Raw genomic sequence first — 123,901 nt, 5'->3', positions numbered from 1 at the left:
TAGGTCATGTCATCATGTTCAGTGTGTTTCCATTAATATAACGACGTACATATGGATGTGTTTCCATTTCCATCCCCTAAAATTGCAGAGCAACACCAGTACACCATTTTGTTCTTATGTATAACTCCCTCTTCGGTGCTGTTGTAGCTGACCGGCACACCGGGAACCAGCAGGTGGGTCCTCCAGCTGTGGTGTATTAATTTGCACTTGTTATAGTGACTTACTTGCATGTCATACTTTCTGCTATGCTAACCTCAACATTTCTTTATTGTGTTTCATATCATAGGCCAACAAATATCCGTATCTCCTAATTATCAGACTTTGATCCTCTGCCTGCCCATCACTGTGTCCAAGGCTATTCATTTATTCAAAAAAGTCTATAGGCTATTTAATCATTCTTTATGGAGGAACTAAAGGAACTAAAATGGGTTAAGACAAGCCATCAAAGAAATAGTTTGACATCTTTGGGAATACACGTATTCACTTTCTTGCTGCAAGTTTGATGAGAAGACTGACACCACTCTCTTATCTGTCCACTAAATATGCTTCAGCTAGCAGCTGGTTAGCTTAGCTTAGCACAAAACACTGGAATAGAGGGTAACAGCTCCTTTTCAAACGCTGTTTGTCATTCTACAGCGTCTCTGACAGTAAGAAATGCCACAGCATAATAGAATCGTACATGCTGGATTGTCCATGTTTGTGTCACTGTGTGCTGAGTTTGCTGATCACCATAAGGAGCTGCACCAGGCAGAGAAGACAAAGGCCTGAGATCCTCTGATGCTATTTGCATGCAGCCGTGTGACTTGTGTGACTGGTGAAACTGCTTGAGTAAAATGCGGATGGAAAAGGAAAGTCATTGTGTGATCTGACTCCACAAAGCACTGTTCTAAAGCCGCCACAGCTCAGCGATCATTAAACATGGGCAAATTCTGGATGCAAAGGGTGTCTTTTAATGTTAGCACAATTCCTGGCAACATCCGTACACTCTTGCGTCACTGTGTCATTTGATGATTACATAAAAACCACAAGACTGGACTGATGACTGAGTCTTGGAGCAATATTAAAGTGCTGTAAAGACTGGCCTAAACATTCAAAGATCTATAAATGGAACTCGACAGCCTAATTACCAAATTAACTTCAGGTGTTGTTGACTGAGAGAAAAATACTGTATTTGATTTAAATCTCATGTTTGTACTGTACACTGATATATTATTTACATTAAAGGAATACTTCACCTACAAAATGACCATTTGTATATCAGTTACTCATCCTGTGTTATGTTGAATTAGTGACAACACTTTGTTTTTCTCAAATGCCTCCATGGTGAACGAAGAATCCAAAAACAGAGAATATTCTTGAATAAATATTAAAATTAAAATCAAAGGGGACCACATTCAACAACACTTAAAAACACGTAAGAGTCACATAAACAGTCTCACGCACAGACGAGTAGCGTGCCTCTGCAACTCTATAGAATGCACAAGCAGAATTCAAACTCACATGCAGAAGTGTCATAGTATTAAAGTTTTAGTGAAAATGCATGTGTTTGGGAAGTAGTGAGCATACAACTGGATAAATGAGACTTGGATTATACTGTATGAGATAGGTTAGAGTTTGTAAATGGATGTTTTGATATAATTTAGCTGTTGTTAAATGCAGTTACCTTTTACTTTAATTCAGGAATGTTCACTGTTTTTGGATTCATCGTTCACCATGGATGCATGCGAGGACAAACAGCATTTTCCTCCTGAATTCAATATAACAAGTGTTGAATAACTGATATAAAATTGTCATTTTGTGGGTGAAGTATTCCTTTAACTTAGCCCATATTGTAGCTCTGGGTTCAGTGTAAGATTCAGGTTTGAGTTAGATTACATGATACAGGTGGGGGATTCACTCTGCCCACACAGTGTGCTTCTTGCAAATGTTAAACCACTTAAGAGAAATTTAAGGTCTAAATTGGGCCTTCTGTAAATTGCCAGAGCTTTAAGTGAGCTAAACCCACCGCTGTCCCATCTAAAGGGAATTTGGGATGCAAAGGCTTTAGCTGTGTTTACTGTAACAGTCCATTTACTGTCATTAAACTGTCCATTTACTACTTATAGCTTATTTCTAAATGACGTGGATTGTAGGACCTGCCAGGACTTTTGCAAGTGTTGACATACTGAACACTTATCACTTAAGTCTGAAATCAACATGACAACATCATAGAAGCCTAAAGTTGTTGAGAGTTTCCTTTTAATGCAAACAGACAACATATGTCATCTTACTGGCAAAACACTTCTATCTCCTGACCACCGACCATGGCTGAGTGTGCCCAAGAGGCTGACCTCCAGTTAAGCACCCCACTAAAGTGAATGACATTCCAAATGTTGTTTGAATGAATAGATTAAATCTTGATTTGCAGGGGTTGTGACGTTAAAAGGATTTTATCAACTGATTTATGGATGGCTCTTCCCCAGTGTAAGTCTATGGGAAAAAGTCTATATGTGCCAAATGGCATCAGGTGACTGACCCTGGAAATTGCAGTGCCACTGTTTGGCCACTTCGAAATTTGTCTTCAAAGCCCGCGCACTTCCTGGAGGCCTGGACAGCTCCCCAAAAGTGAAACGGTGGCTCAGTGGGTAGCACAGGCACCCATGTACAAAGGCTGTTTCCTTGCTGCAGGGGCCGCAGGCTCGATTCCAGCCCACAGCCCCCTGCTGCACGCAGCAATTTGTCAGATGGCAGGAACTCAATGCCACAGAGATCACTACTGCATAGACTCTGGCTCCAAATTACGTCACCAGCGCAAGATGGCAGCCAAAGTATCCTTGAGCAAGATACTGAACCCCAAACTGCTCCCAATGATACTTCCATCAGGAGCTGTAGAAAACTTCAGGGTTATCTGTTTAATAGTTGTTGAGACCAAAGTGGGGGAATGACAGCCTGACCGCCATTAGCATTCACTAAACGAAATTCACATCCACACACAAAACTGTGTATTATTGATAACTGCCTGTCTTTTATTTCAGAGCCCAGAATCAAGAACGGTGTGTGGTGAGACCACATTTCTACCAGGGTTTCCTCACAGATGTCCTCTGTCACACCGAATTCTAATATGGCATTGAATCATCTTAGTGGCTGACACCCAATGGGTGGCAGCTGCTGATATGTGAAGGTCCATCAGAGCATCAGGATATCATGAGGTATAGATATCATTATTCAGGCAGAGACCTTTACAAAGAGCTCGCCATGGTTTTCTTCAGCAGACAGGCTTCTAGGCAGTGACTGTAATTCAGAACTATTACTCACACTTGTGAGGGCCTCCCAGTCTCTGAGCTCTGCCTCTGGGATCTGCCTACAGGTTGAGGTTTCAAATAGCTGCGGCTGCCTTCAGCTGTGACACTTGTAAGATTTGCACAGCTCTGTATTAAAGCACTGAAACTAACGGTTTCAGCATGGTGTAATGGTCGTCGAGACACATGACCTTTGCCTCATGTCATTTTCCATACTGAGCTAAATCTGAACAATGACGTATCTACAAAAGAATCAGCCATGTAAGACTTGAAAAAAATCCCCCTTTTACTGGACTGTTGAAACACATGGAGTAAATCTATAGACTGAAAGACTCCTAACTTAATTAGCAGAAGAGGGCCACAAACATATTAAAGATCAGAAATGGAAACAAAAAAAAAAACAGTAAAAACCTCTAAAATCAAAATGAATTTTAAATACTGTATGTAGCAAACAAAACTAAAACATTAATTTTGAAATCATTATCTTATTCCACCCTGTTGAGAATGAACACACTGCATTGTCCTTGTTAATATTTTCATCCTGGACTAGTTCAGCCTACCATCTTGGAAAGGCCATGTCCAACACAAATTTAGCTCAGATCTGATACTGATTAATAAGAGTTGGCTCAGGTAAGTCTAACAGTTTCACAACAGGCAGAAACAAGATAACTACAGCTGCAACAAATGTGAATCTTCGCTGGTTTTCTTTGTTTTATGTGATAGTAAACAGAACATATTTGCATTGTGAACAAGTGGGAACCTCTGAGACTGAAAAACAAAGCCAACACAGAATTGCCAAAAACTGTATTTCCTTGAATGGCCACTTGAGGCTGGCTCAAGGAGCAAATCAATCCCCATAGACCCTCATGTTAAAAAGCAGAAATAAACATGTTTACAGCCTGGTATTAAAAACGGTTCTATTCTCTGTAGCTAATTTCAACATTTATGACAACTGTACGGAGGATGAATTTCAGGCACTATCAAAATAATGAAAATAGCTACCGTGACATCACCCATTGGTTTGTGGACTCCCATTTTAAAGCCTCAAGTCCAACTTTTTAAATTCTATTAAGGTTCAAAGTTACATATAATTAAGGGTTTGAGTGACAGGCTGTCTTTGAGGTGTCTCTAGAGTCTGAGTCAGACCCATCCCATGTTCCTCCATAGCTTCAACCTCTCACCCATATATGGTAACTTCCGACTCCAAAAATCCAAGATGGCTACGGCCAAAATGCCATACTTGAGGCTTTGAAATGGAAGTCAACAAACCAATGGGTGACATCACAGTGGCTTTATATTATATAGTCTATGGTTGTTGACTGTTGATTGATTAAAAAAAAAAAAACAAGAAATTTTAATATGTGCTCAATGTGGACTCTGGAATTTTGAACATTTTTCATATATTTTGCAGACTGAATAATATCTGACAAAACAATGTGCCGGTCAATGGATAATGAAAATAATTATTAATTGGAGCCCTAGAAAGAAAAACTGAAATGTTATTGGTTGGATTTACAACCACTGACTGATAAAATGTCGACAACTGAGTTTTTAATGTCATATGAGCTTTTAAATAATGCCTCTAGCCTTCTAGTGTTCTCCTACAGTACTTTAATCATTTTTCTGATTTCTTTTTAAATGACAAGTTCAATATTTTACATTTTTATGAAATCAAAAAGTTCATTCAAAACATATTAATAAAATTCATCATGTGAATAAATGTTAAAAACAGAAAAAAGCAGCAGTCAGGCTGCATAAATGGCACAAACAACTAAAGTTAAATGTTGTGGTTGTAAAAACATGACATTAGGATCTTGTTCTTAGTCACATATTAAACAGGATTTGCGGCACCTCAACATCTTCTTTATTTATTTACAATTACTGCTATCTGCACTATTACTGGCCATGAATCTGGTGTATTCAGGAAAAGTGTTAGAAGATATCAGGGGTTGATGTGCTGTGAATACAAACCTCAGTAAGACGTAAAACAGTGTGTGGCTGATAGCCATGTTACTGCATGTAAACACAGCCATTAAAGGAAACTGAGCCTCTACATGACAAGCCTGTCTGAAATCTTTCCTGCACCGCTAGGAGCCGAGAGCCGAGTTGTTGCTGCTGTCCAGCAGATCGATACAGCAGCTGTGTGTGGGAGGAAGCTCCCTGTGCTTCTTCACTCCTCTTTCGCTCACCACACACCATACTTGTCGAAAATAACATTTTCTTGCGAGTGCTCTTGAATATGGTACACAGTGTTGGTTGCTCATATCACACCACAAGCAATCTATCCCATCTCATATGTATTTTGGGTATAGAAGATCCTTTACCAGGCACCCCATATATCTTCTATGTGGCTTTCACACTACTACAGAATTTCATACTTTCATTTCTTTTCAAGTGTTTTCACTGCCTATTGTCTCACCTTAATTACCTAGATACATACAGTTTATCAAAGCATACTTGCTGATGCTAATTAGACTGTCAAACTAGCAAATGAATGCATTAATGGGAACATTTTTGCATTTATATACTTGTCATAAACACATGGGGAAAATAATTATGCACAGACAGACAAATTATTACTCATTAATACATAATGTAGGCAGAAAGTTGCTGCACGATCCAATTAACTGCTCTTTGCATGGACTCCCTCCAAACATTAGAATCAGTGAACGTTTTCATTGTGCAGTGTCGTTCTTAAAGGGGAACTCCACCAGTTTTACACAGAAGTAGTAACTGGTGCTGGGCAGAAATACTTCACATGGAAAAAAGGAACTTGTATAAGGTGTTTTGTGGCTCCACAGGGAACTCTGTGGAGCTGAATTGTTGTTGGTCAAGTTGCAAATACAAATAAATACATAAAAGAATATATACGCCATATCAATGTAGTACTGAAATATGCAGAAGAAACAGCTCTAAAGCCCATGTTTCTGCACAATAAACAATATCTATCTTTACATTTTTCATAGAGCTGCAAAATAACTGGTCCAATAATTAATTATAAAGAATATCGAAGAGCAACTGATTTGATAAACAATTCATCGTTCATCTTGATATCAGACAAATAGCCTCACTGACATATGTGCTGCTTTGAGGCCAGGGATCAACACTATCTTTTTAAAAGTGGCTGCCAGGCTGGCAACAAGGCATCAGCTTTAGGTTGCCGAAACTGAAAATATCAGGTTGCCATTTTTAGTCTTCTTTGTGTAATTAAGATAATATGCAGTTATATGTCAACTTAATAATGAAAATGTGACATAAAAGAATGTCTAAAAGCTCAACAGTAACAAAAATACAAAATTCCTGGTAGTTTGTATTTTATCTGATACTTTACAGAATTTGAATCTGAAGTGCAACTTCATTTACTTCTTCACTGTCTTGAAAACAGATGCCTGTGCACTCGCGGGTAAACGCACCAACACATGCAATCGCTGTCACATGCAGCTGTGTTATGTACAGTGTTGTTACAGTGCTGTTACATACTGCTTTGTCCCTTGTAGCACTATTCTGTGCAACATTTTCCCAAGTAGTGTTGGGATGTTCAGTGCTGTTTTTGGGTTTTTTTTAAAGATATTTTTGGGGTATTTTTACCTTTAATTGATAGGACAGCCAAGCGTGAAGGGGGGAGAGAGAGAGAGGGAATGACATGCAGCAAAGGGCCACAGGATGGAGTCGAACCCGGGCCGCTGCGGCAACAGCCTTGTATACGGGGCGCCTGCTCTATCCACTAAGCTGCCGACGCCCCTCGTCAGCGCAGTTTAGTGCATCATTGTCCTGGCAGTGCTGTTACATGCTTTATTGTTATGTGCTTCATTGTTATGTGCAGCATTGTCCCATAGAGCATTGTTACGTACAGCGTTGCCCCATGCAGTGCTAATACGTGCAGCCTCGTTCCATGCAGCGTTGCACCAGGCAGCGCTATTACCTGCAGTGTTGTGACATGTAGCATTGTCCTGTGCAGCATTGCCACATGCAGCACTGTTTCGTGCAGCACTGTTGTTAGGTGCTGTCCAGTGCAGCATTGTTCCATGCTGTGTTGTTACAACAGCAACATTTAAATATCACACATCAAATATTAACCATTTTTTTATTTTGGGCTGTACACTTTGGTGTTTGCTGACCCTATTTTTCTATGTTAAAAAGAGGTTGCCACTGATGGCAACCAAAGGCTTTTTGTTGCCAGTTTCTCAAAATGGTTGCCAATGGTTGTCAATGGCAACCTGGCAACCGTTACTGTCAAGCACTGCAACCTTAAAATAAAATCTGTCTCATATCAAGGCCAAACAACAACACAAATAAACCCCTTTGTGGAAATAAGAGTTTGAAATTGAGCACTGTCACTTAAATAACATCTTCAGAATTCACCCACAGTTTCGATAACACAAACACAACATGGCAGAACAAAAATTTGGCCAACCTAATATTCCGTGTTGCAGGATAGTGGAGACGTAGCTGAGAAGATGAATATTTTCAGACAGAGTAATGATGATACACACTTGTGGTGACAGTATCAGGTGCTATAACTGTGATGAAATCATTGTGCACACTGTGTGTAATACAATATTTGAGCTGTCACTCAGACTGCCATGTGCTTGACTATCTGCTTTCCTGCGATTCCAACTCTTAATCTTTTCCAGTTATGACAAAACTCAAAACAGCACAGGACTGCATAACTAGCACACAACAATAAGTCAGCGATACCAGTGAGAATTAGGAGGGGATATTGAAGAAGGTCTCTCTGGGTTTTTCAGTGCACTTTGTGTCTACCTGTAACGCTTTTGAGTGTACACCGAAAAAAATGTACTGGCTCTTAAAACCTTGTGAGAACATAGAAAGGTTCACAATGATCTCTTCTTGAGTCTGACACAAATCAATTTGAAGCAGCAGTTGTGATCAATATGTGCAGTTTCTGAGCTCTTGTTTCTCACCCTTGGCTTCAGCAGGGAGCATGTCTCACTTCTATGAGCTAAATCGAGGTGAAGTCTGTGGCCTCACAGTCTTCCCTCATGCAGACATCTGGGGCCAGGCTGGCGGCATTTTTAGGATTTGTCCCAGTTTCTTTAAGGAATCTCCTCTACCTGCCCCCTCTAATCAGGCTGCTGAGGCCAACACGTCTGGGTTAAGGAGAGAGGGATGGACTGAGGCTGTGACACAGAAAGTTGGGCTGAAGAAATTGACCTGACAGATATTTGGTGGTTTGAGGTCAGTGGAGAGAACACAATGTGAGAGAATGAAGCGAGGGAAACAAACTTGTGGTGTTGCTCCCATTAAGTTTCAAACTCTAATACAAGTCTAATATTCACTAACTCCTGAGGGAAATATGTGACTCTTTGTGGCTCAATATTCACCAACTAGTTACTAACTTTGCCAGTTAGGTGCTGGGCAGGTCTTGTACAGTGAGTTCAGCTATTTTACTAAAAACAGCTGCCTGCTAATGCTAATGACAGCTGTGAGAGTGAATCAAAACAGTAAAGTTGCTGGCTGTAAACCAAAACAATGAGCTGAAAGAGGTTAAAATGTTAAAACTGAAGTGAACTGAAAAGTTAAGTGAAAATTCTCTGTGGCTCTGTCACTATGAGTGACCACTTTGACATTACACATTGTCATTTGATCCATGTAAGAATGTAAGAATATTAATCACAGTAGCTTTAAGATTAATAACTAAAAGTAGGCAGGCAGGAAGTAGAGCTGTGGACACAGAAAATTGTTGGTTCCTCAATGGTTCTTTGACGTGGGTAAAGTGCTACAGTATATGTCAATGCTGCCACGCAAATTACTTTTTAAGCCTCTGTATGGTTCTTTAGAGGTTCTCCATTGGTTCTTTCCCCAGTAAACCAAACCAAACTAAGCTAAAGAGGGTGCGAGTGTGACGGGGATGAGGAGGGCTGTGTGAGTGCGCGTGCTGGTGTGTGTATGAGCGAGCTGGAGGAGAGAGCAGGAGTGCACAGATGGAGTTACAGCTAAGTTGTTGTTTGTTGGTTGTTTTGGCGTGGTTACGGCCAACAGTAACCTGTACTGTTCAGTAATAAACGGTGGTTTAATTGCCGAATAACTGCGTCATCCTTTCCACACATCCTGGCGGACGCTACAGTATTATAAAAAATAAAATTAAACCACACTTTGTATGACACATAAAGTTACAACAAAGTTAGTTATAATGTTGCAACATTGTGCGCTCACAGCCCTTCACCACCTGGATCCTAAAATAGCCTAAACACCTGTTTTATTACATAATCATGCTTCCGTGTTGCGCCATTCATTAAGATCCTATATTTCTGTCATTCAAATAACAAGAATTGTGGTTTAATACTCTTAATTATAACAGCCAACTTATTGAAAAATGTCGGGTTTAAATCAGGCTCGGGCCCATGATTACAGTTAATTGGACGGGTCGGGCCGGTCCCGGACATAAGTTTTTAGGCACTTTGCTTAACTAAAGACTGATGACTTTCTCCCTGATTTTGTGTTTATATGGGCGGATACAATTTCAGAGTTTAAAAAAACTCCCTACGTTGCAGAACCAATAGTAAATCCGCAGGGCGGTCCTTCGGTGGCTCGCTGAACTCTTGTGCTCGTAAACATAGTCCGACTAGAAACACGTGTAGCGGTACAAAATGGCTCAAGTTGCTGTAAGTCCTTCATTTCCACAATCTTGTGTACTGAGCACACGTTTGATAAAACGGAGTTAAATCAACAATACCCACTTTTGGGTATTGTTTAGCACAATTTTTGTTTGTATAATGCTTTCTGTTTTTCATACCAAACTGTTATGGTTTGGGGGGTTGCAGTCCAGTGCAGGCAGCTGCATGCTAAAATGGACAGTACGCATACTGATGACTGTAATGCGGAACCAAAGTTCACCAATGCAAGTTCTCCATTGAAACTTTTAGCTGTACATTTTACTGTACGTTTTTATAAATCTTATTTTTTATTTACTTGTTTATTTGGCAAGGACAAATGCATAAGACATTGCTTCATATGTAAAATACAAAGTAGATGCAATGCATACAGGTTTCTAGCCTTAGCCAATTTGCAACCCCTGTCCCTGGTTAGGCTTTTAGAGTTAAAACAGTAATCTGAGCATGGGAGGGGGGAGGGAGGACGGAGTTATTCAATACAATAATGCAACCCAACATATACAGTGAAATACAGGCAAAGACTATGTCAAAGAGGAGACCACAACAGAGACAAAAGACATTTAACGATGATTATGTTATTTATGTATGAGGTCTGTGTGTGTTTGTGTGTATGTGTACATGCCCACACATGTATGCACATGCATGTGCATGTGTTTAAATGTGCCTGCACAATCAATGTTAACAGGCTTGCTTCAGTCCCAGCCATTGCTTTACATGTGTGTTAAAAACACACAGCATGTTGTTTGCAACACATGCAGAGATTACAAGCTGATTGGTGTGCGAGTCAGTCAAACTATGGCAAGTGCAAATAAAACAGCGGAGCTGGAAGGCCCGCCTGATGCTTCTCGGTCAGCCACATCAACAACAGAGAGAGGAGTTGTGTATAAGACGAGGACGGTGTACTGGTGTTGCCCCACTGTTTTGGATATGTGAATGAAAACATATCGAACACGCTGACACACATTCAACGACATCACCCAGATGTGCAGATGACTGGTATAATAAATGTTTGGGTGCTTTAAATGCTTAAGTATAGCCAAGGAGGAACTAATTGAAGCACTTCTTCCAATGCAGAAGTTTCATTTGTTATCATTCTATGTACTTAGTATTTTCAGTTTCATAGCACAGAGATGCTTTTCAGTTTTATAGCCTGTTGTGATCTGTTGCCTTTTGGGAAGGTGTTAGTGCAGTGTAATACACAACAGTTTGAAATGATTCTTACTTTTATAATGCAAATAAGTTAGTTTACCAAAGTCACAAATGAGCAAGATGCTACCTCAGTCTCCAGCAGGAGGATTTTGTCTGTGTTTGACACTTGCACTTCTGTCTGTTTGAAATAATTGAAAACAAATGATCCTTCTGTATTTGGGTTTTTTTCTGCAGCAACAAACTGTGACTTTTTGTTACACACCTAGCAGGAAGTACTCTATAATGAAGTGGACTTAGGGTACTTAGCTAGCTAAACATGCAGCTGTCTTTATCCTCATCAATAAAACAAAGACAGAAGATCAGCCTGTGTTACTTCATACCCTCTCAGTAACAGGAATAATTGATTTATGTGACAAATCTCTTGTCAGGGGCCATTTACATGAAAATAACTGTCTCTTTATTGAAAGTGGCAGAGGGAAGGTTTGTGTTCCATCAGGTTGTTCGTGAAACTTGTTGGTGTTGACATAATGAAAGGCAAAAGGGAGCGACTTCAGAATAAGCTCCAGCTAAGCCAATTAGCAAACGGAGGATACAGTACATCAAAGATTAGCCAGCTTACCCAGCAGTTCAGCAGTACGTTCATAAAGCTTCCTCACACTACAGCTGCACTACATACACTGTTGCATAGGGTTTTTCTTGTGGAAAAAGGAAACTGTGTGAAGTCACAGCTAATACTGCTCTATATCACCAGCACTCTCCATAGCCCTGGGCAATGGAAACACTTTCAAAGTGGTGCAGTTGATACCTTATTTTTAGAATGGACAAAGCCACATATCCCCAATTTAGAACCAGGATATTCATTTCACAGTGAAGAAGCAATAAAAGCTTAAGCCTGCAAACAAGCAAGCAGAAAACAATACAGAAATAAGAAACCCATGACGAATATGCATTTTAAAGGAATAGTTCATCCCCCAAATTGACCATTTGTTTATTAGTTACTCACTCCATGATATGTTGAATTTGTGAAGGAAACTCACACGCCTCCACAATGAACAAAGAATCAGAATACAGAGAAAACTCTTAATGAATTGAAGTCATAGGGGGCCACATTTAACAACAGCAAAACTATATCAAACCATCTGTTTACAAAGTCTCGTCCAAATCGTGCAGTATAAACCACGTCTCATTTATTCACGTGTGCTCAGTATTTCCCAAACATACAGCATTTTCTGATGGGGAAATGAACTGAAAGTGATACTTGTCCATGTTTAAAGCCAGACTCCATTGATATAAACAGTAATTCTACCTCGCTGAACACAGGACATGCTGGTCCAACAATGCCTCGAGTTTTGTGAGATTTTGTAAAGGATGTCTTTTTATAGTTTTGCTGTTCTTACATGCGTATCTCTATGACTTCAGTTCATCAAGAATTTTCTCCCTTTTTGATTCTTAGCTCCTTAGAATAATGCAAGTTTTCTTCAAGAATTCGACATAACCTGAGAAGAGTAATTGATGTACAAATCTTGAAGGGTGAAGTATTCCTTTAACTTATTCCTCTAACAAATCTGTTATTCCCAAATTATGCACTTTCACCTTTTCACACTCACTCATTCTCTAAGAAGGATTAAATGATCTGAACTCAGAATGTCCCTCTGTTTCTTGTAATTCAACTCCCAACCTTCCTTTGCCATGTGTCAACTGCAACACTTAACACGTAAACACATAAAAAAAAAATTGAGTAACAAATCCTTCACTTTGTCTCAAAGAGACAACAAGCTCTGACATGACAGAAACATCTTGTATACCGCAAAATATTGTTGATTATGAGTCAGTGCAGTGGATGTACAATCTAAACTAAGCACACAAAGTAAGGAAATATGTGCTTGGTAGATTATTTCTTTGTTGTATCAATGCCTCTTGGCAATAAACCTTACACTGTTGGAAAGCCTGTTTATTTCCCTTTTAAATGGTGCAACATTTGTAAGGAACATGCATTTGTGGGATGAGCAGCAGAGCTGAGTATGTGGGTTGCGCCCATGAAAAATTTGCCAAATCTCCAGACTGAAGTCTGAAGAAGTCTGCTGGAGAGTTGTTTCCTCTCATGCAGGTGCAGAACATATGTGCTGGTTAGCTGTTGGTTATGTGTTCATGTACAACTTTTTGGCCAAGACGCGATGCAGAAGGGGGCTTTTACACGCCACGAGTCAGTTTGGTGTGTCTGAGCCTCTACATGTTTACACATAACTGTACAGTTAATCTTTCACTAAATGGAGGAACAGAGTTGTCAGAATGTACTACAGAAGTAACTCTAGGTAGCCTTCAAATAATAGTTTTAGTTTACTCTTCTGATTGGCCAAAATCTTCTTCTTTACGAGTTATTTCACCTTATGTTGGTTTGGCATGGTCTTCACAGTGCTTCAGTTGTGTTTTCTTTTTTATAGGAGATTTTTTTATGACAGTGCTAATGTGTACAGGATTTTTTTTTTTTTTTTGAGAACGGGGGAGTAAAAAGCCTTGTTTTCAGAAATACCAGTTAACGTGGACAGTGCCTAAGGGCTCATATATACTCCATTTACATACAAAATTAAGATTCTTTCAAATATTATAAATGTCACTGCCCTCCTACTTCCATGTCCTTTATGTTGGAATAAATACAGCCTATAGATGGCACTAGAGAGCAGAATCAAAAGTTTCAAACAACAACAAACGGTGCCAACGGTGATAGAAGTCGTGATAATGTACCTTCTAACAGAGGCAGCATTGTAGAGGGCAATCGCCTGTGAGGCCGTTAAATACATTGTGACATGAAGTCGGACATTTCTTTTCACTATACTACTGATTCATTCAGTCTCCTCAATTTTTAAATGTCTTTGTTGTCTCCCACAGTCGTATCTCACTTGAACTGGACTACACTGCCTTTATGATCTCTGGAGGTACTGCTCGGTTTCGTTTGTATCTGTAAGCCCTTTGTTTTCACCAACTCCTGTTAGAAAAATCTGTTTAGCCGCTAATCGCTCCACTGTGTTCACAAACAAGTCGCAAACTTTGTCTGTCAGTGCCTTTTCACTGAAAACAGCTGCTGTAAAGCTGGGAAGACTGAATCCAAACAGTAAAGTTAATAGCAGCAAAACCAAAACAATAAGCTGAAAGATGCTACAACGCTGTGTCGAGCTGAGGGGAATACATGAGGAACACTTTTTACATTAAACATTCCATCCAGTTTTAATATACAAATATGAATGTGAGCACCTATAATTGTAACTATTATAAATAATCAAGATCCTCACTGTAAAGACTGGCAGCCTCTTCACTGCCTCACGCTTTTAGTTTGTGTGACAGTGAAATCTCCTGCAGCCCACAACAGGAGCAGTTTCACTTTGAAAGCAATGTATCGCTCTATTCCAGTTACAATGTCTCATAGCAGACATTAGCTCAAATGGTCCGAAGACACATAGGCTATTATCGCCTCATATCCTGTTTCTCGTCTCTAAAACAAACAGCCATGCCAGAGAGGAGGAGGGGAGACAGATGAAAAAGATGCAACAGGGTTCATGGAAAACACGGTCTTAATGTTTCGAGAAAACAGTGTAGTCTAAACAACATATGTGATCTAGTGTATATCTCTTACTGGATTTAGCTCAACTGCTTGACAAAGGCACCGGAGGACAAATGGCATGACAGGCGTTTCAGTAAGATTTGAAAGATCCTGTCAGAATGTCAGCATGAAGAGCTTCTCTGTTGCTCTAATTTCAACACATAATATTTCCACAGCTAAACACCTCCTGCGCTGCCTACTCTGTACTTGGCTCCAGCTCAGGACCAAACAAGGCTTCATACACACCGCACACACTGAGAATAGCAAGCGCGCGAGTCGGGCTGCCTTCGATTCGCCGGCCAGAAAACCAGGCTTAACCAGGATATGTGAAATCCATTTGGGCCTGCAGTCGATCTGTCTACAGCTTGTCACAGGAGCTGATGCATGGAGCTGAGTCCCGGGGCTGAGCAGTGGAACCACACACAATACATCAGTCCTGTCCAGATGAAACGAAAACCCTCCATCTTTTCAACAAATTAGGATACAGCTTTAATAAAAGTCAGTGAATTTTGATTAACATTATTTTAATTTCTATTGCAGTGAAAGCTTTCATATACACATGCTTGGTTAAGTCACTCAGTGATCTTTTCACAGACAGCCTGCTGTGTATATCCAATTAACAAGCTTAAGGAGCTCCGATATATTTGGTATTTAAGGCTTTGATAAAGGCAGTTTTAAGATGATGATTCAGACGTAAGCTCAACCTGAATTAGCAAAATAAACAGGCTTGATCACACAACTGAATGTCAGTTAATACATTAACTAATTCTTTAAATAGCTGCCAAAATATGAGCCTGGAGGCATCATAAAGAGCTTAAATTTGTGAGTCATATGTTGCCTTACAACTACTGTCAAAGGAAAGAGGTTATAATATGAAACAGAAACCATTTAAATCGAATGCAATGCTTGCAATACCATCTAACACGTGTTCAAACAACTTGAAGACATGACTTGTTTGGGCCCTGAGAAACTGCGATGGCCACATTTTCTCTATCACTGTTTCATTTCATACACTCATGGAGTAATTGTGTAATTGAAAGAATAATTGTCAAGAGGAGACACCCCAGGTGAATAGGTCAAACTTTAAACTAACTTCCCCAGTTGATTATGTACTTTAAGACGATTTTTTTTTATAAACGTTTTCTGAAATTGTGTGCTTAAATATGCAAACTAGGCATAGCCTAATTCAATGGGCGCTAATTTGCACATTTCCACAACACTGATCAAAGCCAAATTCAAAATTCACAGATTTTATAGAGGGAAATTTAGACATCTCTTTCAATCTCTTAGAAAAATGAGAAAATACTGTCAACAGCCATAAAGTTCTCTAAATCAGGCTATGAAAGATTAACAAAGCTCCCTATAAAAATCTTCAGGATATAGACAGCAATAAAACTGGAAACTTTGTAGTATCACTCTAAAAAATATCTCTGTTTCAGTGTAAAAAATTCAGGTTTAATCTGTGTGGATCGTTTGAAGTAGTTCAAACTCTGCTTTATTGAGTAAATCCTATGAGTTTTTTATAGTGTAACAAATCCAATTAGTTTAATACAACCAACATGATTTGCTTTGACCTTCAAAGGCCTAATTAAGTTTAACCAACTTAAAATTAATCCAAAAGTTGTGGTGACATTTAGAGGTCAATTTATTTTATTATTATTATTATTATTATTATTATTATTTATTTTATTTTATTTATTTTTAATTCCATCCAACTCAAAAATGTCCAAGCAAATTGTTACCTCTTTTTTTTTTGAGTATTAGTAACCTATTTCATTAATGTCAGAATGAATAACACATTTTAGTTACAGTTTTTCTGATCAGTCTATCATATAACACTTTGTCCAACTAGTTTCTTTTAACCACAGGAGTGCTGAAGTGGAGATTTCTGGCTGAGAGTGTGACAAAAAAATAAAATAAATAAATACATTGTTATATTTTGTGAGATTCTGAACATTTTTAGACAAAAAATAAGACATTACAAGTGAGCTAAAAGATACTACCATGAAATGAATGTAAAGTTTTCTGAAATTTTATGATAAATATGCAAATGAGGGATTATCTAATTAAATATGAGCTAATTTGCACCTAAATGTGTACGTGGGACATTTTCTATCCACTAGTCTCAAAGTAGACTTAATATGGAAGAAAAAATATCCCAAAACCTAAAAAGTGACCAATGCATGAAAAACTATGATTTCACATGGGGTGTCTCACTGTAATCAGCGCTGAAAAATAATTGTTGATGAAAATGGTGTCAGCATAGAAACCCTCTGCAGATGTACTCAGACGCATGTGAACTTTAAATGACACAACAAGTAGCACTCTAAATAAAAGCACCTTTCGAACAACATAATAACTGGCACACACTGACTCATGCAGCCACAATAAAACATCATAATGTCTGAATTCATTCTTTGCACTAAAATGTCAGGCAGAAACCATTTGTTCCTGTTTTTTGTGACACCTCATGCTGCTCATCCACCCTAACATCACAAGTACAGACAGAATGGCAGCCTCCCACTGGTGTGGAGCGCCCGGCCTCTGGATGCTGCAGGTGTCAGTCAGTCCCACAGCTGCGGCATAAATCTCAGCGGAGCCGACTAGCTCCAGTGAAATATCGCTGACAGGGGCCGCTATAATCATGGCCCTTCAGGAAACAGCACTTTGCTGACTAATCTAGTGGAAAGTTCAGGTCAGCGGGCGGGGTAGAATAAGCATCTAACACATTTAAGGTGTGGCTGTCTGATGAACTGAAGGAGATTTGATGGTAGTGAGGCGGCTAGAGACGAGACAGGGTGTGATTTAGTAATGCAGGGGTAAAGAGCTTCCTCTTATGATGCGTCCTGTGGTGAATTTATAAGATGCTCCTGTTCAGCTATTGTGCTCTTCCTAACATGTAGAAAAAAACACACTCAGTCATAGGGGGAAATAGCAAAAGGTCCTGTATGCTAAAATAAAATAAAAAAGACTAGGATCAGATTTGTTTTCAATAACCTCCTTCAATATTAAAATATCAAATATAAGCAAAACTGTCATATTAACAAGTTCCAGATTTTTCCATGTGACTGTAAGGTTCTGGATCATTTGATAAAAAGTGTAAAATCAAACAATGCAAAAATGCAACACTCTAAGCAGTCCAGTCGCTAGAAAAAATGTTGGCAATAGTATGTTTCTACAAACCCGATAAACATTAGATTTGTACATTTCACATGTATCAAATCAATATTTCTTCACTTACATAGCTTGGATAACATGTATAATAGCTGAAATTCTCATCTGGATGAGGAGGGGATGTTGGCTGCCAAAGAGCTGACAGCAGCAGACCACTATTCGAACACAACAAACAACCAAAGTGGGTATTTTTTTATTTACAGATTGGGACATTTCCAGCCATGCTTGCAGCAACAAAACTTGGTATTTTTAATGAGACATCAGGTAATTTCCAGCCATGTTTGTACCAAATAAAACCTGATTTTTTTTATTTTTTTTTTGTTAAAGTTTCAGACATTTCCAGCCATGTTTGTCGCAACCAAACCAGATATATTAAGCCAAAATATGAGACAGCTCAGCAGATCATTGCTCAAGACCAACAATCAAAATAAGTAGGTGTTCTTTAACTGGAGTTCGGGACATTTTCTGCCGTGTTTGTACCAACTGTACCTGCCATACCAGATACATTAAGCCAAAACATGAGATGGCTGCCAAGAAGCTGATAGCAGCAGACCACTGTTCGAGACCAACAAAAAACAAAAGTGGGTTTTCTTTAACTAGAGTTCAGGACATTTGCTGCCATGTTTGTAGCAACTAAACCTGCTATTTTTTTTTATTCGAGAGTGAGAAATTTTCCAGCTGTGTTAGTAGTGACCAAAGCATATTTATTATGCCAAAATATGAGACAGCTGCCAAGCAGCAGACAACAGCAGATCACTGTTGAAGACCAACAAACAACAAAAGTGGTTATATTTTACCAAGATGTCAGGTCATTTCTAGCCATGTTTGTATATATACCTAATATTTTTTCATTAGAGCTCGAGAGATTTTCCAGCCATGTTTGTAGTGACAGAAAGAGTGAATTTTAAACAAGACATTAGAAAGTTTTCCGCAGCATATGTAGCGAAAAAAGCAGGTATTTTTGGCGAGGCGTTGCCACATTTTCAGCCATGTTTGTAGCGAACAAACCAGATATATTAAGCCAAAATATGAGATGGCTGTCAAGCAACAGACCACTGTTCGAGACCAACAAACACTGAAAGAGGGTATTTTCTAACCAGAATTTGGGGCATTTGCTGCCGTGTTTGTAGCAACTAAAACTGGTATTTTTAATTAAGGCTTCAGATATTTCCAGCCATGTTTCTAGCGACAAATGTGGGAATATTTATCAAGACGTTGGGACATTTTTGACTGTGTTTGCAGCAACAAAAGTGGGTATTTTTAATGGGACATCAAGATATTTACCGTCATGCTTGTGGCAACAAAACTAGGTATTTTGGATGGGATGTCGGGACTAGTGTTGCACGGTATACCGGTACTAAAATAGTACTGTGGTACTAGAGTATTCCAAACGGTACTATACTGCATTTGGAAAATACCGGTACTTTTTAAATTGATTCAATTCATTAATTCATTTAATTCATTTATGCACACAAACACCTTCCTTGTTCCTACTGGAGCACAGATTGCGCAAGTGGTGTGTATGACAACACCTGTATCAACATTCGCAGCTGGCACACGTGAAAAAAGGCAAGAGAAAGTCTGCCTTGCAAAGGGAGACATCACGAGACAACACCAACTTGGTGAAACATTTGAGCAACCAAACCATGACGTCCGTACCGAGGTACTTACCGAACCATGATTTTTTTTGGTACCGTTACACCCTTACTGTTTATTGTTCTAAAGGTTTGTATCCAAAAGGACTTTTCCTTAGGAAAAGTACCGAAGAGTATCGAAAAGTATCGAAATTCATATTGGTATCGGTACCGAAACAAAGATTTTGGTATCGTGACAACACTAGTTGGGACATTTCCAGCCATGTTTGTACAGAAGACCACTGTTCGGGACCAACAAACACTGGAAGTGGGTATCGTCTTACCAGAATTCGGGGCATTTGCTGCCGTGTTTGTAGCTACTAAACAACTACTTTTTAGTTAATGTTAGAGATATTTCTGGCTGTGTTTATAGAGACAAAAGTGGGTATTTTTTACAAGACATCTTGACATTTCCGGCTGTATTTACAGGGACAAAAGTGGGTGTTTTAATGAGACATTGGGACATATCCAATCATGTTAGTTTGTAGCGACCAAACCTGATATTTTATGCTAAAACATGATATACTTTTAATAACGCTAACCAAATGTTTTTTTAGCCACAAGTTAACCACAACATTGTCACAACACGAAATGTAAAGAAACAAATGATATATCCTCTACATATGAAACAAGCAAATGTTACATATCAGTGGTTTGCAGAAACATACAATGCCAACATTTATTCTGCCAACTAGCTATGGTTAATGCCAAAGAAAACAAACTGCAGGTGTGACTGGCATTCAGTCAATCATTTTTTCAGATTCTCCAGTACACTTGATGAGTCTCATTCAGAACAGTCTGTTTGTGAATTTCACAAGTGTTGTTAGCAAAGCCCTGAGGCCCCAGGCTGGTGGTTGGTCTAGTTGCCTAGTTTACAGTGTTTATCACTGTGCTGGTTTCTGCCCTGTTTTCCTCACGGCCTACTATTTTCCACTTTCTTCAAAGACTGGTACAAACCTAAAACCTTTATAGGTTTGCTGTGTCCTGCTAGCCATGTGGTTTAATATACTGTATATTTTACACTGTGATCAGAGCTGTCACCATTCAACTCTGGCTGGGAAACTTTGTTGCGTTTTCCATTTCTCTTTCCCCCTAATGTCTTGTCACCTCTCTACTGTCCACTTATAAATAAAGGCATAAAATACACCCATAAACTACTTTTACAGGTCTGACTGTGAAATGCATCACATCATTATATGAATTTTAAACATTGTGTAAAACAGACTGGTTAAAGCACTGGCACCGATTTATTTTTAGAAAACATCCATAAAGTTTGTACAGCATGAAATCAGCAATCTGTATAAAGTGCTCAGACATGCGTGTTGTTTCATACTTAATTAACTAGGATTTACTATATAATATTCCCCATCAGTGGATGATATTTTCCAGAACACAGCTTTATATTCTGATCAAACGGGGAAATAAGCCTCCACTCTCTGTGATTACAAAACAGGTCATTTATCACTGAGCTATCTGATGTCCTCTGTCCAGTGACATTTAAAGCACTGTATTGCACAGCTGCAAGCATTATGATATTACTATAAAATATAACTGATTAAATAAACACCAAAGCTGCTTAGAACCTGCAAAGTTATGTAAGCAGAGCAAGGTGTAAAGCATATATGTGTTTACTGTGCAGCCCAGAGACAGGAGCTAAAACACAAGATGACACACATAGGAAATGAGTTATTCTACAGTAAGCATAACTTGTGTGTGTTTTGGATTTTTAAAAGCAGAACCAGAGCTTTGCAGAGCATACTGTCCCGGGGTAAAACTTGGCACGGTTTCACACCCTCACCCTTATAACAGCACCCACTGAACGAGACCTCAGATTCCATCTGTGTGAGGTTCTTTAACCCAAGTTTTAAAGTACCAGCACGAAGCGAGGCTACAGAACGAGCAGCCGACTTCCACGGGAACCAAATGACAGCCAGAGTTTCGTTAAATTAACATTACAAACACAACCAGGGAATGAATACACACAGACACCGTGTGTTCTCTGTTTAGAGAAATATCCGGTTGAAATAGCGGAGCTGTCCCTTCAGCACCGCCGGTACACACACCGCCGCTTCAACATTCGTCTGTCTCTTCTACTCTCTCACACAGCACAGGAAAATCACCGCTTCAAAGAAATAAAAACAACTTTAATTTATTCCGCACAAAGCAAGCACCGTTCCCTTGAAACCACAAGCACTTTTAAGTTGAAATAATTCAGCTGTGACATGTATTGTATCCAGCTGAAGTTAATTACGAGGGAAGGAGAGACGTTACTGGCCTACTTACCATCAATCGCCATGATGTTCTGTTTGGGCTTCCACCAAAGCGGGCGGTGAAGAAGGGGGAGCGGCCCACTGCAAGGCTGAAGGAGGGGTGGATTCGTGGGGTGGTACAGTCCATGAGACACCGACTGTCTCAACCAAGCGCTGCTGTACTAATATCTAATCCATAATTTACAGCTAAGAGATAACGTGCTACACAGAACAGACTGGATATATGACCGGTTAAATAGAGCTCACATGGCTCAGCAAAAAGACTTAATCTCATACAGCCTCATAATGTAGTTTAGTCCAGCTAAAACACACCAACAACTGAGTTAGGTGCTAATACCAGGAAGTTATAGCATCTAACTGATTTTATTGTATTATCAAGATGCTAACAAAAGTTAATATGCACAGTAGCTTAGTAAATAAATATATTCATTTATCAATCAGTTAATTAAAATAACAATGCAGCTTGGACAATCAGAAAGTAAAGGCTAAGAAAGATGCTAACATGATTATTATCCTCATGCACAATAATATTACACAGAGGTTTCATATTTTTATGTACAGAAACTTTGTGTGACTTTGGTCACAATCAGGTATTCACCACTGGCATACAATTTTATATGCTTGTAAAATGCTAATACATCTCAATAATGTAGCTTAGCAAACCCAAAATTAACTAATTTGATATCTCATAAAAAAAGAGACATCTTCCTTCACTGGACCTTATCCATATTTTTTATTTAAATAAACACAAGAAGTTTGTGCTCTAGAGAAAGGATCAGCACTCAGTGAAAAACCTCCTAAGCCCTATGATAATCTATTATGGCAAGGCTTAAAGCCGCAGTAGGTAGAAAGCCTGAAAATGGTTGATTTTTGAATCTCATCTGAGTTAGGTTTCGTTCGTCTCCACCCTGAGCCCCTCCTCCCAGACCCGCACATACCCCCAAGGCTCGGCTCACGCACTCCGCGGAGAGCCCTCACCTCCGCTCCCACAGCCAACCCTCGTGCTCTCCGGCCAGGCCCGGCCCTACCTCACCCTTCCCCTCCCTCCGGGGCTTCGGGGAACCGAGTTCTGTCTTCCCTTTTTTTGGCTTTAGCCGTGTAGGCAGTTGTAACCAATGCTGGAATAGCTATTTTACCTGGTGCACTGTTCGCCATTGCCGCTTGAACTCAGTGTTCTGAGCTGACCTTTGATTGGTTGATGCACATCGGCACGATACTGATTCTTTAGAGGCTGAACACAGAGCCATGGTGAGGTGCAGAAACCTACTGTTTGTCTCAGACCACTTGATTTACATTATGCTTAGAGGATATTATAACATTTTTACTCAATTATACCAAAACAATGTTGCCTACTGGAGCTTTACCTATACAGACCAGTGAGCAGTGATAACTAACATGTTTTTGGGATCATCGGGTGGGAACCTCCTTTCACCAGTGTTTCGTCTAGTTGGTTCCACGACACCTCCAGGAGGCTAGACAGTGATCTCTGGCGTCCCAGAGACACTCCCCTAATGCCAGGTCTTACTGCTTCCCACACCAACCCAATAACCTCTTTTACCTTACTTACGCATGGCTTTCTCAGCCCAAACAGCACTGCCACCTTTAACCAATCCTCTGTACATGCGAGCTCCAGGTAGAAACAGTGCTGATACTACCTTTCCTAGCACATTCACCATACTCTATTTCACACGCTACATAGCATAACTAACAATATAAGCTAAAGTTAAAGGAGATAGAGAAGATAAACTCACATGATCAGCAAACACACTCACCTTGCAGCATGGTCTCAAACAAAAGGGATTCAAATAGGCCACTCCCACACTTAAATAACCTTCCTCTTCCTGGATTTCCTCCTGAGAGGAAGTGGATTTCTCCAGCTGATCTCAAGGAGTTATGTACTCTGCTTAGCAGTTCCCCCTGCTGGCCCCCAACTGACATTATTTCTTCTCACCCAGATCCATTGGCTTGCTCTACCTGCTTCATTTGACATTTCCTTCATTGTCTTCCTCAAACTCTGTCCCCGCACTCTGAGTTCCCCCAGGAGCGAGACAGCTGACTATGAATCCCCTACACCCCACTTCCACTGGACAAATCCTAGTTTTCCATGCTCGCTGCTCAGCTTCTGCTCCTAAATCTGCGTATCTAAGCTTTTTTCTTTCATAGGCGTCTTCCATTGAGTCTTCCCAAGGAACTGTCAGCTCAATGAAATAAACTATCCATTGACTCACTGACCACAACACTATGTCAGGCCTCTGCTTAGTACAAACTATTTCCTGGGGAACAACAAGCTTTCCCCCTAAATCTACTTGCATTTCCCAATCACAAGCACCTTCTAGGCGGCCACACCCTTGCCTCCTTACTAACTTATTCCTTCTGTGTTTCTCCCCCTCATGGACAAACTGAGTTACTAAGCCCCTATCCTTAACACCTTCTGAATTCACCTGTCTTCGTTTCCCTTCGATGACTGCAGCTAAACATTTCAACACCTGGTTATGTCGCCATATATATCGGCCTTGTGACAAGCTAACTTTACAGACTGACAAAATATGCCTTAAGGTTGCAGTACCTGAACACAATGGGCATGATGGGTCCTCATTTACCCACAGTTTAAGGTTCTGGGGGGTTGGTAACACATCGTATGTAGCCCCTACCAGGAATCTAATACGATTCTCCTCCATACTCCACAGGTCCCTCCAACTAAGCTTCCTCTTCTCTACAATTTCCCAATTCAACCACTGTCCCTGTTTAGCCTGGGCCACTACCTTTGCACCCCTTACTATCTCCTCCTGTCTACGTATCTGTTCCACGACCAGCTTTCTTTTATCTTTGAGACCTGCTTTATTCCATACCAGTTTGCCTGAGCCAAGCCCCAGGCTTCCCCAGCCAAACTGAACATTACTTACAATCTCTGCATGCCTAAGAGCTGTCTCTGCCTCCTGAACCGACCTTGGGTTCCACTTCCTCCCCCTTGGTTTGATTTGGAACCACACTCCTAACTACCACGTCCTTACTCCCAGATAACAAGAGCTCTGTCCTGACCTTGGTACATTTAAATTCCTCCTAATATCATATGTTCATAACTCAATAAAATAAGTTACTTGTAACTTGCATGCACATTTTTTCACATTTACAGCAGTCATATGAACATTTTTAAGCCATTTTAAAATGTAATGCCTTAAAATATGTACATATATCAGACCAGACATACATCATCCAGAGTAGGCTGTCATCACCACCCCCTTGTGGGGGAAAACAGTCCAACATTCAGGGTAGACAGTAACAGTGTACACAAAGGAGGCTGAACCATGTCTCCAAATTTCTACTATTTCTACATTCATTCATTCATTCTCTATAAACGCTTATGCTGTTAGGGGTTGTGGAGGGACTGGAGCCTATCCCAGCTGTCACTGGGCAAGAGGTGGGGTACACCCTGGACAGGTCGCCAGACTATCACAGGGCTGACACATAGAGACAGACAAACATTCATGCTTACATTCACACCTACAGGCAATTTAGAGTCACCAGTTACCCAAAACTGCATGTCTCTGGACTGTGGGAGGAAGCCGATGTACCCGGAGAAAACCCACGCTAACACGTTGCAAATCCCGCACACAAGGGCCCCCCCACCATGGGGTTAAACCCAGAACCCTCGTGCAATGAGGTAGCAATGCTAACCACTGCACCACTGTGCCACCACTACTTAAAACATCCATCCATTTTCTAACCGCTTATCCTCTTGAGGATGGCGCTGGAGCCTATCCCAGCTGACAATGGGCAAGAGGTGGGGTACACCTACAGGGTACACCCTATCGCAGGGCTGACACGCTCACATTCACACCTATGGACAATTTAGAGTCACCAATTAACCTGTCCCCACCCTGCATCGCTTTGGACTGTGGGAGGAAGTCGGAATACCTGGAGAAAGCCCATGCTGACATGGAGAGAACATGCAGGCTCCGCACTCCACACCCGGGATCGAACCAGGAACCCTCCTGCTGTGAGACAACAGTGCTAACCACCACACCACCGTGCCGCCCCTCTTCTTAAAACAACACTTTTAAATTACTGATGCAAGCCGAAGTTGCTGTGTACTTTGTTGCACCAACAATGAATCCAAAAAAACACTGGTTTCCATTTTGTTTACCTGTCATTTTGTAAAAAAAAAAAGATATGCAGCAAAGGTACTGGCTCCGAGCTGGAGCCCAAATTGGTGTTGCTTCATGCCCAGCTGTGTACCCTTTTGGGAGAAAACATGCTTGCATAGAGAAACTGGAAAATGCTGAAAAGGTGTTCTGTAGGGGTAAACCAAGACTTTCACATTGCTATTTGAGGCACATACCTGTCAGTGTGGTAAATTGCTCTGTTATGTCAGTGACAGCTGCTACTGATTGATCGCTAGCGTTAGCTTGAGTGGGAGACTGCTGCAGTGACATTACAGTCATACAGTATAGCCACATTAGATTGCCACCCCCAACTAAATCTTCATCCTATAGATCAAACAGTTGGCTATTAACAAGTTGCAGCTTTACAAACAACACTTAGCTCAATGATACCTGATGATTCAATCAAATATAGATGTCTGGATGATCAATATTGGGCCACTGTGTTGGGTTGTTCATCCACTTGGACGGGAGAAGACTGAAGGAGCATGATGATGATCAACCTTAATTTTTCAAGGTATCACGAACACTTAGGTTCAGGAAAAGTCCCAAAACAATAGTTAGAAGTGTCTTTACCACAAACCTTTGTTTAGCAAGATATTAATGTATACAGACATGTCAAAATTAGAATCCAAACATTCGTCAGATTGCATTGACATCTGTAGGATCTTGAGCTTTCTATCCCACAAAAAAGGGTGCAAACTCGACATTTTGTGACATACCCATGTGTGCCAGTCTGATGTATCATTTGGGAAATACATGAAGAGAAATGTAGCCTGTAGATTCGATATCCTATTTTGTATCTAATTGTTCTCCAACTGTCTTCATCATTCTGAAACCAGACCTCAACAAATGTTAAGGATGATACATAACATAGGTAGGCTGGGACTTTGGCATAAATAGCATTACTAATCTTAAAAACTTCTTTTGTTACATCATGCTGGAGTAGACTTTACAGAATGAATGTTTAGTTGACAAATTTGCTACATTTGAATCCATACCATAATAATGTGGGCTGCTCTTATTGCATATCAACAATCCCCAACAATGCCAAGTAAATGTGGTCTTCAATACTCCTCAATATTAGGCCAACAGAAGAACATCTACTCAGTTATATTAGAAGTATTTTGGGGATAGCACAGATTCAGGGGCTTTTGAGATAACATTCAGGGCTGGAGCCCCAGAAGCTCCCCTCCTGCTCCACCCCTGCCAGCTACATATTTAAGATGTATTAGATGCTAATACAGCATTAAATGCAAATGCACTTTACCAATGATACTATCTAGATGCAAAGAGAATGTAGCTTAGCCAACAGAAAAGATCTCTTAGGAAGGCTAGGCTACATTATTTACCAATATTAGATGCTAATTTGCTTAATAATGTGCTTAGGCTTACCTAAATCAACTTTTGTGATATCTACTAAGGTAAATTAAAGACAACTTCCTTTACTGAACTTCATCTTGTTTTAAGCTGTAAGAAAAATATCCAACTTAAAGCAAGTTAATGCTCAAAACTTGAGCAATGGAAATCAGCTTTGCTTGTTTGAAGCCTAATTGGGTATTTTTCTGTACTTGACGGAAATTGTCAGCTCTTCAGCAGTGGTTCTCAATCCTGCTTTACATGACTCAGTGCTGCTGGTTCACCCACTACCTCAGTTGTTAATCACCTCCCGATTGCTGATGGCCGGAAAAGAAAGCAGCATGGCTCTGATTTCTGAGAACAGACCGCTGCTTGGAAAATCAACAGTTAAGTGTTTGTGTCAGCCCCTCAGAACCAAAGAACAAGAGCCGCTTCCTACACTCGCCATGCTGATAGTCATACATTAAGAAATCCATCATCACAGACCTTTTCTGGGAGTTACTGAAAAGCACTATGGGAGCCACAGGAAGTGACTAAGAGAAGTATAAGAAAAACATAAAGCCATCATCCAACTGTAACTCCTGAAATGCTCTGATTAATACAAAAAGGTGATAGTTATGAATGTAAAAGCATGTGATGATGATTTGTTTCCCTGCAGTGTGAATCTTAAAGGTCAGGTACTGGAATTAAATATTCATAAATCAGGCAGGCACCGTTGCTAATGAGAATATCTGTTTAATATTCATTGTGTTTTTCTATAGCTGCTGTGCTTCCACTGGAGATGTAGATCTAGTAAAACACCAAAGAAGTTAGAAAATATATTCTAATATTTGCAACTTTCTATTGTACATCTACAAGTTGCACAGCCTAAGTGCGACCTCTGTGGAATGTTTTTTACCTTCGCCCAGTGGTGCCCCTAGAAATTTATTCAAAGGGGTGGCTAGATGGGGCCACTGAAAATCTTGGGGTGGCACACCAAAACCAAAAGCCATGACTGAATTAGGAATTTTATTATGCTATTGTAGTATAGGCTGGTTAAAATCTATGTCATTATGGCATTTTATTTGTTTCATATTTAACAGTTAATATTACTTATTATCTGATGTGCAAAGAGTAAGCAGCACAGTTAACATTTGGAGATTCACAGTAATCCTGTTTTAATGTGTTGTACTGTATATCATAAACACATTAGGTAATTCATTGTTCTCTAAAAGGCTGGTTGTCCTTTTCCTTAAAAAGACAAATATAGCTTTAATTTGAGGAAGCACATTGATTGTAAGGAACAAAACATACTGGGAACAGGCCTTCTTACATTTAGTAGAGACTCATGGGTACCTAAAGAACCCATTTTCATATAGATATCTTAATGTGAGAGTTCAAAGGACCTCTGTAAAAATGACCATGCTAGTTGTAATTTAGCCCCCTTCCCAACAAGCTATGCCCACATGGTTGGTACCAATTAATGCCTGAGGCTGTCTAGTTTCACAAGATGCTACTTGTCTAGCTTAAAAGATAACCGTGCCACAGCCTCTATCTCTTATCCATCCAATGGTTTATCAAATATTTTATTATTATAATCAATTATGAATTGTAAACAACTGCTGTGTCTAAGTAGTTTACTATACATATCATTATACAGCTAAGATCCTTGTGATTCAATTGATGTGAACCATTTCAAGATACAACCACCACAGCAGGTAAAATCAATGTTTCTGTCAGACAAAAACACAAACAAATTTACAGTTATTACTCACCTATTGTGGCTTCCCATAATCTACAGATCAATAATATTACAATAAAAGAGTCCACATGCACTCCTAAAGGTCCAGACAATCTAAATCCAATCAAAAAATATTAAACATAGTATTCTATCCACAGATATCCACAAACTGCTGTTGCATTGCTTCAAATGTTCATATTTTTCCACATATTGTCCATAATCACTCCTGTTTGTAAGTAAATATTGCTGACAGCTTGAAATGGCAACTGAACCCTGACCTTTTAATTGACACCTCACTTGAGCCAATAGGAGCTTTCATGTCTTCTCCAGAGAATACAATGGCTAACAAGAACCAGTGTTGAAAGGAGGGGACTGCCTGTCTTCAGGGGAAAAAAACGCAGTCTCTCTGATCAATTTAGGTTTTGCTAGAAGTGCTTTTATTAAGCTCCCAAATAGACATTTCTGTCTTTGTTGCCTTGTTTTTCACTCATATTCACACATTCAGTACGTTGTTTCAACCTCTTTTTTGGAAAGCACCTGGAAAAACCTTAGGAAAACATGTGTAAAATGTTTTTTCTCTGGTATATGGTTATCTACTTTTAATTTGGACTGGGTGAGGTTTCATATTTGGTCCCATTGTGTTTTCCAGCTAATACCTGCCAGTTCTAGTCATCTGCAGCATCTTTTCTCAAGAACTTTTATTTGAGTGTCTTCCCATAATCGACAGGGTGTTCTATTACTCAATGTGACAGAAGCACTTAGAGTGAAATGGGGAAAGAGTTTCATTGTTATTACCTTTGAAAAGAGACCATGGATGTGAATGTACCAAAAATGGAACAAGAACAGTTTCCAATTTACTTTGAGCATGCCTTGGACAAGTGAAATTTACAGGAATGGTAAGGACAGTAATGCCAGGGAGTTGGGGCAGCAATTGTATCTGGGTGGCCATGGCACCCCTGGCCTTACCTTTGGGGCACTGCCGCCTCTGCCCTGCCTGCACCTGCCCTTCTGCATTAATGATATAGCCTACAACACCAACACGACTTATAACATGCACTTGTTATCTTATAATTACCTTCCCCTTAGTACCCTGTAGGCTATTTATTTTAATCCGAACTGCATCGCTCTCAGTCGCCCCATTTCCTGTTGAGGTTCATTAAACCTTCATTCATTTCTATCAAATCAAATTGTAGTTAAGCTTATCCTGCTATCACTGCTTTGTAAGCCAGTCAGGAAAATACCACTGCCTGCTTGTGTCCATCTCTCAACTGAATGCCTAAAATGTAATATACAGTTTTTTTATAAAGTATTTTGGTGCCCTCTGAAAACATGCAGCTGTTGTATTAATGCTGATAAGAACCTGTTGTTACAATAGAATTTTACAACCCATTAAGTTTCATTTTGAGGTTCAATTTACACTCCTATTTCGTCATCAGGTTGCTATGGATACATATAGCAACTGCTGAGCTCTACCTTGTGATCCCCTGTCAAAAACACGGGCAGATGTTACCCAATCAAGGCATTTTGTAACACACTCTGTCTGTACCCTCACACTATTGTGCCTCTAATTTTAGAATCCTTATTTTCTGTCAAACAGAGCTGTGGACTTCATTATGTGGCTGGCATGCTTTAAAAGGCTGTGTACTTTGCCGATAACAATACTTAATATATTCTGACATGCAGTTTACATAGCATGAGCTGTCTCGCAGAAGAGAGCAATGGCCGATCAAGGTCTCATAATGCTCGGGGAGGGCAGATGAAATCATTATGCTTTGGCGGTGTCCTCCAGTTTCCTGACCTTATGAATGCATCAAAGTGATGACTTATTTGTGCACATGCTGCAAACTAAACATTCAATGCATAGAATGGCAATTTCCTGATGATAGACAAATACAAAGTATTGGATAGATACAACTATAAAGACAACATTAAGCTGCTCTACATCCTTGTTTCATTCTCAACATGATAAACTGCAAACAGGTGGCAAACTCTCAGAGGAATGTGCCAAAAACTGCAGTTCCTCTAATGGCCACTTGAGGCTGGCTCCAAAAGTGAGTCAATCCCAAGCCCCCAGGAAGAGCACTGGGCTTTGAAACCAATTTTATATAGTGGTCAAAAGTAGTCAACTCCACCCTCCGGGCCTGTCATGTGATGCCATAGGCCCCATAAACACTTTTTCCCACAGACTTATATTAGGAAAGTGACATTTTTTTAGAAGTCAAAACCCCTGCAAAATGACTCATTTCACTCCTATTTCATCCATTCAGTCTAATAACATTTAAAAAGTCTAAGAGAGCTACATGATTACATTTTTTTTTTATCCCTATTCAAGTTAATGAAAAGCTAAACTGGAAGTTAGCTGTTCGGCCTCCAGTAGTTAGCTGCTCGGCTGCACTGTTATATATCTCCTACCTCTTTTCATAGGTTGCATGTTTATGAGTTGTAAACACTTCAGAGAGTGACTTTCCTCTCTCAGATTTTTTCATCTAAATCATCTTTAGTGGCCTGAAAAGGTAAAAGAGTAGGAGAACCTTGTCTCACAGAAAAACATAAAATGACCACAACCTGTTAACACCACATTACACGTATATGGTGATGGCACGTATTGTGTTAAAATTCAACACAAAGTCAAAAGGATCCTTTGCTGTGATGGACACACCAATTCCCAGGTTCAATGACGTACGTCATGCAAAGGGCAGCTAAGTATATGTCACCATGGGTAGTACAGAGACCAAGCAAGTCAATACAGGGAGGAGATCTGGGTGTTGGATGGGTCTCACAAACACAGGACTTTCACCCAGAAGACCGCTTTTGTCTTTTATGTGGTAACTTCACCTTATGTGATGTACTTACTTCACTTAACAATGTACAGAGACAAGCAAAAGTTTGGGCACCCATGGTCAAAGATGACAGATTTCTTCAATATCTTAAGCAAGATTACTTTTTAATTTCAATCTTTTACAGTTTCAAAATAGTAAAAAAGGAAAATGGCCTGTGGCAAAAGTTTGAGCACCCTGCATGGTTAGCACTTAGTAGCGTCCCCTTTGACAAGTATCACAGCTTCTAAACACTTTTTGTAGCCAGCTAAGAGTCTTCAGTTCTTGTTTGGTGGATTTTCACCCATTCTTCCTGCAAAAGGCTTCTAGTTCTGTGAGATTCTTGGGGCATCTTGCATGCACTGCTCTTTTGAGGTTTATCCACAGATTTTTAACAATGTTTAGGTTGGGGGACTGTGAGGGCCAAGGCAAAACCCTTAGTTTGCACCTCTTGAAGTAATTCACTGCAAATTTTGAGGTGTGTTTAGGATCATTGTCCTGTCATAGAATCCATCCTCTCTTCATCTTCAGATTTTTTTTTACAGATGGTGTGATGTTTGCTTCCAGAATTAGCTGGAATTTAACTGAATCCATTCTTCCCTCTACCTGTGAAATATTCCTAGAGCCACTGGCTGCAACACAAGCCCAAAGCATGATCGATTCACCCCTGTGTTTAACAGTTGGACAGGTGTTCTCTTCATGAAATTCTGCACCCCCTTTTCTCCAAACATACCTTTGCTTGTTGCATCCAAAAAGTTCTATTTTAACTTCAGTCAGTTCACAGGACTTGTTTCCAGAAAGCATCAGGCTTGTTTAGATGTTCCTTTGCAAACTTTTGATGCTGAATTTAGTTGTGAGGATGCAGACACAAAACTTGTACAAAACAGAAATAACACACTTATCTTGCTTAAAATGTTGCCCAAACTTTTGCATGCCACTGTACTTATGTCCCAAAAGTGACAAACGTAGCTATTTTAACTGAAAACACAATCTTTTCAACACAATACGTGCTAGAGGTCATGGTCATTTCATGTGTTTCTGTGAGATCACATTGTTCATGAGTAAAGACTAAGGAAAAGGCTGAAAATAAAACAAAATTTACATATGAGAAGTTTAGGATTCCCCCCCTCAATGTCTATCTGGGTGATTATCTCACATGACCCCTTGTAAGGGTCCTGACCCCCAGGTTGGGCACCACCACTCTAAAGTATCATGTGTTACAGATTGAAAGCGTAGTCTCAATCTAAATGTTCATAGCTTATGTTTAATTTGACACTCTTAGCTAAATATTAGTTTAACACCATGAAGAATTTGTTAATATTATTGGCTTCAAATGCAAACAGCAGGCGCGACTTCTTATCATGACCTTTACATTTTGTTGAATCACTGTCTCTATCTAATTCAAAAGGTGTAAAAAAAAAAGTCATGAAGTGAGCACTTTATTGATAATTTTATTCATACATGAATGATCAGTTGGAGACAAATACAATGTTAGAAGTGTGTAAAAAAATCAACAAAATAACTGTGATTTTTGCAAGAGCATTAACAGGGTTTCATGTGTGTTTTTTCCAGATGCATTTAGAGACAGGTTTTTTAAAATAATAACAGTGACTGATCCAGATACAGTGAGCTGTGCCCAGGATGAGATAGGTTGGCTCTCTCTGAAGATGTGAAATTAGAGTTTTCCAAGAGTGACTGGATTTCTCAACAGGTGCTTTTTAAGGCAACTTAACAAAAACACAGAGGGCGCTACATCTGGAATACAGTGTGTCTGGAAGAGATAACAACAGCCTGCTGGCTGAAGATTGTAAAACATGCACACAAACATATGCATGCACAAACATGTCCATGTGCATAGACATGCATGTACTGTTTCCATGTCTATCTCCTTTCCTCTCATTCTTGTTTACTTTGTCCTATTTTTAGCTGCGGCTCGGCTCAAATGCCCTCTGCTGGGCTCATCAAAGCAGCTCCTTCCTGTTGTCATAGAAATGGGCTGGCATGTCCATTAGCTTCTCCGTCAGCAGGCAGCCCAGATCACACGCACCAGAGGAAGAAGCACAGCTGTGGGTCAGGTAGATTTATCTGAACAGGTACATCATTTAGGCCAGGAGGACACCTAGATCATTTATTAGTTTATTTAATTTGTCATCATTTAATCACATATAGGCAGAAATATCATTTCTCTTGATGTCAATATTTCCAGTTAAGCCTTTTACAGTCTTTTATATCCGTGTCTTCCTCTGGATGGACTGTGAGGCTCTTGTATCACCGTCTGACATGAGAACAGAGCATTTACATTACAATCATGTCCTCTCCATGTATGACCTTGTGGTGTGAACACCAACAGCGCTCCTGGGAATTACACACCTCAGTCAGCCTACTGCTGCTATGGTGCTGCTGGGAAAATTGGTTATTCAGAGGAGCTGCACACTGTGAGTGAATGAGAGGTGTTTCATAACTGCAATATACTGACTTATATCACCTTTTCTGCATTAAATGTATTCATGACAAGCAAGCAATGCTGTTTATCGCTTAGCAACAAGCACCTCAGAATATACATAATGCTTTTAAAAAGTGTTGTAAATGTCAAATGAAGGCCGTAATGCACTCAGGGCTGTGTATATAGAATGGACAAAAGGTACACCTTACCTTTTGCACAACCCACAACACATCTGTCTTGATACCTCTTTTATGTTATCAGGCAGCATGGGACACACCGTCTTAACAAGCATAACATAGTGGTGGGCACAAAATGTGTTAAAATGATGTGCTGGCAACATGAGCACAATACCAGTGACAGTCAGTGAAAGTCTTTTGTAGCGGTGGATGTACAAATTAAATATAAAAAGCAAGAGAGTGTGCAAAGGATGGGTCAAACAAACTGACTTTTAATGCTGTTTGTGTCTTGTGTAAAACCAAAAGTTAATATAGGCATTGCCGTGCACAGACATTTTACAGGGACAGGTGCTCAAGTAGGAAAAAAGGGCATCCCTGTGTGCATGCAAAGTTTCTATCTGCCAGCATCAAAGGGTTTCTTGAGCTTGAGGCCTCAGTACACAAAGTATATTTATACAGTATTGATCAGGGAAAATATCTGTCCAGCTACTATATACACCTAGCAGCTGCTACACATACACATTCATTTTCTACATTTATCATCATTTATCACCTCTAAACTACAAAGTAGTACATAATAGTAGCCTGCATCCAGTTGCAACAATCAGGCTAGGTGCGTTCTCTCCTCATTTTATTTTCCAATCCTTTCCTTTGCTCTCCTCTGCTCAGTTTGTTCTGCTCCTCTTCCCATTCCTTTCTCCTCTTCCTTTTTTAAATAGTTGTGCACTAATTCTTATAATTATCTACTAAATAAGCTTTAAATATTGTTTAAGAAACCCAGAGAACAGAAACGTGCAGCCCCGCACTCCTACTCTCCTCCTCTGCGCTTTACTCACCACAGCCCCAAACAGCATGTCATTTCTGTTAAAAATGGATTCTCAGTAAATGTGATGTGGGAGACATTATATCAAATTGAGTTTTGGCTTAAAAAGATGTGCAGAGGCTGTACAGCAATTTGGCGTCTGTCTCTGCTCGCACTGGGCAGTTGGTGACCTTGAATCAGGCAGAGAGTTGGAGAATGACTTAGCTTACTTGTTGTCAGTGGTGGGTTATTTCCTAAGTTAGACTGGCTGCACTGAGATGTTTTAGCAGTGGTTTAATTTCACAACAGTGACAAACAATGCCAAAGTTTAGGGCAAACACTATCGTTACCTGGCTGTCCATGAAGGCAGATGAGGGAGACGAGGATGCTGCTCTGCAGGGCGCTTGATTTGCATGCAGCTGCAACAAGGGAAGTTGAAGGCGGAGGGACAGGGACTCAACTCAAATAAAATAAAATTCAACTCAACCAAGAATTTTTCTTTCCTAACCTAAACTATCTGCAACCATTTCACTCCAACAGTTTGCAATGGACTTTGTGTTGGCACTGTTTTCGTGTTGCCAGCATTGTAATTTTAACATATTCCGTGCCCACCACCACGTAATGCATTGTTTAGAGGTCATGTCTGTTTTATGTATTTCTGTGAGACAGTGTTGTATCAGGACAGATTTTATATGGGGAACTAGTGAGTGAAAATTGATTTTTAGGCTCTTTAATGTTTCATTCAGTGTATAGAAGGCTGGAGGCTTGAGGAATACCACCAACTGCACTACTCCTCAAGGCAAACTCCTCCAGTGCAGAATGATTGATCCAACAGAAACACTGAGGTCACAAAGCTGTGTGTTTTCCTCCATACACAAGCGAGGTGGTGGTGGTGTATCCTGCAGAATTTTATGTAAGATGTGCATCTTGTAAAAATCTCTGACAAACTATAACAAAATAATATCACACTTTAAATCCAGGTTGGCAGTCATTCAGCTGTGGCTGTCATCCCTGAGCGTCATACTTGGGATATAAAGTAGAAGTGATGCAAAGGCAGAACTTTTATCTTTAGTTATATTTCACAGTATGAGGAAGAAGAAATCACTTAAAACTACAACGTCAACTAGAAAATGAAACATCTGAACAAATTGTGGTGTCGCAAAAGCTGATGCTACACTGCATTGCTGGCTTAAATGTGTTAAATGGATTGAAGTTCTTGCAAATTTGAGAAGACACTGAAGTAGTAGGAATAGTTGGAAAATTGGGAATAGATTTAATTAGTATAAATGTTGTTAAGTTGAATAATGCCTATAATGTATGAAAAATTTGGAAAAGTTTAAGGTTCTTTGAAAAGCTGAACACTGAACTGAATTGCTGACTTTCAAAGTTGCATAATGCCCATAATATATGAAAGATTTGAAACACTGTAGAGTTTGAAGTATAAATAGAGAGGACTTGAATGAAGTTTCTACACTGATAAATTTGGAAGGAGTTGAGTGCCAAAAAAAGTGTATGGAGGAATAAGAACAGTAAAGATTTTGTTGAAGAACATAGAAGGGTGTAAATGCTGCAATGCTTTTTACATTGATAAAAAAAAAAAACAACTTAATATGATATAACACGCAGATGTGCAAAATGTGAATCATTGTTTGATATATATCTCATAGTGATGAGTGAACTTGTAAATCAAGTCGTTTACTGGGTGGTGTGAACGCTGCCCACCTATTTTCACAGCATTGACACCAACCTACCAGGTACTCCGGCTTCCTCCCACAGTCCAAAGACATGCAGGTTGGAGATAGGTTAACTGGTGACTCTAAATTGTCCGTAGGTGTGAATGTGAGTGTGAATGGTTGTCTGTCTCTATGTGTCAGCCCTGCGATAGTCTGGGGACCTGTCCAGGGCTAGCCTCTTGCCCAATGTCAGCCGGGATAGGCTCCAGCCCCCCCGCGACCCTCAAGAGGATAAGCGGTTACGAAAATGGATGGATAGATGGATGAATGGGTCTGAATAAAGTCCTCATACGATGGACGCAGCCCTTTTCTTTCTGCAGTTCACCAGCTGCCAACCTTTGATCAGAAGACCAAAGTTCTATACTTAGGTCGTAACTGAGCCATCTCCATGACATCTGACCATGTGATGTACAGTAGCTGAAAGCTCTAGACCTTGACTGAAGAATTCAAACTGATGATGCGCATACCTGTGACAATATTTACATTAATTATCTCTCATCAAATATGTTAATTACAGCTCAGTCTTTATTGTCATCACAGAACTCGTCAAATGTTTTTCCGTTTCTTATTTGCTGTTGTTTTGATCAATTCATCATTTGAGATGCTTTTTAATAGGCGTGTCATAGAGCAAGTGATTACAATGTAAGCTATAAAGTTTGTACTCTTTGTGAACAGAACACCTTATGTAACTGTCTGACAGTTAAGAGGACAAAGAATATCAACAGGCTGTCAAACCCAACACTTTCCCCCTGACTTCACTGACGCAGGCAGAACAGTGAGGAGCTGTTTCCATAGTAATAACTTCCTACACATCACATAAATTGACAGGACTACTATATTTAATGTGTAGGTGAAGGTCCGATGTTGTCATCTGAACTATATTACTGCACTGGAGAACAATCCAAGGCTACAAATGCAACCATAAAAAGGCCAAGAGAGGACTGAAATGCACAAGTGTTTGGGTGTAGTGTCCCTGTACGAATATGAAATGTAAGAGCAACACTATATCTGTTATGCCTCAGACTGCTGAAATACAATTAATTCATAAATAAATAAATAAATCACATTAATTATACAGCCCATTATTTATCAGTTTGAAGCAGACAAAAGCTTTTTTTTTTTTTTGCTATGAAGTTTTCTGAGTCAGACTCTGTGGAGGGCCGGTGTATTTGTGAATAGTGAACTGTGACACCACCATGTGGGGAAACCCAGTAATACAATTTGCACACTTAACTGAGCTGAGCATGCAAACATGTTCACATGCATGACACTCAGTTATGTATAAGTGAAAAAAATTGTGTTTATTGTTTTTTGTATTATATGTTCTGCAACTTAAAAATGACACTGCTGTACCAGGGGAATCACTTTATCCTTAATCACCAACATTGCAAACAACTTTGCCTCTAGAAATGAGATGTTTCTGTAGTGCTTGTATGTTTTATGCATTCATTCATTCATCCATTCAGTTCTTCTAGGTGTTGTAGCCCTCTGTTGGCCTGTCACAAAGACACACATTTATTGCTATGCACTCATAAAGACACATTTATACACATACAGTACTTTAAGTGTGCAGTTTGTGTTTGAGGTAGGTCAGTTGCTCCATGTCAACACTGCTGCCACCACACACAATCACCAGCAGGGAGCCCAGCTGAGTTGGCAGCCGACCTAGAAAAGTGTGGTGAAACAAAACTGATCATCTTCTCCAGACATTTGCCCTCATTAGAAGGGATTTACTATACATGCTAAGTTTCAGCATAAATACCATAGAGATGTCTGTCTTACCTCCAATATAATGGAACTAGGTGGCACTCGGCTTGTGGTGCTCAAAGCACCAAAAAAAAAAAAAAATACATTTGAAAAACTCAACAGCAATGTCTTTTTCCAGAAATCATGACCCAGTTACTCAAGATAATCCACTGACCTTGTTGTGAGCAGTTTCATGTAGGAACTATTTTCTTTCTACTGAATGACACCTACCAACCCTATCACCGTGCACAAGGGAGTGTGTAGTACCTGAGACTCTGGATTTTGTCCATGGATACGTTTTTCTTCTTTGATCTGATTGGTCAGAGGTCAGGGTGTTGACAGGTTGTGATCCGATACCCTGAAGTTAACCTGCCCGGTAGCGGGTTAGCTGTTCAGCATATGTTGCCATGGTGATTTATCCTAGTAAAAAGAGAACCAGCTTCGTAGTACTGAAAACCCTGAGAACCCCCAAGTTACCTCGCTAACTCCAAATCCTGCTTCCTAATACAGGCCTCTGGTCATGATTTCTGTAAAGAGACAATGATGCTGAGTTTTTCAAATGTATTTTTTGGCACCACAAGCCGAGTGCCATCTAGTTCCATTATATTAGAGAGAAGGCAGATATCTTCAACACACAACAACTCACACCAAAACAATCTAGGTTGATAAATAGCACTACAGGTAAGGGGAAGAATGTGTATTTTTTGACTTGGAGGTGAACTGTCCCATTAATTCCTCTCTTAAACACAGTCTCGCTGTTGTCAACAAACAGAGGAGTTGTAAATTGAGAGGGTTTAGTACACACACAACAGAAGCATTGTGGTTCATATCTTTGACTCCAGAGCTGTTACCTTCATCCTGTAATCTGTGTATGAGCCCGCTGTAGACAGCTGCGAGAGCTGCTCCGCATGCCATCTCCACCAGCACACGCTCCTCATCTGCAAGATCACGATCACACATACACACACTGAGTTAAAGTAAAACAAAGGCAAAGCCATTATGAAGCCAAGTTTATTATAGCAGCTTATGCTAGCAATTAAAACCAAACAGTGAGGGTGATTGTTGATATTCTCAGATGATAGTTGGACTGTTCACAGGTCATAACCAGTCAAAGGAAAGTTCCTAGGAATATTCCAATAAAATGCACATTTAAGGAAAAACACACACACACTCACCCAGGAATGTTTCCACAGCGTGCAGAGCCTGCTGGTCAGTCACAAGTTCAGAAATGATTGTAAGCTCGCTGCACTGGCTGTATTCAAAAGCTTTCTTACAGACTGTCTTTGCTCCGAGACATTTAGCCTCACTGTGGACAGACAGAGGGGGACGCAGTCAATTTGGTTTCATAAAAATAAAAAAAAAACTTAACCCCAGAAAACTTAAAAACTCCTTTAACTTCTAACCTGGTGATGTCATCCAGGGTGACCACCCTCCCTGCCTTAACCGCAGCGTTGAAACAATCTGCCCCCACTGTCTCCATTGCGACGATGGGTACATCTGTCCAGCCTATGTCCTTCAGGCCCTGGATGACGCCACAAAGGAGCCCCCCTCCACCCACGGCCACCAGCACAGCTCCAGGCTTCACACCGGGACCCAGAGAGGCTGCGACCTCTGAGATCATGGTGGCATGGCCCTGCCTGGGTGTGTGTGTGTGTGAGAGGAGGGAGTTTGAATGGAAGTTAATATCGCACAGTTTTGTAGTTCATCCACTGACATTACATTTCAGCAGGAAACTTTAAATGTGATGAGTGTTTCTACCAGAGCAGGGGGTGATCAAATGGAGGAACATAGGTGAGTCCTTCAGTTTCTGCCAGTCTTAGAGCCTCTGCATTGGCATCATCCCAAACCTATGGATAAAAGTTTACTACATTTTTTTTCTGTTTATGATCAGCCCATAGCTGATGTCAGTGCTACAAAGGGATCACCATATAATAAATATTACACTTTACCTTGCCTATCATCTTGACCGTAGCACCCTGATCCTGGAGTCTCTGAACGACCAGCTGAGGAGACGAGGAAGGAACTATGATGGTGGCTGGTACACCCATTTTTCTGGCTACATAGGCGGCAGCCATACCTGCATTACCACCTAAAAAAAGGCAATATTATATTACAGTCACAGTCACTCGTAGATATTGTATTTTGTAGATTACCATGCAGTGTCACAGCAGAATTGTCACCTGAAGAGCAGACAACTCCTTTGGACTGTCTGGCGAGCTGCAGGAGGGAGCGATGGCATGAAAAAGGGCAAGTTAGTTTCTTTTTTCTGACAGCTTTTCATATGCCTTTTTACTGAGATCGACACCAGTGTCTGTTATGATGGAGGTGAAGCAAAAGCAGAGGGTGGAGAGCTCCTACCTGCTGGCAGAGGTGTCCGATGCCACGGATCTTGAAGGAGCCAGAGGGCTGAGAGTTCTCCATCTTCAGGTACACAGTGGTTCCAACGCGTTTGGACATACTGACGCTCTCCAGCAGCGGTGTGTTCAGGTGGAAATGCTTCTCCATGGTGCACCTAATTTCACAAAAATGCCCAACACCGCGTTAAGTAGAAAGTTGGGTGTGATGACAACTAAGCAAACAGTGTGCACTGATGAGGACTGTGAAATGGGACTGAAAGCTCTAAAAAGCTACTAAGTGGACTTTAAGGTGGACACTTTATCTTTATGACAGATTTTTATTACAATAGGTGTCAATGTTCACACTGATGTTTGACATGGCCAGTGCTGCCTTTATCTTCAGCTGGAAATATTATAAGGGGTAGTAGTAGTAGCAGAAGGCTAAAAGTAGTGAGGATGTTCACATGAGCATAGTTAGGCAGTTCAGTCATAAAGGTATTTCTTCGAAAAGTCCACAACACTTGTAGCTCACAAATGTTCAAAAAGACATCTGAGAATAATCATTGGCTAACTGGGGCACTGTTTCTGGAAAGACACATTTTCACTCATTCCACCGGGGTACTGGCGGCAGACATGTCTCAGACAACCAAAACAATGTACATGGTAAGATTTATAAGCTATTTATCATATCAAAATGTAAGTTATTTTGCACCGAACATTTGTTTTTAATTTAACGTGTTCTTAAGGCGAAAGCGAACCTAGCAGGTTGAACTACAATGATTGAGTGACGCAGCGAATTCTTATGAATACAATGATATACAGTACATGACGTATAGTGAGTTACAACGTGAACCAATGTAATGACGTAACATTAGCTTGTACTGTACGTCATTAGGTGACAGCGTATTTTAAAGTATTAAATGCTGACTTACGTTTGGTTAAAACGTCGTGTTGAACGAGCCTCTGACCATTAAATGCTACGGTAGTTTATTCTATACAAACTGTATCATGTTTTCAGTGTATGCTACATTATGCTGTATATGGAGCTAGCACGTAGCAGACTAGCGTCACGGGACAAAAACCGACAGAAACACATGAAACAGCGTCAAACCAGAAAAATACTATCACTTCCGGTTGTTACTTCAAAATAAATGTGCGACTTGATACACTTCTGTAGTAGCAGTAGCAGTAGTAGTAGTACCATAGACTGTATAAAAATAAGTAGTAGTAGTAGTACTTGCTGCTACTACTACTACTGCTACTAGTAATAATAAGGTTTTTATTGAAATAAAATAATAATTCTTATTTATTTATGTAAAATTTCATTTGGAGTATTTGTGTCCTTTTTTGGGCCCATCCAATATGATACCATGTTTTTTAATAGTCATCTTAAGTTCATTGCACATACAACACAAAACACGTGGAAAAGTAAAAGAAACAAACTAATAACAATAACAATAATAATAGTAATATTAACAATAATAATAATTCAGTCTGCCTATTGTATGAAGTAAACTCAACAATATGCTTTTGCTATAATTGTGGACATGGTACTGTATGGGTTTTGTCTTACAGGTCACCAAATAGGCTACTATTATGTTTTCTTGCCTTATATTTAAATCAAAATTTTGTAAACATGCAGTATAATACAACAATGACTGTTTCAGAATGTAAAAACACATACGTATACCCTTGTTTCTGTTTCACCTTTGTAATGACCAAGGCTATTTACAGACCCACATTTTTTTATTGTCTGTTCTGTGCTATTATTGGAAAGAAAAATACATTTTCCCCGTATTCTTGTCATGTGTGGTAACTTGACACGTTTGTATTTAAAGTTGTACCAGAATGCTTGAAAATAGGGAAATAAACTGAACAAACTCAGTCACAAACACCAAGTGCACAGTGTAACAATATTGTGAATTTATAAATAAAAATAAACTCACGCGTGTAGAGCCTTCTGTCTCTGCAGACACCTGAGTGACCTGTGAACTTCAGTCCCCCTCTAAAGTCCACAGTTTATTACCAAGGCTTGAATGTGTGTGTGTGTGTGTGTGTGTGTGTGTGTGTGTGAGAAAGAGAGTGAGACTTGAATGAGTCAGTCACAGTCACAGCACTGATTCTCTGTAGGGATTATACTTTCTTTATTATTTTTGTACATTAGCTGTTTAGTTACAGTTTGCATATACACAAGGTAATGGTCTGCACTCCTCACACACCAATGTGCCATTCTCACACCAAACATCACAAAACTTATTGCCTCATATTTTACACAGCGGGGTCAAGGAAATGACGCTTTGTGTGAGGACATGTCTGTACACTGGGTGGCAGCAGTGAGTGGCGCCAACACTGACAGATAAGGAAACTGAAGCAGTGTGTCCAATAATAACAATAATAATAATATTAATAATATAGAAAAACAACTGTTTAAATAAAACAACAAATCAGGGGAATAATAGATTTCATACAACTACTGAAATATGTAAATATGAAAAAAAAAATATGAGAAAGTCAAGTTGTTTTTTCATTCACTGTCGGCTAATTCAGCCTCATTTTAAAGCAGTTAGCCCATGAAAAATGTATACAATTATAATTTTTACCTTTTAAACTTATAGTTTTTCCTTTAAATATGCCACTGAGCTTTTGGTAGATGGGAAACACTGCTTTATCATATAGTTAATGTTAGAGCCTGGTACCAGTGCTGCCCCAGTAAGAGGACCATTATGTGCCAGGTCCTAGTCTGGACCAGGTATTATGTGTCAATGGGTGAAGACTGGAAGAAGTTTTGTTCAAAATGAAAAAAATATTGTCACTTTAATTCCTCCTCCTTCCCATACTGTAGCTGCTTTGGTTTCACAAATTCATTTGTACTTCACAAAAACATTTTTCACATTCTTATTTTCCTTCTGTCCTCTTCTTTCCCTCCTCTCTCACCAGCAGCAACCAGTTTGCAGTTGAACAGATGTTGATATGACAGCATGCACCAGTGCTGAGACAACAGAAATACAGAATAGTAAAAGGTTGAGACATCCGTAATCACTCACAGATGCTTCTTTTTTCATTATGTGAAATCAGAGTGGAACTATTCTTCTGATATCACTTCAAATAGAAAAGCTTTTTTTTTCCTGCCATGCCATAATATTATATTGTCAACATCTGTTGCTCGTGTGGGTTGATGTGGACCTCGGCCACCATGCATCATAAGCTTGCTGGATTCTGTTTCTTGTGGTTGCGCTTCCAACTTTATTCCTGCTAACACAACTAATTGCTGCTTTATCAGTGACCTGATAAAGCTTCCTTTAACACACATTCAAAGTATCCGTTCCGTCCTCTCACCTTCCTCTCTCCAACTTCACATTTCACATCTCACACACACTCTCCCCTGATCTAGCCTGTAAATTTACTGCATTTAAATCTTCACACCACACAGTGTGAAAGTGTTTTCAGACAACATACTATGTTCATTGCTATGCGGTTAATGAGCTCGGCTTTATGAAGATCCATCTGGGTGTTTTGTTTTTTTATTAAAGGTCTCATATTATGCTAATTTTCAGGTTGGTACTTATATTTGGGGTTCTTTCTAGAACATGTTTACTTGCTTTAATGTTCAAAAAACACATTATTTTTCTCAAACTGTCCGCCTGAATATACCTGTACTCACCTTCTGTCTGAAATGTTCTGTTTTAGTGCCTGTCTCTCTAAGCTGCCCCCCCCCCCCCCAAAAAAAAAGCCAAGTCTGCTCTGATTGGTCAGCATTTCTGGGTCTTCCATATCTGTGCTCACTGTGTCTCTGCACTATTACTGTAGCCAGGAAATGACTGTAACAACACTACAGCACCAGTTTCTACCTTTAAATAGTACAGTTGTGACATCACAACTTCATGGAAGTCTTGATGACTCGTTTAAAGGCACAGTTTCTGAATACAAACTGTGTGCATTTCTCTGTGGATTGAACGTTTTGATACTTTTCAAGGTATTTATTTATTACCTATGCTTGTTGTATAATAAAAAAGTCATGGAAATGTGACTTTTTATAACATGGACCTTTAACACCATACAAAAATAAAGTGTCATTCAAAGATCATTTGGATGAATGTCACATAGAGCCTCATAAATCCAAGCTCATGTTTTCATGTTCCGAGCTGAACGAACTCAAAGCTGCATCCAAATGACAGATATTTTCCTTTTTTTTCTATTCAGCTTCTCTCATGCGGCTGAACTGGTGAGAAATTGCCAAGCTACTGTTGCTCAAAATAAGATTCAGGCGATTTCCTCTAACTGCAGCAACTCAGTGAAAATATATTATGATTCTACCATAAAGTGGCTCTGTGGTTCCAGCATCACATCCAAACAAACAGGAAAAAAAAGTTGCTTCATCAGAGTTGTGAGCTCCAGCTATGTTTCCTTCTCTCTGCCTCCTGACTACCTCCATCCTTTGTTCTTTCTCTCTTGGCTAACACTTCCGCCCACATCCTCCTGCTGCTGCTGCTGCTCCACTTCTTCTCTGCATGCATGCGCCCTCTTCGAGCGTGCACGTGGCTCCTGATCTGGGCTTTACGCCAGCGAGCGTTGTCTGGGTTTGATCCTTGGATACAGCTGGAGAGAGTAGGAGAGAAGGAGAGAGAGACAGAGAGGGCAGGGTCATTACATCATGTTAACATTGTTCTCAAGGTGCCTGAACATCATGAAGGCAGACTGTAAGACACTGTGTGGGGATAAATCTGCCAACTTAAGAAGCTCCATCCTCTGCTCAATCACAGAGAAAGAAAGTTTGGTCTTAGTGTTAATTGAAACTTCTCATGTAGTCCCTACTGTTAATGTACAGATCCAACACTCAGTTATTATTTACACTGAATGTTTATGGCACAGCTGCAGCTGGAAGACTGGAGAGGGGACACTGTGATGGATGGTTTTATTAAAGCTACATAGTTCAGCTTTACTGCTACAATAATTGAGTTCTGAGCATTATGGAGTGTGTTCATGCTGTGCTCCCGAGGCGTACATGGCACTGAGCACAAACACAGAAGCCCTATCCAATAACGCATAACTCCATATCCCTGTGTTTTATGGCCAATAATATTATTCTTGTTGCTTCACTTGAATTAAATAGAATTATTTACCCTGCAAACATTCCTTTAAGAATTTAGGATTTGGGATATGTGGTGTTAGCTACTAGTTTCATAGCTATACCTCAAAAATAATAATCATCCAAAGACTGTCCAATCATTGATTAGTAACCGTAACTAGGCATGGTAAGTCTAGTAAGCTTTGGATATCTCCACAACTTTTATCTTGCTGAACTCCTGTCTCTTGTCCAACTTCTGTTGCCATCATTTGAGGAATACTTCACCCCCGCAATGATAATTTGTATATCAATTACTCACCCGTGTTTCGTTTAATTTGGGAAGCAAACTTAGTTTTTCTTGCATGCCTCCACAGTGAACCAAGAATCCAAAAACTGGGAAAATTCCTGATGAATTGAAGTCATAGGCGACCACGTTTAACGATAGCAAAACTGTATCAAAACATCTGTTCACAGTCCTTGCACAATAACTTTTACTATTTAAAACTTCTGCATTAACAGTGTAGCCTTGCTACCCATCTGTGCATGAGACTGTTTACGTGGAAGTGTTCGAAATAAGGTGTCGCCTGTTTCACGTCGCCTGTTTCTTGGCTATAAAGTTGCACTTGAACACATCACAAAGACTACAGCCAACAGCCAACCAGCACGGACATTCTGCACCTGCATGAGAGGAAAAGAATCTCCACACCAGCAAGTGGCAGTAGTCTGTATACGTCATTAAAACAGAGAAAACCAGAAGACCAACAGGACAGATTCAAGATGCTTGTTAGCCATTTAGCACATGAACAATATAATGCTGAAAAAACAAATTATTTTTACCATGCGCCGGCGAACAACAACAACAACACACAGTTACAAACTGTTTCAGCTTAAGAGCTTAATGGCTTAAAGAATAATCTCATCTAATGTAACACATTTGCTTTGATCTCAAGCCCTCTTGACTTTAGCCCTTTGTTTACTTTCCTCATTTCCTTTTCTACTCTTGGCACTGAGCTAAACTGCCAATCAGAGTGGTTTCATTCACTTATGGATTCTGCTGTCTCCAATGCCAATTCAATATGTTGAATGGGCCAAAAAACAGCTGACTGGGGCCGACAAGGGCCAACAAGGGCCAACAAGGGCCAACTAGGGCCAACTGTGCAGGACACATCACAAAAAATTGGTGATAGACGCTCAAGGGAAGGATGACGTTATATAACAGCTGACTGTCAGCTTGGTGTGTCAGTGCTTGGTGAAAATGTATGTGTTTGGGAAGTACTGACTGTATGACTGGATTATTGGGATTTGGATTGTACTGCATGAGTTGTGTGAGAGTTTGTAAACTGATGTTTTGATCTAGTTTTGCTGTTGTTTTACGCAGCCCCACCTTACTCCAGTTCATCAAAACATTTTTCAGTTTTTGGATTTGCTCACCATAGAGGCATGCGAGAAAGATTTCTTTGCAAACTCAATGTAACACGAGGTGAGTAACTGACACACAAAAGGTCATTTGGAGGGTGAAGTATTCATTTAAAGTAGACAATGCTCCATGGGTACACACATTTATGTATAGGTGTCTGTAGTAATGTCTTTTATTCTCTCACCCCCAGCAGGTTTCTGGGTACGTATCCCTCGCGGTCATTTAGCCGTGCCCACCACCACTCTGTCTCTGTGTCATCACGACGACGCAGCACGGTGAGGGCATCACCCTCGCTGAAGGACAGCTCATCAGCCTGCTGGGCTGTGTAGTCCCAAAGAGCGTAGACCAAGCCTTTGTTCATCACACCCAACTTTTCTTGTACACCTGGGAGAGATACAAAGTATTATGTGTTAAAAAAATACTTCAGTAATGCTGCTGTCAGTGGAGAGTTAAATTGATGCAAAACAATTAAAATTTAAATGAAATGTTTCCCCTGTGTAAACCTGCTGAGTTAAGCTTTGATGACCATCTGTCGGTGTGTATCTACCTACCATAGAGGAACTGAGAACACTGTGTATAGCCCTCCTCCATTTCTTCACATTTGTCTGCCGCTGTTTCCACGTCACTAATCGTTGTGGCGAAAATTGCAGCCCCTGACTCCACCAGCATCTTACAGAGGTGGACGCTGTTACATGAAGCTGCGCAGTGCAGAGGGGTCCTGGAAAGGGACAACATAAAATCTGATTTTAAGCCATTGTACCGAAAGTACAAAAGATCTTCCAGTGATGCACTCGTATCAAAAATCTAAACACAATGACTATCATCATGAAGCATGCTGACATTAACTAAACATGAATTCAGTCAAATGCATCGGTAATTAAATCAAGTAACTTCTGAATGCGGATCCTCATTAGACTTGATAATCTGTGCTTTCAATACTGCTCAGGCAGCCGAGTCCAAAATGAATTTAGAAATGCAATTATCTCTGTCACTGTTGACTCTGAGCTGAGCTCCAGTATCACTGCCACAGAGTGTGTTCATTACCCAAACACCCTCTGGCCCTTCAGCAGCCACTGTTCTATTATTAGTCTGGACTATTACATGATTGGATGACTGGTCGAAGGTACTGACCATCCGTCACTGTCGGCTGCGTTTACATTCACTCCAAAGTCCAGCAGGAACTTCACAATGTGGTGATGGCCGGCGCAGACAGCATTATGAAGAGGAGTTATGCCTTCATCATTAGGCATGCTGGGGTTTTCCACCTTAAAGACAGAGATGATGAGATAATGTACAAAGAGATATTAGACTGATAGAATGATTGGCTGTCCACAGAGATAATGGAAGAATCACACCTGTATTGGTATCATCCTTCAATCCTGGAACCCATCGGTTATCGTTTGACGATAAGCCTCGGGGGGCAACGGCCAATATTTTAGGAGATCCGGTGTTGCCAAGGGCCAAGACTTCCTCTTCAATGCAACGGCCATTGTTTACAGTTCAATTTAGAACTTTAGACAGGTTCAGACAAGATTTTGGCTAATCTCTATTGTCTGCAGATAAATTGATAAAGAGTTAAATTGTTGTCAAACAGTAGCCAGTGGGTTCCAAGATGGCATTTTGGCCAATGTGTTCCACCTCTTTAAGGCCCAGACACAACAACCTGACACTCAATGGCTAAAAACATAATCTCACCAAATAAAACCAGGTTGTTACCATCTCGCGCCCTCTTGACTTTAGCCATTTTTACCTTTCCTTCTTTTCTTCTTGCAGACTCATACATGCTGAATTGGCCAGAAAACAGCCAGCAAGGGCCTACTAGTGCCTACAGTGCAAGATACACCAAGAAAACTAGCGTGACAGATGCTCACCAATGGGCCAACATTGACAAACAGCCGACGGTCGGCTTGGTGTGTTGGGACCTTGACTCTCTACTGACAAGCAACCAAAGCCCACTCAAACATTATTGGGCTATACCAGTTGGGCTAAATTGTTCAGACAGATACCAGAACCCTTCTGATAACAAAATTTTGTGCTGCTGCCTACAGATTCAGCATCCATATGCGGATATCTGTTTCAAGGATAAGCCTTGACTCAACCCTGTACTGAAACCCCGGCGGAGAGCACTATAGAAGTGCCAAGTACCTGAATTCATTGCAAAACTAGGGATAGTGCAACGTTTTGTGAACAGCTTGGAAGTTGTTGAGTTGTTGCGAATTCCCGCCTCGGGGTATGACAACGTCAAACTGAGCTTGTTCTGGATGTGAAGCATCTGCATGTTTCCTTGAGAGTATCAGCTAGAGTTTGCAGTTTGGAGAGGCAGTAAGCACTTTTGTCCGGTCTCCAAGTGAGAGATGTCAGGGATAGACGAGGGTTTGCCTTTAAAGATGTAAGGCTTTGTTCTCAGGAGCTCTGTGCTGCTGAAAAAAACCCTGTGATACAGAGTGAGTATGTCCTCAACATTAACTTTCCACACCTGACAACTGAGACCACCTCTCCCCTGACAGAGCTGCTGAGGATCAAAGCTATTACAACAAGTGTTGTCAGGAAGGTATTTAAAAGCTTTCAAATCTTCCAGTTATTAGCAGATCTGTTGAGGCAATCTGTGTGTGGGTGTACAGTAATTGTTGGCGTGTACAAATATTCTTCTGTTGCATAAGAAAATGTGTTTTTTTCTTTCAACACAAAAATGTATCAAAAGAACAAAACTTAAGAAGTATAACCAAGTTGAAAGTATTAGAACCAAACTGTGTCTGATGATACTCAGCTTTACTCGAGAGGCAGCACAAAATTTGAAGATTATCTACTGAGATTACACTTACTTATTCTAGAGACATTCTGTGGCTTTAGATCAATCTCTCGTAGTTGAACAACTGCTGCATTATCTTTTTTACACTATTCAGTCAAGCTTTAGACCGCACCACAACACTGAAAATGCCCAAACCAAAGCAGCGCTAAGAACAGCAGCTGAATCAAGTTGCAACCTTGATTTTATTTTCTCCAACCTGTAATATGTATGTATGTATTAATGTATTAAGCTCTTTTCCCAGTGGACCAAAAACCCACTAACACCCACAACCATCTGGCTTTTGTGTTTAGTGGGAAAGAATACAATGTGAATTCATTTCTGGGACAAATGACTGCACTAGTCACAAGCATTTAGCTGACTTCAGCTCTGATCGGCAGCAACTGAAATATGACAGTCAGGTGGACATGCATTGTTTTTACCCCTTTTCTGGCATGACTGTTAGTAACTTTAATGAATCTTCTCAGCCACAAATTTCATCCATCTCTGTCCAAGCAGCGCTCAAACATCTTTACAAAAAAGTCAACGAATAAGTAACAGATATAAAAAAGATGTAGCTTCCTAGTGATGAAGCTTCCTAGTGTTTACCAACCTGTTTTCCAGTGTGCTGGTGAAGTCAAACGTGACACACCAGAAAAAATAGAAAGGCATACTTGTCTATTGGCAGTAGAAAAGCAGCCTGTAGACTATTTTTAGCTTGTTTTACCACATTAAAAAACACATATACCAGGGGTAGGCAACCTGCACCTCCAGAGCCGCATGCAGCTTTGACATCTGTCATTGTTGTAGGCCTAAAGTGATTACTGCATTCTAAACTTGTAAAAATGTATAGCCTACACATCGAATTAAAAATGTTTAACGTTTCATCAACTTAAATCTGCGTCATACTTCTACATTCTGGTGCCGTTTCCTCTAAATTTTGCAGTAGTGGTGGCTAGCCTGGAGCCTCTCTAGCACAGGCTAGCTATGGATTGCAAATCCAAGAAAAGTAAAAGTCTTGGAACATAGAAGGGTAGCCACCTTGTAGTAAATCATATAAATGAATGCTCATTTAGACCTATTCGTAATGTTGATAGGCTTATTTAGACTTAATAATCTTTTACCTTTGCTCAAATATGTTTTGCGGCTCCAGACAGACTTTCTTTTTTCTTTTTTTGGCCAGTAATGTCTCTTTTAATAATAAAGGTTGCTGACCCCTGGAATATACCCATTAATTTTGGTGAAAAGGATATTAGTCTTTCCACACAGTAAGGTATGGTGTCCCTCAAGGCTCAGTACTCGGCCCAGTACCTCTCGCTATTTATATTCAACTTTCGCATAACTTTTCACTTCTGTGCAGAAAAAAATCTGTTCTATGTTGCAATTAAACCTAATAATCCAGTAATGATCAGTGGTCCCAGGATTCCGTGATGTTCCTCTTTGTGGTTGTTTGAAAGAGCTGGTCCTTCATCATCTTCAGGCTACCCCATTACCCACCTGTCTAGCTGCCAACCCTGATGCCCACAATGCTACCCATCCTCCGAGCTGTCCCATCTTATGATGATCTTAATCCTCCTGTCTCCTACACTGCCTAGCTTGCCCTTTGGACCTAAGTTGACGTGAAAAACTGCTACTGGTTGAATCTTTTTGGATTTTACTTGTGGTAAATTGGGACTTTATGACATTTGTGTTAAATGCAGATGTCTCCGAAGGGGGTCTCTCTTTGAATTGCCTCCTCAAGGGTGCCCAATAGGATTTTAAGAGAGTGGCTTCCTTATTTTCTTGCAAAGCATAAGATGGCTTGTAAAATACTCACTGTAATGTTGAGCTGAACAAATAAACTCAGACAGTTCATAAGCAGTGCAAATTTGAAAAAAGACGTACTGTATTACGTAAACGTATTGTAATACCAATACTGCAACAACTACATAATCTTTTGTTACCTCATATATAATCCTCTGCACCAGATCAAACTCTCCTTCTAACGATGCGTCCAGCAGCAGAGCTAGAGGGTTAAACTTCACTCTCAGACCGTGACCTGTTCGCTCTGATGACGGCTTCTTCAGGTTGGTTCGCTTCACCTGCAGCACAAAGGGAGACAAACGGAAAAGTGTTGACAGTGCAGAATAGGAATTGTAAATAAGTACTTAGTGCTTAATCTGGTGCGTTAGCTTTCACAGAGAACAACCATTTTGTTTAGGTTATTAGCGGCATATTACAAAGGCAAACACAAAAAAAACCAGAATATTTGCTCAGAAAGCAAAAATCCATGGCACATAGGTATTTTAAAGCAGTTCTAGTTTTAATGTTTGTACCCCATATCTGGTATGAATACAATCTATGCCTACCTTAGGCTTTGAAGGTGGGGCAGGAGGTGATGGGGAGGGGGAAGCATGGCCTACAGAGTTGTGTGCAGGACTTGATCCTTTCTGGTTGTTGTTGTTCTGGTCCTCTGGCCTATCAGGTGCAGGGGATGGGCTGGTTTGGGTTGGTGGAGACGCATTACTGGTAGTTTCTGCTTTTGCTGTTGTGTCTTTGGGTGTTTCTATGGCAACAGAAGGAGGGGACAAGCGGCGGGAGCCTGAGTTCATGTTTTGAACTTCGCCCTCTGTGGTCGCCATACTGACGTGCTTGTCTCCAGGTTCTACATTCCCATTTGCTGAATGAATGTTGTCCATTTCACCCAAAAGGCAGTCAGGCTGGTAGAACGTGTTGCCTGGAATATAGAGGGAAAGAGCCGATTTAAACGTCATCAACCCAAATCAGTACAACACAGACATACAACTGATGCCACCTAAACTGTCCTGAGGTAAGGCTGAGGTAGTCGAATCCAGTCTCAGTCTTGAGTCCAGTCTTGAAAGCACTTTTTTAAAGTCTTGCACTCAGCTGTTTTCCTGCCTTGTTGGACTCGTAATTGTCTTGATCTCAGACTTGGCTATTGAGAACTGGTCATGTTGTTCCTGGCTGCTGATTCAATATCAGTTGTACAGAGCGTTCCCTACCAACAGGTAGCATGAAAAAAAAAAAAATACACCCTCATCCTCTGTATCTTCCTGTCTGGCATTGATTCAGTTTTGCAAGTAACACTGGCCCTGAGCTCAGCACTTGCTGCCACAGTTCGCTAGCAGTAACATCACCTCTAGCAAGTCACAAGCTAGCTACCTCAGCTAATGTTCAATGGAAAATGTCTGTTCCATCATAATTAAATTTGGATTTTTGAATGGGACTCAATTTGCTCTGGACTTGATCTTGACCAAGACTGGACTGGACCCTGTTTTGGATTTGACTTAAACTTGACTGGTGGGCTGTGAGGGTCCAAAGGACAGAGGGGTGTCATATGCTGTAAAGCCCTCTGAGGCAAATTGTTATTTGTGATATTGGGCTTTATAAATAAAATTGATTGATTGATTGACTGGGTCGGTCTGGACTACAGCCCTGAGCAGGGCCATACATCATATCACAGTGTCTTACCTGAACCTCCTTCCATGCCTCCCGCCAATGTGTTGAACCTGCACACCACCACAGAAAACAGTTTTAATCAAGCTGCAATCATTTAGTTTCTGTTGCAAATTCTTTTTCATAAAATGTATTTGTGTTTATGAGCACAGTATACAGTAGCACACACCTCTGGTACAGTAGTTTTTGGATGTTTGGCCCCTGTGGGCCTTCAGGTTCGGTTATGGAGCTCCGTTTCTTCAGAGGTCGAGGAGCATTGCTGAGACGCCGGCGGAGAACCTCCAGGTCAGCATCACTCTGGTAACGTAGCTGGGAGTGGGCTGTGGAGAGCAGAGGTGGAAAAGCAAAATATGTCAGACCGGGATCCTGTTATGTTTACAAATACGCACCCTTCTGTTTGTTTATCAGAATTTTTTGTTATGAATTGCCTCTGCTCCCCAGATTTCAAACCAACACTTATTTGCCACAGATTTTTTTTAATAATTAAGTACAAAAAAATCTATTTTCTAAGGAAATAATCACAAGGGAAATGAGCCCTATACCTGATAAGTAGAATAAGTAGAACAGTGTCATGTTACAGCAGGTATAGTGTCACAGAGGGTTTTGAAACTTATTAGAAATTTGTCGCAGATTTATACTCAATTCACACTGCAATAATCCACAATATAACATGCAAGCAGAAGTATGACAGCACAGGGATGAGATTTATTCGTTCTCTGATACCTACCAACTGGGGTAAGCTTAGTGGGACTGAGGGGACGAGGGATGTTGTCCACAGTGGGTGGAGGGAGGATTTGCCCATCACTGCTCTCGCCTCCTCCTTTCCCTCCTTCTTTATCTGTAACATCCTCTCCTCCTGCTTTTACTCCTCCTCCTCCTCCTTGGAGAAAAGGGACAGGAGATGGAGAGGTGGAGGAGGTGGGGAGGATGGGTTTACCATAGACTATGGAGAGAAAGGAAAAGGGACAGATAGTGCTTAGATGGTGTATCAACATTAAACACACACTTTATATATGGCAGGATCTGTAAAAAAAAAAAAAAAAAGCTGCTGTTTAATTACCTGCTTTAACAGTAGTCCTGTTGCTGAGAGAGCCATAGTTTTTGGCCTGAGGCTGCTGGAGGTACATGCTGTAGATGGAGCTGCTGTTCATGGTGGCGGGGCCCTTCCTGGGGGACTGGGGCCTGGAGGGGTGGTCTGGAACGTAGGGACGCACGGCCACAGCTGGAGGTGGATCTGTTCGCTCCGTTTGTGGGGACAAGGGAGAAGGCTGGGAGTTGGAGCCTGACAGCAGAGACAGAGTACAGAAAATATTGAATTAATGCATCATTTCTAAATCCTGCACCCACATCTCCATGACAGACAGATTTTATTTGCAGAATTCATCATTCAGTTTCCCTACAATAGAGAGGATTGTTGTATTTTGTTGAAAATGACTGCTTACATAAAATATTTTTAAAAATGTTTATAAAAAGAACAGTCCTAAAAGTATGGATGGCCAATTCTGCCAGTGTGATTAAAAAAAAAAACATCCTGCAAGTTATTAAAATGACAAACTTTCTTGAAAAAATGACTAAATTAATTTCATCTCAAAATAATAAACTTAGAAAAAACAATGAATTATATCTTAAAATAATGAGAAACACTAAGTCATTATTATGAAAAGTTCTATTGTTTAAACCATAATGTAATTATTCTGAGATACTAACCCCTTATTTTGAGATATTAAGTCATTATTTTTAAAAAAGCTTCTTATTATTTTGAGACACTAAGTCATTATTTAGAGATATTAAGTCATTATTTTGAAATACTTAGTCATTATTTTGATACTACATCTTTATTTTGAAATACTGAGACATTATTATGACAGTTTCTCATTATCTTTATATATTAAGTCATTATTTTGATAGTTTCTTATTATTTTGAAATATTTAGTCATTACTTTGAGAAAGTTTCACATTATTTAGAGATAATTGTTATTTTGATAAAGTAAGTCAGTATTTTGAGATACTGATAATGAAATAAATTTTACTCTATTCTGAGATACCAAGTCATTGTTTTGATAAAGTTCCTTATTAGTTTGAAATACTACGTCAATATTTCAAGATACTGTCATTATTTTGAAATACTAAGTCATTATTTTGAAAAACTGACTCATTATTTTGAGATTAAGTCATTATTTCGTGAAAGTTTTTCATTATTTTGAAAAACTTACTCATTACTTAAAAAAATAGGTCATTTTGATTAAGTTTCTTATTATTTTGAAATACTGAGTCATTACTTTGAGATACTAAGTCATTATTTTGATAGTTTCTCGTTATTTAGAGATACGAAATTGCTATTTTGAAATACTACGTCAGTATTTTGAGATACTAAGTCAGTTTGAGACAATTTCTCTCTGTTTTGAGATACTAAGTCATTATTTTGAGAAAGTCTTATGATTTTGAATCACTAAGCACTTTACCCAGTCATTTTGAGATATGAAGACATTATTTGAAATACCAAGTCAGTCTATTGAGAAACTAACTCAATATTTTGAAAAGCACCACATTACTTTGAGATATTATCTCAAAAAAGATTCTTATGACAATGACTTATAGGATTCTTGTTTTTAATCGCTGACAGAAAATGGGCTTCCACATTACAGAATAAGCTCAGTATGGTGTTAAGTTACCCTTTAAATCACCTTGGCTTGAATTTGGAGGAACAGAGATCCGTTGCTGTATTTGTTGTGAAGAGGAAGATGATGAAGAGGAGCATGAGGTGGCATTTGCAGCACTGGATCGGGGCCAGCCCAGTGTACCAGGGGCAGAGCGGGGCAGGGAGCTGGTGGCAGAGTGATGCCCTGCCGCCTGGTGGGTGGCACTGGGGTAAGTACCATAACCAGAGGGAAGCTGGTGGGAGGGAGAGACGTGGAAATGTGGAGCGAGAGAGAATTTGAAAAAGATTGCTCTACAGTCTGACTGCATAACCTACTTTCCCTGTGAGCACCTGCATTGCTATTTTGGAAAGAGATATTTCTTGAGTTGAAAAGTTCACACAGTCATCTACTGCACTGGTCTTCAAAGTGGGAGCTAGGGCGCCTTTAAATGGCCTCAAGAAGGCTCTTAGCAAACTAAGGAATATTTAAATGTCTCTATAATATCATTTAGTGGAAATAATAATAATAATAATTAAAATTACTATTTCATGATAACTTTAACTGTTATCTCCTCATGTCTGGAGTAGAAGTAGTGCAGTACCTGTTCTGGACTGTTGGTCCTCCAATCTGACACACTCTTACTGATGCTAGGCCATGACGCTTCATTAGCTAAACAGAGAGAGAAAGTGTTGAGAAGGGGACAAAGGTTAAAACGAGGTGGAGAGGAAGAGGTAAACACAGACACAAACAGACAGGAGAATGACAGAGTACCATGTGCTGTACGTATGGGCAGATTATGAGACAGTGGGCCCCTGGACACAGACATGTAAAAGAAAAAATTTTGTGTCTTTTTCGGTCATCTTGTGTCTATTTTGATTGTTTTATGTCTCTTTGCAGGTCCTTTGCATCTCTTTTATTTGTCTTTTTGTGACTTTTTTTGGTCGGTACGTATTCATTTGAGTGCCTCTGACACTTTGGGCCCCTGGACCTGTACTCAGTTGGCCAGTTCAGTAATCTATCCATCACTGTACATCAAAGAAGGTTAAAGGTGTAGAAGGCACATTGATATGAAGGTAAGTTGTGTTGAGAAGTAGGACTGGACCTGGATGCTAAATAGTCACCTAAATATATTACACTAGCTGCTATATACAGTTTGTCACTCTGGTGGCATAATACCAATATACAAGACAAAACAACTGCTTAAAATGTAAACATATTATTATCCACACATATAGTTTACTCCAAGAACATAAAACATGACAAACTTCACGCTCCATAATCTAGTACCACATCAAAACTGCAATATTGCAATTGTAATTGCAATGCAATAACTGAAACAGGCTCCAAGTCATTGAGTTATTTTTAAGTCTGGCTTCCACTTGTTTCACCTCAACATAGCATATTGTAATGCAACAAGAAAAGTGCTACATAGCTTAACAACTACTCTACATGTTTAAATTGGTGAGTGCGGTGTATCCTCCACTGCAAACATGTGTTTAGCATCTTGTAAGTAGTATAGCAATGGGACTAAAGTATCTCTGATCATGAGCTTGGCTGCAAAATTTATGGGTAGTGTTGCTGTCATGGCAACGTCTGCATCTGATAATAAAAAAGACAAACAATCATTCACAGTAACTGGCAGTTGCAGTCATAAAATTTACTTTTGGTTGCTGCTCTGCTATTTTTACCAGAAGAGTTGTTGGTTAACGTGGGGACAAACTCAGAAACACAGTGAGTGCATTCCAAAACCTCAAATAACAGGAAGATGCTGCCTTGGCTCACTGTGCTAAAATACTAAGCTCTGAAACCTGCTGGCTATGTAAAGCAGCAGTTTAACCCAGCCTCTGTCTCCACACAGGTGGTGTTACATAACTTACTGGTACACTAAGGTCACTGTACTGGTCAGTTACTAAATCTTGTTCCACTGTTGCCTATTAACCAATGGCAATCCTGGAGGTCAGCGGCCACGTTAATGCTTAACAGTTTAACCACAGTAAACTTACATATAAACTAAAAATGGAAGGAAATAGCCTTGTGAATCTGAGCTTGTGCTTTAAAACTGATACCATTACTATTCTGGAGTTTATTGCAGCTTACAGGCTTAATATGACTGTGTGCTGAGCATCCTGAAAAAATATTTAACAAGACTAAGAGTCCACAGCCATGCTGGCAGTTCTGTCAGGCTGTATTCATAGCGGTGCTTTGAGCTACATGCTAATGTGCTCCACTGACAATGTTAAAAAGGTGATGTTTAGCAGGTACTATTTGACATATTTAACATAAGTTCAGCATGTTTGTATGCTAATATTTTTAAACTGATATTCGTTTTGGAGGTATTTGTTCATAAACAAAGTAATGGACAAATTAGAATTTTGACCTGATGATGGTGTTAGAAAAGCCATCTCCAAAGTGAATACAAACACAAGCTAAAAAAACATCACCTTATAAGACCTTAGGTTCCCAGGGTCCTTCATCTGTTGACATTAACTAAAATTGTAAGAGATTGGTAAGGGCTAGCTTCAAAGTTCAAATTGCAAAAGAACAAAGGGACACAGATGTTTAAAATGTAGTCTGAATGGTAAAAATCTGTTCAGTCATTGTCCGCAAATGTATAGCTTTTGGCCTAAAGTAGGCTATAAGCGGTAGGTGGTTGATATCAACATACTAACCCAGGGAAATATACATTGAAATGTAAAGGTCCAGTGTGCAGGGTTAAGTGGCATCTAGTGGTGAGGTTGTAAATTGCAACCAAATGAAACTTATCTACCACGTGGGAAAACTACGGGGGCCGACGTGAAAATGCGAAAATGTGAATGGACCAATCTAGCACCAGTGTTTGATTTCTCCATTCTGGGCTACTGTAGGGACATGGAGGACTCCGTGGAAGAGGGCCCACTCTGTATATAGAAATAAACAGCTTATTCTGAGGAAATGAAAACTCAGTGATTCTTAGTTTCAGGTGATTATACACGAAGGAAAACATAGTTGTGAAAATTGTATACTATTTCAGCCAATATATCCCCCTAAATCCTACAAAATAGGACCTTTAACCTTGGGAAAAACATTGCTGACAACATAAAACTCTTTGAAAGGTCTCCTAAATGAGTCTTATTAAGAGATATTGAGCTGGGGAACACAGGCTCCCACATTAGGGCTTCAATAGAGAATAAAGCTTGATTAGCTGAGTTCTCTCCATTATATGGTGGCTGTGTGCATCTGAAGTCATTAGAGTGGTATACAAAGTTAAATTAAATTAACTTATGTGCACAACATAAAAAAAAAAAAAATAATAATAATCACCTTTTGGGACATTAGGGGCTCCATATAAACCGACCAACTGCCAGACTGACCGACATTCCCATTCTTAGAGCAATGCGTCCAGCTTGGCTAAAAATAATCTAAAAAGTCTATTGTGGGACATTAAAATTCCACTGCTTGTCACAATTGGCTATAATTCAGCATCCATTGTCAGAGTATCATTTTAAGCTGTTACCTAACCACTTGGCTTATCTTTCGGTGGTCCAGCCACATCACAGTTTTGGCACGTACCACACTAATACTGATTAACTAGTGAGCCTGGGAGTCCTGCAGTAGGTAAGCTGTGTTGTACAACCTGTTGACTGCTGCTGTAACCTGCTGACCTCAGGAAGAAAACGGTCCCGACAGGAAACAGTCAGCTCTGTGCGAGCTGGAAACTTGGCCATGTGCCTGAGAGCCCAGATTAGAAGCAGCCACTCAATTTTGTAGAGGAAAGGCAGTACAGTTTACAGGACTGGCACCATCACAGTACACCCGATGCTAAAGACAAGCGGGGTGGCTCAGGGTCGGTTTAAGGGTTTTAAGAAGCCTATCAAACTCGCTACTCAAGTCTCTTCTTTAGGTGACATCTAATGTTTTAAATGTCAGTCTCTGTCTTCTTGAACTGATGTTGATTGATGATCACTGGTGGCAACATTCAGTGTATTTCAGAGCATCTGAAATATCATTTAGTTCAAAGAACACAAGCTCAACAGTGAAACACTATAAAAAGAAGCTACATATGTATGTAGCTAGCCACCAATGTCTTTCAGGGTTGATATTTAGTTGACTTTAGGCTGTGATGTTGGTTGACTAAATTCAATGACAGGACATCTGTTGCCAACGTCAATTGATGCAGAATACTGACGACAGATGACATTGATATTTTGTTGGTTTTAAGTCTTTGAAACGTCTCATGCCAACGGCATCTTGACATAGAATAATGACATTGGTCATAAGGTAAGGCAAACAAAATGTCTTACTGTTGACGTCCACACTGTGAAACTCTAGCATCTTCAGACATTTAAAATATCCATTTAAAATATCGTCAACCCGATTTTCATTCCAACCAAAATTTAATGTCTGTCTGAAGTAAGTATCCACCTTATCTTTCTAATGTCATTTTGACAGATTGATACCACTCTCAAAATATAAAGCTACTATCTGCAGATGCTCAGCTTAGTTTAGCAGATAGACTGGAAGACTGGAATACTCCAGGAAGTTGCAGAACACAACCAAGATATAATCTCTCCCACAAAGCCCATGAAATGGCAAGGTGTTATTTTTATATAGAGGTATGTATGCTGAGCTAAGCTAATTTGGGAGCTTGACAATAAACATACATACATGAGAGTGGAATCTGTCTTTCATCTAACTTTTGGCAGGAAAGCAATGAAGCGTATTTCCCAAAATGTCAAACGGTTCCTCCAAGATAAATGAATAGGTTATTTAAAGATTAATCAGTACTACATCTGAAGGTCCAGTGTGTATATTTTAGGGAGATTTAGTAGCATGAAGTAGGGAGGACTGCAGATTGCAACCAGCTTAAATTTATCCATGTTACAATTCCCTCAGTGTTGACTGTTCAGGAGGTTTTCATGGGGAGCCGATTTATCCATAAAGGTCTCTTCTTCTCCAAAACAAACTGCCCCAGTGTTTTAAACCAGCAAAATGCATTTCAGGTGACAAATAAGTGTTTCTATGACGCTGTTTGGCATATCAAAGATAGCTCGCTAGCCCAGCATCTGCTAGTGTGTGCTCACCTTTTTCTCTGTTAACTTAATATCCAGACTTTGGAAAGTTTTTATCGGGAGTCGAGTTATCCGCAAATGTCTCCCTCTCTCCAAAACAAACAAACAAAACCATTTTTTTAACCAGTAAAAGCACTGAATAAAACAGTTTAATGTTAAAAAATCAGTGTTTTTCCAAAGCTCTTATTGTGGAGCGGCTGCTAAGTATGGTGGCCGAAACAAAAACGTTTAAATCCCTATCTAGAGCCAGTGTTTTGTTTGTCTGGCTACTGTAGAAACATGGCAATGCAACATAGCGATCTCCACAGACAAGGACCCACTCCCTATGTAGATATAAACGGCTCATTCTAAGATAAAAACACAACAATTCTTATTTTCCGGTGATTACACACTCAAGAAAACATATATTTTATATTATATTCCCTTTCTGTCAATATATCCCCCCTAAATCCTACACACTGGACCTTTAATACTGAAATCTAGCAAACTGCACCAATCATATCACAGGCAGAGGACACTGACTGGACCAGATGTGTTTGTTAATAAAAATACAAGTCAGTTTTTTCTCTAAAACAGAAGCACCAACATTTTCGAAGCCTTTCCTGTTGATCATTAACGAAGCCTCCTCGTAGGAAATTAAAAAGAGTTTTTGTTTCAGAAAAGGCCCTGGCTGTTACAACTTTCAAGCAAATATTAGTTTAAGTCATTAGAATATGAAACCATCTCAGGATTTTCAATGAATAAATAAACGATTCATGTGTATTGTAATGCTAATGGGAATGCATGGAATTATGATCTGACTTTAGACTGCTATGCTTATATTATATTAGCATTCATACAGTATAATAGATATTCAGCACTCACATTTGTTAGAGAGCCTTAATCTATCCGATGACAGTAACAACAGCTGCTGTGACTCCCCCCCTAACCCTCCTTACCTAAAATCTCTGGTTATCTGACTCACACACACACAGACTGAGTACACAGACTGTGTATAGCTACAAGTGTACCTCAGACTTCCTGTCATTCATTTGTTGTGTCATTTGTTCTACTGTTGACATGATTTACAACTGTGTGTTTTCCACATTACAGAAGCTGGGACAATAAATAGAGCTGTGGCATTTGCTTTGGCATTCAGGAGCACAATGGGATCTGTATCAGTGCTAGTTCAAGACTCTTTACTTATACCCAGTAGTTAAAGTAAGTGAGTAAAAATGCTTTGCCTTTCCAGCCTGGGTGTACTGATATATGACTATATAGGCAGGACAAGTGTCAGAGTGGCCCGCTGAATGAGAGTGGCCTGATACAACATGCTCAGTAGTTAATGAGGCAAGGTAAAGTTATGTTGACAAAGCTGATTCTAGCTATGTGGACAGGTGTTGACATTAATAAGTTAAGCTAGTGTGATTATTAACTAGACTCAAAAACATGCTATGTTAAAGGAACCTTTTCACATTTTGCTTTCTTGCAGAGAGTAGATGAGAAAACTCATACCAACCTGGTGTCTGAAGGGTAAATCAGGCTATTGAATGGCCATTATCAGTGGTTATAAGTATTATAGATATGAGTTAGAAGGGGCCTGCCACACCTGCTAATAGGTTCCGAAGGCCATTATCAGGCCATAAAAGGGCCATTTACATTTATTGATAGGGTGCAACCTCTTCTGACTGTATAATTATGACAGGAGCAAGGGAGGAAGTCAAGTGACGTTGTATAAAGAGCAAGAAAGTTGGCGACGGTCAAGCGAAAGGGAAGGGAAGTGAATGGGTCAAACAAACACAGGATTTTCACCCAGGAGAGCAGGTGTCGTATTCCCCGTGAAACCAAAAGTCATCGCAGACTTATTTTGACCAGAGAAGGACAGTTGTTTTAAATGACATACCCTGATATGTTTTCCTAAACCTAATCATATAGTTTCTGCACCTACACATAACATAAGTGAGTGTGAAAACTAACAAAATGGCTTCCAGGGCTAAAGTTCCTAAAATGGCTACTTGAGGCTGGCTCCAGAACATAAGTCAATCCCCATGGACACCAATGTTAAAACGCCCAACTTTACAGCAGAAATAAAGATACAGCCTGTTGCAATAAAAGGTTTTGGTCTCTGTTACTCTAATCCCCCTTCCTTGACAACTGTATGGGGGGTGAGTTTTAATATAACTCAGCCATTAACATTTTATCAAGGCATGAAGTTATGCATAATTAAGGGTGGGTCCGCTTTGCGTGACAGGCTGTCACTCAAGGTGAGGCATCACCACAGTCTATAAGCTAGATCTGTCCCTTGCTCCTCCACAGCTCCACCCTCTCATCCATATATGGTCAATTCTGGCTCCAAATAACCAAGATGGCGATAGGTGAAATGCCAAATGCAAGGCTTCAAAATAGGAGTCCACAAACCACTAGGTGATGTAACAACCTTTGAACCTAATAGTATGGCAGGCCCCTTTTAACCCATGTCTATGAAATAACAGCCATTTAATGGGCTGATAACATCCGAAGTTAGTTACATAAATATGACGCTTTGGTCAAGTGACAGAGGCTTAGCATAAAGACTGGGGGAAACAGATACAATTCTCACATCAGGTAAGAGGACATGGAGGTCTAATTGAATGTGGGTCTCAGTCCAGACTGTGATTTGTCCTCAGTTTATTTTCTTATGCTGCGTTTCCCAACCCGGAGCAGCTGCTGGCTATCAGATGTCATGTCTGTGCCCTCATACACATGGCCCGAACATTTTGAGGTCATTTTCTGTAGCTGATTCAATTATGTTCTCCTAACCATCTGTTCTGTATAGTTAGACAAAATCACTTCACAGCATTCTTAGTGTGACTGCGCCTTTCCATTCTTCAACCAAAGACTCAATCTGAGGCCACAGCTACACTAACACATAAGCATTTTAGCACGTTCTCAGAATTTATCTAGGTCCATACTAACACTGGGCATGCACATGCCAACGTAAACAGGTGGCAGATTGTTTACTCTGCCATTGGTTGCTCAGTTACAGAAAATGCGATGGTGAAAAAAGTGATGGTGAAAAGTAAAACAAGAGATTTCTTTGCTTGGACAGATGACGAGGTGGAATTGTTACTAAAAGTAACACAAGTATGGCGGTCAAGGTGGCGCAAACAGATTGGAAGTTGTTACAAAGCAAATATGGTCTGGCCAGGAGCATCATCCATCGCCAGAGGTAGCCATGGCAATGGGAAAGGATGAAATCACATAAGGAAAGTAGACCTAGCTATTATGTCTTGGCTTGACAAGCTGTGACTGATAAGACCTGATAGGGAAGCAAACGTGGGTATCTACGTGGGTATCAGGGTCAGCATTGTTTTTTAAGGCGTCCATTTAAAGGGTCCCAAAATGCAGGGGTAATGTGGATGCTAGGTATAAATATAGCAATAGTTAAGCATTTAAACATGAAAACATATTAGTGTGGATGTAGCCCAAGATAATGTCTACTTTGGGATTAAGGCTCAACACTTGTGTTGAAATCATGCAGGAAATACTTCCAACAGACCCACTACACCTTCAGGTGCAGGTGAAGGAGTGAGGAAGCAGGTGCTGCTAATCTATCACCAATGGGGCTAGTGGTGAGTAAATTTCTCTAGCGCCTTCTTGGGACTCACTGTTGTTACTGTCGCCTGCCTGAGGGGACCGAGGTCCCTCCCACGTCTCAGTGGGCTCTGACAGGACGATGTCTAAATCTGACACTTTCCACTGGCTGGGAGGCTTCCTGATGCCACTCCTTTCCTCCTCTGCATGGCCACACCACCACGAGGAACAGTAACAAGACCAACCACGACAGCGACAACCACCGAAACCACATCAACACCAACATGAACATCATCACCATTACATCACAGTGGGGATCACAGGACAGTAACAGTCATAACAGCAACCACCACCACAACATGAACGAGTGACAAAACAATAATCACCAATAACATTAACACATCACATTTAAGATAACGTCAACAACGACAGATAAGGGAAGAGGAGAAAGAGGAGCCAACAGACAGGAAAAGGAAACAGACAGCACGTTAGAGACAGAGATATAAGATAACAGATATAAGAGAGTCTGAAATAAACGGAGGCAAACAAAGTCTTGTACAGTGCTTTAGAATAATAAAGAAAGCTAAATCTGCCAACCTGAGAGGGAGCGGATGTGGCTGAGCGGGGTGGGTTTGGACGGTGGGTCAGCGGGCAGGGGGTACCCTGCCTCCTGTCTCCCCTCCGCTGGAACCTGGATGTAGGGGCAAACAGCAGCTACCCGCCCTGAAACCCCACCGCCTGGGTGGGAAGAGGACTGAGGGGAGGACAGGCCTCCTCCATTCATACGACTCAACTGAGATGGTGCAAAGATAGACAAAAAGAATTAGACCTACAGTAACTGCCAAGCTAACTTTAAACCAGCCATCAAGAGAAATGAAATGCAGATAATGTGTGTTTCCATTAGATGATTAGTTGTGTACTTCTGCTCTCTTCTTATGCAGTCGTTCTCTCAGGTCTCCGATGCGTTGGTCCATCACTGTCACCTGGGCGTTCCTCTTGTTCAGCAGCTCCTTATTCTGGGCCAACTTGCTGCTCTGCTCCAGGTTGTGACGGTTACGAGCCTGAAATGCACAGCATTAGATTTGTTATACACTCTGTTCTGTGAGAACGATCTCTGTTTTCTACTTCTGAAAGTAAGAGATTATGAGATGGTGTATTTTACCTGCAGCTCCTGGTAGAGTTTCCTCAGCTCCAGGGCTGCAGGACCAGACAAGGGGGATCCTTTCTGGCCAGTGGGTGCCCCCTGGGACCCGGTGGGTGGCCCCTGCGCTGGTGCAACAGAGTGCATCTGAAGGCGTCCTCTCCTCAAATCCTCCAACTGCTGGGTCAACTGTTAAAACCATTTCGAAAGAATGTGACGTCTTAGCTGACTCGGTTCTGCTTGATTTTGACCTCAGTGACAAACAACCCTCCACATTACCTGGTCGACTCTGACCACAGCAGACTGCAGCTCGGCCTGCTTCTCCTGAAACAGGCTGCTGACATGGTCGATCTCTGCAGCTGGACACAGACACCAGGAGAGGGTGGAGAAATACAAGCCAGTCAGTTAATGTTTGCATGCCTGCACACTTCTATGTACCTTTATGTAGTCTATACCCCATATCATAATTTACTGTCTTCTCACTTCTGCTTTTTTGGAAATGACACAGTGACCATGACATTTAAGCTGAGTGTATTCTCAGCTGAATTTGTGCACAGGCTTCCCTCCTGAATGCTGCAGCAGCAAGACTATTACACTCTTGTAGTATGAGTCAGTAGTGATAAACTGCAGTGCCTGTAATCCAGAGACATAATCTCTGCAGTGTGTTTCAGCTCACAGAGGTTTCCGTTGATCAGTTTGCTGTAGTCGACTTGTCCTCTCATGGCTCGGATCTTCTTCAGCTTGGCTTCCTGAGTCTCCACTCGCTCCTTCAGACGCTGCAGCTTCTCAGCTTCAGACTGAACAAGAGAGAAGAAGAAAAGACACAAGCTTAATGTCCATTAGACTTTTCATTTCATTTTTAATCAGCTTTTAACGTGACAACAATATAAATAATTGTGTTTAATTAACTTGAGTTGATTAATAGGCTGTATTGTAAAGTCCCCTTGCTATAACAAACTTAGAAACACTCCCTTTACAGACGGCAGTTAATGAACAAGCAATACGGTACATATGTAGGATGAAGCGTTTCAACCTCAAAGACTAACCTTGCTCTGTATCTAAGTGACTAATAGTAACAACATTTTTTTTATATTGGTCTAGTCTAAAGTTAAAGTGTTGCAGCACTGCGCCCATGTTTGCTGGTAGGTTTGAAGACAGTGTTTTAGGGGCTGTGTGTGGTTAAACACAAAGGATTTTATTGTTTAGCAAAAGGTCTATCTCTGTAGGGATCCTTTCCATGTTGTCAGAAACTTAGAATAACAATCTGAGCCTGTCAGTGGCAAAACAAACACAAGTGGCAGGATAAATGTGCCCTGAGTGGTTACATTGCAGCCTGCTGGCTGCAGCAGTCTTGCTTAATATTGGATCAATTTTTAAAACTGTTGTTTCTATTAGTCAGTTAGACACAAAAAGAAGATAGGGTCCAGGTTGAAAAATGCAGAACTTATCCTGCCCTGGTGCCTTAAAGAACATTTTTTTTAAGACTGATAGAAGACAGACAGACATATGGAGCCCACCTGTGTCTGTCCTTGGTTAGATCTGCCTCCCTGGTGAAGGTACCTCAGTCTCTGCTCCTGGAAAATACAAAAGGTAAGGGCACGTTTGAGATTTTTTCCTTTTTCTTTCATGAAGCACTTTATTTTTGTGGATTTGTTCGTCGCCATTACTCAAAATGGACGAGGTCATGTTCTTCTGCAAATCGTGAGTCTTCTCAACTACTAACTAAAGTGATGGAGTTAGACATGAACACAAACATTTTTGAAGTTAGAAGCATTTTGATTTCACATGAAAAATATCAGTTTCTTTGGGCCTTACTTCTCTCACTGTTTTGAAGTGTCAGTTTGCAAGCGCAGGAGGGGGAATTGATTTATTGATCCAAGTATGTCTGACTTCGCTATGATAGGTCCGATATGCCCCCTTTCAGCTTGTTAGTATTGGGCCTTTTCCTGGTTGACCTATTTCATCACTTGGTTAGCTACAGTTAGCTGGTGGCACACTGGTACCATGTTGGACAACTTTACAGCTCTGTACATTTCACACGTCCAAATGTAAACCATTCCTGATGTAGATATCACCGTGTTGTTAATGGCTTCTTCTTCTGTTATGCATTTAAAGCTATTCTTCTCCTGAGTCAAAGCCTGGGGTGGAACATGTGCAGAGTGCCTAGGCCAGTTTAGTTCAGACTGACTGTATACACGCAGGAGTAGTTCAGCTCCCAGTTGCATAATCTAGGTGTGTTAGTCCGATTTTGAGAAATTCGATTTGGTACGATTCCAGTCAGACTTACATGTTTACATGTATTTTAACAGTCTGGTTCTAGTCGGACAATCCCAATAAACTGATTTTCTCTAATGTCATGTAAACGTACTGACTGCAAAAGTCACTTGTACCAGCACTGTGATCACCTTGCCACTATTTCACCACATCAAGTAAAATATCTGAAATATAATAATATTTAATAATGTATTGATTTTCATTTATTTTGGAAACACACATTATAAAGCAAATAGCCTACAAAGGAGGAACAGACATACAGACATACAGACAGAGAGGGGGGCCTGTGTGATGCTGACTGAGGCAGTTTACACCTCTCTCTGTATCGTGCTGGCACGTAGTACAGCTGACCTGTGTGTCTCTATCAACACACACAGGCACACACACACACACACACACACACACACACACACACACACACACACACACACGTAGAAAGACGGAAATGGAATGTTGGCTAGGAGCCTCCCATCATTCACTTGAAACACACACACTAATAACACATTACATAACAGTAGCTTGTTTTATTACATAGGCAGTGTAGACATGCGGGAGGTGCCTGTACAGTAGCTGTGTTTTGGACTCTTTCTTCCTGGAAGTCGTCAATCAATTCTTCGAATGTTACGAGGATAGTAACTGCCTCTCCATTTCCAGCTGGGAGACCTTTTCATTCGGCAAGACAAGGAAATACTTGAACACTTACACACTGGAAGGAAACACTCCGTGGCTGTCATTTAGCAGGGAAATTACTGCTTTTAAAAATGCTGAATACCAGCAGAACGCTGCCAAATCAAAACATCAGTGCTACAGTTGGCCTTGAAAAACCCCAAATTGGCCTAATCAAAGTTGGTGGTTAAAAATATTCCCTGCTGAAAGCATTTTATTCAATTTAGACAAAGTAGACACTTCATCAAATGAAAGGAGAGATTTAAACAAATTAGGAGAATCTGATTTTTTTTTTTTTGGCTCGTCCTTCTGTGTCTTTCCTGGAGTACCATTCTGCTTCAACTTCCCAGCAGCTCCCTGCTGACCTCATTTCCTGCTGTCTCAAAGGTCACTTCCTAGTATGGGAATGGCCATGATCTGTGTCTCACACACGCAAAGTTGTCACACACACAACCTGGAGCTGAATGGTTTTCTATTGGCTCAGATGGAGTTGTTCTTTCCTGCCAGTCCTTAAACCCTGACCTGAATCACATGTCCTGTTTCCAAGCAAGACGTATGAGCCGAGATCCTCACACACACACACACACACACACACACACGCACACGTACACACAAAAATCCAAGGCCGTAGCTCCTGGAGCCTCAAAGCCGACCTTTTCAGACAGACTCTAATGTAGATAACCTTACACTAACTGACAGGCAATCCATCCAACAGCAATCCATCCAACAGCACACGTGTGCGTGCATGTACGAGTTACCTTGGCGACCAACATCTGTTGCTGAGCCTCTATTTGTTGCTGTTGTCTCGTGGCCATTTCCTGCAGCTCGGAGAGGGTCAGCTCCACACGGGGAACCTGCACACGACAACACACATATATGAATACTCAATGTCCCGAGAAAAAAAGCTTGTGTTTTCTCCTGTGTGTCTCTAATCATTGTTTCCATACGTTCAGGACTGTTACTGACAAGATGAAAACCTAAACAGTGACAGGAGATAAATGCCAGACTACAGCTGCACACACATATCACCTCACACTTCAGGTCATAGAGCACCTTCAGTGTGTGCAGAAATGTTATTAGGCTAGCAGCTAGTGGCCTTGGCAGAGTGACAGAATTATAGTATTGGTTTGGGAGAAAATAGCCAGAATCCTGTCTGCTCTGGTTATCACACTGTGACACAGACATCAACATCAGCTTGAAAAAAATCTCATCACACTGATCATTCGTCCTGTATTTTACTATCAGTGTTTTATCAAGCCAGGCCCACACTGAGACACTTTGTTACACAGCTGTGTTTTTGGATGTTCTTCAGAACAAACATTTCTATGATTGTAGGCTAATGTGTGTTTCAGTGTAAGGGGGTTGGTTGTGGTGGGGAGGGAGAGGAATGCCTTTAGCAGACAACAGCGGAAGGTTTCTGCCCAGTCACATCCTGCTATTGTGTGTGTTCACTCACGGACACACACATAGACACAAATACACACACTACACCTGGTCTGTTACAGTCATTTTCTGTATGAATTGAGGCCAGACAATGTGACACTAAGTGACAAAAGCGACTTTCCTCCTGGTTAACAATGAAGACAATAGTTCATATTTTTTTAAGGTTGAATCTTGGGGGCCCTCTTCCCAGGAAAAAATTCAAATTTCAAAATTAATCTCCTGCTACATTATCTTATTTATCATAAGCAAGAAGAGCCATACAGTATGCTATATGGAGACTGTCCTCCTCCAAAATATGACCACTTACATATTCTTTTACAAGCATAGATTCATTTTCTGCAACTGCTTATCCTTCTGGGGGTCGCAAGGGGGCTGGAGCCTATCCCAGCTGACATTGGGCGAGGGCAGGGTACACCCTAGACAGGTTACCAGACAATCACAGGGCTAACACACAGAGACAGACAACCATTCACACTCACATTCACACCTACAGGAAATTTGGAGTCACCAGTTAAACTGCATGTCTCTGGACTGTGGGAGGAAGCCGGAGTGCCTGGAAAAAACCCACGCTGACACTGGGAGAACATGCAAACTCCACACAGAAAGGCTCACCCACCCCAGGGTTCGAACCAGTAACCCCCTTGCTGTGAGGTGACATTGCTAACCACTGTACCACCGCGCTGGTACACTATCTCACACTATCTATTACATAACCTTATTTATCATGAGCAAGTACAGCTATACAGTTTAATATACGGAGACTGTCCTCCTTGAAACCACAACCACATAGATCACTTTTACAAGCATAAATTACAACCCATATTTACATTTTGTTGTTAGGTGGCAACTGAAGAAATAATGATGCTAGAGGAGGAACTCAGGTAACAGAGTATGAAGAGGGAGAAAGTCTGCTTAGGGTGGTGGGAGGTGAAAAGGTCACATAGTCACTGGACTTTCATCCAGGAGACCTGTGTTTGTGTCCTGAGTGAAAGCAAAGTCAGCACTGAGTTATTTTAAGAAGAAAACTTAGTATGTTGATACATGCCACCTGAACTATGTCAGATGAGTGATTTCAAGTGACATATGTGACGTGTGTCACATGATATATGTTACTATATCTAAGCAACAAACATACTTATTTTAAGCCAAACTGTGATCATAGTTTTGTGTTCCTAAGAACAAACAACCTATGTGGTTGTATGAGTTGGACTTGTTGACTATATGAATATGCAATAAATGAAAGCTATTAATGTCTACATAAATTACACCTGCAATGCAACACAAATGACTGACACTCAACTCAGACTTCAAGTGGACTACCTGACAAATATGTCACAATAAAGACATTAATGTTGATTGAATATGCTTGTGAGCTGTGTTCTGTTGGGATGTGGCAACACCACTAGGACCGATAGTGATAATAATGTTTAGTTTATGATAATGGTTACATTTTCTAATGATTATTTCAGCACTGGCTGCTTGTCCTAGCATAGCAATTTCTTAAATATATTTTTCAATCAATGTATTGGTGGGTGTCCCTTCAATACATATGATAATACATATAATAATTATTGCCTTAAAAAGGTATTTAATCGATTATCCAAACACTGGCTGTTTCTACCTGTTCAATGGAAACAGCTTCTTTCCAGGACTGTGACTACATACTTACAACCAGTTAGGTAGTATATTTTTTTTCTTTGTTAACATTGGCCTTTATTGAGAGTACAGCTGAAGATGGATAGGAAAGGTGTGAAAGAGTGAGGGGGAATGACATGCAGCAAAGGGCCGCTTGATGGAGTTGAACCCACGCTGCTGCAAAGGACTTGGCCTATGTGGGCGTACACTCTATCAAGAAAGCTAAAAGTTGACCTAACTTATATGTAATTTAATGACAAAATAAATGTAATTGTAATCAGTTATTATTACTGAGAGTACATATAATCAAATTACAGTTTGTATTCAAAGTGTTGATGATCACAAGGGGTCACATGTGAATATATTCTTGTCTTTAAAAATTTTATATGTAGAATAAAATATTTGTTCTGTTGCTTTGCACCTTTTTGCCGTGCCCAGTTAAAATACTTATGAGAAAACTTATAAAAAAGTAATCAAATATAATAGGTTACATTGTTTTTATGAGGTAATTAAAATAGCTGCATTACTAATTACATTTTTAACTGTAACCTATTACATTTCAAAGGCACTTACCTATCACTGGTTACAACATCTTAAAACATGTGGTATAACCTCTGCAACGCCATACAGCTCTGCACTGCATCACGTACAGCTTTAATGTGGAGTAGAATACAACACTATCATGGAATATCAAGTCTTGCCCTACAAAGCAGGTCTTTAACCATCAGCAAAAATGTCTGAATGGCTCAATATGATGTAACATTATCAGTGTAGCTAATTGCATAATATATTAATTCATTACATTCCAGGTCCTCTTAACAATGCAAGAGACCAAAGCTGCAAAAATGTAGTTTGTACCTGGATTAAGACCTAGCCACTACCACACCACCTAATGGCCTCAGACAGGCTGACGGTTTCCAGAGTGGCACTGATTAATGGATTCCACCTAGAGTAAAAGGATCTGCTATTTTATGAGTCATTAGGAGACTAATGATTATGGTTATCATGCATATTTTATAGAAAAGTCACACAGAGTACAAAGTGTTGTTAAGACAATGTCACTGTCTTACTGCAAAAGCTTTCATAATAATGTTTTTAACCATTAAAGCAATATTAATAAATAAAAATATGGGGATCAAAATGCCCAGCAGCAATGGTATAATGTTTAGATGTATATTAAAACATGTGTTTAGCTGTCAGACAATGCCAAACCAAACAGTCAGACATATAAAGCCTGTAGTTCATTAACTGTAGTTTCTGATGTTGTATCAGATTATCCTCGCTGTAGGGTGCTTGACATATTTGTGTGCCTTTGTGAGGGTTTGGTAATGGTACTATCCAGCCCTAATGAGTAACTTGAGGGTATCAACTGAAACAAACCAGCACCAAGTAGTATCTACCCAGATTGGGATACAACATGGTTTTACTCACAGCCAATGACAGCAAGCATTCTTCATTTCAATGCAACATGGCCCACTCCTGCACAACCCATACAGATTATGATGTGGTCAAGTTGAGCATGGTGTAGTTGAGTTGGCAGTTCAGTGTGGCGAAATGCCAACAATATGTTCCAAAATATGGTTATAGACGCCTGTGGTGTCTGATGCCATTTTACACAATGGAATGCCTCAATTTACTTGATGGTTATCAAATTAAGTGGAAAACAAAAGATATCAAATGAAGAACTCTACTGGTATCGGTATCATTTGTAGGGTATTAGTATTGGTACTGCATTAGTACTACCCAGCTTTAGCATTCATAAATAAGGACAAAAAACAACATATGAAACAGTTTTCATAAAACTGTAGTCCAACATATAATCAGCACAGAGTACATAATCAAAACGTACAATATGTTGGGTCAAAATATAACAGTCTCAACAAGCACATTTTGAGGAAGAATGAATTGCAGGGCTAGAATTTAGATATAATGTGGTTGAGTGTAAGAATGTAATAGAAACAGGAGTGGGCCTAAAATGAAACCTTGAGGAACCCCATTAACAGATTATAAAGCAACAAGTTTAAAGCAAGATAAATGAGCACAACCAATGTCAGTTAATTCAAATAGTCTGTGGTGTAAAACTAAGAGATATAGTGTTGAAGGGTCAGATCCCCCTGATTAACAGAAAAAATTAAACCATTTTTAATTTGCATTCGATTTAAGATGCATGCCACAGTCCTCTGTCACCCTGCTAATACATTCTAAGGTGGTATGTGATGCATTGGAAAACACAAAACTTCTTACACTAAAAACAGTGTTCCAGTTACACTGAACAAGACTTGATTGTTGCCAGAATTCTTTATTTTGTATTAAAGGTAAAATTCTCCAAATGTTTTTTTTTTAATTTCTTTTATTTTGTGTGAACTGACCCTTAAAACAGAACTTCTATTAAATAAATCTTAAACTTGGTTAGTTACCTCAGCCGTCTGTGTTGAGCGATGCACTGAAGCATCATTTAAAGGGGAAGTTGGAGATAATTATAGAGAACTGTAATTACTGGGATTTAAGGGGTCTAGATCTTAAGGTTTAAGGGCTTAAACAACATTGCATAGACTTTACTCAAAACTCAATTTCTGCCAGAGATGAAAGAGAGATAGTCTCAAAGGGGCTGGAGGCTTCAGTCAATTCTGTAAAATGTTCAAAAGTCTTCACATATTTCAGCAAAGACTTCATGCCATGACTCAGGGAGGAGCTGATGAAAAACTCCATTACCCTGAACTGAGACCGAAGTGTTGTGGCAATTCTTAGATATGAAATCAGTGAAACAAATTAAACCTACTGGCCATTTAACGACTCAGGGAGTGGAAGCTCTAACCCTGGCAGCATTAGCGCTTTGCTAAATATCGGTATCAGTGATTAATGACACTGATAGCCACACAGTGCTGCAGACAGCATCACCGCCTTCAGGCTGACTTATTCATTTCTTAAAAACATAATGCAGACATGCAGTATCCCGACGTAGTGCAGACTACATCATGTTTTAGACGATGACATTATGCACATTACACTGGTTTTCCAGTCAGCGATGCCACATGTCATAAGCTAACTGCTGACCTGTGGGATTTTGCAGATTCTCACTTTCACGTGCATTATGAAGAGTCTGCAGATACAAACTGATCTCCTGCTAATGCACTGTGGTTTCACCTTAAAGGAGACCAGGCAGTGCCAGTATGAGAGGAACATCACTGTTTCCAAATGTAATCTCTGTAAGCAGTGATGCAGTGGTTAATAGACGGATTGAGCTATGTGAACTCTCTATAATCATACATCTTATTTCTCTTTGATAAAATCATTTTTGAATGTGCTTGTATGGAAGCAAAGAAAGGCCAAATGTGAAAATAAATCACTGCAGAATACTTAATGTTGACAATCTTAATTGAATTCATAGCATTGAAATATTTTACTATTATAATCAAAATGTTAATTCTTGTAGTCTGAATTCCACCATTAATTTGAAGCAATTTGAAATTCTGCAATTTCAGAACCTTTCAAATTCAAATAGAAGATTGAAGTGTGCAAGTTTCATGTGCATTCATCTGAACCTCTCCTTCTTGCATCATGACTGATAGAACCTGATAGGACAGATGCCTTACTGCTCTTCGATACCTCCTTATATTGTTTATTTTGCAATAGAGTTTAGTCACACATTACAAGATTCTACAAAGACTTTCACTGTTTGCAAGATTACAACTAGATTCCTTTTGGGATTATTTCCCATCCTGCTCCTGGTGGGAAATATTAGGCCAAACTCCCTTTAAGGAATGTGACAAATTAAGAATTTATTGTAGAAACATAAGATAAAAGTTGGAAATTGTCGACAGTATTCTTGTGAATTCAATATCAATATGATCCATAATGATAAACTGAATTTGTGTACAAATTTAACTATTGGGATTTTGTTGCCTCAACTCGCTGCCAGCCTCCGTTGGTTAGCTGTGCTATTTTAGTGAGAGAAGAGGCCGTGGGAGTGAGAAGGGAACTGTTACAAAAAATTAAGATTTCTCACTAGAAGAAGTGCCAGTTTGTGGATCCGATACACGCCAAATTAAATACACACTCTTGTTCAATCTACAGCTCCACCAGTTTCTCCTCTTTTTCCACAGTCCCCTTTACTGTCCACCCAGTTTGCTGCTTCCTGTTTGGAGCTGCAGAGAGCACAGCTATTGGTTGCTGACAATGTTCACATCATTGAACTGCAGTATTTGCATGATCCAAGAACCAAATACGATAATATTAAGCATGTTTGATTTTGTCTGAACGTCAAGATGAGAAAAACACTGACTTAAGACAGCTCGGACTGAGTTTTATGACCACCTATACACCAAAAGATCGCGATCACAGAGGCGCGCACCAACTTAAGTTAAACTCATGATTTTATACTGAAAATTGTGTGCGACAAGGAATTTGTTTCTTAATATTGTTTGGTGTAAAGCCAGCATTAGTTGCACAGCTCGAAATTATTGTCTGAAAAAAAAAAAGGGAATTCAAACCCCATGAATTTAGAAAGATGGCTCTCAAAATTAAGTATTTCAAAGCTATGAATTCAGTGGTATTTACATACAACACCAAGTACTGAATAGGAACTAAATGTCACATCTAGGTATTACATGCAAGATTAAAATCCTTATGCCCCTTTTGCTTCTTAATTAACTTCAAAACATGAGTAAACAGAAATCCCTGATACTTGGAGTTTTCAGAACTATATTTTAAAGTTTGGTCATCAACCTCAAAAGCTAACATTGTAGAGATATGTGGATACATAATGCAACAGTGTTTGCATTGTTAACACCCTCAACACCCAAGAGTTGCTGGATTTAAAAGCCTCAATCTGACAGACTGTCATCAGTTGGACTAAAGATCACTTGTCAGTTAAAACAGTGGCCGGCAGTGTGACATTTGTGTTCTGTTGATGAAGTTTCTATCCTCTAGCCAGTGCTGTGTCTTCCTTTTCTGTCTCATGATGACATGCATCCCCCAGCTACAGAAAAAGTTACCAATTCTCCCGACTTAACAACGGTGTCATGCATTCTGCTGCTCATGCTGTCAACACACTGTACGTCATCCTGCAGACTGCGCTGCTGCGAGCGCCCCGGCTGACATTAACATGCAGTTTCTATCAGCTCCCCGCTGTGCCGTATTTACCTGCAGGCTGTCCCATGTGATCCTGCAGGAGCGGACTTTAATTTTGCTGCATTGTCCTTCAACAGTAAATTCCTGCACCAGATCCACCTCATTCCACTCCATCCTCACAGCGTTTCAGGGGAAACAGCGGACCTGACTGGTTTTAGATGTTGCCAGAGGCTTGACAGAGGGAAGCTTGGAGGGGGGGGGGAAACGAGAGCGATCCTTATCACAACTTTCCCTCTCGTCCGCCCGGTGATGTGCTGTGATTTACGACACTCTCTCCCCCTCTCCCTCTCTCTCTCTCTCCCTCTCGCTCGGCCCACGCTCCCTCCACCTCTCTCTCTCAGACAAACTCTCTCCAGCATTGGTGTGTTCTCATATGACGTGTGAAGCCCATTAATGTGACATTGCATTCAATTACTACAGTAAACAAACATGTAAAGCAATAAGCCGGTGCAAAAAGACGGAGGGGAAGTCACCCCATCCCTTTTTTCTACCTCTCTCTTTCTCTCCATCCTTCCATCTTTCTCTATCTCCACTCTTCTACAGCTCCTTCTCTTCTCACATCTCCCATCATCTCTGTCTTTATCTCCCTCCACCCTTCCTTCTTCCACACCTTCCTCCATCCTTCTTAATCCCCTTATCTTTCTATATCTGCATTCCTTCATCTCTCGTTCTCTCTGTTCTTGTCATCCATCTGCAGCTGGCTTTTTGCTGCAGCGACATCCCCCTCTCTCTGTCTCTCTCTCTCTCTCTCTCTCTCTCTCTCTCTCTCTCCCCCTCACACCTCCCTCTTTTCTTCTCCCACTTTCTCTCAGAAGGGAAATCACTGCACCACAGCCTGATGGGGTTCTAGCTGCTCTCAATCAACCTCTGCGTCCTGCTCCAGATGTGTGTTATTATGAGAGAGAAAACCATGATGATGATGATGATGATGATGTGGGGAGATTAACGGCCGGGGCAGCGTGCACGGCGATCTCGTGGCACACATCCCCACCGGACAGCGTCGGACACACACGTGCGCATGACATGTATGCGCACACAAACAGACACACACTCAAATAACAGCTGACGCCTGCTGCGTCATATTGTCCTCCTCTTTTTCTCTGTCTCGCTCTCTGAAACACACACACACACACACACACACACATACACACACACACACACACACGGCGACATGTGAGTTAACTGCTGCGTCACACATTTTCTCTTTCACTCTGAAACAGACACACATCTGTCTGACTCAGATAAAAACACACACACACACACACACACACACACACACATCCAGTAATGAAAGCAGACTGGAATTTTTGCCAGTGCTGCTGTTCTGGCTGCAGGAATCTGTGGGTGTGAGCTGGCTTTGTGTGTGTTGGCTGGACATTTGCAAACATAGCATGTAGGACAATTCAAAGTACCTCACTGTGTTTTATAATTAGATATTAAACATATTATCAGTAGTATTGAAACTGGTTGACTTTTATTTATATTCGGTAGACTGTTCAGGATGAAACTGATATGTCTGAACTGTTCAACTTTTCAAGTTCCCCTAAGAATAAGACTCTCTTTTCTTTCAGGTGCTTAAAACCAGCGTTCAAACCAAAGACATTAAAATTCATTAAAACTATTGATAGCCCTGGCTTTGAAATTATCCTGGAAAAGTTGGCAGATCATGAAAAGAAAAAAGAAACAGTCACATTGTGATGAGGTATGACTTTGCACATATTCCTAATTAGACTGTATGGATATGTTTGGGGGTGGGGCAAAATTAATTCTTAGATGTACAACGATGCTCTCTTGAAAGACTTTATGTCTCCATGCAGAAAAGTCAATAATCAGACATTTAGAATGTAATTCTCAGCATTATGATTTCCAGTAACAATTTTATAAGACCAGACTGTACATTCCTCTGAACCCATTGGATGGTGTAATGGAGGTAAACATGTGCAGACGTTAGACAGTGTGGGGGAGTTTTTCTACAAGTTGTGTTTTGCTCGTCCCTCTCCTACGCACCTGTTGGGAAATAGATGTGCACTTTATTCCTTTGTTCACTATTGTCTTAATAACAGATAATGGAGGTAAATTATTTAGAAAAACAAAGAAGGAAAACATAAATCATGTGTGGGAATCAACCATTTGAAGCATCAAGGCAGCAATAATTGTTTTACAGTTTCTCTAGGGTGTTGCTATTGCAACAATTAATGCAAAATCAGCTAGGGATGCACAGATTTATCAGTTGAACATCTGTATTGGCCAACATTCACCTTGCTGACTGCCATTGGCCTATCAGCAAAAAAGATGACACTCACCGATGGCAGTGGCCAATGTTGTCACATTAAATTTGCGCAGGCTAAAAAGCAGGGCTCCAGAATATCGGCCACAAAGGTAAATAAATGAGCACATACAAGAACAATACAGTGACTGTTTGGCAAATGGGCTCTGTGATCCCACTGTTGTTTGAAGAAAAGCTGCTAACAAAGTTCCACTAATTCAGTGATAAATACATTTCACTTCCCATAAATTCTTCAGAATAAAAGTCCCCCGTACATACGTTTATTGTGAAGCAGGAAAATGAGGAAATGTTGAGTTTTCATGCAACAACTTCACACAACTTCAAATCTGGCTGACAGCGAACATGAAACAATAAAGCAGATATCTAAAGTAAAAACAGGATGCAGGAGAGAAACTAAATTCCAAACCACAGAGATTCAGTTAGAAGCTACACAAGTACTGAGAGCTGAACACACAGAAAAATGAATTTCTCTCTGGTCTCCTGCAGACAGAGGGAAGGAGAGTCTCACAACACACAGGCTTGTTTGAGGGGGAGAAACGGGTCGTTGAGGGGTTGGCTGCAGTTGGCCATACACCACTGCTACCTGCTTGAGGGCAGGCGGCCCAGCTTTTGGACCTACTGTGAAGAAGGTCCATCTCGACATAGCACGGCGCATCAAAATTGATAACGGAACGCAAATTGCCATGGCATGGCTTGACTTGACTATCCCTTACACAGCCAAAAGTGACAATGGAAAAGGCCCAAAGCAGAGTTCAAATGCACACACTTGCTAATGTGCCCTACTCATATGCGAAAGTGTTTCACATGATGTTTTTTGCAAAAATGCTGCAATTCATCAAAATTTTTCTCAGTTTTTGACTCAACGTTCATTGTTGAGGCATGCGCAAAAAACAAAGTGTTCTTAATGAATTCAACGTAATACGGGTGAGTAATTCATTTACAAATGGTTATTTTGAGGGTGAAGTATTCCTTTAAGAGTGGACTGGAGCAGAGTAAAAACAAACTATGATGTGTGGTGTTACTGAGAGGACATGCCATACACGTAAAACAGCTTGACAACAGCTTGATAATGGTGTCAGTCCTTATTTTGTTATTGAATGCTATTCTCTGCTGCTGTATTGGTGTCAATAGATTTTCAAATCATTTCCAGCCATTTTGCTATAATTGCACAACAGCACTGTGAAAACTGATAGTCATGTGCTAACAAGCAATCATTCAAAACTACTACATTGTAATAGTCACCACAACCATCTCATGCTGCTGCTGATCTCTGCTCCGTTCTACAATTTCGCATATGTTTCCATCACGGTTATAATCTGAAGCACATGGGGATATTTGACCTTCTCAGTGTGTGAGTATTAGATTTCCCAACAGTGTGTACGTTCTCAGAGTTATGCACACACATACTAGACACACACAGACAAACACAGACAGGTTGTTCTGATCATACCTCCCTTCAGTAATGAAACCCATCTCCTTCCCATCTGCTGTACGCCTCCAGTAAAAATATTCCTCCTAATCTACAATAACAGCCTGCAGACATTCCTGCAGCCCCTTCCCAACCAGAGGGGAAAACTCTGTTATCAGAACCACTCCAGTGACTAACGTTCACACAGCAGGGTGGCCTGCTGGTTACAGAGATCATCATGTAACTAAGAGGTCACTTCTTTGAACTTCACCTCTGACAGCTTGTCCATCAATAGCGCATGTTCTGTTCTGACAGTGTTCATAAGCAAAGCAGGGGAGACCTTAAGCCCAATTTAGGAACAAAACCAAGCCAACTAGCTGGATTTAAGGAATACTCACTTCTTTCAAGATCTGGTGCAATACAAGACCACCCAGATTTCATCCAAACTGGGACTTCCCTACAGCTACAACATATGATATTCAGACTTTTGAAAATGGAGAACCACTTTCAAAACCTCTTAATATATCCTCCATTTCCACAAAGTTTCTAAAAGCTTATTGTCAAGATTCAACAATAAATGCCTTAAAATGTGAAATATGAGTTCAAACCTAACAAATCTATGTTTTAAATTTTATGCTGAGTAACATAAATGACATTTATTGTAGTCAAACTTTTCTCACAGTATCAGCACAATGAACTTTGGCCACATCGTGTGATTCAAGTCTGCCGACGTCCCTGAACCCAGACTATCACGTAACCTACAGAAGGCATCTGTAGTGACGACATACATTGAAAATATTCATCTTAATCTACATCAACACAACCCCTGACATGTGTGTTTTGTCAAGAGCACACACACAAAGACATACCTGACTTCTTAATATATCCCTCAGCGGTTTTCTCACACACAGCTGGGTGGGGTCGAGTTACAGTTGGATCAAGAGACTTGACTGAGTGTGTGTGTGTGCATGTGTTAACCAAAAATGTGTGACCATCTCTGCAGTTTTTCTGAGGTTAGGGGTGAGGTTTAAGTAGTGGTCTTCCATTACAGGTCGCCTCTGAGGGCCAGTGTCTCCTGATTGGTTGGTTATTCTGGTTTATCAGACTATATTCCAACACTCTCTTTTATAGGTGAACATGGAACTAGCATTGCCACTTTGTGAGTGTAAGCCTCTATGAACCAATCAAACTGCAGTTACAGTTTACATCCATGACTGTCAAGACTCTGATGTAGCCATGACAGTTGAAAATGCATCAAAGAGGCTAGATGTTGCTACAAAGAATCCACATATTCTAAAATGTGGGTGCTTCAAACACATCTTCAGCCCAGCAGCACAGATCTATACAATCAGCACAGTTTCAAGGTGGACTCACAAGATTAGTGTCAACAAATCAGTATCTGACCAAATGTCTTCCCTTCTATACCTGAGAGATGTTGAATAATAGGCAGAAAAGTGTTTTGTGCTGTCACAGTGATGTTGACCTTTTGGATATAAAATCTCTTCACTTCATAATTTTATCCTATTCACATTAATGTGTAATTTTGTCATAATTAGCTTGTGAATTCTTGAGTTCTGGCAACACGTTTTGTAAGGTCACAGCGACCTTGACCTTTGACCTATGACCAACAAACCTAATCAGTTTATTTCTAAGTCCATGGGAACATTGGTGCCAAACATGAAGAAATTTCCTCACGGTGTTCTTAAGATATAATGTTGACAACAATGAGACAGACAAGGTCACAGTGACCTTGACCTTTGGCCTGTGGCCACTAAAACCTAATAAGTTCACCCTTCAGTCCGACTGGACATTAATGCCAATTTTTTTTTTAAAAATTGCTCATGGTGTTCTTGAGATATCATGTGCACAACAATGAGACAAACAAGGTCACAGCGACCTTGACCTTTGGCCTGTGGCTACCAAAATCTAATAAGTTTGTCCTTCAGTCTAACTGGACATTTGTGCCAAATTTGAAGAAATTCCCTCAAGGTGTTCTTGAGATATCGTTTTCACGAGAATGAGACAGATGGGCAACCTGAAAACATCCTGTCTCAGCCACTGCTATTGCTGGTGTGGAGGCATAAAAATCTGTTTAAATTGAAAGGGAAAGTCAGAAAGTGATTTATTTCTGATGGAGTTCCCAATACATGATCGTCCTGCTGTTAGCCATCAAAATATACCAGACACCTGATATGTGCCAGAAGTGTCATGTCAGTTCAAAAACTCAGAGAGACTGAACACCCCTACAAGTGTAACAACGTGATGCATTTTCCGTTCAAAGCCATCAGTCTGCCACCTCTTACAGCTGTCACCAAGTCTCACAATCAAACTCTAAACAAAATCATAACCAAAGCACTGATCTTGTTAAATGTGTGCACTACTCATTAGACAGACATAAACACACAGTAACACTGTGAGCTGTCTGACCTTAAAAGGAGCATTTGTTCCCCACAAATTTCTGTGCAAATCACCTACCACCTCATTAAAATCCTGCTGGCCTCTGACCAGATCACTAGATGCTAATAGCTAATTATGCACTCTGAGCAGACAATGCACACCAAAGTATCCTGACTACTCTTCCAGCACAGTTGGCAGAGGAAAATGTCTGCATTGTGTGTTTCTGCAAAGTATGTTTCATACATATCAACATTTCTTAAGTGATATAGTTCAGATGACATGTAAGCAGAGTTTCTCAGAGTGTGACACCTAGGCAGGAAAGCTGTCAAGAGCACTGTTAAAAACCATGCGTGTTTTTTCATGCATTTTGAAGGCGACATTTGCACATTTCCAGCAGTGGTTGTTGCAACAGTAGCTGGGTATTTTTTAAGGTGAGGTGGGCACATTTCCAGCTGGAGGTTGTGGGGATGAAACTCTGTAGTTTGAGCCAAAATATGTTGTTTTCCTAACCATAACCAAGCTTTATTTGTGCCAGAACTTAACCACACCTTAACTACAGTGCTGGCACAACATGAAATCTAAAAATGAAATGTAATGTTTCAACATATTCACAACAAATGTAACATATCTGTGGTTTGTAGAACTGTACAATGCCAATATTTATTCTGACAACTGGGTCAGCTTTTCTGAGGCAAAGAATGACATCAACACAGTCTGGTTTCCCATTGGAAGAAAGGAGGGAAGACTAATTTGTTCTGAATTTCTGCAGCCTTGTTTTAGTTATGGTAGAAATACATATTGCTGCGGTGACTAATGACATCAGTATTGAGATGAGTGTTGAATTACAAATCTAAAACTGCTGCACACTAAAAAACACGCACAACTGTCAGCAGTGTCATGTTTACATCACTCTGTGGGAAGAGACAGCATCTGGTGTGTGTGTGTGTGTGTGTGTGTGTGTGTGCATGTGCGTGTGTGTGAGAGTAAGTGGGAGCTTTTGGATATGATTATATAGAGCCAGTCACACCCTGACTTGGAGTCATGCATCCACACACACACACACACACACACACAGCAAAATAACACTGGCAAGCCCAAACACAAATGGCCAAAAGACGCCACACTGTCCAGTTGAAACCACACTGACCTAAACACACACTACTCTGATGGTGTGACACTAACACACACTCACACACTGTGGAAACACACTGCCAGCAGTCCCGCCCTGACACATAGACAAACTGCTGGCCTGCCTGCCAATGTGTGTGAGTGTAGTTTGGATTATAAACAAAGAAAAAAAAACTTAAAGTATAAAGAAAGTAGAGCACACTAACACACAAAACACATTTCAAAGTCACCTCTACATTCATTCCTATTTACAGTTATTCAAGTGTTCTATTATGTATGACACGCTGATGTGAGAAGAAGGCATAAGAGTGTAAGGTGGGTAGAAAGTGTAAAGCAAACACACACACACACTTTGTTGAGCTTCACACACACACACACACACACACCTACAGAAAAGAAACACATTCCCAGAACTCACCCCCACGCTCCTGTCTTGTCTCAAACTCTTTGTCTTTGCTTTAAACCCAACGTGTAAAGGTAGAGGACGAAGAAAGACAGACACCTCAAGACGACTGTGAAGGAGTGCGCCAAGTGAGAGGAAGAGGAGAGGGAGGAGGAGGAGGAGCTGTTTGGCTAGCTAACAATCCTCTTAGCCTGGTTATGTCAGGGGACCAAGCTAATCCTACCTTCACTGACTGACCAACACATGCACACACACACACATACACAGTGGCTGACTAACCAGCAGACTGACCAACACAGAGACATGCATGCAAACATGGTCGCTGACTGGCTAACCGAGGCCTCACCGACATGTACAAAGCAGTCTAGTCTGGGGTTGAATACAATAGCAACCGAGGTTGAAAATAGCTGTTAGTGATAAATAAATAGCTGCTAGCATGAGGTCAGCTGCTCTTTTTACCATATGACTCATTATTTTGTAGAGAGGATAACAGGATAACAGGATAAAGCAAGCTAGCAAAACAACATGTTTAGCAAACAGCAACGACAAAAGGCTAATTCCTATTTACTCTTTACTCTCTGTGAATAAACATACAGTAATTATACTGTACATGGAGTGTGTACTACATGTGTGTGTGTGTGTGTGTGTGTGTGTGTGTGTGTGCGTGTGCGTGCGTGTGGGTCTTCACATGGTTCTCACTGGTAGATAACTATAACATCATCACTGTCGCTAATCCATGTGCTAATCCATTAGACTGCACCCAGACAGATACATAGACACCACTGTACCCATACATCTTACTGTAAATATGTGAATACCCACACACACACACTGAAACATTTTTAATATGTTATTCGCATGCCCTGGATGACACTACTTTAAGATTATAGCCTATAAGATGCAAACACTGGTGTCTACACTTGCACAATGGACACAATTATTATTCCAAAGTTCACAGGGTTCCGAACTCCGGTCTCCTGGGGAAAGTCCTGTGTTTTGTGACCCGCCCACCACCCCAACCTGCAACTTTACCAGACAGCTTCCTCCTTGATGCTTTATTCCTGTCAGTGCTTTGGTCACATGTTCGCAGCCTTCCCAAACATGTGGATAACACATTAATTACTAGCTCCATATGTACAAATTTGCTTGTAACGTTAATGCTTTTCACTTGAAGTCTGCCAAATATCACAACGAGCAATTTAAGATTATATTAAAGGAGTATTTCAATATGGGGAAATGAAGAAACAGCTTTACATAGCCTGGCTCTGTCTTAAGCACCCTTAAAGCTCACATTTTTTACTCTTGGACAGGGCTAGGCTAGCCGTATCCACCAGTTCCCTGTGTGTATGTTATGCTAAGCAAAGCTCAGTATTCATTGTTTTAAGAATTCGCTTCATTAAGAAAGACAATGACAAGACGGCACAGATGTCATTAAACACTTCCTGTGACTAGTATCAATATGCAATAGCGTAATGTTACTATGGCTAGATTTAGGAAAACAAACGTAGGTCTACCTTAAAATGACTCAATATTCACCCAAAGTTCACAGGGTTCCAAACACCAGTCTCCTGGGGAAAGTCCTGTGTTTTGTGACACACCCACCACCCCAACCTACAACTTTACCAGACAGCTTCCTTCTTGATGCTTTATTCCTGTCAGCGCTTTGGTCACATGTTTGCAGTCTTCCCAAACATGTGGATAACATATTAATTACTAGCTCCATATGTACAAATGTGGGTGCATTACTTTTCCTAGAAAAGCATATGAACACTGCATTAAAGAAGCCTGGTACACACAAGTGTCTGATATGCACTTGTGTCCGTGTGTGTGTATGTTTATGTGTGTGTGTGTGTGTGTTTGACATAGGACTAAGACGGAGGGCCCTATTTTACATCTGTCACAAAGTGTTGCACAGCCCAACTTTCATTGCTAGTTTCACACTGATGCAGTTATTTTCACCTAACTGTGCGCTTGAGGGTGTGTAGGTCTTAAAATGAGGTGTGGTCAGGGGCATTGTTGGTGCATTGTTCGTCTGAGGCAGCAGAGAGCGATTGCGTCATTGACCAACAAAACCCTGGTCTAAAGAGAGTGGCGCAGTATTTTCCTGCTATTGAAAGGACGTATTATTCAGATAGTAAGACGCTCCTACAGAGGCGGGTTCACTCTGCTTGTTACACACACACACACAGGGACACGCGGATGGGTTGCTGGTAGGTGAAATAAGACATCCATAATGAGGAAAATATTAATGACATTCTGTAAAATGTCAACATAGCAGAGATCAGAGCAGAGCTGCTGTCTGATTCCTCATTAAGAGAGATATTGTGTGCATGCAATGTACGAGGAGCAATGTAACTTCATTGAGTATTTCAGAAGTTAAAAGTTTAGTTATGTTTTCTCTGCCAAGTTTATAACTACAGTTTTCAGTTTTGATCTTCGTTGCAATGACATTACTGCTCTTACTGCAGTACTCAGCAGAAAACTGCTCCCTGCTCAGATTTGAGTCCCACATGTAAACAGTGATGCACCAAGTCCAGGCACTCTTGGCTTTTAAAGAGCAAGAGAGATGACACTGATTGCTGGAATTCACGTTATACCCACACCAATTTACTGATAAAGGGAAAAATTACAACCCTCTTTGCCACTTGTGCCTTACTTTGGGCCCAGATTATGCACCATTTAACTAGCAAAAGCAGAGTTGGACACGCTCTAAATCCACTTTTGCCATGTACTTCAGATCATGCAGTATAGACTGTTTGAAAAGGTCCCAAAGACTCAATTAAAAAATAGCTACAAATGTTACACTACTAAGCAAAATGTCTCCTTGCTGTGGCTTCTGTTCAACCTTTTCCCAAAATATCAAACTATTCTTTAAAGACTGTTTGCATAATACAGCTTTAACCCTTGAGACCCCTTAAAAATGAATGTACACATTTGTCCCTTAGGGTGTTTCTAGGTTTAAGGGGGCTTGTTTTGGCAATAGGTTCACATATCTCAAAGGTAAAACACAGGGTCTGATGAACAGTGTTTTTTCTATGCTTAAAGGTACTGGTATTCTGGCCATTAAGATTTAGAGATACAATAGCATTTGGTAGATCTGACTTTTCTCATGCTCTGAAGGCACAGCCTATAAACTATACGTGTGTGTGTGTGTGTGTGTGTGTGTGTGTGTATCACATTGATCACGGCAGGATAAATTCAGGTACAGGCCTTCGCCACAGACGTATAGCAGCAGTATCATTAGCAGTGTAGAGATCTTTATATAGACAATGCACAATAGATCCTGGATGTTGAGACTGAGCTAATTAGAGATGCATAACGCAGCCTGTCCTGCACCCTCAGCCCAGCCAAGCCCAGCTCCAGTGTGTGTGTAGGTGTGTGTGAGTGTGTGTCCCCCCACCTACCCTGTCATTAGCACTCTCTGTCGCTTCTGTGGTCCAGCTCTGCTCCAAAGGCTGCGGACTTCCTGAATATAAATGAACAATGAAACATGAAATATTGAAATGAAAACGGGCAGAGGTGAGTGAAGCCTTGCGGCGTGGCAGACTGCTCAACATGTGACTGACTGCCTTGGCCTTTAATAACCATTCAACGTGTGTAAATTAGCTTAAAGACAAATGAAGGGGCAACATCAGTCTTAGGGTGAGGAAAGTCACATGTCCTTTACAGTGCATATAAAATATAAGTTAACTATTACCATGAAAATGGTTATGTATTGCAAATATATTGATACTTTTTTTACAGTCTTTCATAGTGTGTGTACTTATCAATCATGTTTATGTGTCAGTATTCTACAATGCATTCTGGTGAAGCGTGTGTCCTTGTTAGCCCTGTCCTTATTTATATTCTGTCTTTCTTCAGGATGCAGTGGATGTTGCTGGCAACTTGCCTGCTATAACAACACTGAAACACAGAGGACAAGGTGTTGCAATAAAAATGACTCTGCAAAGGATATATATGGCTATGACAGAAGATCAAAAACATCTGTAAAAAATATATTTTTAAAGTATGGCTAAAGATAAAAACAAATTAAAGGGATGGTTCAGATTTTCTGAATTGGGGTTGTATGGCATACTTATCCATGGAAAGTTTATTAAATCCAGTAGATGTCAGTCAACACGCCCCCAGTTTGGAGAAGCAGGCTGGAGTCTAGCATGGAAGCTAAACAATGTACTGCTGTGGATGGGGGTTCAGCAACAAAATGTATTTTAGCTGCCTAAAACAGCTAAAACAAAATCAATATCAGTTTAATGTATGCTACATTTAGAATATTTTCCCTGGTATACCTTAATGTCAGACAGTGATTTCCAAGGTAAAATGAGGCCACTATATCGCTCTCTTCAAAGCCAGACTCCATTTAGAAAAGCAGTGATTTAACATTGCTGAAAACGGGAGCTACTGCCCTACTGCTGCCTCTAACAGTTAGAGGTTAGTGTTTTTGTTTGAAATTGGTGTTTAAAAGGGTTACTTTGGATTCACCAAAATCACAAAATACCACAAACTTACTAAGTGTTCAAAGCAACGGTAGACCAGCAGTTCCCGTGTTCAGTGAGGTAAAATTACTGTTTCTGTCAGTGGAGTTTGGTGGCTATGATGAGAGTACAGACAGGGAACTGATGCCTTCCACAGCATCGCATCAGAACAGGCTGTCTGATGGCAACGCAGAGCAGTGAAAATACTCTTAATATAGCGTACACTTAAACTAATAGAGATTTTTTTAGGTTTGGACTTTTTTAAAATGGCTAAAATAAGTTTTGTTCCTGGCCCCCATCCATAGCAGTACGTTGCTTAGCTTCTGTTTCAGATTCCAGCCCGCTTCTACAAACTGGGGATGTGCCAGCTGACACTGGCTGTATGTAACAAACTGACTATGGATAAGGACCCTATACAATCTCACTTCAAAAAATCCTCAAACTATCCCTTTAAATTATGAGTGAAAAAAGTGGAATCTCTCTTGCCTTATCTATACCTCACTCCACCTTTCTCCCTGTGTATAATCTATAAATAGCATCATTCCTTTGAATTCTACTAAGACCAGACAGGCTCAATCTGGGCTAATCCCACACGGCTCTGAGTTTCACCTCCAGTCAATAGAGCAGTCAGTGCAGTACTTAACATTCAACTGAGCTGATAAAATAGTATCTTACATTCAAGAGATAACTTAAAACAGTATTTACATTCAATTAAGCAGTTATTTAATTACTGTAGATTTAACAGAGAAGCTATCACACAACAGTAGGCTAATAATAAAGAGTGAGTTGTGGTGACAGGAAGAAATACAGCATCATTAGTTGCAGTGGGGCTGAATTCACTTACGACTAATGAATTACCTCTGTTCCATCCCTATACAAACATTTCACTCTCCATTACAGGGCTGATTATTTGGTAGGAGAGTGGTGTATGTGTGTCCTTGTGTGGGAGGTGCAAACTTGCCACAGGCACCTTCAAGGAGCCACAGAGGGCAGATGATGTTAAATTAGCCTGGGAGAACGTATTACATTTGGGCAATGTGTTGCTTGCGGTTCTTAGAGAGCAATTGGAAGGTTTAAGAAGTGGTTTTGTGATAATAGGTGAAGAGCCAACAACAAGCTGGCAGCAAACTGCAGGGACAGTTTGCGTGTTGCAGGGGGACATCGACCAGCCATTGACAATTACATGTTGAATGGCATTTATTCATATCAAAACCACATCTGTATCACAGTCTGGTGCTGGAGGACCAGAGCGAAAGAAGACTCTTTTCTCCACAGCAGGCGGCCAAATGAACTGCTGCTCTTTTTATCTGACTCTAGATCTCACCCTGCTGCTCCTAAACCTATTACAGATCTGCTGGCACATGAACCGTGACTGGGTGGAAAATGACAGGAATAGAAACTTGTGGTAAATTCAGTTTTTTTGTCGACAGAACATTCGATAGGAATGAGAACAGGTGGAGCATAAACTGTTTAAATAAAGGTTTAGATACAGATACTAAAGCTCAGATATCAGAACACACACATGGGAAAAACTTAATGGCCTCCATGACTCAGCCATGTTTAAAGAAATCCGGCTATAAAAAATTGTTATGATTAATTTATTATTCACAATATACCTTGCAGTTCACAAGCATATGATAATGAATGGTAATTATGTTTTTAATGAATGGGGGGAGGATGAGAACGCACCAGCAGGTGGTGAGGTTGTCCTGTCCCTGCAGGGAGTACTCAGTAAAGCACACCAGTGCTACAGTACAGTGACGCTACTACAGCAGCAGTCCAGCAGTCATTTATTCATTCTTTTGTGCTGAATAAGTTTTAACGAAAACCACCCACCATGGCCATTTTGGTTTAATTATAATGCTGAATCTATTGTGAACTGGTATATTTTACATGTTGACCAAAGCATGAGCAATTCAAACAGCTATTTTGGCAGAATATCATCTGACATTTCTGCAGCAGACCAAACACTTTCCTGCCCTCGTCTCTGCCCCCTCCCCTACAGATTTACCCTGTTCATGTTATGTAACACTAATCATCTTATCTGGCTAATTACTGACCTCACCTCTCAACCTCACACACACCACTGGCTCTCTGTGTCTGTAAGTTTCACACACGGGAGAGTGAATGTTGCTCAATACTGAGAGGAAAAATCTATCTGAAAGCTAATCTTGTCAGTCAGTTATTATATTAATACAAGAAGTTTGGGTTGGAATCAACCTGAAGTGTGTTTGTTTTGCTGTACCTTGTGTCCAGGAGGGGCAGTGTCTGAGGTAGAAGCTGACCTCCGGCCTCCTGGCTCCCCACTGCTGGAGAAGATCCAACAATAACACCTCCTGAGGGAGAACACGCTCTGAGAAGAGACAGAGGGGGAGAAAATGTCAGCCAAACCTTTACAGATTGTGTCTTACTGTGAATTATCCAAAGACATTCATTAGAAGATAATGTTATATTATAAACTACATATTACCATTACATACTTTAATATGAAGTTCTATTTAACAACATATTTTTTCATTTCCCATTGACAAGTACACTGTCTGAAGAACCTCAGAATCAGATGAATTTTTGCTTTCATGTAATGTTCTTTAAATTATCATTATCATTGTTATTATTACTTGCCTTTGGATGATTTGATGTTATTTTAAAAACTCATTCCATGCAGCCAAACATTGTTCAAACTCACAGATGCGTACGGTATTTTAAACTTAATATCCAAAAGTTATAAAATATGCCAAATATATTGAGTTGAATTTCATGAAAATGTGTGTAAGTCAGTTGTGTACTGACATTATCACAAATGTTTCCAACAATGTACAAACTAAGAGAAATCTGTGATTTTATTCAAGAAACAGTGCCTTTCAATCGGTCACAAGTCAATAGAGACCCCTTGAGTTGCTGTAACTTGTGGGGAAACACAGGAAATGCTGGATGATGCGTCATTGTTAACTGTACAATGTCACAGAATTTTACTCAATAATAGTAATATAGCAAAAGCCAACACAAAAACAACAAATCTGTCTGCCTTACAAGGTGTTCTCTGCATTAGCAGCTACTTCAACAACTCCCGCTCCTAAGCTACACACATACAAACTCGAACTTGCAGGAATAGCAACAACCCTCCCTCCTAAAATCTCCACCAATCACAGGTGTGTATCTCACACAAAACTCAGTAGCTACCACAACAGACGTTTTTACTGTAGGAGAAAACATATTCTTAACAGTGACAGCCCATACAGTTAACATCACGTCACCCAGTCTGTTTCTGTATCTTTCAATACTGATTTCGCTTATTACAATGTGCTACTATGACAAGTGGCTCATGCCAGCCACCAGGCCAATGTGTGCAGGAAAGTTGCGATGTTACAACAACATGCTCCAAAAGTTATTCTTAGTATTGATTGTTTTGACCATGGATAACAGTGCTGAGCTACCCCACAACTGATTTCGCATTACATTCCAATGTCTAAGTATTCTTAAGAATTAAAAGTCCATTGCTCTTTGAAAGCATGTGCTTGTTCTAATATGCTATTACAGTGTCATTATATCAGTAACATAAAATGGTTATAACACTAATATTATTACTGCAATTATTTGTGGAACAGCATATCATCATATCAGTGACAGACCTACTCACATTACTTGCATAACTTTCATAAGAATTAAATAAAAGTTTAGTTATTTTTATTCACGTAACTTGAATACAACTTTAACATATCAACTTATCCATCCGTGAACTAGGGTTGCAGCGATATAAAGGTTTTAAGGTATATGGTGATATACTGTAAAACTGACGATCATCATACTGTATCCATTTGCTAATCTACGATATTGAAAATAAATGCAACTGGATGGAGAATCTCAACTATATTTTAGTTATTTTCAAAACAGAGACTTTTTTCACACACTTCAGTTGAAAAAATTGTTTCAGTATGTATATAATAATAAAATGTTTGTTCAACCAAAGATAACCCTTCTGTTTTCATTCATTTAAGGGTCGTTCTGACTGATAATAATAATTCTTTAAATAATTTCTGAGACCATTATCTATTATGAAAATCTTGTACCGTGGCAACTGTGAACATGATTTCTGCCTGAGTGACATCAGATAGTTTGCCATCAGCAATGGTGGTTATTTAACAACAAAGGCAACAGCTCCCATGATCCCACGCTACGTCATGACATCATCAAAGTCTGTCTTTTGTTAATTTTGTGATTGACAGTCCCCTAACAGCAGAAATGACATATTATGCTTTTAAAGGTGAAATTTTAATGGAAACTGGACGTTAAGTGGTTCATTACACACTACAGAGCTTTATGTTGTTTTTCTATACCTATTTTTAAAGCCTTAATCCATGATAAACAATGTAAACAAAGGGTTAAACGATCCCACAAAAAATGGCCTTTAACGGCAGACACTTTGACTGGCACAAGATTGTGTTTATTATTGATATTTTTATCTATAGCTCAAACTCTTCAATCATCTCTGTGAATATTTACACATTTGTGTAGTTAAAGCAGACAATTTGAAAAGAAGTAAAAGTTCATTTATATCTGTGTTTTTTAGAAACCCAGCAGCAATATGCTCACAGCAAAATACATCAATCCATAGCTAACAATACACACGTAGACGATGGCTTAGCACCCACACGCACACACCAGTCGTGAGGCCAGTTGTGGCCTTGAGGCATGGCCTCTCATCACACAGTAACACAATTTATACCACCATCTATTATGTACTGCTTCACAGCGTCAACCTCTGAAGAACAGTGCAGTATTGGAGCCATTTATAGCCCGTCTGACCGCTCAGTCACACCACAGTGCTACACTAACACACTGTGTTGTTATGTGCATCCTACTTCGACAGCTATGATTGAATGAATGTAGGCCACACTTTAATGGATACAGTGGCTCTCAGTGTGTGCATGTGATGGACTGGTCTATTCAAGTTTACAATGGCCGACAGTATACAGAGGGCACTTAGCTCTATTGATTTCACAAGGTGTAGCAGTGATACAGGTCTGACTGTGTTTACAATCAGCTTCAAAGCAAACGATCTCGGCCTGAGTCCCACTGTGATTATCCTGCCATATAATTCCAGATTATAATCATGTGAATACTCTAAAGCTCTAAAAAGACTGTCAATAGTAATTATATTAGTAGTGGTCATGGTGATGAGTTCTGCGTGTGTGTGCATGTCTGTATGAAAATACAAATCTGGCTACTGTAAAAACAGCAACACTGATTATTGGTATTATATTGTGTTAATGGAGCTTTAGTGGGTTTATGCTTCACTATTTTAAACCCAAAAAAGGAGGAATATGTAGATACATTATGACAGACTCCCAAAATAGTAATTCCCAATACCTTTCACTGTGTGTTAAATATTAATTTGGAGTCATGTCAGTTTATCTCTTCTTATTATCACCTAGCAGTCTGTTGGTGACTTGTGTGCATAGACCGATATGTTAATGCTCCAGTTGAGCTCACATGCTGCAGCAAGTTGATGCTACGAGGTGGATGCTAATGGAAAACCATGTCATTTACAAGAGTTTATCATCTGCATGGATGGACACTTTCTGCTGATTTTATTTTACCTTTCTCGATTATTCTTGTCGTCTTTTATCATTCCTCCTGTTTTAAAGCTGCAGTTGGTAACTTTTCTTGATAAAAAAAAAAAAAAAAAAATGTTCCTCTCCGTTCCTGTAGTGCATCTGATGGCAATTGCTAGAATCCACAGCACATGAATTGAAACAACCAATCAGCTATAAAATGAGACAGTTTACTCCAGGGGCTGATGCTTTGTTTTGGCTTGACTGTTTCCATTATGTTGACCAGGGCACAAACATTCTCATTTAACAGCTGAACAGTGCACTAAAATATGTTTCTGACAACATCTGAGGCGAGAAATAGGCAATGCACTAACAGCATGTTAATCCATATTTGATCAGTGCTGCCTTGTTTGACAGTTTGATCACAGTTAAAGAGCAGTGATTGACATGATGAACAACTGCGTTCAAGACTCCTCAGCTCTGATTGGTTGTTTTCATTTAGTTGCAGTGAATTCTAGCAAATGCTATTAGAAACACTATGAGCAGGAGGAGGGACATGATTTTTTTCATATATTATCTGTCTTATGTGGTTTTGAGTGGATGTAGTGAGAGTTTCAGCAAATATGAGTTATTTTCATAGAAGTTACCAACTGTAGCTTTCTTATAAATATGTTCACAATGTCTATTATAATTTTACTAATCTCATATATGTGGGTGGATGGATGGATGGATGGACTCACCATGCCCATTCCATACTTCAGCCAGGTGACACTCCCCCTCGCCAGCTTCTTTGCAATATTCGACCACGTCAATCACTCTGGTTGCCGGAGTAACTGGGACCTCAGTTAGCATCTGCTGGGTGTCACTGAGGTAAACTGTCAGGATCACCTAAAACCATAGAAACAAACATGAAAAAAGGGACAGCTGGCAGAGTGGGATGATGGGTGGCACGGGTGTGATGTTTTGACATGTCATACTTGCAACCCACTGTGGGAGATATAAAAAGTAGCTGATAGCAGTTAGCAGCTAACTCAAAGAAAAAGATGAGCGGCCAAAAAACGTCAGGGAGCTCCTTACACTTCAGAGCGGAGGACGAGATCAGCCACCATATAACAGGGATGGTAAATGATTGTTACCACCATGTTAATGCCATTGTTATTGTTTATAAAGCGCTGCCATCATGTATGTATATGTCACACTAGAGGCAGACACTGTCGTGTTACATGTCACGCCTGTCATGCCTCTTCTGCTTCAGCAAGGTGCGCATTCATATTAAAGTGGAAAATCTAGCTGAAAACACAAAGACAGTGAAGACTGGCTTAAATAAAGGTACATTAACATACAGAATGTGACTGCAAAGTGTCTCCAATGCACATAGATCAAGACAATCTGCATTAAATCCAATCAGGAACAGCCCATTTACATCCAGGAGGTTTAAGGCAACTTGGCCTGAAAAGCAACATAACAACCTGAGCTGCAGATGTGAATTTAATCTGATTAAATCATCAAAACATCAAGATACAACATATGTTAATGTCAAGTGATATGAAGGCCACTGCCACTGAGGTCTCTGGGAACGGAAATGAAGCAGACTATGTGTCAGCAGCCACTGATAACAGCAACTTGTAACAGGATACAGCAGTCCATCTGACTTGACAACACATTGATCACAGCTTTAATTACCTATCAATAACTGCTTGCATACAGACAAACAATTCCCTCTGGGCTCAGGACAAAGGTTTAACCTGGTCTAATTTTAATAAAATCAAAATGTAATTAATTTTATCTCATCATATTTAGTCGAAAACTTTCAGAAATGAAGTTTATCCAATTCTTTATTTAGTTTAGACTAATAGATCGAAGTAGAAGTATAGTATATTGCCAATATTATTACTATAAAGTTTTGGATTGGTTTATCATTTTTAAATCCAAGAGACCATCAATGTAAGGCATCTGTTGGTACCAAATGTGTCATGCTAGCTTGTGGTATTGCTCCAAAGTTAGGCTCAAGTTTGGCAAGGGAAAGACTGACATGGCCATTTTTACAGGGGTCCCTTGACCTCTCACCTTAAGATATCTGAATGAAAATGGGCTCTGTTGGTACTCATGGGTCTCCTCTCTACAGATATACCTAGTTTATGCTAGTCCCATGCAGTTTTGGGCAATAACCAGTTTTTTGCATGCAGAAAAAATCTATTACTTTCATCCATTCTTAAATAGTGTACTTGGATATTTCTGCGTACCAGGGTCCCCAGAAAGTCTTGGAACTGCATAAATTGGGTATGACTGGAAAGCTAAGACTTTTAGATTCAATGAACCCAGTTTTTTTTGTGTGTGATGATGTTTGCCTCTATAGTAGCCATTTAATTGTCGTGGGACCATTTATTGACCTTGACCTCAATGTATAAAATGACCTATTGTGACCTCCAGAATAATCACAGCCTCATGAAACTTCACAAGCACAAAACAAGAGACCCCAGTCATTTAAAGGATGTTTGGTTTTCATAGGTATATCGACAATAAGGGGGTTCCTCAGCATATTCCAGAACAGAAGTGCTCCCATTAAGTCCTTGATTCTTGACCATTTTAATCAATTTTCAAGTGGTCAAAAAAATATTAAATTCTGCACAAAATCTGTATAACAAATGGTACCAGCCCATAAATTGCTGCAATGGTCAACATATACTTCCATCATAATTCTAAACCTTTATACACTCTAAACTTTACAAGTTTGATCAGTGCCTAACCAAACAATATGTTTGATAAAATATGCTGAGCTGTGTCTCAAATTAATCTTCAGGTTCCTAGCTTTCAGATGATGTTTCATCACATTCTCATTCCCAACTGTGGAAATATCAACGTTTCGTTTCTTGCCCTATGCATCAAACTGTGATGCTCTAGTACCACTTCAGCGTCAGTTTTGGACGCTCAAGGAAAGTGTCTCACTTTTCACTCGTTACATGCATACAGACAAAATAAACTCAAACCAATGTAGATTTACTTTGTTTTATGGGTTAGGCAACAAAAGTACGTGGCTAGGTTTAGAAAAAAGACCATGTTTTGGCCTAAAATAAGGACATTTGTTACTAATGTAAAGTTTGGTATGTCACGTGACATACATGACTTTTACTTTGACTTTAAGTTTTACATGGGAAGTGAACACCAGTCTCCTGGGTGTAAGTCCTGTGCTTGATTGATTTATCCACTATCTACTCCTTCCCACCCTACACAGACTTTCTTGCTCGCATCTCCGTTGCTCAGAGCATCAAATAATGACACTGCACAGTGCGTCTCATACAAACACCAAAGGGTGCCTCGGTCCATTATAATCAGAAACTGGGGCGACTGTTGGGAGTGAGAACGCCCTGAATGTATACCACTTCTCCACTTCTATGTGGCGTTTACTCTTGACCTGCTATTTCCCCTAAAGAGCTCCTGTCCCCCCCTAATAAAGAGAAAAATGGGTCTATGGCAGGTCTCTAATGGTTAGCATATCTAAAAAAGCGACAGATAACTTCAAAGTATCAGCCTGGTAGCAATGATCCCCTCTGGAATCATTTTGTTATCAAATGTTATCAATCCGAATTCTGCAGCCCAAAAGATTAAAATAGCAATCAGAAAAGGACATCCTGTGTTATCGCCAGTGATGTCACTGCCAATGTCACTGGTGATGTCATGGCAGATAGTCAGTCAACAGTTGAAAGATAAATTTAGGGTAATCTGGGATAGGAACACGCAGGCACACTGAGGCACACACACAGATACAGATACACTTTTAATCTCAATGCTGCCTTTTCTCCCTCTCTCTCTCTCTCACACACATACACACACACACACACACACACAGACAAACACGCACATTAAATTGTCCTCTGTCCACACACAAAGGCAGACACGCACTTAAAATATATACTGTACACTAATCCACAGTATTCTCTACACCTGTCCCAGATCATGTAAAGTAATCTGTGGTTGCATGCAGACAGACTGAGCAGGGACACATTCTCTAAAGCTTGGATTAGACACACACAAACACCCATATAAAAACAGGCATGCAAACCCTGCAGACACAGCAGGGGTTTTACTAGTCCGCAAATCATTTAAAGTAGGCTAATCGTGGCCTCATGAGGGCTGTAATGTTTCTGTTCTACATGGTAGAAAACAGCATTTGTTACACTAAAGGGCTGGTGGCAGAGATCAAAGGCTGTTTCATATAATCAAATCATTCCAAGTGGTTTTCTCATTTGAGGCAGATATCAACAAGATACTCATAATTCCCTGAAAACACTATCAAAAATATTGACAATGCAGCACACACACTGTGATTTGGCATAGTTGAGACCCTGATCAAGCATGCAGAGTCTCCGCAGTTTCGCTAAATGTCTTAATATCTGGGGTATCGTCACAGGGGTCCAGTAGTAGTAGTAGGTCCAGACAGTATCAGTTGGTCTTTTAGAATTAATGACAAAATAATGGGTAATTGTATAATTATTAAGGGAGGAAAGTGAGGTGCATGAAAAATATTCAGATAATTCAAAACATAAAGAAATTATTTGTTATTTCCTAATGCAAGGAACTTTTATTTTGTTCTCTCTTAAGAAAAACAAGCACAAAAGTAACACTCTTCATTTTCACTTACAGGTGGGCTAGAAAGTTTTATTTTGGTGTCACTGGGCAAAAATCCCATAAATAAACCTTGAGCATGCTGTAATTCGAGTGGACTGAAAGAAAACTAGACTTCTGTTCCTCCTCTTAGCTCTGATTTTAGAATTTAGAAAATCTAGCCCGTGACGGGAGACTTTGGCCAATCACAGGTCATTTCAGAGAGACGGAGTTCCTACTGGCTGTTCTACAAATGCAGATGTGCTTGCACGTCCCTTGAGATGGTGAAAGCCTGATTCAATGACAGAGAATTCTGCAGAGAAAGTCGCCAACAACTGCCTACATAGCAAAGCAACCCAAAAAAGGAAAACAAACTGATCAAAGAAGAAAGTCTAGAAACACGTGGCAATATCGGCAAAGTGTTTCAGGGAGATAATGTTGCTAATAGTTTAGCCTTGTGCTAACTGGAACCAGAGGCTCACACCTGGGGCTCCAAGTTTACATTTATGTTGCTAATGTTAGAGCATCAAATCACAGTGTGTCCTCCGCCTCACTTCCTGCGGCAACAAACCACCTCGCCAGGAGACCAGCAGGCGGCAGTTCCAGAGTCAGACCCCAAGTTAGTGGCCGCAGCAACCTGAGTCCAGCCAGCACAAACCTCAGCTACAGAGAACCGGACAGCCCTGACTCCCCGCTGGATCAGCAAACTTTTTGTTGCTGCTGTTACAAAGGTTAGACTCGGCGGTGTTGCTGGCCACCAGCCCGCTGTGTCACTGAGCGCTGGGGTTGGCTGAATTTCAGGCACTAAAGCCACCACCTGAAGTTCTGTGCCAAGCTAGTGCCCAGGGGAGTGAGGAAGAGGGACCAGGTGGTCGCTAGCTAATTCTTTTTTCATTTTGGTCTGATAAAAAAAGAGCGCCTCTTTGCCTTCCAAGTGTCTGCAAACTCTACAATTATATAAGATTAAATAAATGAATGTATGGGAAGCACTGTGTGACAATATGAAATGTGTGCACCCATGGTTGTCTGGTGGGAGGGGCTTAGGACAGAGGGGAGAGCTGCTGGAGAAGAGTGTATTTTCATTTTCTGCCAGTTTTTTTCTTTCCTTTTCCAGTTTTCTGCCGACCCCAGCATTAATTGGAAACCCTCATTTTAGTGACCAACAACCTATGTTGATCTACCAAACCCTGTGTTAAACATTTTGCGTATGATTAACTGAGAGCAAAACAAACACTATTCTACACATCTCTGGTACTATCCTGCATCAAATTCTGGAAATCTCAAAAGAACTAAATTAAAAGCACTCCTCCTACTGTGGTTTATTCTCTGGAACAGAACTGCATCAATAGCAGGGAGAAAAGCTTCAGGCCTGAGATCACAGAACTGGCCACCCTCTGATAGTTTTCATTTCACTGGACTGCATTCACACAGACCTTTATCAAAAGCACATGACATTTCGCCTCTCATTCTCACACACACACACACACACACACACACACACACACTCATACATCAATAGCAGCAGACCATGCAGGGCAGTGCCCTGGTTATTGGGAGCATTTTGGGGTTGACTATGTTTCTCAAGGACATTTCAGCATGTGGACAACAGGAGCCCTGGTTTCTAGTTTCCGCGCCCCTGCAGTTGACATTTTCTTCTTTAAATGTGTGTGTGTGTGTGTGTGTAGATGTCTAAAATACACTGCTTTTAGTATCCTGATTTATTACTATACTATTTCCAAGTATTAGCAATCATTAAAGGACTTTAGTACAAATTGCATCTCCTCTTCCAAACTATTATTCTCTGATAGTAATAAACTGATAGAAAATAGAAGCCAACACTATTTATACAAGTGTGAAAATGTTTTTGTGATATTTCAATATTTTTCAAATTTTTGCCATTTCCACTCAGGTTTTCTTTTCTTTCTTTCTTTTTTTAGACGCAAACATAAAAATGTGAATGAAAGCACACCTACTGTGACAGTAGGTCAATAAAATGCCTGACACTGAAGAAGCTAAATGGAATTCCTTCTTATTCATTTTAGAAACCTAATCTGCTGTTTACACCCACTGTGGACTTTCAATATGTGCACTACAGTGTACATTACAGTATATCACCCTCTATAGATAGACTAGATATAAAGGTCAAAAGCAGGCCAGGCTTACCACAGCATTAAACTTTATATTGCTGTTAAATGGCTACTCTACCAGCAAATATGTATTTCATTGTGTCTGTAGAACTACCTATAAAAAGATGAAACATTCCCATATCAATGCATAAAAATCTATACAAAAATAACTTTTTGTCACATTTGCTGAAACTGTCACTACATCCACATAGTAGTACATGAGACAGATAGTCTGTGACAAAAAATCGGATTCTTGCTAGAATCTACTGCAGCTTATGGAAAACAACCAATCAGAGCTGAGGAGTCTTTAACGCAGCTGTCAATCATGTCAATCACTGCTCTTGAACTGCTGTCAGACTAGGCAGTGCTGATCAAATATGAATAAAGATTTTTACTGCATTACCTATTTCTCATCTCAAATGTTCGTAGAAACATATTTTAGTGTACTGTTTAGCTGTAAAATGAGAAGGCTGCTTCAGTCGGTGAGTGTTGTTTAGTTTTTTGGCTTGACTGTTTCCAAAATGATGGCTAGGTCAAAAACTTCCTAATTTTACAGCAATGCAGCAACATAATCTTGATTCATATTTCATCAGCGCTGCCTAGTTTGATAGTTTTACCGCAAGTCAGGAGCAGTGATTGACAACTGGGGTAGAGACACCTCTCCTCTGATTAGTTCACTCATGTATGGTAATGTCATTAAAGCACTACTGCTGCATTCATGTGGTCCTTGGATGGTCCCGTTTCCCACGCTGGGAGGTCATTCTTCTGATTACATTTTTTTCCCTGTTAAAGGTCTTTTTTGGGGGAGTTTTTCCTTATCTGCTGTGAGGGTCCAAAGGACAGAGGGATGTCGTATGCTGTAAAGCCCCCTGAGGCAAATTGTGATTTGTGATATTGGGCTTTATAAATAAAAGTGATTGAGTGATTGATTGAATTTGGCATGTTCATGAGCTTTAAGTAATAATGTGGAAACAATGTAGGCACTACAAAGAGGATGTGTTGTATTTTATTGCTCAGAGCATTTAAACAACAGTGATTTTGTCCCAGACTTGTTGCTGCACCGGTACATCTCTTAAAACTACAAAAATATTCCTTTATCTGACTACTGCTAATGAATAACTTTTGTAACTAATTAAGGGTGCTCCACAGTAACTAACAGTGACAGCCTATCATCATATTATTATTACATGTGAGCAAAAAATTGACATGCAATAAATTAACTTTCTGAGTTCTTGTTCTGACTTGAGGGGGTGTTCACATGAATTTTCCCAGTTGGGAAAATTTTAATGATTATTCCTACACCACATAAATGAAGGGTACAAAGAGGCAGAAAATATAATTCATAAATAATAATTATGAATATGTACTACTGTGTGGTTACAGTGAAAGTTTCAGCAAATAACAAAAAGTTACATTTTTTAAAAGTAACCAACTGTAGCTCTGAGTTAACATCACAGAACATATATAATAGTGATCTAAGAATATTTGTAAAATACAAAATGAAGTTACAAGTGCATTAAAGTTATGATCATTGTCAATAAGGCTGCCCCCTAATAGTCAACAAAATGTTAGTCAACCAGAAAGGTCATTAGTCGGCAAGATTTCATCACTCGCTTAGTTGCAGAAAAAACAAACAAATGTGAAACTCTATTAGGAGCTGCACCTTGTCAAAATAAATCAGTAACTATATAACTGTACCATGTGGGAATTTTATTTGAAAGGACAGACACAGGAAGTGGCCATGCTCAGCAGTCAGACAAGAGCCACATTAATTTACAGGGCTGGTACCTGCTGTTATTACAAAGGAGAGTTAATAACATGTCGGGTAGGAAATCCAAATTGTGGGATCATTTTAAGAAGGTGAAGGATGAACCCAAGGTGATATGTAAACATGCCACTTAGCACAATCATTACTGCTTTGCCAACAACGTCATTAACAGGCAGTTCGCTCAGTGTGTGACGTGCACTTGTAGATAAAATATAGGTCTATATTAATGGGTTCCATGTCATTGGTCCAACAGCCCACTGGTCCGACATCCCATTAGTCCGACGATCCGCGGTGCTGAACAGCTCCCGGCGGGCGTATTTCTACCTTGATGGTGCGCCGCGACCGGCTCTGGGTCAGCTGGGAAAGGCTTGAGGCGAAGCAGGCTCACGGCTTATGTGTTTGTCACTTTCTTTTTCATTTTCACCCACACCATGATCTTTTCCTGACCCTAACCAAGTGTTTTTTGTGCCTAAACCTAACCAGACCTTAACCACAGGGCATCATGATGATTTCGGAACGGACTTCGGAGCAATAGGTTTAATATGGTCAGAACAATGGGCTGTCGGACCAATGGGCAGTTCCCTATTAATGAAGGTTCATTAGTACGATTTTGTATTTCTCTGTAATGTAGCACAGTGTTAACAATGTTACTTATACTTTTCTTTCTCAGATCTTGAATGTAAACCATTGTGATGGCCCACACAAAATCATTTGAACAACTAAATTAATGTCATAAATTAGACCAGTCGACTAATGGCCCTAAATGACTATTGGTTGACTGGGAAAATTCTTAGTCGGGGGCAGCCCAAATTGTCAATTTGAACGTAATAAACTCACAATGAGGCCAATGCCTTTCTATCAGCAACTGGGACTCACAAAAAATAACACACACACAGACAGATTGAGTTGAGGTTCCTAAATTGCCCCTGGTGTTGAATGTAGTGACTCTGGCTATTTTAGGCATTAGAGGGAGGAGGAGATAGTCAGAGGCAAGAGTGACAAACAGTCTTGTCTTTTCTGTTTGTGTGTCTGTTGCAAAATTAACACATCAACATTCATTTTATTAGTTACTCCAAGACATTTCAACGCAGTGTGTTAATTTGTTTGAAGGTAGGGTGTGTCAATAGGAAGAAAACTAAACCCAAACTGAAGCAAGTACCAGTCTTCAGTGATATGAATAAATGTGTCTGAGTCAAAATAAAGTGAAGCTGTCTGTCACTCACCGATGGTTTGGTTTTCTTGGCTCTTAGCTGCTTCTTCTTCTTCTTCTTCTTCTTCTTCTTCTTCTGTTTCCTGCATTGACTCAGTTTGAGGTTCTTGGACACAAACACCAGCCGCTCCAGCACCAGCCCAAAGAAACGCTTCATTGGAACACCATCGACCAAGAACACACACAGTAGATTGTGTGTGTGCGCATATGTGCATGTGTGTGCTTGGTATTTAAATCATTAGTGGTGTCAGATAGAGAAAGTGGCGTCTTTGAAGAAGAGAGAGTGTTTGAAATGTGTGAATGTCAGAGTGTGTACGCGCAAGGGTAGGAAATACAAATATAAGAGTGTGTGTCATGAAGGGAGGAGGGGAGGGAGGGAGGGAGGGGAGTCGCCTTTCAGTAAATATGAGGAGAGGGAGAGAGGGTGAGGAGGTAAGGGTGATGGGAGATCACACAGAGAATCTTGACACTTTTCATGCCTGTTAGTGGGAGCAGACCGTGATATTGAGCTGATATTGGTTTTTACAACAGATCTGATATGGTCCATAAACACAGTCCATCTCTAATATGATAGAAGTGCTTCTGTTTTTATTGTTGGGATGATAAAGTCAGAGGTGTGACCATAAAAATCATCTGAGTGAGGTGGAAGAATTTTACTCATCAGCAAAAAAATGTAATTCTTACATGGCCTCATGGACCTTTACCAAATTCCCTGCAACTACAGAGATGTAGCAAGTAACTCTGTTTTAGGTTGTTTATCACTATCAGAAAACCGTAAGAACATAAACATGTTGTGCAAATCAGGCTGTTCTCATGTACTGTTTGTACATATGCTGACAAAAAAGTAGCCTAATACACCAGAATTTGTATATAACCCGCGTAATCATGGACCAGTAAATTGTTTATAACACAATTAATTGTGAAGGTTGCAATCATTGTGAAGGTTGTGTCCAATGTGCTGACAGAAGTAAAGAAGTAAGTTGGATAAAGAGCAAGACGAGTCAGGCTGGGGGGGTGGACGGATCAAACAAAATCAGGGCCAGTGTTGGGAACCAAGTGAAAACAAGTAAACTTGGAGTTATTTTAAGGCACGTCATCACCATGTATCTTTTCCTAAACCTAACCTAAGTAATTTTACTTGCCTAAACCCAACTCTCATAACTTTACATTACATGCGTAATGTGACAACGCACATTACCTTCCTACCTTCCTTTCCTAAACCTAACCTACGTAACTAACTAACTAACTAACGTATCCATGATAAGTATGGAACATTACGTTAAGTACATTACGTGATGATGTCAAAGCATGCTTCTTTGGCTAAACCTAACTTTAATAATTTTACGTTACATACGTAATGTGACAACGCCCAACCATGTTTCCTTTCCTTAACCTAACCTATGTAACTTTACAATAAGTATGTAACATTACATTACGTTAAGTACATAACGTGATGACGTCAAAGCATGCTTCTTTGGCTAAACCTAACCTACGTAACTTTACTTGCCAAAACCTAACTTTGATAATTTTACGTTACATATGTAATGTGACAATGCCCAACCATGTTTCCTTTCCTAAACCTAACCTATGTAATTTTACTTGCCTAAACCTAACTTTCATAACTTTATGTTACATACATAATGTGACAACGCTCAACCATGTTTTCTTTACTAAACTTAATCTATGAAACTTTATATGTAGCTTTATGTTAAGTACATAACGTGATGTCGCCCAAGCATGTTTCTTAAACCTAACCTACGTAACTTTACTTTCCTAAACCTAACCTAAGTAATTTTACTTTCCTAACTTTATGTTAATTAGTAATGTGACAATGCCACATGTTTCCTTTCCTAAACCTAACCTACATAACTTTAGGATAAGTATGTAACTAAGTATGTAATAGGATAAGTATACAACATTACAACACCATTTGTGGGGGGCGCTTGTTCATTAAATATCATATGAACTGTTGTATTTACATTTTCGTAAGATACCATATAAGGATAAGAACACATAAGGATATATTGTGCAAATATATTTTCTGTTTTATTTTTCCCCAGTTACATTTTGTTTTTATTAAAACCTCATATATACAGCAGCTGTGGCTCAGGAGGTAGTGAAAGTTGTCCCCTGATTGGATGATCTGCGCTTCAATCCACAGATCCTCCAGTGTGCATGTCAAAGTATCTTTGGCCAAAACACTGAACATCAAATTGCATGTGAGTGCGTGTGAATGGTTAAATGAGTAACACATCGCAGCTTGTATGGAAACCTTGGCCACCAGTGTATTAATGTGTGTGTGAATGGGTGAGAGTGACATGTAGTGTAAAAGCGTTTTGAGTGATTGGAAGACTAAAAAGGCGCCATACAAATGCAGTCCATTTACCAAATCCATACATAACATTCATTAGATTACTGTTCCATTGGAAGAGTAATCACGTTTTTTTTTTATTTATTTATTTTTTTTGTAAAATGTACACTTTATATATGTATAAGACAGCTAGTAGCCAAGTCTGAACTTATTTGAGTCCACCAATAATTTGAAACAGGTTTTCTGACAAATGCTAAAATACCCCTCGAACCTTTCTTGCCAAACATTTGTCACTTACCAAATAATGTTAAATTAATTTCATGCAATAGTTTTCTCATCATCGGATATGTAGATTATGACACAACTAACGGCTTGATTAGTTTGAGCATGTGACAATTGTCAAGTCTTAAAAAAGTCCCAGACGTACTGATGCCAAAACTATTTTGTTTTTAGCTCTGAGTCCAGGAGAGCTGGAGCCGGCAAGGTCACTTGAGGTCAACACTGACACCTCCTCTTACAAAATCATCAACAGCACAACACTGAAACATATTACAGTAGGCTTTTTAACCTCTACTTACACACTAATGATTTATCAGCCTTTTATTTGCATGTAACTGTCATGGTTATGTTTGATGAGTATTTCGTCGGAAGCAATATGGAAATCTTCTATCTTTAACTGTGCTTTTACTGTATCATTGTACACTTCAGGGTGTTTTTGAATGTTTCACAGGCAATTATTGAGACTAGCTAACTAAAAATAATCATGACAACTTTACTTTTTTAGATACTAAATATCAACACAAGAACCAGCAGCAATATTAGCTAAACCTCTCTGTATAGATGTGTTAGTTTGTCACAGTGGTGTGGAGTGAAGCTGTCCAGAAGCTGCAGTGGTAACGCTGGAGGGGAGAGATTAGAGAGGGTACACTGATATACTGCAGCATGACTGCACTATTACACACACACACAGAAAGGACACAGAAGGTACATTGGCAGAGGAGCTGTCTCATGCGCTCTCTGTGTCACACACACAAGGTCACATGTTCGGTGCATGTGCTCAAAAGAGACACATTGAGCCCTCTATCACTTCTATAGGAATTGACAGAAAATCATTAGACGGTTCAGAGGAAACCAGACAGACAAAAGAGGAGAACCATCATTACCTTAAACAAACCAACAATAAGAAAGTGTCCTAACCTCTGTTTTCTGTCTGTTTACCGTCTACTCTTCTCCTCCGTCTTGACCTCTTTGTCACCCTGCTTACACACGATCATAAATCTTTCGTCACAGATTAGTTCTCGTGTGGATCTGACTGATATTTATGTCCCACAATCCCTTGAAACTGCTGCCAAGAGAGGCCCTACTAAAGTACAACCCTTTACTTGAAGCACTTCACTGATCAAAATGAATTGAAAATAAATATACAGGAATTTGGAGCATCATTAGACATTTTAGGATGGGGTAACAATCATCATGAGGGTCATATCAACACTGTAATTTGAGTTCATTAGAGAGGAGGCAGTGTTTTATTATTGATGATAGAAGCACTTTCTGTGACTGCCATATTCATGCTACGGGTCTCAGAGGAAATTAAGATGTACTGCCTTGTAAGACTGAGAAAGAGAGAGGTGTGTGTGTGTGTGTGTGTGTGTGTGTGTGTGTGTGTGTGTGTGTCCACAGGAACTGAGATTTTTATAAACAAAATGTTCTTCCAAGTTCTTCAAAGGGACAGTGTTGTACTTCCACCCACTACAGACAATACAACCACATAGTGTAACAGAGATAGTCAGATTCACACACACACACACACACACACACACACACAGAAAACTCATTGCAAGAATAAGAACCGGTGGCCTAAGTCAGCTGCTACAGTGAATGTGTGTTTTTCTAGGACATAGTAAGAGTGGTGAAAGTCACATGGGCATGGCACAGTGCTCATCAGCTGTCAGCAGCTGCCCACTGAAAGGACAACTGTATAGAGGACTGAAATCACCCAAAACCAGGTTCTGTTCCAGAAGTAAGAAAAAAAAACAAAAACACAGATGAGCAAAGCAGCTCTTTTCAGTGCACCGAATCACTAGAATATGTTCATTACAACAGATTTGTTCATAGGAGTTGTTCAAAGAATTGTTCAGTGATTACCAGGACACCAACTGCATTTATTCCCACTCACTGAACTGAAACACAGCTTAATGTTCAGTTCAGCTCACTAACTAGTGAAGTGAGCACAGAGAATTTAGTGGGATAAAGATACTGTTTGCAAACTGAAAGCTGAAGTCCGACCCTTCAGCATGAGCGTTTTCATGACATCTAATTATTAAGTTGCTTGCAAATGACTGATAGCTCACGTGAACTGAGATCATTTCAGGAAGTAATTCAGTTCAGTTCCTTTACCCAAAAGATTCATTATTTTGAATGAAATGTTCACAAACAACGCAGCACTAAGTCAAAAGGTCACTGACTTGTGAAACAACATTAATAACTAAAAATCCAGTCTTGGAATATTAATATCATTGTTTATTATTTAAGTTTTTGTCTGCCTTTAACAAACACTATTTCCCAAAGTCACTTTTCGACAAGAGGTGAGTCCATGAGTGAGTCGAGGGGTCGGGGTTACTAACACGTCTGTAATAACTGCAGGACAGAGAGGACTCAATGCTGTACTATGTTTCAGACAGCAGAGAACACCAAACATTGGAAGAAATGAAATGACTTTAGATTTGACTTTAAATTTTCATGGGAGCTGTAGTTTTAACCCAGTTAAAATCACAAAGGTTTGAATTTATTATTGCAAATGATGTTATGGATGCTTTTTCTCAAAGCATGGAAAGTAAACCCCAGGGACATGCCTAATTTTCTCAGCAAGGCCAATAAAGTTACAGAAGCTAGTTGAACAGAGGCTAGCCAAGATGTGATGTCGTAACATCTGCTCTCTAAAATATGCCCTAAAGCAACAATTATCATAAAGTCTTTGAATTTGCGTGCTTAGTTTATTTTTTGTAAATGTGAACTATGTAATTGGATTCTGACCACACTGCTGTAGCTTTTCTGTTTGTGTTGCTACTGTAGTAAATCATTTTAAATGATGATAGACTGTGGTGGGATCTGGGGTGTAGTGTGCTTATACCTGCTGTGCCAACCACTGAAAGACAGTGGTCCTCCTGGGTGTGAAATGGTTTTCCGACTGTTCCATCTGTCAGACTCTTGTTACGTCTGCCCAATGGTTTTTTTCTTTCCAAGTTCAGTCCATTGTCCTGACTCTTCCTATGTGTATTGTTGCAGTTCCTAAAATACATTGCATGTCTTCTTACAAGATCTTGGGCCACACCTAGGACTGGGCAATATGGAGAAAAACTCAATATCATGATCTTTTTGACCAAATACCTTGATATCAATATTCAAGCTGTTCTCTTGCACTGTTCCTATGTACAGTCAGGTCCATAATTATTTGAACAATGATACAGTTGTCATCATTTTGGCTCTGTACACCACCACAATGGGGTTTACTTTAGCAGGATGAAAGCTGAAGTGTTTGGGGCACCATTATCTGCTCAGATTCAACTAAATGCTTCAAAACTCATTAGACGATGCTTCACAGTGCAGTTGGACAATGACCTGAAGCATATTGCAAAAGCAACCAAAGACATTTTTAAGGCAAAGAAGTGGAATGTTCTGCAACGGCCAAGTCATATCATCTGACCTGAATCCAACTGAGCATGCGTTTCTCTTGCTGAAGCCAAAACTGAGGGCAAAACACCCAAAACACAAGCAGGAAGTGCAGACGGCTGCAGTAAAGGGCTGGCAGAGCATCACCAGGGAAGAAACCCAGCATCTGATGATGCCTATGTGTCCAACACTTCAGGCAGTCATTGACTGTAAAGGATTTGCAACCAAGTATTAAAACTGACTGTTTAATTGATGATTATGTTAGTTTGTCCAAATACGTATGAGCCCTTAAAGTTGGGGGACTGTGTGAAGAAATGGTTGTAATTCCTCCATGGTTCATACTATATTTTTGAAAAAAGCCTTAAATGAAAGCTGAGAGTCTGCACTTTAAGTGGGTATTCATTGTTTCATTTAAAACCCATTGTGGTGGTGTACAGAGCCAAAATGATGACAACTGTATCATTGTCCAAATAATTATGGACCTGACTGTATATCTATAAAAATTAATGTACCAGAATTTGTATGTAAGCCATGTTATCATGAGCCAGTAATGCGTATGTAACCCTCGAACTCGAAAAGGCTACGATGACATGATGAATGCGTTGACTGGAGTAAAGAAGTTCATAGCATAGACCCTTTTAGGGCCGACGTCATGATGACTTTAATTAGCTGGAGGCAAAACACGACTCGCCACACAGGGCTGTAGGCTACATAGGAGTCTTACAATGTCGCCTTTTTGTGTTATTGGGAGCCAGAATAGAAGGAGTCATGGCTCAAAACTTGAGTTTTATCGCACACCAGCCACCATTGCCCATTAAAAAAACAAAGACAACTATGCCATACGATGGAAGGACTGGAATGAGGTGATCATCAAAAATGCTCACATGTGCAGCGCACACTTGATATCAGGCTACGGCAAAACAGTATTTACTGTTATAGAGATGAATAACGTTGTGTGTATTAAGCATTATCATGTCCACCTAATCAGAAATTGTGGAGGTATTAACAGGATTATTGGAGTTCTCCGTAACGCTAACTTTTTAGTGCTTCAGTTAACGTTAACTCTGACAGGAAAACAAACTGGAGGAGATCGTTCAAGTGCCATCCTCCTTTGTAAGATTGGCATAGTAATCAACAACAAAGCCGGTCGTCCCACCTTCAGCAATCCTGTCAAATCATCCATCCACAGAGTGAGAGCATACAGGTCAGCCTGTTTGGTCCTGTTGGCCAGTGTTTCCTTATTCAAATAGCACTCGCAGTCCCAGAGAGTGAGCGACCTGACATAGTGCTTTCGTAAATTCAGTCTGACACTCAACACTAAAATAAGAGCCTTGTTGGTCGAATAAACAGAGCATTACATTTCTATATGAATTAACGACTGGTTAATTACACACAAGTTAATCACACATTCACTCCACTTGGCGTGCCTACAGAGCACTCTGCCACTCTTAGAGTGCGATGCTCTGGATAACCCGATCGTACATTCCGACAGTTCTCCAGATTTATGAACGGTCCAGTTTGTGCCAGAGTGTGCTCCAGCACTTGGAATGAGTATTTCTGAATGCACCACTCACATCATCTTCCTCCACTGTCTAAAACAAGCTAACAGAACTTGCCAGCTAGCGTAAGCTAATGTCTGTGGAGAATTGTTTTGCCACCAGCTAAGCCCCGCTCACCAAAAAATATCATTAAGAGCATAAGTCCTTGTAAGTCAGGAGGACCGGTCTTTGTGCCCTGTGTGAAACCAGGTGAACTTTGACTTAAATTTTAAGGTACATCGTCACTATGTTTCATGTCCTAAACCTAACATGTTACGTAATGTTAGGTATGTACAGTAATGTCTCTCAACCATGTCTCTTTTTCTATACCTAACCTACGTAACTTTACTTTCCTAAACCTTACCTAAATAACGTTACTTTCCTAAACCTAACCTTCATAACTTTACTTTCCTAAAACCTACATAACTTAACTTCCCTAAACTTAACCTACATAACTCTACTTTCCTGAACCTAACCTACGTAACTTTACTTTACTTTCCTAAACCTAACCTTCATAACTTTACTTTCCTAAAACCTACGTAACTAAACTTCCCTAAACTTGACCTACATAACTCTTCTTTCCTGAACCTAACCTACGTAACTTTACTTTCCTAAACCTGTCCTACGTGACTTAATGTTAAATAGACCTGACAACACCATTTATGGGGTGCTAATTTGTTAGATACCATACGAACATTGTATGAGGATACGTTGTGATATTGTAGGGTTAACTATTGGTGCTTTCACAAAATATTTAAACAATGAGATTTTTGATTTATAATCATCAGTAATGTTGATATAAAGACTAAGTGGGTAAAGGCCAATAATGAACAGTCTGTTAAGTTCAGTATTAATAATAATTAATAATATAACATCACTTTAATGAGCCTTGAAAACCTGGAAAAGACAACACTCATATCAAGTCTCATATCACAATATTGATATACTACTGATATGTTGCCCGGCCCTAGCTAAGCCTGAACTCTTTTTGGTCTTAAATTAAATTAGGAAGATTCTTTAAGAGCAGCTGGTGGAAGCCCACATTAATAACCTCAATTTAATTGCTGTGATATCCTCAATCAAACAACAGTCTCCTCTCTAGTTAATGATCATCATGGGCATCTAGTGCAGGAGGGGAGGAAATCGCTGCCATTTATATACCACACATGAAGACATCCTGTTTTAGTCAATCCATCAAGCAAAATAAGGAAAGTATTACGTGCTGAGGAGAAAATAGCTCTGTCATAGTGTCCTTTCAGTGAGGCTGCTTCAAGTAACACCTGCTAATAAACCGCAGGGCTTTACATGTTTAAATGTGGAGTCAGATATTCAGTAGCACTTATTGAAAACAGGCTGATGGGTCTATATCGCATTACAATTACCCTTTAGGAAGTGGGCTGTCAAATTTTGGAGAGCAATGTACGATGAATGATTAGTGGAATGAGCCTATATCATGTTTTCAAGTGAATGCGCTTCTTAAATTATAATGGATATAAACAAAATGTTACTCCAGTGGTATCTCTAACAGAAGAATGATAATAACAAAACAACTTATATATCTGAAGACATTTAGTTTGAAGATCATGAGTAAAGCTTATGAATGAAAACAAGCAAGAGAGGAGAGAAACAAATCCTAAAGTAACACCAACTTCCCTGTTGGCAGTGTGTGTGTGTGTGTGTGTGTGTGTGTGTGTGTGTGTGTGTAAGTGAGACAGACCACAGTGGAACACAGTGACAGCTGGAGGTGATTTGCGTTTCAGACACCCCAGCTCCCACTGCCCACACCCAAGCACACATTCACTCACTCACACACACACCCAGATCAGTCAGTGCCGTCTCTATAGGAACTGCATGTGACCGGTGAAGCACGAGCTCCCAGCTCATTGAGGAAGCGACAGTCCTTACACTTCTGAAGAACTCTACAGTACCTCCCACTGTGTACGCCTCTAAGTTGTTTATGTTCATGGAAGTTTTCTACAAAATACATCTCCAGAACAACCTTACAGAAATCCCATAGCAATTTCAGTCAGTAAGAAACAGTTCCAACTTAGCCAAAACAAATCAATATTTAGGCTTATCAATTATTTATACAGTTTTATTTTTTCAACCCTGCAAAAAAGATAGAAAACTTTTCCAAGAATCTATTTTATGTCTGCTGTAACTCTCTGGTAGCCTCCATGCTGAAGGCATTTGAACACAGTCTGTTGTCTGAAGTTGTCACAAGTCCAAAACCAAATATGACCTCATGTTGTGTCAATCACATTTGCACACTGACTAAAAAACTTTCATCCATCATTAAAGTTTTAGTAACAGATATGATTTTCTGTGTTTATTAATCTACATTTTTTGCATCAATCAAAAGTCTTTAAAGAGGTGTTTGACCAAGAACCAATGAAGAAAATGTGGTGGCGGGACACAATGAGACAGAGGAACGAGTTGCACACTATCCTCTCATGGATCAGATAGCCTATTTTCAACAGGTCATATAGTAATATTCAGGTGGATGATGATGGCGAGGAGGAGGATGTAATAGAGGATGTGGTCCGCACACAGACAGAGAGAGAGAGAGTGTAAGTGTAGAGACAAAGAGGGAGGACAGTTCAGCCCCTTCATGTAGCCATGAGGTAGGTAGGTAGATAGGTAACTCTACTGGAGAGAAGCAAAGGAGAAAACTGGTCTTTTTATTTTGTCTCATCGCAAATTTTGGCAATGAATAGAACAATACACAAATGTTTGTTGTGTGCAAATGTGCAAAGGCCTTTATTCTGTAAGATATACTGTACTTTGTTGTTCTAACTTTTAGTATGTAGCATGTGATATTTAGTAAAGATGTACTGAGAGATCCATCAGTGACCAGAATATGATTATTTCCAGTTCGATCGGCTATGGCTGGTGACTGGCTGGTCAGTCTTAGATAGAGTCGAATGTATATGCTTGGACAGCACAATGTTTCATGTCGCACTAACAGCGACACAGACAGTACCACTGCAACATGTTCTCATTCCCAGATCATCAAAACACCAATGCTTTGTCACATGACTTTTCAGACCCTCTTAGCAACTTTACTTTTAAAAAAAAAAGCGACCAGCAACAAATTTAGTGACTTATTCAGACCATCAGGGAAAAAAAGTAAGTAATTCCGATAAGGGCTGCTCAGAGTGATCACAGTGAGTGCAGTAACCGTTTTGGCTGCATTCTTACATACAGCGCCTTTAAGTAAGATTCATCGCCTGGGGGACGTAAATGTCTCCACAAAAGTTTATGGGAATCAATACAATAGTTGGTGAGATATTTCAGTATGGACCAAAGTGGACCAACTGACAGACAGTCATTGCTCTTTAGCTAAGCCACTAACATGGCTAATAAATAGAATATCATGGTTTCACATGGAATACTGAATTTGTTCATGGGGAATATAAGTGGTGGCAGCAGCATTGCCAGCTCTCTACCCAGGAAAATATGTGTTGGCTGCTCAACATTTCAGAAAAAGTTGCCAGATGATATCATGCTCTGTTTTGCATTTGCTGTATCAGTCATGTGAGTTTCCCCGTGTTTGCAGAAGTGAGAGCTAAGCTGAGAGAAGGGTCGTATGGAAAGTGCTTTAGGAGTCATTACAGTTTTCCCAGCAGTCTGAACAATTAAGTTGACTAGCAGCTTTGGGCAAATTATTTTACAAGGGAAGTCAGGACTGAACATCACAAAGCTGTGAACACTGGGTGGACAATGGTAGAAGCTGAAACTCCCTACTTTGGAAAAAAGGATAAAAAGGAGGACTGAAGTGGGAAGAACACTGAGGGTGAGGTCAAGGGTCAAGGTAGAAGTGTTCTCTATGTTTCTGTTTCTCTCTCTCTTTCTCTGCAGTAAACACATCTCTATATCTTCAGTGTATTGTCAGACGCTGACAGTAGCCCAACCCAGCCACAAAGCACTGTAGTGTTTTCAGTGTGTGTGTGAGAGAGAGACAGAGGGAGCAATGAAGACAGAGGAAGATTGAGAGAGGAAGGACAGGATGGAAACAGGAATACTGATGGTTTACTTACTGTACTGTTGGGCTGCAGTGAGAAACTCTGTTTGATTGTGGGGAGGCTAAGAGGTTTTTACAATACGTTTTTGAGCCTTAGTCTGTACCATCAGCAAACTTCAGACTGTGTGTATGTTTATAACAGCCACTGACTGTTTTCTACTCACCAGAAACGTATCACGCATCAATAAGACATCCTTAAAAGTATTTAAAAACTTTTTTAAATTCTTTTTTAACTGCATTCTGTATTTGGCTGAGTAGTCGTGAATGAATGCATTTGTATGTTTATGGTGTATATATATGAAATTGCATCCTTCTAATCAAAATGTAAAAATGTTTCAACCAGTTATGGATGAGCAATTGCACTTAACAAACACACACACACACACACACACACACACACACCCTCTCTCAATAGTGTCAAAACACCCAGAAGAAGAGTAGAACTTCCAATTGAAACCTTCAAAATAAAAGCTTAATTGATGAATGTGATGCTATCATTTTTGAGTAATGCAACAAAAATGGAAATCACAAATGCATGTATTCATTGCCAGAAACTGTAGGTATATGGTAATTATGTATAGTAAAGTATCAAAAAATGTTATCGGTCTGCCAAAACAAACACGCTTGTCATATCAGAAGACTGGCAATTCCATCCCAGTCTCTTTCAGTTAGTGTGTCCAAGTATACTTGGGGGTGATACTGAACCCCACATTACCAGGTGGGACCTTGAATGGTAGCCACGGCCACCACTATATGAACATGTGTGTTAACTGGTGAATGTAAAAGCGCTTTGAATGGCTGGAAGACCAGAAAGGCCAGTGCAAGTCTATTAACCATTCACCATGTACCAGCAGTGGTAGAAGATCTTTTACCTAAGAATACCACAGTGCAGAAATACTCTGATACAAGTAATGTCCTGCATTCAAAAATGTACTCAAGTAAAAGTGCAAAAGTATTTGCATCAAAATATACCTAAAGTACAAAAAGTAAAAGTGCTCAGTGGCGGGTTGTAGAAGTAAGAACTTTCCTAAAGATGCTATCAACTTGTTACTGATGTAGCGAAGTAAAATGTACAGTATTCCCTTATGAGATGTAGTGGAGTAGAAGCAGTGTTGTAGTGGTAGTTGATGAGGTGGATGTACTACTAGGAAAATACGTAGGGAACCGAGGAAGAAGTGGGTACACTCTCCTGTATATTCCAATAGCAGGTGGGTATACTGTATAGCCAGAAGAAGAGGTGGGTATACTCCATATACCTGCGTAAACCCTCCACTGCACCACTGTATATGGGGTATATCCACCTCTTTTTCTGGCTGTTTACAGTATACTCACCTATCAGCGAAAAAGCCATTGGAATATATAGGAGAGTACACCCACTTCCTCCTCGGTTACCATCCCATTTACCTAGTGGTACACCCACCTCATGCAACACTGAATACCAGTATAAAGTAGCAGGAAAAAGGAAATGCATAGTAAAGTACAATAGGGTGGGAATATAATCAATACAGCATAGTATCACAATATTTTTGTGTGGCAATATTCTATCATCATACAGTGCCAAGTATCGGTATTTTATTATATAAATTAATAATATTACAAATACAAATAAACCTTTAGTCAGCCTACTAAAAAATATAATCAATTGTTTTTTCAGTCCACTAGATGCATTTTGCTGCTGCCAAAAAAAATGGCTGAGGTGAGATGAAAAGACTTAAAACTTTGTCTTATTAGATAAAGCAGATGCTGACGAAGTTTTTCTTTGGGGACATAATTTACAGTTGCAAAAAAGGTAATAAATCCCAATATATCCCAATATATTTTGTCACAATTCTCATCATATTGCAACATATTGAAAATTGTAATAATATTGTATCGTGACCTAAGTATCGCGATAATATCGTGTCGTGGATACACCGGTGATTCCCACCCCTTCTGTACAACTATTTCAAAAGCTGACATTTTGAAAACTTGGCGCACAACTTCCGGTTTTATTCTTTAAATTTGGCAACTTGATAGAGCTCAGGCACTCAGTACATGAGGGGGTTTAAATAGTGATGAAAGGTTTGTTTCTTTGAAGTTATTTATCACATATCACTGTAAAGCTCTGTACCTTCACTACCTTTAACAAAATAAAATCATTCTTTCATAAAAGTTTCACGCGCGCTGCTGTCCTGTCAATCATTATGGGAATTGTTGACGTGAATAAGCAGAGACAATGCGAGCGATAAACGGTGCTTTAAAATAAATAACTGGAAAAATGTATAAAAACGTGTTCATAATGAATATTTCAAATTCTAAAATGTCATTGAGGAACAATGTGAGCTTGCAGTTTAGCTCCACGTCCGGTGTTTGGACTGGGGACAGCCCTCACAGCTGGAGCTAGCTCTCAAGTCTTTAGCGGCGATTTTGTTGCATTGAGTTAACCAGGACAATACATTTTATACCAAGCATATCATACTAGAGACATTTCATCAATGAAAACTCACCGGCAACATTCCTGCTCCTCAGTCCTACTGTCCCGTTAGAAAAACAACTTTTCTCCTCCTTATTTCCCTCCGCAGGCTCCTCCGCTCTTCTTCTACTCTGCCTTTTCGGTCTTTTCCTCTGCTTTCAGGTAATTTTCCATACATCCAAATTCTTCTTCTTCGCTCTTCGGCCAGATATCCAGATGCTCTGAAAACTAAACTCCAGCTCCTCTGTCCACTTTCCTCTGTCAATCCCTCCCTCTTCCTTCCTCTCCCTCACTCACACACACACACACACACACACACACGCACGCACGCACGCACGCGCGCACACACGCACACACACACACACACACACACACACACACACTGAGTCTCTCTGTGATGTTTTACACCGGGAGAGGAAATACCAGTGGCTGTGAGAGAGCTGGAGACACCGTTTGTAGTTTCATTATCAGAATTTCACTGGTTTCTTGGTCAGTCAGCAGCGGGCGGTCCTCCGGTTTGGGCTGCAGGGTGAACTGGGTCACCGTCCCGATCATCCCTCCCATCTGCCCCCGGTCTCCTCCTCCTCCTCTCCTCCTCCTCCTCACGATAAATAGCCTGCAGGTTCAGTAGTGTATGTAGCAAAAATAAGTGGTGGAACAATCAGCAATATAAAAATCAATACTATTTTCCGGAGGTTTTAATTGACGTTATTTAGAGTGAGAGCGCCCCCCCTTCGGCCGTGTCAGCTGCAACTATGTTTTACTCAGTATTACAGCTGACTTGAGACAGATCAGTGTATGTGACTCTAGCCCTCTTTATAATAGGTTGATCATTATTTCACCGTCCCCCTGGCAACTGCAGTGATGACTTTAGTATAAAGTTATTGTAGCCATGTCATGGTATTTTCTTAGGGACTGTTTATTATTAATGAGGGAGGAGGGGGTGGTGTAAAATCGTGGAGACAGGTTAAATCATTTTGTAAGCACTGGGGAGAGACTTTGGCTTAGGGGAGAGATATACAAATTAAGTATTCTGTATTTATTTCAAATACCCTCTGAACCCCAAATCCCACTGGCGTGTTTAATAGGCATGTTTTGTTTTGTTTTAATTACAAAAAAAAAAAAAAAAAAAAAAAGAGGCCAAAATCACACCATATGTCCTTGCCAGAAACTGTAAAAACAGCAAAACAGAACAGAAAATTTAAAATTTCTGACAGTCCTTGAACACATTATTTTTAAGAAAGATTTGCAATTTTGCTCGAGAAATTAGCTGTTTGTTTTTGTGATAACTCTCACTCCCGTGCTGTTCACTCGTTGCATTGGCTCCAATCTAAATTTGGTGTGAATTTAATTAAAAAATAAAATAAAATAAAGTCACACCCCAGCCACGCCCCTCCTCTGATAAATAAAGTACAGTCCCTTAAAACAATTCTATGGGGACTTGGAGTTTTCCATAATACCCACCACCCCCATGCATTTCTAACCCAGATTCCCATTTTCTCTATTTATATCCCTCAATCTGTATTTAACAATGTTTAGCAGAGATAGCAGTGTTTTTGACTCCACGTGACATTGAACACACACACACTCGCACTCACAAAAACACACACAGGGTCGTGTAGCTTACAGCGAGTTTAGAGATGTTCAGCTGTCATATATTCAGCAGATTATCAGCTGTCCCCTGCTGCCAAGGATGCTGTAGGCCTCTGTGTGTGTGTGTGTGTGTGTGTGTGTGTGTGTGTGTGTGTGTGTTCTCACAGATCAAGCAATATTGTACAAACCCTAGTAATATTACGTTACAGTTAAGTAACAACTTTGCTCATATCTGTTAAGTACTTGCATGACACTGTACTGCTGGACATAATCATTACTGTTTTGAGCAGAAACAGATTCACTGTTCAACACCCCAGAAAAACATTTAAAAGACTGAGAAAGTGTTCTTTTCTTATTTTAACATCAGTGCAAGTGACTCAAATATAAAGTTCACTATTTGGCAGGACGTCACCGCCCTCTACTGTCCACAGGAGCTACCAACACTCAAGGAAACATTTTGCACTTGAACTCTTTGCACTGAGTGCTCAGGAGGAGCATTGCAGTTAGTGGTGTCAAACTAATTATAACTGTACACACAGGCATTTAGTGGGAATATGCTTGCATTTGGTAACAAGTGAGTAGGAGTTATTGTTTCCTCTGAGACTCAGTCAGGGCTTTATAAACTGCAATGATTAAGAAATTAGCTGCTTGTTATTTGTTTAAAGCTCTACTGTTTTATCACTGTACAGCACTTTAATTGTAACTGTGTAAGACTGAGCTCTACAAATAAAATCAAACTTAAACAAATTAGGGAAATAAATAATTAATACATAATTCTGTGTTCCTCCAACTATAAAGTCCACTTCAATCTATTTATTCCGTCTCAATTCATTGATCTAATGTCTTGAAACATGCTCCAGGTTGTCATGTGGAATTCAGTCAGCTGCCTCTTTGTGTGAACATAAACATGAAAGAAGGCAGTAATAAAAAAAGCGACATTTTCAATACATCTCTTCCTCAAATATGTATTTAAGAGTCGAGCTTTGTGGGCAGTTATTGTATTTATCCACTCTGGCCCTTTTGTTCAAGGTTAGTTCATGAGCGTGAGTGTTGTCAGGTCAGTCAATAAAACCAATCAACCTTGAATTGGCTCCATGCGATGCTGTCACTCCGCCCTGATGGCCACATTCACACAGCATCAACGAGCCAGAGGCAATCTCTCACTGTCATACACACACACAGAGTTCATTAGGGTCGGGTCAGGCTCAGCATCATGTTGGGTAGCTGCCATGTTACAGCTACAGTCCTGTAAGTAATCCAGTTACTGTGACCTGGTGCTGTTGTAGAAGCAGCCTGGCAGTTTGTAAAGTTTAATTTAAAAATATCTTTTACTGTTTGGAAATGTGTAGCATGGTTTCCACTAAAAATGGTTTAATTATCCAGAGTAATGTCATTATTGTCAACCTATGATGAGATTCATATTATGCAGTTTTCTTTATGTGGCTCTTAAAGGAATACTTCACCCCCCAAATGATTATTGGTATATCAGTTACTAACCCTGCGTTACACTGAAATCATGCAGAAAACATTGTTTTTCCCAAATGCCTCCACGGTGATCGCAGAATCCAGTAACTGAGAAAATTATTTTTGAATTGAAGTCATAGGGGTCCATGTTAAACAAAAGCAAAATCATATGAAAACATCTGTTTACAAACTCTCACACAACTTGTGGAGAAGAATCAAAGTCTCATTTATCCAGTCTTCCAAGTACTTCCAAACGGGGTACTGAACAGAGAGTGAAACTTACCTATACTCTCTTCAGAGCCAGACTCCATTGACAAAAACAATAATTTTACCCCGCTGAACACAGGAGCTGCTGGTCTGCCACTGCCTCAGTCAGCTAGTTCTTTGTGTTACTGTGTGACTTTAGTGTTTTAGAGGGTTAGTTTGGATTCACCAAAGTCACACAATGTCACAAACTACGGATCATGGCAGTAGCAGCTCCCGTGTTCAGCGAATAAAATTACTGTTTTTATCAATGAAGTCTGGCATTGAAGAGAGCACAGCTAAGTTTCACTTTCAGTTTAATTCCCTGTCAGAAAGAGCTGTCTGTTTGGGGTGTAGTGAGCATACAAATGGATAAATTAGACTGGGATTATACTGAATGAGTTGGGTGATCATTTGTAAAGATATGTTCTGATATGGTTTTGCTGTTGTTAAATGTGGACCCCCTTACTTCAATTCATCAAGTATTTCCTCCATATTTGGATTCTTCATCCTTCATGGAGGCATACAAGACGTCACACAGAGTGAGTGACAGATATCTCTTGGTCACTTGGAGGATGAAGTATGAAAATCTGATAAATTCTATGCAGATATGCTTGAAATGAAACAATGTAGTATGACAAGTTGTTTTCACCATAGACACATCTATCTACAATTAGGATAGTTTTCAAATAGTTTCTGCAACAAGCAACAGTTACTTTAAACACTTTAATTTTCCAACAAGACCACTAGATTTGTTTTCTAGCAGACAGACATTTCACAAAGAAACACTGTGGAATCAATAAATAAATAAGTACAAACAGGTAAAGGGTACAAGGAAAGAAAATAAAAGCTATAGAAAAAATAATAACATCACAGAGACCCAACAGCATCTTACACACACAGCAGCTGACCAGACAGCTAAGTAGGTACAGAGCCAGAGACAGATAAGAACTATGGCCACTAAGGTTTCAGCGGCAGCCATGTTGGGTCCACAGTCCTGTTCCATGTTGGTTGTTATAGGAATACATTAAGTATTCAGGAGATTGTCCCATTAGTACATTTGACTATTCAATGATTAAAACACAGGGCACCAAAATGACAGACATGTTTGTATCACTCCTACTTAAATGCTAGCTTATTTCTTTACCTTCTTACAGTAAATAGTACATGCTCATGTGTCTGCATAGAGCCTACTATCAGTCAACAGTACATCCTACTGTTATCATGCAAATACCACTCAGTATTACCTATGCCAAAGTGCTAGTGGGAAGACTAATCATATACTGTATGCTGCCACTCCATCATACACTGTGTAGATAGACACTGTGTATGTTAAAATGGAGGTATAGAGCATTGGGGCCAAAGAATTAGAGACATATTGATGATTTCATTCATGTTCTTCACACTTGACAGCTAATAGGACAATCTACCAAAACATTAAAGTGTTCATTTATAAATACCTTCACCAACTGAGCTTTTAGCATGTTGGTCTTCTCGCCTTGGTGACATTATGAAGGACAGTGTCAAACATTTACAGCCAACACACATTTGTTCTAGAGAAGCAGACTGTGTGCCTATGATTCTGACTTGGGACACATAGTAGGTAGGTTGTATTGTTTTATACAGCATACCTCATATTTATAAATCTTTTTAAACTTTTAGTCTTTCTTAAAAGAACATTTGTGTGTCAGCTAGACACCTCATGTTACGCTGAGTTCAGGAAAAAACTTTGTTTTCTCAAGTGCCTCCACGGTGAACAATCATAGGCGGCTGCATTTAACAACAGCAAAACTGTATCAAAACATCAGTTTACGAACTCTTACACAACTCATGCAGTATAATCCAAGTCTCACTTATCCACTTTTATGCTCAGTACTTCCAAAACACATGCATTTTCACCAAAACCCTACTATTAAACAATTTTTCATAAACTGCCCATGCATGTGTGAGAGTTCGTTAACAGAAGTTTTGATATAG

At 40.0% G+C, this 123,901-nt stretch overlaps 3 protein-coding genes across 13 annotated transcripts in view; all 3 read right to left on the bottom strand.

The window, feature by feature from the left end:
- Positions 1-38,224: 38,224 nt before the first annotated feature.
- Positions 38,225-43,081, bottom strand: sdsl (serine dehydratase-like). Of its 2 annotated transcripts, none has more exons than XM_033642150.2 (9): positions 42,973-43,081; positions 41,049-41,202; positions 40,871-40,907; positions 40,640-40,779; positions 40,449-40,537; positions 40,094-40,327; positions 39,866-39,996; positions 39,542-39,628; positions 38,225-38,609 (listed from the first exon to the last, which is right to left on the bottom strand). In XM_033642150.2, exons 2-9 carry the CDS (start codon positions 41,193-41,195, stop codon positions 38,506-38,508), a joined length of 969 nt encoding a protein of 322 aa, XP_033498041.1. In that variant the 5' UTR covers positions 41,196-41,202; positions 42,973-43,081; the 3' UTR covers positions 38,225-38,505. The 2 variants fall into 2 exon arrangements, with proteins under 2 accessions (XP_033498041.1, XP_033498040.1); XM_033642149.2 differs by lacking the exon at positions 42,973-43,081 and adding an exon at positions 41,959-42,135.
- Positions 43,082-43,146: 65 nt separating this feature from the next.
- LOC117267087 (apoptosis-stimulating of p53 protein 1-like) lies at positions 43,147-119,146 on the bottom strand. 6 transcript variants are annotated; one of them, XM_033642732.2, is made up of 24 exons: positions 118,659-119,146; positions 95,665-95,812; positions 91,618-91,725; positions 88,305-88,366; positions 69,828-69,923; positions 67,647-67,703; positions 66,806-66,926; positions 66,409-66,488; positions 66,151-66,318; positions 65,909-66,049; positions 65,586-65,781; positions 65,063-65,191; positions 56,990-57,057; positions 56,422-56,641; positions 54,810-55,031; positions 54,477-54,692; positions 53,919-54,069; positions 53,765-53,802; positions 52,642-53,009; positions 52,237-52,374; positions 48,640-48,773; positions 48,060-48,226; positions 47,693-47,892; positions 43,147-45,622 (listed from the first exon to the last, which is right to left on the bottom strand). In XM_033642732.2, exons 1-24 carry the CDS (start codon positions 118,665-118,667, stop codon positions 45,581-45,583), a joined length of 3,279 nt encoding a protein of 1,092 aa, XP_033498623.1. In that variant the 5' UTR covers positions 118,668-119,146; the 3' UTR covers positions 43,147-45,580. The 6 variants fall into 6 exon arrangements, with proteins under 6 accessions (XP_033498623.1, XP_033498620.2, XP_033498621.2 ...); XM_033642729.2 differs by lacking the exon at positions 118,659-119,146 and adding an exon at positions 104,644-104,937; XM_033642730.2 differs by lacking the exon at positions 118,659-119,146 and adding an exon at positions 104,644-104,937 and having other exon boundaries at positions 56,434-56,641.
- Positions 119,147-122,636: 3,490 nt separating this feature from the next.
- LOC117267228 (protein tyrosine phosphatase type IVA 2-like) overlaps positions 122,637-123,901 on the bottom strand; it is an 8,365-nt gene continuing 7,100 nt past the window's right edge. For all 5 annotated transcript variants that reach the window (XM_078174882.1, XM_033642980.2, XM_033642981.2 and 2 more), the window contains exon 8: positions 122,637-123,901. This exon is cut by the window's right edge and continues 1,413 nt beyond it. The gene's annotated coding sequence lies outside the window, so the exon portion shown is untranslated.

The sequence above is a fragment of the Epinephelus lanceolatus genome, chromosome 15 (assembly GCF_041903045.1).
Source record: "Epinephelus lanceolatus isolate andai-2023 chromosome 15, ASM4190304v1, whole genome shotgun sequence".
NCBI lineage: Eukaryota > Metazoa > Chordata > Actinopteri > Perciformes > Serranidae > Epinephelus > Epinephelus lanceolatus.
The sequence above is the reverse complement of the archived record's forward strand: the minus strand, read 5'-3'. Positions and strand labels throughout refer to the sequence as shown.

What these genes read in the sequence shown, in the direction of transcription:
- sdsl (XM_033642150.2), bottom strand. Translation starts at nt 41,195, where the DNA reads ATGGAGAAGCATTTCCACCTGAACACACCGCTGCTGGAGAGCGTCAGT. An exon ending in TTTGATCACCCCCTGCTCTG is followed by an intron (nt 40,328 to 40,448) that starts GTAGAAACACTC and finishes ACACACACCCAG; the next exon opens with GCAGGGCCATGCCACCATGA. An exon ending in CGCTGTGGAAACATTCCTGG is followed by an intron (nt 39,629 to 39,865) that starts GTGAGTGTGTGT and finishes GTGATCTTGCAG; the next exon opens with ATGAGGAGCGTGTGCTGGTG.
- LOC117267087 (XM_033642729.2), bottom strand. Translation starts at nt 104,787, where the DNA reads ATGAAGCGTTTCTTTGGGCTGGTGCTGGAGCGGCTGGTGTTTGTGTCC. An exon ending in TGAAGTATGGAATGGGCATG is followed by an intron (nt 91,726 to 95,664) that starts GTGAGTCCATCC and finishes GTCTCTTCTCAG; the next exon opens with AGCGTGTTCTCCCTCAGGAG. An exon ending in CCACATCCGCTCCCTCTCAG is followed by an intron (nt 65,192 to 65,585) that starts GTTGGCAGATTT and finishes GTGGCCATGCAG; the next exon opens with AGGAGGAAAGGAGTGGCATC.